This window comes from Rhinoderma darwinii, chromosome 3 (assembly GCF_050947455.1).
Source record: "Rhinoderma darwinii isolate aRhiDar2 chromosome 3, aRhiDar2.hap1, whole genome shotgun sequence".
NCBI classification, from domain to species: Eukaryota; Metazoa; Chordata; class Amphibia; order Anura; family Rhinodermatidae; genus Rhinoderma; species Rhinoderma darwinii.
In genome coordinates, this window is record NC_134689.1 from 371,436,718 (window position 1) to 371,580,896 (window position 144,179).

Consider the following 144,179-nt stretch of genomic DNA (forward strand, 5'->3'; position numbering starts at 1 on the left):
ATTAGAGGCAGAATAAAAATTTACATTAAGTGACTCACAGGTGATGTCTCCATTCGGTCCAGACCTCTATGATGACTTCTCCCAGTCATGACCCATTTCTGAAGTTTTGCGCTCAGATGTCTTCAGCTTCTCACTTTTCAAACATTTCTGCACCTATAAACGAAGATAAAATTCTCATGGTGCCACACACAATGACCCAAAATATAAAAGCGCCATACACTGCACCTCTAATTCTAATAGAATCATACATTGTGTCCCTGATTATAATAGCACCATACACTGTGTCCCCACCCACACATAGTGCCCCCTTTAGACAGTGCCCCACAGAGTCCCGTAGACATTGCCCCACATATAGCCCCCCTGTAGATAATGCTACGTATATATAGCCCGCACATACAGCTCCCCCTGTAGATAGTGCTCCACATACAGACCCCCTGTAGATAGTGCCCCACATATAGCCCCCTGTAGATAATGCTCCACATATCGCCCCCACATACAGCCCCCCTGTAGATAGTACTCCATATATAGCACACCCTGTAGATAATGCTCCACATATAGCCACCCCTGTAGATAATGCTCCACATATAGCCACCCCTGTAGATAATGCTCCACATACAGACCCACCTGTAGATAATTCTCCACATATAGCCACCCCTGTAGATAATGCTCCACATACAGACCCACCTGTAGATAATTCTCCACATATAGCCCCCACATACAGCTTCCCGTAGGTAGTGCTCAACATACAGCCCCCCTGTAGGTAGTGCACCATATATAGCCCTAACACTTTTAACAGAAAAAAAACTTTACATACCTAAACCCGTTCCTGTGCAGTCCTCTTGCAATGCAGACCTGCTCCCTTCTGAGCGGGTCTGCTGGGGCTAAACAACGCAAGCGGCGATGAGTGGTAGGACAAATCATTCTGCCCAGCCAATCAGCGCCTTTCAACGTTGCGTCGTTGAAAGGCTCTGATTGACAGGCTGTCTTGCCCTGCCAATCAAGACGCAAGCGGCGTGATGATGACATCGATCTGATTAGGTCATTGAAAGGCACTGAATAGCGGGGCATGTTTTGTACCCGGCCATTCAGCACTAATGCATGTAATTGTATCTGCGTTCTATAGACGCAGGTACAATCATAGTGCAGGAGGGAGTGGCGGTGGGTGTTTTCAGTGGCGCCGCCACCCCCTCAGAGAGGCGGCAGGCCGCCACCTGAGGCGAGATGCTCATCTCACCTCATGGACGGCGCAGCCCTGCCAGGATAGAACAGAAAGAATACAGTTCACAAGAAATGGTGAGACCATAGTAAGAGGTAGTGTAATGTGATTTACATAGAATATGGGCAGAAATATTAAAGGGTAACTAAATGTTCAACAAACTTCTGACATGTCACAGTGACATGTCAGAAGTTTTGATTGGTGGGGGTCCGAGCACTGAGACCCCCACCAATCACTAAAACGAAGCGTCAGAAGCGCTCGTGTGAGCGCAGTGCCACTTCGTTTCTGTTCGTCTTTTTCCGGAAATCAATGTAGCGGTGTACGGACTCAACATAAAGTCTATGAGCCCGTACTCGGCTTCATCGGCTTTCTGGAAAAAGCTGAACAGAAACTAAGCGGCTCAGCGTTCACCCGATCGCTTCTGTCGCTTTGTTTTAGCGATTGGTCTCAATGCTCGGATCTCCACTAATCAAAACTTCTGACATGTCACTATGACATGTCAGAAGTTTGATGAACATTTAGTTACCCTTTAAACATCTTACTTTATATGTGTACAATAGAAATCAAACCAGGGGTATAAGAGCCGTCATTAAGGCAGAATAAGATTTCACAATGGATAATTATCACACAGCAGAGACACAGCCAAGAGGGAAAAAAAGGAAAAGTATAAAATTAAAAATGATGTAAAGAATAATAATTTTCTAATAACCTTTATTTCCATAGCACCAACATATTCTTGCAGCAGTGTACAGTCAGATGAAGCAGTAAACATGAAATTACACAATTCTCTGACAATAAAAAAAAAGAGGAGACCCTGCCCCCTTATATGTAGGATCTTTATAAATAAATAATATACACAGGATGTGGGGAAGGACATAACTATGGATGTTCGAAATTAGTCTGATGGCCGGAGGCAAAGCATTCTAGAATATTGGTGCAGCACAAGAGAAGGCTGGGAGACAGAAATGAGAGGTTGTGAGTAGAGGGGAGAAAAGCTACATATTAATGGCTGAAGCTAGAGCATGAGCAGGTGGTAGACCTAAATGAGAGATGTAGGAAGGTGCAGCATGGTGGACAACTTTGCAGATGTGATAGTTTGGAAGGTTATTCTTAGTAAGTGTTGGCTGGTTTGAAAAAACAAATACATTTTGAGGTAGTGAAGTTTGAATTAATAGAGGGAGCCCTTTGTTCGGGATCCTTATTTATCAGCCAGAGCAGAGAGTGATAACAAAGAGTGTCTTTAGCTCTGGATGATCCAGCACAGCCTCACATTACACAGACAACCTATTGATTTCAATGAGAATCGTGTAATGCTTCATTCTCACTGTGATGGCGCTGCAGGGAAAATGAACACTTGCTTCCAGATTCTCTCACCAATTACAGCTGAATACTGGGGGGCCATTATAACCCTTATAACAAAACAAAAAAAAAAGCACTGCCCATAGTAGAGAACTCCTTTAAAAAAACAAATGACAACTATAAATACATTTATGAACAGTATTCAAACCACAAAAGAAACAGAACTGATGAACAATGTCCGCAGTTGGATTCATCCGCAGGGTCAGTGGTGTAACTATAGGGGATGCATTCGCACCTGGGTCTGGGAGGTCCTAAAGCTTCTCTGCAAGAAGAAAACAGCGGCTTTATAAATGGCACATGGTGGTTGGGGGTCCTTGATCTATATTTTGCAACAGGGCTCAGCTTTAGGTTGGATGACACACGTGCATTGATGTAACTATGTTGTCCGATATGAAAGCCACACTGCTGGCACATCAGAATAACAGCTGTCACTTATCCCACCATAAATAAGAACTGGGGAGTGGACCCCAACATGTAACTGTTTATTGGATGAATTATGGTGGAGACTGGAGTTATTTGTTTCATCACCAGTGAGATGGTTAGAGGCAGCTCATGTATCTGGGTGACTTGTGTGTGATACTAGGGAGACACTTGTGTACTTCACCTTATACATTGATAAATACTCAATGACTAACATACATAGTTCTTATGGAGCAGCCACACGTTTTTGATGAGTGTAAATAGAGTCCACCCTGTGTCCATGAGCCGGGAGCACTGAAGGCAGTCAATAGGAGATGCTCAGCCAATCAAGTGTCAGAAGTGATCTATAGAGCAGGAAGTAATCCACTTTAGGTGGGGATCAACACTGGGCCCCTATAAGGGTATGTTCACACTACAGCGTCCGTAACGGCCGAAATTACGGGGCTGTTTTCAGGAGAAAACAGCCCCGTCATTTCAGCCGTTACGGCATGTGCAGGCGCTTGAACGCAGCGTCCAATACGGACGTAACTGGAGCTGCTTTTCATTGGAGTCAATGAATAACGGCTCCAATTACGTCCCAAGAAGTGACAGGTACTTCTTTGGCGCGGGCGTCTTTTTTACGCCCCGCCTTTTGACAGCAGGGCGTAAAAAAAATGACCGTCTGAACAGAACATTGTAAGACCCATTCAAATGAATGGGCAGATGTTTGCCGACGCTATTGACGCGCATTTTCGGACGTAATTCGGGGCTAAAACGCCCGAATTACGTCCGTAAATAGTGTGTGTGAACATACCCTAAAGGTGAAGATTGGCTCACTGGATCCCATCAGCTATTGGTCCTTGACACTGTCTGACTGATGGACCCTGCGGCCACCAATGTCTCCTTCATTACAATGTCTTCTGAATACATTCAACTTTGAAGAACAAAGGAATAAAGCTAAAGACTGCTTTTTGTTTCCATTTTTTGTTCAGTTATTTGTCTCAATTATTTAATGGGGATACTCTACTTTTTTATGACAATATTATGAGCTCCCCGCAATCCGCTGCTTGTGTCACCAACAAGGCAGAACAAGATGCCCAGATCAATGGACATTTACAATGGGTTAACTATAGCTGAGGGGGATCAAGAGTATGGCAATATATAAAGGTAACCATTGAGGAATATGAAAGTCACTTCTTATGGAAGACTTAGGATATCACATGAAATAAACATACATGTTATCTGTGCTGATACATTTTTAAATATTCCTTTATGGGGTCGAAGCTCTTTTTCTTTTTTTAAACAGAGCTCCAAATCCTCTGTATAGATATAGAGGTAATAATAACAATTCTGTCTGCCTGCAGTCACCACTAGAGGGAGCTAAAGCATTCACTGTATACTTTTCATACATTGAACTGAATAATAAAACCATATGCTGTAAGCTCGCTCGCCACAAGGGGAACTATTGCATACTGTTTTATTAAGCGTCATGCACACAACCACAGTTTTGCGGCCGTATACTATCCGCAACTGCAGAACCGCAATTGCAGAATGTATAAAATGTATGACTTCCCATGGGCCAATGCACACGACCGTGGTTTCCATGATCCATGCATTACCCGGAGCTCGGACCGCAAAAAAAATAGGACATGTCATTATTTGCGGTCTGGGCTCATAGGAATCAATGCACATCTTCTGTGTGCACGGTCTGTGATTGCGGCCGGCCTTCGGATGAAACTTCACAGGCCCGTCCGTGCCGAAATCACGGACCGTACACACCGTGTTCAGGGGGCCTTAGAGTTCAGACAAAATTTTACATTTTGACTCTGTCTATGCTGGAGATTTGAAGACTTGAAGCTGTGTATGAGAAACTCTAACCTCTATAAAATATATTAAGAAATTAATCAGTACAGAATGTTGGACCTAAAAATAATGGTGTTAAAGGGTGTAGATTCACATTCTATGTCCTAGAAACATATTCACTTTTCACTATTAGGGTATGTGCACACACACTAATTACGTCCGTAATTGACGGACGTATTTCGGCCGCAAGTAGTGGACCGAACACAGTGCAGGGAGCCGGGCTCCTAGCATCATAGTTATGTACGATGCTAGGAGTCCCTGCCTCGCTGCAGGACAACTGTCACGTACTGTAATCATGTTTTCAATACAGGGCAGTTGTCCTGCAGCGAGGCAGGGACTCCTAGCATCGTACAGAAGTATGATGCTAGGAGCCCGGCTCCCTGCACTGTGTTCGGTCCGGTACTTGCGGCCGAAATACGTCCGTCAATTACGGACGTAATTAGTGTGTGTGCACATACCCTTACATTTTCTACTAACAATCTTTCCATCATTCACTTCACATCTTTGCACTACATTTAAAGTGTACTTAAGAAAAACTCCTGACGTATACGCTAAGGCTATGTTCACACAGCTTATTTTCAGCCATTTTTCAGGGTGTAAACACCTCGAGAAACGGTTGAAAAAACTGAAGCTGAACGCCTCCAAACATCTGCCCATTGATTTCAATGGGAAAAACGTCTTTTCGTTGCGACGGGGTGTTTTTTTACGCGGCAGTTTGAAAAAACGTTGCGTAAAAAAACGCCCTGTAAAAAGAAGTGCATGTCACTTCTTGAGCCGTTTATCATGGGGTCAATAGAAAAACAGCTCAAAAAACGGCTCCAAAAAACGTTTGATGCTTTATAAACGGCTTAAAATCAGAGGCTGTTTTCCCTTAAAAACTGCTCCATATTTTACAGCCGTTTTTACTTACTACCCTAAAGGTGCCCATAAGAATCCCTTAGCCTGACAAAGTCCAAAAGAATCTCCTTTTGCCCTCCATCGGGTTGGTATACTTTTTTTTAGTATGGAATACTAAAGTAGTAGACTCTAATATTTAAAAAAAAAACAGGATTCCGCAAAAAAATGCCTGAGGTATGCCACTGTATGGCAGTTGTCACAGGTATCCATTAAACGTATACGTCATGGGCTTTTCCTAAGCTTTTCTATGATGTATACGTTAAACAGATGCCATAAAACATTATTATGGGATCCGTTTAATGTATATGTTAGAAAAAGTGTCATAAAAGTTCATAACTTATATGTCAAACGTATCCCATAATAGTTTATGGGTGACCAGTGGTGGAATAAGTAGACCATAGGCCCTGGGCTGTTCCACAAACTTGGGCCCCCCTTCCCCACCGCCGCTCTGCCGTGTCTGTAGTGAACACCACCTTCTTGTGCGAGCATTGAAAAATGGGTGTTACGATTCCCCTTGTCAAAGGGCTGTGTCCCTACATACTGACAGTCTCCAACCATCGCTGACAATATCACACTGTAGGGACACATCCTTCTGACAATCGGAATGGTAACACACATTTGTCTATTAGTCCTGGATACACAAAGATATGTAGAATACAAGGGTTTTCTACTACAGACATGTCAGGAGAGGGGACAGATCCTCTATAAATCCAGTGACTCACAAGTGACGTCTTCTCTGATGGGAGTAGTTCTCTTTTCTTCTCCATCTGACACAGACTGTTATGGCGACTTCTCCTGATAAGACATTTTTGCCCATCACTTAGACACCAAGGCCCAGGACCATACATTAAAGGGGTGGTCCGGGCACAGACCGTTTTTTATACTGATGACCTATCAATGTGCCCAGACAACCCCTTTTACTCAGACTAATAAATTTGGACCCCAGACTAGATCATAGAATACATACAGACCCCAGACCTTATAAACTATTGCAGTCCCCAGACCAGACCCCCCCTAAACAAACACAGACCCCAGAACAAGCACCCTAAATAAATACAGACCTTAGACCAGACCCCAGACTTGACCCCCTTAATACAGACCCCAGACCAGACCCCCTAAACTAATACAGCCCCCTAAATAAAGACCACCTAAACTAATACAGACCCTAGACCAGGCCCCCTAAATACAGACCCCATAAACTAATACAAACCCCAGACCAGACCCCTAAATACAGACCCCAGACCTCAAACTAATACAGACCCCAGACCTGACTGCCTTAAGTAATACAGACCCCAGACCAGACTCCCTAATCTAATACAGACCCCAGACCAGACCCCTAAATAAAGACCCCATAGCTAATAGACCCTAGAACAGGCCCCTAAATATTCCCCATAAACTAATAAAGACCCCAGACCAGAACCCTAAATACAGACCCCAGACCTCAAACTAATACAGACCCCTGAATACAGACCCTAAACCCCTTAAACTGATACAGGCCCCCTAAATACAGACCCCAGATCCCCTTAAACTAATACAGACACAAAGCCCACTAAATACAGTCCCCAAACCAGGCCCCCTAAATACAGTCCCCAAACCAGGCCCCCTAAATACAGATCCCCACACCAGGCCCCCTAAATAGAGACCCCTTAAACAAATCCTACCCCTTATACTTATATAGCAGCTCACCTCAGTCTTCTCTGTGGAGTCTTGCTGCTGCTCATGGACCTGCGGTCATGTGACCAGCAGGTCGCTAAACAGTAGTAAGAACTTCAGAGATGAGGTCATGTGACCTTATGTCAGGTCCTTTTGCAGGACATACACAATGCAGTTTCGTCGTGATTTGCGGCAAAAACAAGACAAAACTACGTTGTACTTTGGGCGGCCATGGGCACCCCGGTGACCGCCCAAAACGCCCTGTGATGATCCGCCATTGTGGGTGACGGATGCAACTGTTAGGCATCCGTCACAGCTTACATTTAATGTATTCGTTGGGAGCTCCTTGCCATGTGTATGTTAACCATAGGCCAAAAAGAGCCTTAGAAACTCATGTCTTTACTTGTTTCCAGTGCATCAGTTATTTACCCAGCGCTACTAGCAGTCTGACACCATTATGGAGAAGAACGGTAACCACCAGGAACACAGACTCAACCGTAGAACACAAAATGCTGAAAAGCCGACATCTGTAAAACAAATAAAGAGAAAAATGCCATCACCATGGAGCAGTGTCTTGTGGTTCCTTGGTTGTACTACTACCAGCTCAGCCTCATAAGATTGATATGTTTTCATATATCTCAGAAGATCACATTTATCAGTGTCTGGGAGCTGGGTCCCTGAAGAAGCCATCCCTCCACTAGTAAGAGTTCTGCTACGCATGTGTCAAAATCATTCGTTGAGAATACAGTTCTTGGGCCCTCCCCCATAATACAACATGAAAGCTGAGGCCACTTTCATAACTGCTGTGAACATCGCGATTCAGGAACTTACGTGTCATTCGTTCACTCTGTTGGAGTTCCCTGAAGTCAATTTTCATAACAAACAGTGAAATGTGTCTTTCCTACCATGACTATTTTAGTAAATATTGGAAATACTGTATTCTCCACGTAATCACAGTGTTGAAGCTTCTGCCATTCCTCTGTTATTCCTACTGGAAAGTCACACTGAATAAACACTTTAATAGAGACACCCATTTGATTCTATTAGGGCGTTGTGTACTTCTGTCATAGGGTAAACAGCGGCCATAAAGGGATGAATTTGGTTGGCCACAATGCTTAGGTAAGCCCTACTGTTCAAACGTCCATTAACAGGTATCAGAAGACCCAGGGTGTGCCCAAAAAATATTCCCCTCACCGTTACTCCACCTCCACCAGCCTGACCTGTGGATACCTGATTGGAAGGGTTCATCGATTCATGATTCTTAAGCCAAATTCTGACCCTCTCATCAGCATGGTATAACAGAAATTTGGATTTATCTGACCAGGCGATGTTTTTCCACCGCTCAGTGAACCAATTTTTGTGTTCCTTTTGCCCACTGGAGTCTTGCCTTTCTGTTTCCCTTTAGACAGCAATGGCACTCAAACTGGTCGTCTCCTGTTACAGAGTATCCGTGCTAAGGAACGACGAGTTGTATTCAACTGCAATTTTCCTGACTGTGCACTGCCTGATCGTCAGAATGATTCTTGACCTCCTCCTCTGAACTCTTTCGTCGACGAGTTCTTGACGTCCACAGGATCCCCCTTTCACTGGATGTTTTTCCTCTATCACACCATTCTTTGTATGCTCTTGACTCGACTACATTGCACGAGAAAACAACACAAGGTTGGTCGTTTTTGAAATACTGGCCCCTGCTACTCTAGCACCTATGATCAGGCCTTGTTCGAAGTCGCTCAGATCGTGCCATTTTCCCATTGTGATTTGGATTGACACTGCACCTGATCCACAGAACACTTGCTCGCTTGATTTGTTGCCTCACTCTGGGGTCACGTGTCTAATTTCCATATTTCCAATCCTGAAAGGCAGGTGTCTCTAATAAAGTGGCCATTCAGTGTATGTCAGCGGTACGCCAGTATTAGTAAGTAGGACCCATTCATGAAACACATGTATTTTACATGGTGGCATCAAAATGATGCCCCTAAAGAGTTAAACCAGAAGGCACTGAAAGCATCTGCTGTATAGTCCTTTGTTATAGTACAGTCTACTATAGGGTATGTAGAGCAGATGATCTCACTGCCTGCTGTCTTATACAGAAACCCATCAATCCTCTCTTCCATCTTGTAAACGTACCACTTGGTTCTATGTAGACTTTACAGTCAGGGGGTGCCCATCCCTCTTCACAGTGGCACTGCAGATCGTGATCACAAACCTGTGGGGAAGAGAACCACTATCAGCCACAAAACAATCCTACTGAATATTCGATGCATCAGATATGTATGACTGTAGTACAGAGGAGATCTGGGGGACACATTTTTAGACTTGTCTCACCGCATGTCCTATGCAATTGGCTTTACAACTTGCTGTCATGTAGGACTCCTCGATGCTGGAACATTTCCCATTCATACAGACCTGAAAATCAAAGTAATACTGGTAAACCACGTGCCATGTAGGACTTCTCCATACCACTGCTTCTCCCTGGTCACAGCTATGGGGCAATACCAGGGACGTAACAAGTAATCATGGGGCCCCATAGCAATAATATGTAACCATGTCCCACCTGGATTAACTATGACCAGCAGCAAGTGAGTCTAGAAAATAGAGCGGTATGACAATGTTGTGTGATTTAACCCCTTGGGCACATGAATCATTTTTTAGATTTTGCCTCTTTGAATTCTGGCGGTCATAACTTTCCTACTTATTGTTTGACGTAGTTGTATGAGGCTTTGTTTTTTTGCGGGATGAATTAATAAGGTACTCATGTAGGCGTCATGTTTTAATACATATACATTAGCAGTTTGTATTCTTTTTATTACAGCATACATTGTTCATTAAAAGGATGTTACAAAAGTGTAGTACAGGTTATTTCGGTCATGACGATACCAAATAAATGCGTATTATTTTATATCTTTGTTATTGAGTTATATTTAATACATTTATTTATTGTAAAAAAAAATTGTCTTTGTGTTTTTTTTAAAGATTTTTTTTAACATTATTCTTTTTTATTTGACTTTTAATCCCACAGGAGGATTTTTCAATTAAATTACTAATTATAATTTACAGTAATTATTACTAATAGTACGCAGGTAGTTGTTCCATCATACTTTAATACAGTATGTCCCAACGACAGGGAAAATAGTCAGGCAGCCCTGGGGTCCATCAGGGCTGCCTGCCCATATAAATTATGGGCCCCGATTGTGACACAGGGATTCCCAATGATGAGATTAAAAAAAGGTTCCCCCAAGACTCTCCTTTCAATGCTGTTTGCGGCATACAAAGGGTTAGACAAATGATATAAGAGGTTCCTCTGATCTCCATGGTTAGAGTGGGGTTGCGGCTGTGTATTACAGTAGCAGTGCCCGCATAATCAGCATGACATGTATGCTCATCATAATGCGGCCACTGCTGCTGCTAATGACGAGCGTACTCATCATTGGTCATCAAGTTTTAGTAGGTATCTTCGATCCTTGTGTGTTTTATTTTTCTCTACCTCCTCTTGGTCCTTCCCTCACCTCTGATGCTCCTTTAAATAATGATCTGTGCCCATATTAGCTGCTATGCCCGCTATCCTGCTAGTTACACCCTTGGGTAATACATATAAAACATTTAATACGATTTGAGAATGTGTTACCATTAGTAAACACTCAGATCCCAGCCAGTCCGGTCCTCCAATATCCTTTTTCCCTACTTTACTTACAGGGTGTATTTACTTCTGCAACCACTTTTGATTTACTTTGATGCATCAATAATAATAAAGAACACTGTAAATAATCCTAATTAAAAAAAATCCTCATGTTTTGTGTATACAACTCCTATGCAGAACTATGTGTCTCCACGGATACAGACTACAAACAAACCTTGTGTGTAGTCGGATCCAGTACTTATGTGTTACTCCCTTCAATATGTCTTCTCTTCTACTGTCTGTACATTAGTAAGAAGAGGGGTCGGCGGTGGTAGAGTTACAGATGACTGGCGGATCAGAATACACACGCATATAATGTGCACTATGTACTCACATTTGTAGCACTGCACTTTGTCCCTGTAGTCACCAGTCCACCTTTAAATATAATAGTTTTACATTGGTCATAGGTACTAATAGAGCCTCCGATGTTAGGAACTTGTGAACCACCGACACAATAGAGAAGTCCACACTTTACATCCCTGCAAGAAAAAACATACCTGTTCTACAAATGATGTGACTCCACAGATCACGGAGTATTACATATCACACAGCACGGCCCAGTTTTGTTCTGATCTCTGAACACTGAGCAAGGAGAACCCACATGGAAATATCTAATCAATAAATCCATTCCAATCATTTACTATCAATATTTCGCTTTCTGATATATAATTCCAACATTACAATATTTGTAGATGATAAATCAAATCAGATTCGGTCTGTAGATTACAGAGCAGATTATTGTTATCAGTCACCCCTTCTCTCTATGATATAAACATTGGGGTGTATACAGGCCGGTGCTTCTCAACCTCAGAGGCTGGTGTCACTGGTGAGGCGCCCCCCGGTGGATGGTGGTTTTGACAGAAGTGATCATATGAAGCAAAACCCTTTCTTTTGGTTGCACCAATCTCTGGTTTAGCAACATGATTGACTTCTTGTTTTGGGGCCCCAGATTAAGGAGCCCTGGTGTAGAGGGTCAGGACGCTTCCCTGTGTTATTCCATATAAAATACTCACTCTTTCTCACATTCAATGTAGTTCCTCCCTTCTTTCCTGCAGTATCCTCTTATGCTGCCTTCTTCATTCAAGCTAAAACACTTGTCATATCCAGCGATGGATCCTAAAAAAAAAAACGCTAAAATGTAACTAAAACTGCAAATATAAATTGTATAGTACTAGCTAATTGATGTTATCCTATATCCTGCTGCAATAAACTGACATCTAGAATGGGGAAGGAAACAACATTATAGACTTTAGTAAGGATTACGTATCAGGTGCTGCCCTGTACCCGGCTCACATTTTTACCAGGACCTAATGTAGTTGTGCCCTCACCTATAGTGGGGATATTCCCTGAAGGGATTCATGAGGATTTCTTTAATAATATAAAGAGTATTTTTCCAGACCTTATTTGGAAGGGGCGGCCTCCTCGAATAGCTCTCAAGGAAGTGTTTTTGGGGTGACACATGGGGGTTTAGCAGTTCCGAATATTAAGTTATACTATCTAGCAGCTAAAGAGTGACATCTTCTGTCGGCAAACGAACACATATTGGACGTATTTGGTAAATTTGGTTATAGGTCAATATTTCACATTTTTGTATCTGGGAAGTTGGGGAGTTCTCCTTATAAATCTTGCCCTATGCTCACCTCGATACATAGAGCATGGTTGGATATGAAGAGGATATTGCAAATTTCAGGATACTTCTATTTTACTCTGCTATGGCTTAATAAATATCTAAAAACTTTAGAGGGATTCAATTATAGTTTTTGGGTGGCCAAAGAAATCTTGCAACTTTCGCACATATTACTTGAGGAAGACTTTAAAGGCTATGTACACTTTTGAAAACCTTTTTTTTTTTTAAATAAAAATTGATAGTGTAATTGGTGCAACTTTCAAAATACTTTTTATTAAAAAGAATTTTAACTTTTTTAGATACAGCTGCTTTGTAGCCTGTATACAGAGCATCTGTATCTTGCAATGATTCCTGTATCCGACAGGTCTGCGGGACTGGCAAGATCAGTGCCAGCGGGTCCCACGTGTCCCTGACATGCAGGATCGAGCTGTTACCGATCACATCTAAGTTCAGAACTTAGATGTGATCTATTACAGGTGGAACCTGCACGTCAGGGACACGTGGGACCCACTGACACTGATCCCGTCAGTCCCGCGGACCTGACTGATTCAGGTCTTAGCATACCATACACCGCAGATAGCGGTTAAAGCATGATTAACCCATCCTAATAATGTATAACATCTGATGTTTCCTGCATTATTGCCCTGATGAATTCCCTCTAGCATACATCTGCCTCGCCCTTGACTTTGATAGATTTCGAGAAGTCAGCAGCACAACCAAATCGATTTCATCAACAGGAGAGGACAATTTCCCAATAGTGGGTGGTGCATGCAGCAAAAAAGTCCCAGGTCCAAAAGAGACAGCTTACATAGAAGAGAAAGGAACTGCAGCACTCCGTTTCCAAAAACGGTGTCGGATATTCACCAAGCATGTAACACTTGCAACGTTTCAACCCAGCATGGTATCATGGTTGATAAAGGCCCATGCTGGGTTGAAACGTTGCAAGTGTTACATGCTTGGTGAATATCCGACACAGTTTTTGTAAACTTTGAGTGCTGCAGTTCCTTTCTCTTCTATGTTACCCATGACTCATTTAAAGAAGAGATTTTGCAGGTTTCCTCCTGCTCTACTCACCCGGACCCCAGAAGTCAACACATTGGCTATTTAGTAGCGGACATTTTCCTCTGTAACAAGCCCCTTTTCCATCCATGCATGGAGAGCCGTTTACTATAAAACTATCCTTTGGACATGCGGAAGACTTTCCATCACACATATCGGTAAGGTCACACTCGTCTCTGGCAGGTCGACAAATAGATCCTGCAGGTTTAATCTGTAAGAAAGGGAAGAGATAAAACATAATAAAGGAACTTAAGCTACGAAATAAAGAAAAAGAAACATAAAATACAAGTAACTCCATAACTCCTCCTCTTCCATGATGATATTATGTGTCAAATTGGTATCCAAGGGGTTACGAATAACAAGAAAAGCTCTGTACCTCCCCACCTTAGTGAATGGAAAGGGCAGGCCTATAAGATTTTGCTATATGAAAAATCATATTACTTTGGTCAATTTACGAGAGATACATTTTCTAGTAAATGAAAACCCTGGTTTATTAACTTAAATGATGAAGAAAAAAACCTATGTTCTGAGCTCCGAATAAAGGTTATTTATCTTTTTTTATTTTTTTATATATTTTAAACTCCACTAATATTGGGGGGGGGGGGGGGTTTGGGGTATTTTATATGACTGATTTGATATGTAATATCTTTTGTTGTATTATAAGACAGAAAAACGTAATAAAGAAATGATTAAAAAAAAGAAAAGCCCTGTATATTCTAGTGTATTGTTATGGAGATATTTATTTTATCATTGAAGTGGATATCTGTCTGGCTCATAAAGGGGGGTCCGGAGTGTGGGCTCCAGCACTGTTGTGTAACTAGGCAGATTTGCCATTCATGAGTCTAGGAAAGCTGGAGTTTGTACTGAATATGTAATCTAAAGGGATTGTCTGGCTTATCCATATGCCCAATCTGCTAATCATTAGGGATATCTATTGTGCTAAGGGGTTGTACGAGCCAGACAGGGGCGTAACTAGGAAAGACGCGGCCCCATAGCAAACTTATCACTGGGCCCCCCTAGGTGCCACACACAGCCCCTGTGTAGATAGTGCCCCACTATACACAGTGCTATACAGTGCCCCCTGTAGACAGTGTGTCACCCTACTTGTAGATAGCGCCCTCACCTCTCCCCTGTAGACAATGCCATACAGTCCCCCCTGTAAATAGTGCCATACAGCCCCCTCCAGTAGATAGCGCCATACAGCCCCCTCCAGTAGATAGCACCATCCGGCCCCTCTCCTGTAGATAGAACCATCCAGCACCCCCTCAAGTAGATAGAGCCATACAGCCACCCCGTATATAGCGCCATGCAACCCCCCTCCTGTAGATAGCGCCATAAAGCCCCCCTCCAGGAGATAGCGCCATACAGCCCCCCCTCCTGTATAAAAGCATCATACAGCCCCCCCCTCCTGTATAAAGCACCATACAGCCCCCCCTCGTGTAGAGAGTGCCATACAGCCCCCCTCCTGTACATAGAACCATACAGCCCCCCTCCTGTAGATAGCGCCATATAGCCCCCTCCTGTAGATAGCGCCATACAGCCCCCCTACTGTAGATAGCGCCAATCAGCCCCCGTCCCGTAGATAGCGCCATACAACGCCCTCCTGTACATAGCGCCATACAACCTCCCAACAATTAGTTAGTGCCATACAGCCCTCCCTCCTCTACATAACACCATACAGCCCCCCTCCTGTACATAGCACCATACTGCCCCCGCCTGTAGATAGCGCCATATAGGCCCCCTCCTGTAGATTCCAGCCCTTTAAACAAATAAAAACCAAAAAAAGTCCTACTCACCTAGGTCTCGTTCCCGTGAAGAACGGAGCAAATCAGCACCGACAGGATCCTTGCGTGGCCGGCATGATCCAGTGACGTGATCACGCCGGCCGGTGCAGGGACCCAGTCCCTGCGCATGACAGGCTGCAGGCCGAACTTGGCCTGTAGCCTAGTAGATGGGAGAGCGGGAAGATACCTCCCTGCTCTGTCATAGTGAGTGATTCCAGCACCTGCCCATCACTGTGTCTGACAGTCTTCTCTCTACAGCTGATGTGCCGTACCTTACACAGGGGGAGAGTGATGGCCGACCCTGCACCTAATAGCAGCAACTGGCGTCCGCAAACCTATACTGAGGGACAGGCCCGGGGGGGCACATGGCCTCCTGCCTCCCGGTCCAGTCCGCCTTGATGGGGGAGCCCGTGACGGCGGCCGGCACGGGCCCCTCATTCCACGAGCCCCGTAGAAGCCACAATGGCTGCTACAGTGGTTGTTACGCCACTGGAGCCAGATAACCCCTTTACAAACACCGTAAATGCATTGTGATAACTCCCTGGTTTAGGATAAGGCAGTACGTTTACCTGCCAGTCTATGCAGAGGTTTATCTTGAAGCACGCTTGTACCGACCCCCCCCCCACCCCTCCCACAAACCACTACAAGCAGATATTAAATGACTTGACACTATACAATCTATATTCATTATACAGGTGAAATCGTTATTTGTATGGTGAGATAAAGCGGTCTATAATAATTACATTATAGTGCTATTATCACGCCCTGCAGTATCCCTCTGTAATACTGCTACTCTCCTATGTGGCAGAGGGGGCTCCCTCAAGTACCACAGCCCAGATGTGACTGCCGCTTCTCCATATGCTGCAAACATTGGTCCTATGTTAAATCACAGATAAACCATTGTGATATCTGGAGGAGTTGTGACTAATGACAAACTAAGCTCTGCTACATCTATATTTTTATGTCACTGCAACTTTATCTAAATATGGATATACATGAAGGACAATTACATGGTATTTGAACAACATTAATACTTGTCATGTTCTGTATAACTTTCTACACTTACCTTACAATCCTGACAACATATATCGTCCTCACATTGACATCCTGACTTCAGTCTACAAGTTTGTGCATCACAATAATGACTTGTACATTCCTATACCAAGAAACAAGATAACGCTTCTGTATAAACTGTTTTATGGGATAAACCTCAGCGCTTTGTGCAACCACTTACAGGATACAAGGAAAATATAACCTCTACATTGTGTCTACCAGCACTTTTACACCTGCTCTTTACAGAGGTATTTCACTCAGTAAATAAAGCTGAATCATTGCACAATGAAAAGTAATGCAATTTTGTAATATACTTTGTGGCTTTCAAGACCTCTGCTTGCTGTCATTGTATGGTATCCTTCATTGCAGACTTCTATTTCTTTCTTGTATGGAGCCGTGTGACCTGAAAACTGAAAACCACGAGGACTACAGCCACGATGTCCAGGATCACACACCCAGTTTTGATGCTGTTTTTCAGTGCAGTTTTTGGCTGTTTTTTTATAGCCAAACACAAGAGTGGACACAAAACTAAAAGAGATGCATCAGTCTTTTCTTTATACTTTTGCTTTCTTTTGGATACACTTCTAGTTTCCACTAAAAAAACTGAGCCACAAACTTCATCAAAACGGCGTGTGTGATCCTGGCCTTACACAGGATTTTTAAGCATTACTTCACAATATTGAAACATCTGGCTGCTGCAGTAAAACTGCTGTGTGTGAATGTAGTACAACAGAAGTTTTCTCTGCTTTCCTCCAGTGGGATCTGATTTGTGCTACAAAAAAAAAGACGGAACTCACAAGGATCACATACACATCCTAAGGCTGGGTTCACACACCCTATTTACGGACGTAATTCGGGCGTTTTAACCCCGAATTACATCTGAAAATACGGCTTCAATGCGCCGGCAAACATCTGCCCATTCATTTGAATGGGTTTTACGATGTTACGTGCCACTGTCAAAAGACGGCGCGTAAAAAAGACGCCCACATCAAAGAAGTGCCTGTCACTTCTTGAGACGTAATTGGAGCCGTTTTCCATTGACACCATAGAAAAACAGCTCCAATTACGTCCGTAATGGACGCTGCGAAAAGCGCCTGCACATGCCATTACGTCTGAAATTCAGGAGCTGTTTTCTCCTGAAAACAGCACCGTAATTTCAGCCGTAACGGAGGCTGCCGTGTGAACATACCCTTACACATTATACAATGCAGCTGATATTAGAGGGGCCAATACCTGGGGTTCACCACAGTCACACTCCTCTCCACTTTCAACAAACTTATTACCACACAAGGGAGGAGACAGCAGTTGTGATGCCTGTGGCACATTTAACATGCAGTCTGGAAAGTTATTGTAGATAAATCTCTTCAGATCCCCGACGCTGCAGCTGGAGAACATGAGTGGAGGTGCAGAGCTGGAATAAGAAATACATTGTTATGTAGGGGACTGGTAGCAACTGCACAAGAAGATCTGCGGACAATGGGGTTGTGCACGAACCTTTAGGCTGGGATCACAGAGGGAGAACTGAACTGTTTCCTAATGTAAAATGCAGTCAGTAGAACATGTGATTGGAGTCCCATAGCAAAATTTAGAAGTGGCCGCACTCAACAATAACTGCTGTCAACAGCAAATGTGTTCAGCAAAGTAGTGGAAGGTTATGGACATGGCTTCATTCCCTGTATCTTTTCCTCCCTTCCTTGGCCATTCGGTGTTCTGAATTCTACTATATCTTCTCCATCTCCTGCCCCTCTTTTAATAGTGGAGGTTCAATCAGCTGTTGGTGCCCCATAGCAGCTGCTATGCCTGCCACCCTGGTAGTTACACCCATGGCAATATCATGTGATTGTGTTTTGTATCCACAGCTGCCATTATTTCCCATTGGCGAAAACCAGGTGCGATTATAGATAATATTACCAAACTCGGAAATACATTAAAGTGTAGCTGAACGTTTAACAAATCGTGTGAGTGCTGAGCCGCTTCATGTCTGTTCGGCTTTTTCCGGAATTGAATGTATCGGAGTACGGGCCCAATAGAAAGTCTATGAGCCCGCACTCCGATACATTTATTTACGGAAAAAGTCGAACAGAAACGAAGCAGCTCAGCGCTCACACGAGCGCTTCAGCTGCTTCGTTTTAGCGATTGGTGGGGTCTCAGTGCTCGGACCCCCACCAATCAAAACTTCTGACATGTCACTATGACATGTCAGAAGTTTGTTAAATGTTTAGCTACACTTTAAGTATAGAAAAGGAGAAGATCAGTTATGGCCTGAACCACCATTAACTAGAATGTCATCTGTCCTGTATGACCTAGAAACATGTACAAGGCGTGAGGTAAATTGAAGTTGGTGCTTTTACCCGAGACTTGGAAACATGACACAGGGAGCATCTCCGCATGTACAGCCAGACTTATCATGAGGCATCCCGAGGTTATGACCCATCTCATGAGCGACTGTGGCACCAACAGAGCCAACAAATCTGCTGTGATCCTAGATAAAAGACCGTAAGAGGGGATGATTAAAGTGATTCATGAAAAAGTAACGTACAGTAACATATAAAGTATTATTAGAAATACAAGATTGAATCTATCACACATCACACTACACATGCTACTCGGAGAACAGACAATTCACTAAACCACCTTATTATACAGTGAAAAACGGTCTTCTAGAGGGGCGCTGCTCTCATAGAAGAGGTCACAGGATATAAGGCAAATGAGACTCCCTCACAGAATAACCTGGTCTAGATCAGCAACCCCTCCATCAGATCTCCCAGAAATTAATCTCCCAATATGCATTTTTATTACCTCCAAGCCAATAATAATGCCCCCAAAAAATCCCACACCTCTTTATAGCCAATTGATATGAAGTGGACATTGCATGTCCCAGAGAAATCCCCATAGACACCATGACAGCACTAAACAACATGGTGACATACCTACCAGCAGCATCCTGAAAATAAAAATGACACATACTGTAGGGTTATGTCTCACCATCCTGAACAGCCAATGTGCATAATATATGTAAAGGCAAAAATCTATGCAGGGCTGTGCAGGAGTCTAGGGCAGGAGGTTATCTGGCTCATGGCACATCATGGACCGTGCGGCTCTGTAATACTCAGACAGGCTGAGTCTTTTTAGCTGAACTCTCCTCCAGCTACAAAGGTCCTTCATTCAGAGAATCCATCATTAAGATGGAAGCCCCAAATGAAGGATTCCCCTCTATTTACTTTATTAAACCAGACAACCCCTTTAAAGAGGTTGTCTCATGAAGACAACAGGATTTTTGTACTTACCAGTAAAATCTGTTTCTTGTTGAATTCACTGGGGGACACAGTACCATGGGTATAGGCCGCTGTCACTAGGTAAATATAAAAAGTATGGCTCCTCCCAGTGGGCTATACCCTCTGCTTAGCACTCAGCTCCTCAGTTTGTAACAAGAGCAGTAGGGGAACAGAGAAGGTTTAACACAATATGTTTCCAATGAGAAAAGCAACCTCCAGAAGGCCAAAAACATAGCAATAAGAAATAGGGTGGGACCTGTTTCCCCCAGTGAATTCAACAAGAAAGGGATTTCACTGGTAAGTACAAAAATCCTGTTTTCTTGATAAAGTATTCACTAAGGGACACAGTACCATGGGACGTCCTAAAGCAGTCCCTTAAGGTGGCAAAAAAGAATCACAGCCATGCGAGCAGGCTAAAACCATTCGACTCAAACTGGTATCGGCAGAAGCCAAAGCACGGATCGGGTAAAACCTCGGAAAAGTATGTAACGAGGACCAGGTTGCGGCTTTACAGATCTGAGGGGCAGGAGCCTGATGCCGCACTGCCCAGGAGGCCCCAACTGCAATAGTAGAATTAGCAGTGACCTGGAATGCAGGTCCCCTACCCTTTGCAGAGTAGGCCTTTTTAACAGCCAAACCTATCCAGCTAGCAATGGTGGCCTTTGAAGATGGGCCTTGCGATGGCCCTCAGGAACAACAAAAAGTGTGTCCGTCTTATGGATGGACTTTATAGCTTCAATGTAGACCCGAACGGCTCTAACGACATCCAGGCAACGTGAGGCACATTCTCGAGGATGTAAGGGTTTAGGACAAAATGAAGGAAGAACAATGTCCTCATTTAGATGAAAGGATAGAGGTGATCACCACAAGTTCAGAAACTCTACGGATAGAGGTTATCACCACAAGGTAAACTACCTTCCAGGATAAGATCCTGAGAGAAACTTCCCGCAAAGGTTTGAGGGGTGCAGCGTGGAGAGTGTCAAGGACCAGGTTGAGATCCCAAGGTTCCAGAGGAGACAGATAAGGAGGACCACAATGTGCGACTCCCTGCAAAAAAGTCTTAATTGGAGTTCAGAAAGCCAAAATGCGTTGGAAAGCAAAGATAGGGCTGAAACCTGCCCCTTTAGCGTAGCCAACCTGAGTCCCTGATCCAAACCAACTTGGAGGAAGGCCAGAATTTACGGGATGGAAAAAAAGGAGAGGGTGGAACTGATGGGATTCATACCACCTAAAATAAGCCAACTATGTGCGATGGTAAATTCTTTGGAATTGAGCCTTCCGGTCCTTAATCTTGGTCTGAATGACCGGATCAGAGAAAGCTTTGAACTTCAAAACCGCGGTTTCAACAGCCAAGCTGTCAAACGCAGCCGAGGTAAAACAGAGTGGAACATTGGACCTTGGGAAAGGAGGTGGTTCCGCAGAGGAAGCGGCCACTAACAGGAGGATGAGACCGGCGTACCAAGCTCTGCGAGGCCAGTCTGGAGCCAACAGAATGACTGGGACTCCTGCGTCCCTGACCGTTTTCAGCACTCGAGGCAGTAGTGGAAGATAAAAAAAGATATTTGAGGTAGAAGGACGACCAGGGGAAAACCAGGTGAGGTGTGAGGCGAAGAGATCCACGTCCGGGAAACTCCACCGAATGCAAACGCAGTGAAAAATCTCTGGATGAAGAGACCATTCTCTGGGATCCAGGCATTCCCATGTCAGCTAATATGCCTCCCAGTTGTCTACTGCTGGGATGTGCACTGCTGAGATTGCTGGGACATTTTGTTCCATCCAGCGAAGGATCTTGGCGGTTTTGTTCCATACAGTCTTGCTTCTTGTACCTCCCTAATGATTGAGGTACGCCACTGCTGTAGAGTTGTCTGACTGTATCCGCACTGGAACTCCACCATGGAGACGAGACGTCCAGTGAGACAAGGCCAGGAAGGTGGCCCTCAGCTCCAAGATGTTAATCAGGAGCTGAGCTTCCGGGTTTGACCAGGTGCCCTGGACTGTGAGACAGCTGAAGACCACCGCCCAGCCGGACAAACTTGCATCCGTTGTGATGACTTGCCAGGAGAGAGTTGCGAAGGGCTTTCCCTGAGAGATGTTGGGGAAAGACATCAACCACAGCAGATCTTTCTTGACTGAAGAGGACAGATGGATCGTCAGATCCTAGGAGTCCGGAGACTTGTCCCAGCGAGATAGAATTGCCAGCTGTAGAGATCGGGACTGAAATTGAGCAAATGGAACTGCCTCGAAGGTTAAGTCTATCGTCACCAAGACTTTCATGCAGAAGCGGATGGAGCAAGGAGCATTCCTACAGAGTACTGTCACTCCCTGTCTGAGAGTGGTGATTTTTTTCTCTGGGTAAGAATACCTTGGCTGCCTGTGTATCCAGGACTATCCCTAAAAACTCCTTTCTCTGAGAAGGAGTGGGGGATGACGTGGCGCTGTTGATCGACCATCAGAATCTGCAAAGGCAATCCAGTGTAATGTTGAGGCTGTCCAAGTCTTCCTGTTTGGAATGTACCAGAAAGTCGTCCAATTATGGGATAACCGCTATTCCCCTGGATCCGATGAGAGCCATGGGCACCGCCATGATCTTGGTGAAGACCCTTGGAAGCGTGGCCAGTCGGAAGGGGAGGGCCACAAACTGGAAATGCTCGGAACCTACTGCAAAGCGCAGGAAATGCTCATGTACTTCAGCAATGGGAACATGAAGATAAGCATCCTTGATGTCTATTGAGGACAGGAATCCCTAGACCTCCAAGGAAGCGACGACCGATCGCAGAGACTCCATGCAAAAACTTTGAATCTTCAGATATCAATTGAGATCCAAAATGGGTCGAAGAGATCCATCTTTCTTTTGTACTGTGAAAAGGTTTATATAAAACCCTTTGGACAGTTCTAGAGTTGGTACTGGGACAACTACTCCTTGATGGGGGAGGTTTTGAATGGCTTGAGAAAAAGCTTGGGCCCTGGAGGAATTGATAAAAATAACCGCCCAGGAGGGCAAGAAGAAAACTCTATTTTGTAGCATGTCAACACAACCTCCTGCACCTAGGTGTCTTCGATGTTTTTGAGCCATGTCTCCTGGAAGGGGAGCAGCTGTCCCCCCACCCGAGGTAGCAGCTCGGGAGAGGGCAAATTTTCAGGCTGTGAAAGCCCGCTGTGCCGGAGCAGGTCTGTTGCGGGGCTGCCAGGAGTTTCTAGACCAGAAGGAAGGTCTCTGCACTCGGAAGGGACGGGAGTCTCTTGAGTTCTGCCTCTGACATGGGGCCGAGTACCGAAATTAACGAAACCATCTTGTCTTCTGACTGAGGGAATTGGGCATAGTCTTTGACGACGTTGTGGAAGATAAAGTGCTCCTTCCTCCTGTAGCCTCAGAAATTAGTTGGACCAGGTTAGGTCCATAAAGGAGATCCTGGGCAAATTGAAGGGTGAAAACCTTCTTCCTAGAGACACTGTCAGTAGCCCAGTTCCTAGTCCAAGTGGCCCTGCGTACAGCTACCGCATTAGCCATGGCCTTAGCTGACCTATTGGCAGCTTGGACAGAGATGTCACAGATATATTTAGACATCTGCAAAAGCTGTGCAGCTAGCAGGGAAGTATAGACTTGAGTGTCCCCTGAATCAATTACGTCCTGTAGTCGAGTACTTCAATACTAGCCAAGCTAACCCAATATGCTGCAAAAAAACCCTGTCTGAAGCTGCGGCCGCTCTGAAAGTGGCTCTTGCCATAGACTCCACTTTGGCATCAACAGGATCCTTTAAGGTGGAAGCATCTGCAACCAATAAGGTCGTATTTTCATAAAGCCGGGCCATGGGAGCATCTACCTTGGGGTGAGCTGACCATTTGGCAATACACTCATCAGAGAAAGGAAACATAGTCCGCACTCTTGGACACGTGCATAGACCGGTCAGGATGTTTCCACGCATCAGAAAACAATTTGTCAAAACCCTTATGATCTGGAAAGACCAAAGGGGGTCACGAGTGGCGATGCAATAATGACTCATTTTCAGAGGATTCAGCAGGATCATCCGCAATCTAAAGTATATCTCTCACTGCCTTAATGAGATCCTTCACAGCAGGAAGAGTAGATTTGCTTCTATTACACTCAAACTCAGAATCGGAGGGAGACGTCTCCTGAAGAAGCTTGTTCAGATATATCTCTTGAATGAAAATAATGAACGATGCATGCAGTATTTTTATCCAAAGAGCATTTCAGAGGAAGAATGCTATCTCCTTGATTTCCTGGCTCGCTTGCGGGATGCACTGGGAGAACTAGAACGAGTGCAATCCAGGGAAGAATGTCTGGGGGCCTGAATGGACAGTGGTGCCTGAGAGGCGTCAGACAGTTGGGACGCTAACTGCTGAGGAAGGCGTTGTAAGGCATTAGTCGTGGCCTGAGAGAGGCGGGTAAGATTATCTACCGCCTGGGTGAGGGAAGCTGTTTATTGGGGGGTAATATGCTCACTAACCGTGAGAGCTGGGGAATCCTGGGGTGGTTTTGGCAGGGGGCTTTGAACACAAACTGGGTCAGCCTGCCCGCATGGAAACTTAGTACTGCACCGTGTACACGTAAATTGCGTTACAATGGCGGGGGTGAGGGGGGGTTGGCGTCTTATGAGCTTTACCTTTTGAAGACATATTATGAGCCTTTTGCAAAAAAACACTATAGCCAACGTCCATCCTAACAGACTCCCTAGGTTTTGTGTCCCCTGTGAAGCAGGAATATTTCCAGCGCTGTATTACTTCTGTACACCGCTCAGTGTACTATGGTGTTCACTGGCGGTGATAGAGAGAAGCGTCTGAGGAGAACAGAATAACACCTTCCCTCCAGCCAAAAACACATGCCACGCTGGTTGGACAGGGCAGGCATGTGACTCAGGTCCCGCCTGGTGACCAATCAGAACGTGAAAACGGCATGGGAAAACGGTGGGACGGGGAGGAGAGTAAGTGGGAGTGCGAGGGGGCGTGGCCAGCTTGCAGCCTAGCAGAGAACCAAAGCCGGGGCCAAAATTAATAACGCCACCGGCAGAACGCCGCGGCTTGTAGTAAAAAATAGAAGATAATGCTGAAAATATGTCTGAAAGCACATAAATGTTAAAAAACTTAGTACGGACACAACACCTCAGAAAAAAAAATAACTCCTCTATGTATAATGCTGCTAAGCCCGCTGACAAAGTCTGAATGCTCCACCACAACAGCAGCTCCCAATGGCGGGGGGAAGGAGGACTTACCTGTCAGTCGTCTTCAGGCACAGCCTGTCACCCCTTCAGAAAACGCATAAACGTAGTGCGGCTGTCCTGCATCCTTAACTGCCGTTGCGGTAATAATAGGGGACTGGGTGACCAAGGCGGGAAACTTCCACCAGAGAGGTGGGCATCCACTGAGGTGGGAGTAGCATCCGCCAAAGTTGCGGGCATCCACTGAAACTGTAGAAAATTCCTTCCACCCAGCGCCCGCAGGGGAGTCACCAAGTGGAACACACTAGGGACTCGCACCCTGCACCTGAAAAAAAAATAAAAATAAAATCTAGCAGAATTGCCTGCAAAAAGGACATGTCTGACTCCTGCGGAGGCAGACTGAGATCTCAGCAGAGGGTATAGCCCACAGGGCGGAGCCACACATTTTTTATATTTACCTAGTGTCAGCCTCCTAGTGACAGCGACCTATACCCATGGTACTGTGTCCTCCGATGAGTACTTTAACAAGAAATTTAATTTTGCAAGGACATGCTGTGGGTCTGGCTTCTCTCACCCTAGCAATGAGCTGTTATTGCCAGGGAAGCTGCGGCCATTCAAACATTTCCCCTTCAGCAATAAATGTCAGTCTGTGTAATGCAAGGACACGCCAAGTTCGCCAGAGCACATAGTTCTGACACATCGCGGGGGTCCTAAGCGGGCCTAATAGGGCATATGGACAGGGATTATTCTGATAGGACAATCCCTTTAAGGTGCTGCTTAAACTGTGCATACACTGAACTTACCTGGTTAATTCCAGAAGACAAATCATCACACATCACAGACAAACCTGCATATCCAACTGTGCTACCACTGAAGTCAACATGCCTGGAAGAAAAAGACTGATCCCTTAATATCATGAGAATCAGTTCACACCAGACAAAAACACAATGGAAATTATGTAATCAGTCAGAATCCGGGCATCGTGGATATTAGTCCTGGTGGCTGGAGGCTTACGTGATAAACTGGGCATTGTCATGAGGCTTCCTGGGCAGCAGGGTCTGAATCCTCCAATTAGAGAATCTATCTAGGAGCTTGTCAACATCGGGGACCACCTCTATCTGATCTCCAGAGTCCCAAATTTCAATCCCAATGAGGGCAACAAAAATATTGATGTTTTTATAAACCTGTGTAAGGAAGAAGAGATAAGTCTGGATAATACCAGGCAATGAAGAAAAGCTACCAATACAGTCCAGATGAAGTTATTCTAGTAGTGTATCTGTTACCAGCAGTCTTACCTTATTCACAAAATTCGTCAGTCCAAACAGTCGCTGTTTAACACTTTGTATATTGCGGTCATATTTATTGTACTGGAAGAATTAAGAGTTTTTGACATGTGAGAACAGTTGTACAATCACTGTCTGACTTACAGATCACTGATATTTATGTGAACACATCTCGGGTTATACCCAGGAGCGTACATAGAATGGGCCCCACACCCAAAAGGGGAATTTTTTTTTTATAGCAAATAAAACTGGACGTAGTGTATGAGACTATATATATATATATATATATATATATATATATATATATATATATATATATAAAGTCTGTAATTATTTATTTATTTTCATTTCTTCATTTTTTGGATATGCTGGCTTTATATAGTGATACAGCTCAATAGTAAAATTCTAGCTTCCTGCAGCCACCACCAAGAGGAGCTCACTGTATATAGATTTATACAGCTACCATTGAACGTATTTGGAGCTGTCTAAATCTATATGTAGTGAGGTTCCCTAGTGGCAGCTACATGTAAACTCAATTTTATCCTCTATATAACTCAATGGGACTGTGAAGGGAAGCAGCAGGAGATGGTTCAGAGCTGGTTCCCGTCTCACTATGACACACCACTTGTTATAGTTGTCATTAGTTTCACTTCTATCTGTCAAACTTTAATCTTTCAAACATTAAGACAACTGCGATCGATATGTAGCTGAGATTTCCACAAAAGGGGCACATTTAGTATTAACAGAACTTTTTGCCAACTTTGTAGCTTGAGGTTGGTAAAAACAATAACAAAATCAGTGAATGGTTGTGTCCATCTGTAGTTATGGCTAAAGATTTGGGAATTAATTTGTAAACTACAAATTAAATCATTCATTGGTAATAACTACAATAATAATAATAATAATAATAATAATAATAATAATCATCATCATATAACAGCAATGATCTCTTCCCGCTTTGGCCACTTTTGACCTTCCTGACAGAGCCTCATTTTTCATGTTTCACTTTATGTGGTAATAACTTTGGAATACTTTTGCCTATCCAAGCGATTCTGAGATTGTTTTCTTGTGACACATTGGACTTTATGTTACTAGCAAAATTTGCTTGGTACATTTAGTATTTAATTGTGAAAAACACCAAAATTTAGTGAAAAATTGCAAAAATTAGCATTTTTCTAAATTTAAATGTACCTACTTGTAACTTAGGCTGTTAAAGCACATACAATTGTTGATAATTAACATCGCCCATATGTCTACTTTAGATTGGCATAGTTTTTTGGACATCTTTTTCTTTTACAAGGCTTAGAACTTTAGCAGCAATTTCTCACATTTTCAAGAACATTTCAAAAGGCTATTTTTTTAAGGGACCAGTTCAGTTGTGAAGTGGCTTTTAGGGCCTTATATATTAGAAACCCCCCCAAAAGTCACCCTCATTTTAAAAACTTCACCCCTCAAAGTATTAAAAACAGAATTTAGAAAGTTTCTTAACCCTTAAGACGTTTCACAGGAATTAAAGCAAAGTAGAGGTGAAATTTACAAATGTCATTTTTTTGTTGTTGCAGAAATTCATTTTTAATCCATTGTTTTTTTGTAACACAAAGTTTTACCAGAGAAATGCAACTCATTATTTATTGCCCAGGTTCTGCAGTTTTAGGAAATATCCCACATGTGGCCCTAGTGTGCTTATGGACTGAAGCACCGGCCTCAGAAACAAAGGAGCGCCTAGTGGATTTTGGGGACTCCTTTTTATTAGAATATATTTTAGGCACCATGTCAGGTTTGAAGAGGTCTTGTGGTGCCAAAACAGTGGAAATCCCCCAAAAGTTACCACATTCGCAAAACTACACCCCTCACGGAAATTATCTAGGGGTCTAGTCAGCATTTTGACCCCACAGGTTTTTTGCAGAAATTATTGGAATTATGCCGTGAAAATTAAAATCTACATGCTTTCAAAGAAAATGTAGGTTTAGTTAATTTTTTCTGATTTCCACAAAGACTAAAGGAGAAAAAGCACTGCAAAATTTGTAAAACAATTTCTCCTGAGTAAAACAATACCCCACATGTGGTCATAAATGGCTGTTTGGACACACGGCAGGGCTTAGAAGGGAAAGAGTGCTATTTGGCTTTTGGAGCTCAAATTTAGCAGGAATGTCGCATTTGCAAAGCGCCTGAAGGACCAAAACACGGAAAACGCCCAAAAGGTGACTCCATTTAGGAAACTACACCCCTTGAGGAATTCATCTAGGGGTGTAGCGAGCATTTTGACCCCACAGGTGTTTTATAGATTTTATTAAAATTGGGCAGTGAAAATAAAAATATATATTTTTTTCCAATAAGACTTAGCTTTAGCTCAACATTTTTCATTTTCTCAACAAATAAAGGAAAAAAAGAACCCCAACATTTGTAAAGCAACTTCTCTGGAGTACGGAAATACCCCATATGTGGTCATAAACTGCTGTTTGGGCACACGGCAGGGCTCCGAGGGGAAGGAGCGCCATTTGGCTTTTGGAGCACAGATTTTGCTAGATTGGTTTCTTGACACCATGTCGCTTTGCAAAGCCCCTAAGGTACCAGTACAGTGGAAAATCCCCAAAAGCGACTCAATTTGGCATACTACTCCCCATGAGAAATTAATCTAGGGGTGTAGTGAGCATTTTGACCCCACAGGTGTTTCATACATTTTATTTGAATTGGGCAGTGAAAATAAAAATTACATTTTTTTCCCAAAAAACGTTGTTTTAGCTCAAAATTTCTAATTTTCTCAAAAAATAAAGGAGAAAAAGAACCTCAAAATTTGTAACGCAATTTCTCCTGACTACGGCAATACCCCATATGTGGTCATAAACTGCTGTTTGGGCACGGGATCAGAAGGGAAGGAGCGGCATTTGGCTTTTGGAGTGCAGATTTTGCTGGATTGGTTTCTGGCTGCTATGTCGGATTTGCAAAGCCCCTGTGGGACCAAAACAGTGGAAACCCCTCAAAAGTGACCCCATTTTGGAAACTACAACCCTCAAGGTATTAACCTAGGGGTGTAGTGAACATGTTAACCCCGCAGGTGTTTTGCAGAAATTAGTGTGCACTCGATGTTGCAGAGTGAGAATGAGATTTTTTCCATAGATATTCCAATATGTGGCGCCCAGCTGGTGCCACCATAATAAGACAGCCCTCTAATTATTATGCTGTTTCCCGGTTTTAGAATCACCCTACATGTGGCAGTAATCTCTTGCCTGGACATTCGACCTGGCTCAGGAGTGAGAGAGTACCATGCGAAATTGAGGCCTAATTTGGCGATTTACACAGTATTGGTTTACAATTGCAGAGGCTCTGATGTGAAATAATAAAAGAAAACCCCTGAGAAGTGACCCCTTTTTGGAAACTACACCCCTCAAGGCAGTTATTAAGGGGTGTAGTGAGCATTTTCACCTTACAGGACTTTTCCTTAAATGATTGCGCTGCGGATGGTGCAAAGAAAATATTTCAATTTTTCCCTAGATATGCCATTTCAGTGGCAAATATGTAGTGTCCAGCTTATGCACAGGAGACACAGACCCCAAAAATTGTTAAAAAGATTCTCCGGGGTATGGCGATGCCATATATGTGGAAGTAAACAGCTGTTTGGGCACGTTGAAGGGCTCAGAAGGGAGAAAGTGTCATTTGGCTTTTGGAGCGTGGATTTTGCTTGGTAGTAGTTTTGTTTGGAGTTTTACTGGTATTTCAGTTTATAATGTGGGGGTACATGTAAGCTGGGCAGAGTACATCAGGGGCATAGTCAGGTGGTATAATAATGGGGTAAAAAAAACAATAAAATAATCCATAGATGTGTGTTACGCTGTGGAGCAATCCTTTCTGCACAGGCCGGTGTTGCACTGATAAATGTCCTTTCTTATCCCCCTTTTGGTCCACACTCCGCACCTTTGCAGTTTGGGGAATTTTGCTGGGAAAGTGTTGTCCTGGTATAATACGGGCGCCCTCGCTTCCAGCAGATATGTTTGGGCTCTCCCCTTCCTGGTTCCCTAATTTTAGGTCCTTGATAAATCGCCTCTTGAAACAGAAGAAATGTTCCCCTCGGACCTGAACAACTGCATATTTTTATTTCCTGACTTATTGGAGCCTTAACTAATTTTATTTTTTCATAGACGTAGTGGTATGAGGGCTTTTTTTTGCGGGACGAGCGGTAGTTATTATTGGTACCATTTTGGGGTACATGCGACTTTTTGATCACTTTTTATCCTATTTTTTGGGAGGCTAGGTGACCAAAAAACAGCAATTCTAGTTTTTTTAGTTTTTTTTATATAGCGTTCACCATGCGTTATAAATTGCATGTTAACTTTATTCTGCGGGTCAGTGTGATTCCGGCGATACCAAATTTATAGCAGTTTTTCATGTTTTACAACTGGTTGCACAATAAAATTACTTTTGTAAAAAGAATGTATTTTTTGTGTCACCAAGTTGTGAGAACCATAACATTTTAATTCTTTCGTCGATGGAGCCGTATGAGGGCTTGTGTTTTGCGAGACGAGCTATAGTTTTTATAAGTTAATGGCGGGGATGAAAGCTAACTTCAATCACCGCCATTACATCAGGGTGACATCCGGGGATGATGGCACCGACTCAGCTTCTGAGCCGGTGCCATGCATTTGTCGTAAGTATACAACATTTTGCAGGAAGCACTGGCTTTCCATGACGTATACTTACGAAAAATGTCGGGAAGGGGTTAAAAACGACATAGTAAGATCAGCTGAGCCATCTAAGAATTTATAACTCTCAATATCCATATCAGACAACCCTCTATACCATTCAGGCACTGTAATATTTCAGAGTCGATACAGAAGTGGTGGATGGTGTACAATAGCGACCACTAGTGGTAGAACCTACAATAGTCTTGAAAAAAAATCTTTTGAAGAAATTCAACTTTACAAAATATCAGTACATAACAGTATCCACAGCTCTATAATACAGTGTACTGCTGACAGGAGGAACAGAAGTAGCAGGGTCATGTCCAGATTTACATCCGTCAGGGCAGCTATAACATTTCACTTCTGGTGGTTAGAGACTTTGTCATCCTATATTGTTGGAGATATGTGCTGAAATCTAATGGGTATAGATGACATACAGAAGAATATTTCTATCATCCATGTAACATATCACTTACCATACTCTGATCAGCCACCATCAAGAAGTCAATGTATTTTTTGGTTTTCCACAGATTGTCCTTCTAAAATAGTTGAAAATAATGTAAAACTTAATTTAGGGTAGGAACACACACAGCGTAATGACTTCGGATTTTCCGCAACGGATTTCATTGCAGAAAATCTGCAGCGTATTATAGTAGCAGAAACACACAGTGGAAAAAAAATCGTCTGAGAAACAGTTCACAAATTAACCAGCGGTGCGTATTTTTATTCAGCAGCATGTCAATTTATGCTGCGGAATCACCGACACTCTGTTGCAGGTTTTCCCCATTTTTGCGGCAGAAAAGCTGCGATTTCCACCACAAACATCGCAATAAAAATAAGAATCAGTTTAGTAAATACCTATCAGTAATTTACAGGGGATCTGTCACCAATATGTCCCCTATGAAATAACACTGCGGAGTGTACAGGTCCATTAAACTATACCAGTTACATAACACATATGCAGCTCTACCTGTTGTGTGATTGGCGGAGTAGAAGGAGGACTCTTCTCAGCCTGGGACTGCTGTAGGTCTAAGCTGAATACAGTATGTGGGGGGGGGGGGTAAGTTATCCAGAACATAATTGTCTACACAGGCTTTCGGAGAACACGGAAGAATATCTCCGCTATTAGTATGGCTCACAGGATCTGCTCATTCCCCTATGTTTAATCCATTAGCAAAAAAATTGTGACAGGTCCCCTTTAAATTTCTGTAATTCGATAAAGAGGAAAAATCAGGTGATGCCGCATTGGGTTTGTTTTATGGTGTTTTTCCTGCTGAAATCCTAAGACTCAGTTCACACTGACGTTTCCCTGTATGTTATTCTGTTCTATTGTTTTTGCAGAAAAATATAGTGAAAAGTTTCCATTAATAGTCCCATTTGGTGTGAACAAAGCCTTATTCATTGTTATATGTTTTGGATTAGTGTTTTAATTTTTAACCATTATTTATAAAGCTTTGATGTATTCCACATAGAAAGCACTCTCATTGGGGCAATGACCTGTACCCAGCGGAGCTCACAATCTAATCTCCCTCTGTATCACATGTATACTAGTATACTAGAGCTCATTCCATTGGAAGCCAGATAACCTACGTATGTATATGAATGATTCATGAGTAAATAATAGAAGGTAGAGAGTCCCTAGAATTGGCCATAGGTGAATCTCTTTTACTAGTACAGTCGAGGTAATACTTTGGATTTATGGCTCATATCCCTTCCCAGCAGTTTACCTCCATTTGTCAGTCCTTCTATATTACCCTCTCTAAAGCTTAGGATAGAGGTGGAGATGCTAAGCTCTGGGATATACAGTTTTATATGATTTAGTATGAAATGTAAAAAGCTGTATAAATGCAGCCAGGACTCATAGAGAACCTCTTAAAAAAAGCCTGAGCTCCGGATCCCCTCTCTATTCTAGACCGTGCTCAGATAGGACAGCACAGGGGACCAAACAAACAAAGTTACCTCAACATTTGAAGCCCGAAATGATGAAATGGACGGTGGCTTCTGTGGTGGAGGGTCGTTACTGACACCGCAGGTGGAGTTGGATGCTTCCACTTGCTCATATACTGCATGTTGCTCACTAGTTGTGAATTTCAGAGGTTCAATGAAAAACTTCCGCTCTTGTGTCTGGATAAGTCCACTGTAAAATGATGAACAACACTAAAAATCCCATAAACATGTCTGCTTCAGCATAAATATCATAGAACTGACTCAAACCTGCTCCATCACCACCATGAGCCTGATCTCTGCTTATACTAGAGGGGTTTTATCTTATGACCAGTGAACTGGGACAATAGGAAATGTTTCCTGAATATGGCTTATAGATAGAAATATCAGGGACCTGCCACCACGAGAGCCCTGATAGGAACATTACTAGATTTACTAGACACGTTTGGTTTTAGTGTTTTCTGGGAAATTTCCTCAGTCTGTCCGGCTGAAAGTTTTATCAGCTGAAAGGATAGATAGATATGAGATAGACAGATAGATAGTGTAATGTCAGGATAGGGAGACAGACAGGTGAGCCCTAATCTACCCGCCACTCAGTCCCTGCCTACTTGCATAGCCCGTCCTAGGCGACGGCGTACAACTGGGCGACGGTCCCTACGCTCAATAAGTGCACGACAGACAAACAAGACAAGGGTACACAGAAGCAAAGGGAAGTAGGGCAGTTGCCCACGGCAACACCGTGAGCAACAGAGTAGTGGACAAGCCGAGTCAAACCAGGAGTGTACGAGGTACCAAACGCAGAGCAGGAGAGTTGTCAGTCAAGCCAGGGTCAATATGAAGCAGAGGTCAATGGTAATAGCAGGAACAGCAGAGCCTGGAAGCAAGAGAATCACAGGCAAAGGACAAGCAGCAAATGAAGGTATAAGTAGACCAAGGGCGGGAGCTAGAACCGTCTGGCCTGGGCTGCGATAGGCTCTCCCACTCCTCAGCCTACCAGCCTGAGTGGTAGCAGAACGAGTCACTCTAGCAGACCTAGGAACAGAGGCAGGCTGATTAACCACGGGCGTCGACACAGAAGCTGTGTCTGGCAAATCCTTTACAGGCAGACAGACAGACATACAGACAGACAGAGACAGACAGACAGACAGACAGACAGACAGACAGACAGATAGACAGATAGATAGATAGATAGATAGATAGATAGATAGATAGATAGATAGATAGATAGATAGATAGATAGATAGATAGATAGATAGATAGATAGATAGATAGATAGATAGATAGATAGATAGATAGATGGATGGATAGATAGATGGATAGATGATAGATAGAAAGATAGATAGATACCTTAACCCATTACACGTACTGAGGGTGACTACTGAGTTGTTCTCGTGTTTTACATGCCCCTGGTAGTAGCAGTGATCCTAGAGAGATAAACATATACTATTAGGGAACATGATTTATAATAATTATAATAGTAATAATAATAATAATCATCTTTATTTATATAGCGCCAACATATTCCACAGCACTTTACAATTTAGAGGGAACATGTACAGACAATATCAGACTTTACATAGTGACTAACTAATTACCCTGCTCACAAGAGTTTACAATCTATGAGGATTAAGGGGTGACATAAAATGCAGAAAGTGCTTGTTCAGTACAATGGTCCAGCCATCTATTATACACATGGGGTGGTACACATAAAGCTGCATGAGCCGGTCACCAACCAGTATCCGTGTATGACTGGCATGGGGTGCATTAGGGTACAAGGAGTGTGGGGGATACTGCTGACTGAGGGGGTTAGGTTCTGATGACTAATGTAATATGGGGGCACAGGAAAGGAGTCAGATTAGGGAATGTTATAGGCCTGTCTTAAAATATGTGTTTTCAGGGCATGTTTAAAACTGTGGATATTGGGAATTAATCTGATTGTCTGGGGTAGTGCATTCCAGAGGACGGGTGCAGCCCGAGAAAAATCTTGAAGACGGGAGTGGGAGGTTCAGATTATGGTGGATGTTAATCTAAGGTCGTTGGCGGAACGTAGAGCGTGAGTAGGGTGGTAGACAGAGATAAGAGAGGAGATTTAAGGAGGTGCAGCACTGTGGAGAGCTTTGTGGGTGAGACTAATAAGTTTCAATTTTATTCTGAAGGGAATAGGCAACCAAAAAAGTGACTGGCACAGGGTAGAGGCATTGGTATAGCGGTGAGATTTATTTTCAAATTTAACAAGGAGTGCTGATCTTTTCCTCCTGAATATTGTTCCTGTGGCGTGGAGATCGCTGTCTACTTCGTGCACCTGGGAGGGTGAGCTGACATTTCTACTTTTATTTCATATAGCGGTGCAGTGACTGGCAGAGGGTAGAGGCGTTGGTGAAGAGGTTGGTCAGAAAGATGAATGCTGCATTCAGGATGGATTGGAGAGGGGAGAGTTTAGTGAGTGGAAGAGCGATTAGTAGTGAGTTACAGTAGTCAAGACGAGTTATGGTAGTGCCACACAATGAGATGGAGACATCAGGTTTAGGTAGGTTAGTAAACCTGATGTCTTTATCTTAGTGTGTGTTTATAGAATCAGGGAAGAAATACAGGGCCATAGAGAAAGAAGCATTCGTTTATGTCATTTCTGTCTTCCAGTATGCACATACATCACTGCCGTACGAAGGACAGACTGCAAAAACTCATGATGATACATCAGTCCAGACAATGTCACACAATGAACATCTCCCATCAAACCTAAACACCTTGGAGTGACAGCAGCTAATACAAACCAACCAAGCAGGGGCGTAGCTAAAGGCTCATTGGCTCGGGTGCAAGAATTCAGCTTGGGCCCCCTGCCCCTCCCCAACACCACCATCATCAGACCCCTGCGCGCGCCTATGCCCAGACGCCTTGCCCAACAGCCCCCATAGTATAATGCCCCAACACAGTATAATGCTCCCATAGCTGCCCCCACACAGTATAATGCCGCCCCATAACAGCCCCATACGGTATAATGCTCCCCTTATCTGCTCCCACAGTATAATGCCCCACATAGCTGCCCCATACAGTATAGTGCCCCCCATATCAGCCCCCATACAGTATAATGCCCCCCATATCAGCTCCCCATACAGTATAATGCCCCCATAGCAGCTCCCCATACAGTAAAATGCCCCATATCTGCTCTCCAAACAGTATAATGCCCCCCATGAGCTTCCCATACAGTATAATGCCCCCATATCAGCTCCCCATACAGTATAATGCCGCTACATATCAGCTCCCCATACAGTATAATGCCCCCATATGAGCTCCCATTACAGTATAATGCCCCCCATATGAGCTCCCCATACAGTATAATGCCGCTCCATATCAGCTCCCCATACAGTATAATGCCCCCCCATATGAGCTCCCCATACAGTATAATGCCCTTCCATATCAGCTCCCCATACAGTAAAATGGCCCCATATCAGCTCTCCATACAGTATAATGCCCCCCATGAGCTTCCCATACAGTATAATACCCCCATGAGCTTCCCATACAGTATAATGCCCCGCATATGAGCTCCTAATACAGTATAATACCCCTCCATATCAGCTCCCCATAAAGAAAAATTCCCCCATATCAGCTCCCCATACAGTATAATGCCCCCCATGAGCCATGTGCCCGTAACCAGGAAGTGCCGGCTTCACGGCACAGAAAATGTATTTAACAAGCATGCTGTATGGTAAAGGCTTAGGGACCCGGTCGCAACTGCGACCGTGCGACCCCAAGTCACACTCACAGGGGTTCAGGAAGTTGTCTGTGTGCCTGACATGGAGTGAGAAAGCCATCATTAGTCAATTTTATCCCTAACAAAACCGTGGCTCTACAGGGACAAAAGAATCTAGTTTGACTCCTTAGCTCTGGGAAAACTATTGCCCACTGATGTTCCTTCCTCCATACCAATGCTGCAGGTACAATAGCTAAAGCAACTCTCCAGTATGGCAGCCATACATACAGCACCTTAGAGTACCACTTCCTGGCAGCCTTGTGTGGTAGGGAGGAGGTTAAGCTTAAGGGTATGTTCACTCGCAGTGTTTTCAGCCGTTTTCGGCCCGTACACGTCCCGAAAAACGGCTGAAAAATCGGACGCAGAACGCCTCCAAACAACTGCCCATTGATTTCAATAGGAAAAACGGCATTCAGTTCCGACGGGCCGTTTTTTTAGTGGCCGTTTTTCAAAACGGCCATGTAAAAATACGGCGCGAAAAAGAAGTACATGCCACTAATTCAGCCGTTTTTGGAGCCGTTTTTCATAGACTCTATAGAAAAACAGGTCCAAAAACTGCCGTAAAAAACTGAAAACAGCTCTGTATTTTCAGACGTTCATGTTTGGAAGCATGTTTTTTTACTACTCCTTTAAATAAATTTAAAATGAAGGAACTCTGCATATAGAACAGTTGATGAAGGGTCAGATGTAAGAGGTAAGGCCAGATTTATGTGGCCTTCTAGAATTGAGTCTGAGTTATCTGTGGATTTACCTAGGAATGAAAGTAAACTTTCTGTATTATTATGATCCAGAGAGTTAACATGACACACACAGGATGAGACCCCAAATAAAGGGAATATTTGTTACCTACTGTAAAATCAGTTTTTCGTTGAGCTCATTGGGGGGACACAAGACCGTGAGTATATGTTGCTGCCACTAAGAGGCGGACACTAAGCAAAACATGTTAGCTTCACCTACTCCCCCTATACCCCTGCTGCTGACTTTCAGATAACCAGTTTGCACATAAGCTGTAGTAGAAACCAGAATAAGCCAACAAAAAAGGTAAGAGTAAACCTTGAAGAATCTGGCAAACAAGTAATTGATGAGTCAAAAGACCGTGGGACATACAAAAGCAGTATCCGTAGGAGGGAACAATAACCAGAAAACCAAGAAAAACTATCCACTCCTACTACTGACCAAAAGAAGCATCCGAGGAGGCAAAGGAATTACACCCTATAAAACTTAGTAAATGTGTTGAGGGAAGACAAGGTAGAGACTTTACCCACCTGTAGAGCCCGGTGGCATACTACACAAGAGGCCCCACAGCTCTGGTGGAATATGCTGTGACTCAGAATGGAGTAACTTTGCCTTTAGTGGAACACCTTTGCCAATAGCCAACCTGATCTGAGTGATGGCAGCCTTGATGATGCAAGTCCCTTGCAAGAACTGTCTGGGATGATGAAAAGAAAGTCTGACTGGTGGAATCCGGCCATTTTGGAACAAATACATCTGGACATTTCTTTCCATATTCAGATGGTGGAGAGTGTTACCTAGGATGGTACGTCAAGGGACACAAAGAGGGTAGCACAATGTCCTCATTCAAATGGAATGAGGACACATTCGGCACAAAACAAAAAAACAGGATGGAGAACCGCCTTGTTCTGGTGAAATACTAGGAAGGGAGAGTGAAAGGAAAGAGCCACCAATTCAGACACCTGTCGGATGGATGTGACCGCCCCCCAAACGGAAGCGAGTAATAACATGTAGGGGCTCGAAGGGTGACAACTGCATAAAGTCCCACAGAACTGTTGGGAGTTGGTAATGAGGAACTGAATGAGCTACTCCTTGTAGAAAAGTCTGCACGTCTGGCTTAGAGGCCAAAGGTCTCTGAAATAGAATGGAGTGTACGGAAACATGTCCTTTGAGAGAACTAAGGCCAAGTCCAAGCTCTCTTGGAGAAAGGACAAGATCCTGGAAAGGGAAAAAAAGTAGAGGAGGAAGATGCCGCTCCTCACACTACCAGAAAAATTAAATCGCTATGGCAAATGCGAGGGAAGGACGATTTTCTGTCATTCAGCATGGTGTTGATGACATCTTCCAAGAAACCACGAGAACTCAGGACTGTGGCTTAAACAGCCATGCTATCAAACGTAGCGACCCTAAATGGTGGTGGAAGACTGAACCCTGAGAGAGCAGATCGTCTCTAAACTTCAGATGCCAGGATATATTGGCCAGGAGAAGATGACGTCAGCACACCACGCCTGCTGAGACCAGTCCAGGGGGACCAGGATTGTCAGAGTGCAGGGACCGTGTTACATACCGCCCCAGGATCTTGTGTCATTCTGTCTGTGTTGCATGGCAACACTCTACAGAATTCTGCCTACTGCCTTGCCCTGGCATTCTCTGGATACTCTTCCAGGTATCACCTGGTTTTGACTCCAGGCCTGAACTCTGGTTTTGCCTTTGTTTGCCCCTTCTGGATTGTTTCACCGAATTGTTCTTCTGGTTCTAACAAATGGCTTATTTGACCACTCTCCAGTTCTATCATCTCTGCTGCGTCCTGCTGCAAACTGGTGACTACTCTGAGGGCTTCAAACTGGGGATCCAACCGCTTTAGACTAAACTTTCCTTCCTTCCTTTCTTCCCTGGTGAAGATTCGGTGGATGACTTAGACTCTGCACCACAGAGTTAGCGCCAGACCAGTTGCAGGCTCAAGGTTCCTCATTCAAGGTACATCGGCGCAACAGGAGGAAAAAACATACAGAAGGTCGAACCAATTTTTGCTCATGAAGAATCCTGGCCGACTCCAACATCACTGCCGAGTATCTCAATGGATCAGGTAGGAAATCCATGTGACATTGTCCGTCTGGTTCTGGATTGGAGGACCCTCAAATCGAGGGGGTCCGAATAAGGAGAGACTGATAGGTCACCAATGGCTAGTGGAATATTGACTGGAAATCTCAATGCCCTGCCCTGTCAGATGTTTAAAAACACCCCATCAACCCTGTAGACTGGAACCCATAGTTAGGACCGTCCAGTGAAGAGGAAGGAAAGAGCAACCCTGAGGAAAAGTCTGAGAGAAGAACCACCATAGGAGGGCATGGCACACCACTATGTGTAACAGGATAGAACAGACCAGCAAGAAGGAGATCGATTCGAGCAGGCTAGAAGGTTGAAGCAGATGAGTGTGGAAATCATCGAAAGAGATGGCCTCTTTGGACAAGATCATGGATCTCAGACTCTGCCTGCAGAAGTAGAGGAAAAAATGTGTTCCTTTCTGCTCCACTGAAAACAGTTTGTCCTAGGGAAGGAGACTTAAGCTGTAGCTGTATTGAACAAAATGCCCAGAAGGGTAATCTGTCTGGATGGCATTAGACAGGGCTTCTGGTGATTTATTACCCAGCCAAAGAGAGCAAGCATGTTCAGGGTGATTTGGAGATGGTTCTGGTTTTCGGAAAACATGAGTGGGCCTTCACCAGGAAGTTGTCCAGGCAGGGGATGACATTGAGATCCTTGGACCATGGCCGAGGCGAGTACCATCGTGAAAACATGAGGGGCAGTGGTCTAGCTGAAGAGAAGAGACACAAATTGATAATGGTGAGACTTGACTGCTGATGGGCCAGACATATTCGGATGGGGAAATAAGCATCCTTGAGATCCTTGTAAGCAATCACCGACCTCAGAGGCTCCATCTGAAGGTGTCGCAACCAAACAAACTAGGATGGGGCGGACAGACCGGTCCTTCCTTAAGACCATGAAAAGGTTGGAGTAAAAACCCTGAAACCTCTGCTCCTGAGGACTGGGAACAATTACACTTTGAGAGAGTCCATGTTGTAAAAAAAGGGCGGAAGCCCTGGCGGAGTTGCTAGGGAGAGCAAACAAGAACATAAACACCCTGGGCAATAGAAACAAATTAGATTTTTGTAGTCCGTAGAGAATACCTGGCAGATCCATGAAACGGGACTGGTCAAGAAATGAAGGAGCAAGGAGGAGCCTGCTCCCCACCTGAGTCGAGTGGGGGCTTGGCTTAGAAGAGGCAGAGTTGGTCCTGTTGGAACCCTGTTTGGAGGGCAGGTGATGTGGACGTCATTAAGGAAGTAGCTTGAAGCCCGATTTCTTCTTTGTGTCTCGTTCAGGTAGCTTCCCTGTGGAATGAGGGCCAGGGAATTAACAAAATAACTGAAAACAAGGTCCAGTTTAATTGGGTGGACCTGGACTCCAGGGTCTATTCTGAGGTAAGCGCATGCTTTTTTCAACGGTTGCCTCCAAAATGATTTCATCTTAACATAACAGATATGCAAAATAGATGGGAATCAGCAAAAGGAAGACCATAGAGCACTTTGAGGCCGGATCTGCTGCCAAATTTTGAACAAAAAATTACGTCAGATAAACACGCTAAGTGCCATGGCACAGGCTAGGAGTGTACAGGAGTCCAGAGAAGCTTTATAGAAATTTACCCATGTAGGAAAGCTGATGAGCCAGAATCGCCAATTCATCTTGAGACATAATGGCCTGGGAAAGGCGAGGTACCCATTCTGTGACAGCTATGCTGAACCAGACAAACACACAGATCTGAGTGCCAAAGGCCCGCTAAGAAGGATAAGTTGGCTAAGAATTCTAAGTGTCGGTCCAAGGGGCCACAGAATGAGTTAGCGTCTGGATTTTGACATATCAACATATCAAGTAGAGGCAGATTTCTTAGTCTAACAAATAAGGCCAATCTGCACAATGTACAACTATATCACCTGAATAAGAGGGTAATGTAAATAGGCTAACACCAGGCTAGTCCGACCTGAATGCTGAATGGAGGGCTGCAGTCAGGATCCCTGGGTCACCAGAGAACCACGGAGCTAGGGATGTGGAGACAGGCTGGAGGCGTGGACCGCTGGAGGAGGGAAAAAGAGAGAGAGGAGGAAGTCCCACCGCCTCATATAATGTAGAAGGCCAGGAAGCTCGAGGCGGACAGCAATAGAATAAAGGACTTAAGGACATGCCCGCGACCACGTGTCAGAGAGAGGCTTAGTAGGCCCAAAATGGAGTAGGGGCCAGTAGTAAATGTTGCAGCCGTCAGGAGGGCTGTGTGCCATGCCAGATGGCAAGGTTGTGCGATGTGTGAAACAAGAAATCTGCGAGATGCGGCTCAGATGAAGATATCGGCCCAGTTGAAGGAAGAGAAGAAGGAGCTAACACTTTCTCCTTAGTGCTTGCCTCATAGTGGCAGCAGTCTATACCGATGGTCTTTTGAGTCCACAACGACCCAAGTAGAAAACATAAATTTAGCACTGCTACATCTGTACCTGAAGGCGGGTGAATTTCCTACTTTACCTGGTGCTTAGGACTGCTTGTTACCAGGGTGCCATTTTCCAGATAATGGCTTTCTGTGTAATTCTTAGCAAACAAATCACTGCAGAAACATAAAGAAGTTAGTCAGTATACATTCTTCATGATGTCAGTGGAAATCTAAACTATAACGTCTTGTTATAGGAGATATATAGAAGTATCCTATAGTCATGTAACCATCAGTCATATACACATTCACATGTTGTATCCACTCACTCTGTCTTCTCAATGTGAATAATTGTGGGTTTCCCACCCAGGCGGATCTCATATTGTAGAACATCTGGAAAAGTGCTCTGGAGATACAGATAAGAAAGACAAAATGAGGGGATTATTTGTATTTAAAGGGGGTGTCTGTTTTTGGACAATATTTTGAAGGTGCCCTGAAAATTCACACATTACAAATTCACAGATTACAGGGGTCCCAACTGATGTGACCTCCAGCAATCAGCTATAATCTACAGCCTAACCAGCCAAGAGGTGTTCAATCAACCTGCAGAACTACTACTACTACTACTACAGGGTAAAAGAAGTATTATATGGTGTCCTATAAAAATAAATAGGCTGACGTGTAATTTCCAGATGTGTTAAATTCTCTAGAGAGAGACTCTCTGTATAGCCGCTCTCCACTCTGACTAATGGGAGACCTCCTCTTTTAAGGCAGAATGCCCTAGTAAGACATGTGAAAATTAGTTTATTAAATTGTTTTCTAAAGGGGCTGAAAACAATTACAAGAGTAGCAATAACGAGAAAAAAATACAAAACCTTTAAACCGGTCAGATAACTTTCCCAACACATGGAATGGATTTCCATTGCTCAGAAACAATTGTATTACTACCATAGACACGAGGGGTTAATGGTATCAGAATTATGTATACCTGTATGACCAGCAGACTGGATATGATCTCCTGTGTTTCTGCATGTCGTCACCTATCCTAAGTTTCAGTATGCATAAGACGTCTTACCATGGACACTTGTTATGACAGTGATCAGAAAGTTCTCTAATAATCATACGTGTACATGGAGTGACAGATACCTGGGTGTCTCTCTTGTAGACAGAATGCAGCTTCCGAGGAAAGACGACCTCATATGTCTGTCCTCTGGGTAACTGAGTGAATACTAAAAAACAAAAACACAAGAGCAATAATAGCGGAAGTAAAGGAGCTCTAAAGATTGTATTATACCAGGCCGACAGCAGCACCAGACAAGCAGGACCCAATGAAATCGGGTAAACATGCTGTATGCTTATCAAGTGAGGCTGGGTTAGATAGGGACCTACTGAGTCTTTGTCATCTAAAGACCAACATATAGACCTTATGCGGGCCTCGATTATAGAGCTCTCCTATACAGTATGTGACACATACCTCCCAACCGTGCCAGATTCAGCGGGACAATCCCGGATTTCGTGCGGTGTCCCACTGTGCCGGGCAGCTGGGGGTATATCCCACTGTCAACTGTAACTGCGTCCTCAGGACGCAGATACAGTTGAACCAAATTCTGAGGCAGGGAACTATCAGTTCCCTGCTCCAGAATTAGTTCAGAGCAGAGGAGCTGTGATTGGGGAAGCCGTTGACGTCACTGTCCATATATGGACAGTGACGTCAGTGGCTACTCCTTGAGCGGAATCCCAGTTGCCGATGATCTGGTCGGGGATTCCGTTCCTAGAGGAAACCCGAGGTCACTGTCCATATATGGACATTGACGTTAGGGGCTCCTTCTGGAGCGGAATCCCCGGCCTATGCTCTGCCTGGGGATTCCGCTCCTAGAGGGAGTCCCAATGGCGCTATCTACAGGGGGGCGGTGGCGCTATCTTCAAGTCGGGTGTGGCACTATCTACATGGACACTGTGGCACTATATAAGGGCACTATCCACAGGGGACACTGTGGCGCTATCTACATGGGCACTATCTACATGGGCATTGTGTCAATATCTACCAAGGTACTGACACTAGGGGCAGCTAAGGGGGCATTATACTGTATAAGAGCAGCTAGGGGGCATTATACTATATGGGGCAGCTATGGAGGCATTATACTGTATGGGGGCATCTGTGTGGGCATTATACTGTATGGGGAGCATTATACTGCATGGGGCAGCTATGGGGCATTATGCTGTATGGGGGAATTAGCTTGGGTATTATACTGCATGGGGGCATCTGTATGGGCATTATACTGCATGGGTGCATCTGTGTGGGCATTATACTGTATGGGGGCATCTGTGTGAACATTATACTGTATGGGGGCATCTGTGTTGGCTTTATACAGTATGGGTGCATCTATGGGGCAGTATACTGTATGGTGGCAGCTATGGGGGCATTATACTGTGTGGGGGCAGCTATTTGGTATTATACTGTGTGGGAAGCACTATCGGCACATGATACTGTGTGGGCTGAACCGGGTGTGTATGGGCGTGGATTGGGTAAGATTAGAGGCGTTGCTTAAAAAAAAATTGCCCCAGTTGTTGCTCTTTGTGATACTTGAAAATTGGGAGGTGTGTATGTGGTCCTAGAACTCAATTCCTGAGAGCTAACCATGGACATTGCTTCTTTACATGCGTTCGCTGCATGTTCATCCCTGGCCATATACGTTAGATAGTAGGTGATTTTAACAATCTAATGTGTATGGGGGCAGCCCAATGGCGGATAATCATAGGGCGTTTTGGAGGCTCTTGGGGGGCTTATGGCCGCCCAAAGTACAATGTAGTTATATCGCATTTTTGTGGCGATTTTGCCATGACCTCATCTCTGAAGTTCTTACTACTGTTTAGAGTTCTGCTGGTCACGTGACCGCAGGTCCGTGAGCAGCAGCAAGACTCCACAGAGAAGCCTGAGGTGAGCTGCTATGTAACTATAAGGGGATGGATTTGTTTAAGGGGTCTGTATTTAGGGAGTCTGGTGTGGGGGACTGTATTTAGGGGGTCTGGTTTGGGGACTGTATTTAGGGGTCTGGTCTGTATTTAGGAAGTTTGGTGTCTGTATTAGTTTAAGGGGTCTGTATTTAGGGGGTCTGAGGTCGGTATCAGTTTAAGGGGCTTAGGGTCTGTATATTTAGGGGTCTGTGTTAGTTTAAGGGGTCTTTGGTCTGTATTAGTTTGACGTCTGGGGTTTGCATTAGTTTATGGGATCTATTTAGGAGGCCTGTTCTAGGGCCTGTATTAGATTAGGGGGTCTGGTCTGGGGTCTGTAATACTTAAGGGAGTCAGGTCTGGGGTCATTATTAGTGTAGGGGGTCAGGTCTGGGGGTCTGTATTAGTTTAAGGTCTGGGGTTTGTATTTAGGGGGTCTGTATTTAGGGGTCTGGAGTCTGTATTAGTTTATGGGGTCTGTATTTAGGGAGCCTGATCTAGGGTCTATATTAGTTTAGGGGTCTTTATTTAGGGGTCTGTATTTAGGGGTCTGGTCTGGGGTCTGTATTAGATTAGGGGGTCTGGTCTGGGGTCTGTATTACTTAAGGGATTCAAGTCTGGGGTCATTATTAGTGTAAGGGGTCAGGTCTGGGGTCTGTATTTAGGGGGTCTGTATTTGGGGGGCCTGGTCTCGGGTCTGCATTAAGGGAGTCAGGTCTGGGGTCAATATTAGTGTAGGGGGTCGTGTCTGGGGTTTGTATTTAGGGGTCCTGTCTGAGGTCTGTATTTATTTAGGGTACTTGTTCTGGGGTCTGTATTTGTTTAGGGGGATCTGGTCTGGGGTCCGAATTTATTAGTCTGCGTATAAGGGGTTGTCCGGGCACATCGATAGGTCATCAGTATAAAAACCAGTCTGTGCCCGGACAACCCTTTTAATGTATGGTCCTGGGCTTTGGTGTCTTAATTTTTGTGTTTCTATAGGGGCTGGAAATGGCTGCAGAAGTGATGGGCAAAAAATGTCTCATCAGGAGAAGTCGCCATAACGGTCTGCGTCAGATGGAGAAGAAAAGAAAATGACTCCCATCAGAGAAGACGTCACTGGATCTATAGGGGATCTGTCCCCTCTCCTGACATGTCTGTTGTAGGAAATCCTTATATTCTACATATTTTTGTGTACCCAGGACTAATAGACAAATGTGTGTTACCATTCCTATTGTCAAGGGGAAGTGTCCCTGAACATTGTGATACTGTCAGCCATGGTTGGAGACTGTCAGTATGTAGGGACACAGCCCTTTGACAAGGGAAATCGTAACACCCATTTGTCAATACTCGCACAAAAAGGTGGTGTTCACTATAGACACCGCAGAGCGGCGGTGGGGAAGGGGGCCTAAGTTTGTGGAACAGCCCAGGGCCTATGGTCTACTTAATCCGCCACTGGGGCAGCCTGACTGTTCCACGACATCTGCTGTTTCGGGGAATAAGGATCCTTTGTTCCTTGGCATTTAACATGAACACTCAACAGATGAATGTTTATGGAGATAACCGTTTGGCCCAGAGTTATCCAAAGTGTTTGACCAGCTTTAGTCTTGGACATGATGACAACTGTAGGGTTTATTCAAGTTTGCAGTGTTCTTTCTGCATATGTCTCGGTTGATATGGCAGCCACTGAATGTCGCCACGTTCTCCTGGGTGAAGAGCCATTACAAAGCGTACACCGTATGCTAATCACGGTACCGCCCGGCCTGATTGGCCATAGCTATGACTGCAGATTGCACTGTCACAGTCAATGTGTAGCCTCCTGCATGAGCATGCTATATACTGTACATTGCTGTCTATACACATACTTTATCCATACAGACAAGTGAGCCGGTCCTCCAGATCTTAATATAACACACAGGGCACATTTACTTTATACACCAGTCTTAGCTTAAAACCTGCTGGAGTAAGATGTGAAAATTTATTAAGAGGCGCAGTGCGACCGCAACCAACCACATGCCCCCTAAATGAACATAAAAAACTAAACCCACCCACTGCTCCCACCAGGCTCCCACATCAGGTTGTGGCGCATACATGGTCCTAAGGCTGGAAAGCGTCAGGTACTTGTGTGCGGCCCTGGATATAACGTCTTAATGCTGTGTGTATATATATATATATATATATATATATATATATATATACACATTATTTTTTTTGTCCTTTTTGGGGGGTACTATGATTAGGGGCAGGTACAGGGTTCGGAGCAGGACTCAACCTTCTACCGCCCTGTGGCCTACTTGGTGAAATCTACGCAGGTTATGAGCTAGCATACATTTGCGCCATGATTGACCTCCGTTTCTGGCATAAATTATGATAAATTTGCTAGGTCGCAGGTGGCCGTGCCCGTCTTTACAAAGGTGAGCCCCTTTTTATAAAAGTGTCGGATGTCACGCAAAACAGCGAAAGGTCGCACATTTTTCCGCAAAATAGCTGTGCGACAAAATTTTCAGCATTTTTTCCACAGAATACTGGCGTACAATGGTTAATAAATCCCCCCACAGTATATTAGAGAATAGCAGCAATATACATGTACTACAACCTCCAGAAGTAACACATGTACACTCATCATTTTACTGAAACTATTTCACTTCACATTCATATAAAACCTCCAGAAATGATTATTCGTCTGTACATTTCCTCACCCAGAACTCCCAGCGTCAGCAGAACAGGTCTCAGCATGGTCCAGACACTTCTTGTCACTTTTCTCCTAGAAGTAAGAAGACTCTGGAGAAATAGATACAACCCTCATCATCTCCTCAGTGACACCCTACAGGATTGTGGGAGATTATACTGAATTTATAACCACATCCAAAAATTATATAATCAGCAGGAAATTGGGGCGTCCATAATAATATATATAATAACCTACAAGATAACATACCAGTAATAATAATAATAACAGTATATAGTGGGGGTGGCGGATAACTGGTGGTTGGGAGCCTCAATAATGACTCAAGTGCTTCAATCACAGTAGCGAAGAAGTGTCAAGAAAAACGTTCAAATATTATTATGACGAGACCGCAACCCAACCCTAGATATATACGTATAGACAATGCAGGAGATTTGTCAAAACTAGCGCAAGGGAGAAGTGGAGCAGTTACCATAGCAACCAATCAGGTTGTTGGTTTCGTTTTCTTAAGAGCATCCAGAAAATGCTGGATTCTGATTGGTCGCTATAGGCAACTTCTCCGGCCCAGATCTAGTGATGCCAAAGACACCCCTAAATTGTTCCACATAGTAGAGATGGCAACAGGCTGTGCCCAAACTACACCCATATAGCGCCTACACAATCCTGCCACCTTGTAGCTATTCCCCAGAAAGAAGTGTAGGCCATAGTGTAGACCTCCCTATAGATCCCCAATAACAGTGACAGCCACAAACCCACCCATAAAAGTGACCCCAGTAGTAGCAGCAGGGTCCCCATAGCAGGATCCCAGGGACAGGGACCAGGCAAGACTCACCTCTTACAGGATCCACTCCTCCTATAGATGAGTGACTGAACAGGAAGCAGCATCACTAGCAGGGACTGGATTTCTCTGTGGGTGATGCTGCCACCTACTGGCTGCACCAGTTATAGCTTCTCCACACAGAGGGGATACAGTGGAACTGATTGCAAGGTGACCACCAGGGAACCCCAACACTAGTGACAGAGCAGTCATCCTAGCAGCAAGGCCGGGACGAGGGGTAGGTGAAGATGGGGGTCTGATGTGGAGTCTGTATTATTTCTCTGCTCTGATCTGGTGTCTGCATTAATTTTGGAGTCTCATCTGGGGTCTGTATAAATTTTGAGGTCTGGTGTCTGTATTAATTTTAGGGTCTAGTCTGGGGTCTGTATTAATGTTGAGGTCTAATCTGGAGTCTGTATTAAATTTGGGTTCTGGTCTGGGGTCTGTATTAATTCTTTGGTCTGGTCTGGGGTCTTTATTAAAGGAGTTATCCCAGGACAAACAGATAGGCGATAAATGTATGATAGGTGTGGGTCCAACCGCTGGGACCCCGAGTAAAACAGGAGACCTGAGCCCCAATTCCGGAGGCATTTGAATGAAGCGCTGGTCACGTATTTACCCTGCCGCTCCATTCAATGTCTACGAGATTGAGGGAAATAGATGATCGTGGTACTGGGCTATGTCCGTGAGTCCTATAGATTTTGAATGGAGCGGCAGGATGCATGCGTGACCACCGCTCCATTCAAATGCCTCTAAAATGGGTGCTCGGGAACCCAGTTCCAGTCATCAGTGGGGGTCCCAGTAGTTAGTTTATTGCCTGCTCCAACATGCATTTTCTAAAAGTTTGCTTTGGGGCTTCTCATTTTCTAGTTTTCTATGTTCTACTTTAATTTTCCGTCTTTGCGGTGTGGCCTTCATATTTAAGGCTCAGTTCACATGGCGGATTTTTCTTAGCGGGTCCCGCCGCAAAATCTGCCGTGAAATTATTCCTGCCGTCTGTAGGAAGATTTTTTCCTCCCTTTCACTTCAATCGGAGGCTCCAAAGGAATCCGCCCAAAGATTGGACAGGACGTTTATTTTACCCGCTAGCTGAAAAACTCTGATTCCGCAGCAAAAATTCCACCGCGTGAACATACCCTAAGGGCGGGAACAAACAGGAAAATGTGTCGTTAAATAAATAATAAAACAGAATATTTATGTCAGTAAGCAGTTTTTGCTTCAGTTATAAATATTACTGGTAGTATAAATTACTATTTAAATTTATTAGGTTAGCTTATATTTTTTTATAAATAAAATTATCTTATAAAATGTGTTTAAATCTCTTTTAATATTTTTTATTAGCGAGTATGGTCGTTCTATATTCACTCCACAGGGAGGGGAGGGGGCAATTTACCTAATCTGCCTGGGGCATGAAAACACCTTGTCTCAGCCAGGCAGAGGATATTATTAGCTCACTCTTTAGTAGCGTATGGCCTGATTTATTTAGGGGTCTTGTCTCGGGTCTGAATTTATTTTGGGATTTGGTGTGCACAGTTTATCAGGCTCATATGACAAAACATTATATCTTTGGGGCACATACGGCGGCACAGTGTCGTAGCTATAGGGGTCGCAGCGGTCGCAGTTGCCCGCAGGCCCCCCGTTGCCATGCAGCTCGCTGATACAAACTTTGTATGTGCCGTGATGCCGGCACTTCTTGATTACGGCCATGGTTTGTTTAGACGTCACAGTCACATGGTACACTGAGTGTACCATGTGACCGTGACGTCACGTGAGGGGGCGTTCCAGCCACTGTGGAAGAGCCAATGCGGAAGAGCATGGAAGACTGCAGGTGAGCTGCAGAGGGGGCCTGTAATGTATTTGTGTTATATTGTACTGTCTGTTGTATTGTACTGTCTGTGTTTGCGGTCGAGAGAGGAGAGGGGGGCTTTAGATTACAGGCCCCCCTCTCCTCTCTCCACCGCAAACACAAACTGCATGACACAATACATTACAAACTGTGGGTCGCACTCCCCCTGGGGGGTCGTGTACCATTCACCGAGGTCCTGCTTCCAAATGTATTTTCATCCTCAGGACGCAGATCCAGTTGAATTTAGTCCTGGAGCAAGGAGCTCCTTCCTCCAGTATTCACTGTATCGTGAGCTATTAGCGTCTCGGCACAGACAGGCGCGATTTAGTGACATCATCACGCCTGTCTGTGCCGAGTCACTCAACACAGGGCAAAGAAGGAGAAGGATCTCCTCCACCCGTCGTGGGAACGGGGATAAGTAACTTTATTATTTTCTATTATGCACATATGGAGGAATTATACTGTATAAGGAGGGGGGCTAATATGGTGGCAGCTATGAGGGGCATTATACTGTATGGGGGGCTGATATGGTGGCAGCTATGAGGGGTATTATACTGTATGGGGGGCTGATAAGGTGGCAGCTGTGAGGGGCATTATATGGTATGAGTCTGCTATGGGGGCATTATACTGTCTGGGGGGCTGATATGGTGGCAGCTATGGGGGCATTACACTATAGGGAGACAGCTATGGGGGCTTTATACTTGTGTGGTCAGCTAAAGGGGCATTATACTGTATGGGGCTGCTATGGGGGCATTATACTGTATGGGGCACTATACTGTGTGGGGCAGCTAAGGAGGGAATTATACTGTGTGGGGGCAGCTATGAGGGTCATTATACTGTATGGGGCTGCTATGGAGGGCATTATACTGTGTGGGGGCAGCTATGAGGGGCATTATACTGTATGGGGGAATTTATGAGGGGCATTATACTGTATGGGGTCTGCTATGAGGGCATTATACTTTATGGGGGGCATTATACTGTGTGGGGCAACTATGAGGGGCATTATACTGTATGGGGCTGCTATGGGGGCATTATCCTGTATGGGGGAATTTATGAGGGGCATCATACTGTATGGGGTCTGCTATGGGGGGCATTATACTGTATGGGGGCATTATACTGTGGGGGGTAGCTATGGGAGCATTATACTGTGGGGGGGTAGCTGTGGGAGCATTATACTGTATGGGGGCAGCTATGGGGAGCATTATACCGTATGGGGCAGCTACGGGGAGCATTATACTGTATGGGGGCAGCTAATAGGGGGCATTATACTATGGGGCGGCTATGTGGGGAATGATACTGGGGGGCTGTTGGGCAAGGCAGCTGGCCATAGGCACGGCAGGGGTCTTGTGGTGTTGGGGAGGGGTACGGGGGCCCAAGCTGAGTTCTTGCACCAGGGCCCATGAGCCTTTAGCTATGCCCCTGGCAGCACAGTATATCTCTGGGAATTCCTGTGGAACACAGTATAAGGCCCCATGCACACGACTGTGCCCGCAATCACGGCCCGCGATTGCGGGCACAGCCGGCCGCCGACTGCCACCCGCATTTTCGGCCCGTGCTCCCATACAAAGTATGGGAGCACGGCCTGCAAAATGGAAAAGAACGGACATGTTCCATAATTTTCAGAACATTTCTATGGCACGGACACCCATCGGTAGCACTACGGAAAGGTGTCCGCGTTCAATGAAAGTGAATAGGTCAACTTTTGAGGACCGCTATCGCGGACCGCAAAAACTGAGGTTTTTTTACAGTCGTGTGCATGGGGCCTAACTCTGGAACACAGTATTAGTAAGACTAAAGGGCCCGACAGCCACAGCAGAGGGAAGGGGTCAGCACCAAAGTATGTGATTGTTCACCAATGCAGATAGCTCATATGCGCATCAATGTGATGCACCTAGCCTATGGGCATTGGTGGCAGTGATGCGTGCGTTTGCGTTGGCTCTTTATGTTAATCCCATAAACTTCAATATGGAGACTTAAGCGGCCTTAAATATGATGAAAGTCACAGACCCCATTCTCTTGTTAGGTGAGGGTCCATAAGGTTCATGGAATATTCTGTGGCTGTAGCATAAATGTTTAGGATAGGATTACCCCTTAAAATAAGTAAGAACAAACCAAAAATCTCTGTTTATACAGACTCAGACTCTGAGATACCCAGAGAATTAAGGGGTTAAAATATTTTTTGGATGATGTCACAATGTGCACTGTTTCAGAGGTAACTTTGCCTACAGCTGTGATGTCACATAATGACATCATAATGGCATCTACAGCTCTATCCAGAGAATGTGTCTCCATGTTGGACACACATAACAAGACAAAAGAAAGAGTGACACAGAGTTGAAGCTACCATGAGATCTCATGGGATATGGCAACGTGGCCAGCGGCTGCTGGTCACCGCTCTCTCTTCCTTCAAGTCGATTGGCGCCTTTCAACTGACCCATATCAGGAACTTCAATAGAAAGTGGAGATCACTGATGAAGAATTCTAGCTTCCTGACCAAGAAGTCAAACATCATAACAAAGGTCAGAAGTTTTTTCAGGTCAGCTGCTTTTAAAAGACAGAAAGATCATGTCATATGCCAAGACACAGAAAAGAAGAGACCAACCTACAAAGTAGGTGATATTGAAATCACGTCCACGGCTGTGGATAGTGAAGACGTTACTGCTGATCAGAGATGTGCATATAATGTACACAATGATCTCATAATAACACAAGACCTGTCCCAGGGAGAAAAACAATATAGTGGGAATCTTCCACAAAAAAGACCCAGGGACATTACTGATTGCACCGACAAATCTTCCAGACCATTGATGAGTGAGGCTGATACCAGCATAAAACAACTGAAAAGAAAGTTAAGCATTATTGAGGAGCCAGTTATTGTCCAGGATTCAACAACTACTAAAATAAGACTAAAGAATCGAAAAAGAAGAAGCATTATAAAGAATCTTCCAGTACCACAATTCACACCAGTGAAAAGTGATGTCTTCTTTTCAAATCTTAAGACAGAACGGAAAACCCTTAAAATGTTGGACATATCAATGGCTGGGAATGATAAAGTTGTTGTAAAGGCGCCTGGTGAAACTCCCATGGTGAGTCGTAAAAGGAGAGTAACAACCAGCGAGGGAATTCAGCCCATGACATTCCCACCACCCAAAATAGCTGTAGCAGATTCGTTTCTGATCCAATAACAAAAGATCTAGGGTATCCGAAGCTGAGAACATCACCAGTAGTAATGACGCCTGATTTCTGGAGACATCACAACACGAACCACCTGTCTCCAGAGGACATATCCATCCAAATGAGCAGCGGGCAAAGAAGCGTGCAGAACAATGGCATCAACAAGACCCAAAAGCTCCTTCAGAATCAGTTTGAAGGCTTTAATGGACTGCAGCCCATTCCAACTCCAGGGAGTCCAGAGCTGAAGACAACACTAAATGTAATGGCGCCTGACTCCTGGAGACAGCATGACACAAACAACCTGACTCCAGAGAACCTCATGCTAAGCGATGACATCATCAACCAGGCCCAAGAACTCCTTCAGAATCAGTTTGAGGACTTTGATGGCCTGCAGCCGGTCGCTGCTCTTCTAATACCAGGGTACGTTGTACTAAGGAAGGCTGTACAAATCCATTACGATCAGGACAGGAAACACTGGCTTACAACGTGCTTCAGAAATGGCAAGATCCTAGTGGCAGACAGCATCAATACCATCAATCTGTCACCAACTATCTGTGAAGAGATTAATAACATCTATGGGGTAATGGTCGAAGACCCCTTGAAGCATGTGCAGTTTCTCAATGTGGATCAGCAATTGAACAACTATGACTGTGGGGTATTTGCTGTAGCGTTTGCCTACGAGTTTCTGACAGAGGACGGAGACCCCACAGCTGTTTACGATCACGGCATGATGAGAAATCATCTTATATGCTGCCTGCAAAATGGCAGGATTACTAGATTCCCCAAAAAAGACAAGATGTGACTCCACGTCTTCAAAAAGACATGTAGAGTCTTGGAAGGGCTAAGAGATCGCCCCTATTTACCGGACATGACATAACCCATGATAAAGACAAAGACCACATACAAATCTATATCTCCAGAGGTGCAAAGTCTACCCAACTCCTGACCTCCACCAGAGACCCCAACAAGAACGAACTGGCCATTTGCATACAGGCCTGTTGTCATCGGTAAGTAACCACTGGTTTGGTTGATTTTTGTCATTTCTGTCACATAAATACCCTGTTTCCACAATCTGCTGTTATCTGACAAGTGGGGGAGGGGTCTACTATATGGTGGTCTCTGATCCCCAGAAATGTTGTACAATGTGAACATGTGATACTAATACAAATGTGACAATAACAAAAAAAATAGGTTATTGCCGATAATGACAATTCACAGGTTTTTACAGAGTATCTGAGCTCCGTTCTTATTTCCTGAGGTGACATTGATGACGCTGATACCAGGACTACATAGTATATAATAATTTCTATTATTGTATCTGCAGATCACTATTTCGGAGTGGGGGTCATTCCAACAATTTGCAGCGTTCCGGATGAATACAGGAAACAGCTGATGACCACAACTCAAAGACATGGTGGCCACCATCTTCATGTCAGGAGGAGACGACCTGCACTTCTGGAAAAAGACGCAGATTCCGGGCTAGGTCTCTGCACTCACTAATATATTGGACACTTACTGGACTTTTCGGAGTCAGATCCATTCACAGAACATGTGAATAATCTGCTCCATCTGCCTTAAGTCACACATTGGCATTCCACCCCCGAGCCCAAAGGAATGGCAGTCCTCCACTGGGGTTTTTCCTCTCCTGCATGTTGAAGGATAACTCTTTGTGAGTGAGGGCTCCACCATCTTTAGGGCCATTTCATGGCATTTGCCCTGACTTCTAGTCTGAAGTTCCACCTATCAGACCTTGAATGAAGTAAATAAATCAGAAGTCAGTGTAGCAGAGAACGTATCTGAGCCTCTTTATAGATTATTACAGTGATCACTGTGCGATTGGGGAGTTAGATGAATGACGTCGACAATCTGTCAGTAATTTCCTAATGTAACAGTAATATTATTATTACAGGAATTGTAACTATCTCCAAACAGTTTAAATCATACAGGTTTTGGGGTGGTGGGGGGGGGGGGTTGGTGGGGAGTGCTGCAGGGATTTTGTTATTTAATATGTCATAAGTCAGCACATTCCCATATATGTACCATTGTGTTTAAATGGAAGTTGTGTTCTTAGGTATACAGGTGTGTGTGTGTGTGTGTGTGTGTGTGTGTGTGTGTGTGAGATTTCCTCAGAACACAACAGCAAGACCTATCACTATTAACCCCTTCAGGACTGAGCCTGTTTTGGCCTTCAGGACCATGCCGATTTTTCAAATCTGACATGCGTCACTTTATGTGGTAATAACTCTGGAATGCTTTTACCTATTCCAAGTGATTCTGAGAATGTTTTCTCGTGACATATTGTACTTTATGTTAGGGAAAAAATTTGGTCGATAAATTCAATATTTATTTGTAAAAAACACCAAAATTTGCATTTTTCTAAATTTAAATGAATTTGCTTGTAAGACAGATAGTAATACCGCACAAAATACTTACTAGTTTATATTTCCCATATGTCTACTTTATGTTTGCATCGTTTTTTGAACATTCTTTTATTTTTCTAGGACGTTACCAGTCTTCGAACTTTAGCAGCAATTTCTCATATTTTCAAGAAAATGTCAAAAGCCTATTTTTTCAGGGACCTATTCAGTTCTGAAGTGGCTTTGAGGGCTTTATATATTAGAAAGTCCCCAAAAATCACCCCATTTTGAAAAGTGCACCCCTCAAAGTATTCAAAACATCATTCAGAAAGTGTTTTAACCCTTTAGGCATTTCACAGGAATTAAAGCAAAGTAGAGGTGAAATTTACAAATTTCATTTTTTTTTTAGAAAATTCATTTGTAATACATTTTTTCTGTACCACAGAAGGGTTTACCCAAGAAATGCAACTCAATATTTATTGCCCAGATTCTGCAGTTTTTAGAAATATCCCACATGTGGTCCTAGTGCGGTAATGGACTGAAACACCGGCCTCAGAAGCAAAGAAGCACCTAGTGGATTTTGGGGCCTCCTTTTTTTAGAATATATTTTAGGCACCATGTCAGGTTTGAATAGGTCTTGTGGTACCAAAACAGTAAAGACCCCCCAAAAGTGACCCCATTTTGGAAACTATACCCCTCAGGGAATTTATCTATGGGTATAGTTAGCATTTTGAACCCACAGTTTTTTTGCTAAATTTATTTGAATTAGTATGTGAAGATTAAAATTTCTACTTTTTTTCACCAAAAAAGTAGATTTTAAATTTTTACAAGGAATAAAAGTAGAAAAACACCCCAACATATGTAAAGCAATTTCTTCCGATTATGGCAATAACTCATATGTGGTAATAAACTGCTGTTTGGACCCACAGCAGGCCTCAGAAGAGAAGGAGCACCATTTGGATTTTGGATTTCTGATTTTGCTGGAATAGTTTTCAGTGCCGTGTCGCGTTTGCAATGCACTGGAGGGATGAAAACTGTGGAAACCCCCCAATAGTGACCCCATTTTGGAAACTACACCCCTGAAGGAATGTTTCTAGGGGTAAAGTTAGAATTTTGACCCCACAGTTGTTTTGCTGTATTCATTGGAATTAGGGTATGTGCATACGCTATCTTTCTTTTACGTCTGAAAAGACAGACTGATTTAAGAAAAAATAACTGCGTTGTTTCAGACGTAAAAGCTCCTCCTCGCATTATGCGAGGCGTCCTTGACGCTCATAAATCTTGAGCTGCTCTTCATTGACTTCAATGAAGAACGGCTCAAATTACGTTGCAAAGAAGTGTCCTGCACTTCTTTGCCGAGGCAGTCAATTTACGCGTCGTCGTTTGACAGCTGTCAAACGACGATGTGTAAATGACAGGTTGTCGGCACAGTACGTCGGCAAACCCATTCAAATGAATGGGCAGATGTTTGCCGACGTATTGTAGCCCTATTTTCAGACGTAAAACGAGGCGTAATACGCCTCGTTTACGTCTGAAAATAGGTCGTGTGAACCCAGCCTTAGTCTGTAGAGGTAAAAATCTACTTTTTTTTCTGTAAGAACTTAGACATTTTTAATTTTTACAAGGAATAAAGGAGAAAAAGCACCCCAACATTTGTAAAACAATTTCTCCTGATTACGTAAATACCCCATATGTGGTCATAAACTGCTGTTTGGACCCACACCGGGGCTTAGAAGGGAAGGAGCGCTATTTGGCTTTTGGAGCTCAAATTTAGCTGGAATAGTTTTTAGGTGTCATGTCGAATTTGCAAAGCCACTGAGAGACCGAAACAGTGGAAGCCCCCCAAAAGTAACCCCATTTGGGAAACTACACCACTTAAGGAATCTATCTAGGGGTATAGTGAGCATTTAGGACCCACACGTCTTTTGCAGAATTTATTAGAATTAGGCCGTGAAAATATTATTTCCACTAAAATGTCACAAAGGATAAAGGAGAAAATGCACCCCAACATTCGTAAAGCAATTTCTCCCAAGTACAGCTATACCCCACATGTGGTCATAAATGTTTTTTCAATAGAAAGTAATTAACCCTTTCCGAACTGATCCATGTTTTGCTTTTTCTTTTTAGTTTTTCCTCCCCGCTTTCCGAGAGCCACAATTTTTTATTTTTCCGTCAATAGAGCGGTGTGAGGGCTTATTTTTTGCGGGACGAGCTGTACTTTTTATTGGTACCATTTTTTGGTACATAAGACTTTTTCAGCACTTTTTATTACATTTTTTGGTAGAGCCAAGGTGACCAAAAAACTGATTTTGCCGTTTAAAATTCTTTCTTTTTCACGGCGTTCACCGTGCGAGTTCAATAATGGTATATTGTAATAGCTTGGACTTTTACGGACGCAGCGATACGAATTTTGTGTATTTTAATTTTTTTTTACATTACTTTAGAGAAAAAATGTGAAAAGGGTTTATTTTTGGACTTAAAATATTTATTTAATTTTTTCCACTAATAATAACTATTTACTTTTGTTTTTACATATTTTATTACTCCCCCTAGGAGACTTGAACCAGCAATCGTTAGATCGCTGGTAGAATACACTGCAATACTAATGTATTGCAGTATATTGTCATTTTTACAGGCTCCTGTAACAGCGTGATCGCTGTTTCTGTCCGTTAGTCCCGGGTATCAGCTGTAATACACAGCTGACACCCACAGCTGATGCGTGAGATGCTCCATATATCACCCCCCACACCATGACATGCTATTAAGTCATGCGCGAAGGGTTTAATGCGCAGTGGATGGTGCAGAGTGAAAATTTAAATTTTCCACTGATGTGCCATTTTAGTGCACTATATGTTGTGCCCAGTTTGTGCCACTGAAGAAAAATACCTCATAAAATATTAACCGAGTTCTCCTGGGTATGGCGATGCCATATCGGTGGACGTAAACGGCTGTTTGGGCACGCTGTAGGGCTCAGAAGGAAGGGAGCGGCATTTGGCTTTTGGAGCGTAGCTTTAGCTTGGTAGTAGCTCTGGCGTTTTGCTGGTATTTCAGTTTATAATGTGGGGGCATATGTAGTCTGGGCAGAGTACATCAGGGCATAACAAGAGGGTATAATAATGGGGTAAATAAATAATAATCCGCAGATGTGTGGCCAGTGTCGAACTTATAAATGGCACCGATCCTATCCGCTTTTGGAACGCTCTGCACATTTTGCATCGCCATAATCTGGGAGCCGGAACTTTTTTAATTTTTTCACCACCGGAGCTGCGTGAGGGCTTATTTGTTGCGGAACAATCTGTAATTTTCATTGGTACCATTTTGGGGTATATGCGATTTTGTTGATCACTTTTTTTTCCATTTTTCGGCAAGCCAGGTGACCAAAAAGCATCAATTCTGACAATGATTTTTACTTATTCTTTATGGCGTTCACCCTGGGCTATAAATGACCATTATATTTTATTCTGCGGGTCGGTACGATTACTGCGATACCATATGTAGATATTTTTTTTTATGTTTTGCAGCGTTTGCGCAATAAAATCACTTATTTCGAAAATATTTTTTTTTTTGTTACCATATTCTGAAAGCCATAACTTTTTATTTTTCAGTCAAAAAAGCTGTGTAAGGGCTTGTTTTTTGCGGGACGGGTTGTAGTTTGTATCGGTACTATTTTGGCGTACATGCGACTTTTTGATCACTTTTTATTGTATATTTTGGGAGGGGTGGTGACCAAAAATAGTGATTCTGGCATTGTTTTTCGTTTATTTTTTTTGCGGTGTTCACCGTGCGGGAAAAATAATATTATAGTTTTATAGTTGGGGTCGTTACGACGCGGTGATACCAAATATGTGTACTTTTTTTTTACGTGTTCATTTTTTTCCGATAATAAAAGACTTATTATAGGAAAAAAAAGCAGTTCTTGTTTTTGTCACTTATAACTTTTATTTTTACACTTTTTGGAAAACATTTTTATTCTTTTTTTTTACTTTTTTCACTTGTCCCACTAGGGGACACTTAGACTTGCAGCTTTGATTGCTGCTAGAGTACATTACACTACCTACGTAGTGTAATGTATTCTATCTGTCATGGTCCTCATAGGCTTCTGTACATGGCAGCCTGGAAGCCATTGTCTGGCGTCTGGTTGCTATGAGTACCATTGCCAGTCCCCGTGATTTCACGTGGGGGCTGCCGATCGGCGCTAAACACCTTAAATGTGGCGTTCAAAATCGAACGCCGCAATTAAGGGGTTAACTGCCGAAATCAGCGGTGATAGGCCACTGATTGGCAACGGGGAATGCAGAGCACACACCCTGCACAGTTAACCGCCGCTGCGGTGTAGCGCCGCGCGGCGGTTAACTGTCAAAGCACAGACGTAACTGCACGTCAAGGTACGCAAACTTACTGCACACATCGACGTAAAGTTACGTCAAGGTGCGGGAAGGGGTTAAAGGAGTTCCCCAGAACGTTTATATTGATGGCCTATATTTAGGATAGGTCATTAAAGTCAGATCGATCGGGGGTGCAACCCCTTGTACCCCCACTGATCAACTGTATGAAGGGGCCGCAGCAGGGGCGTAGCTAAAGGCTCATTGGCCTGGGTGCAAGAATTCAGCTTGGACCCCCTGCCCCTCCCCAACACCACCATCATTAGACCCCTGCGCGCGCCTATGCCCAGACGCCTTGCCCAACAGCCCCCATAATATAATGCCCCCACACAGTATAATGCTCCCATAGCTGCCCCCACACAGTATAATGCCCCATAACTGCCCCATACAGTATAATGCCCCACCATAACAGCCCCATACCGTATAATGATCCCCATATCAGCCCCCACAGTATAATGCCCCACATAGCTGCCCCCATACAGTATAGTGCCCCCATATCAGCCCCTATACAGTATAATGCCCCCCATATCAGCTCCCCATACAGAATAATGCCCCCATATCAGCTCCCCATACAGTATAATGCCCCCATATCAGCTCCTCATACAGTATAATGCTCCCCAAATGAGCTCCCCATACAGTATGATGCCCCCCCATATGAGCTCCCCATACAGTATAATGCCCCTCCATATCAGCTCCCCATAGAGTATAATGCCCCCCATATAAGCTCCCCATACAGAATAATGCCCCCATATCAGTTCCCCATACAGTATAATGCCCCATATCAGCTCCCCATACAGTATAATGCCCCCCATATGATATTCCCATACAGTATAATGCCCCCCCATATGAGCTCCCCATACAGAATAATGCCCCCATATGAGCTCCCCATACAGTATAGTGCCCCACATATCAGCTCACCATACAGTATAATGCCCCCATATCAGCTCCCCATACAGTATAATGCCCCCCATATCAGCCCCCATACAGTATAATGCCCCCATATCAGCCCCTATACAGTATAATGCCGCTGCATATCAGCTCCCATACAGTATAATGCCCCCCATATGAGCTTCCCATACAGTATAATGCCCCCCATATGAGCTCCCCATACAGTATAATGCCCCCATATGAGCTCCCCATACAGTATAATGCCCTTCCATATGAGCTCCCCATACAGTATAACGCCCCACCATAACAGCCCCATACCGTATAATGATCCCCATATCAGCCCCCACAGTATAATGCCCCACATAGCTGCCCCCATACAGTATAGTGCCCCCATATCAGCCCCTATACAGTATAATGCCCCCCATATCAGCTCCCCATACAGAATAATGCCCCCATATCAGCTCCCCATACAGTATAATGCCCCCATATCAGCTCCTCATACAGTATAATGCTCCCCAAATGAGCTCCCCATACAGTATGATGCCCCCCCATATGAGCTCCCCATACAGTATAATGCCCCTCCATATCAGCTCCCCATAGAGTATAATGCCCCCCATATAAGCTCCCCATACAGAATAATGCCCCCATATCAGTTCCCCATACAGTATAATGCCCCATATCAGCTCCCCATACAGTATAATGCCCCCCATATGATATTCCCATACAGTATAATGCCCCCCCATATGAGCTCCCCATACAGAATAATGCCCCCATATGAGCTCCCCATACAGTATAGTGCCCCACATATCAGCTCACCATACAGTATAATGCCCCCATATCAGCTCCCCATACAGTATAATGCCCCCCATATCAGCCCCCATACAGTATAATGCCCCCATATCAGCCCCTATACAGTATAATGCCGCTGCATATCAGCTCCCATACAGTATAATGCCCCCCATATGAGCTTCCCATACAGTATAATGCCCCCCATATGAGCTCCCCATACAGTATAATGCCCCCATATGAGCTCTCCATACAGTATAATGCCCTTCCATATGAGCTCCCCATACAGTATAACGCCCCACCATAACAGCCCCATACCGTATAATGATCCCCATATCAGCCCCCACAGTATAATGCCCCACATAGCTGCCCCCATACAGTATAGTGCCCCCATATCAGCCCCTATACAGTATAATGCCCCCCATATCAGCTCCCCATACAGAATAATGCCCCCATATCAGCTCCCCATACAGTATAATGCCCCCATATCAGCTCCTCATACAGTATAATGCTCCCCAAATGAGCTCCCCATACAGTATGATGCCCCCCCATATGAGCTCCCCATACAGTATAATGCCCCTCCATATCAGCTCCCCATAGAGTATAATGCCCCCGATATAAGCTCCCCATACAGAATAATGCCCCCATATCAGTTCCCCATACAGTATAATGCCCCATATCAGCTCCCCATACAGTATAATGCCCCCCATATGATATTCCCATACAGTATAATGCCCCCCCATATGAGCTCCCCATACAGAATAATGCCCCCATATGAGCTCCCCATACAGTATAGTGCCCCACATATCAGCTCACCATACAGTATAATGCCCCCATATCAGCTCCCCATACAGTATAATGCCCCATATCAGCTCCCCATACAGTATAATGCCCCCCATATGAGATTCCCATACAGTATAATGCCCCCCATATGAGCTCCCCATACAGAATAATGCCCCCATATGAGCTCCCCATACAGTATAGTGCCCTTCCATATCAGCTCCCCATACAGTATAATGCTCCACATATCAGCTCACCATACAGTATAATGCCCCCATATGAGCTCCCATACAGTATAATGCCCCCCATATCAGCCCCCATACAGTATAATGCCCCCATATCAGCCCCTATACAGTATAATGCCGCTGCATATCAGCTCCCATACAGTATAATGCCCCCCCATATGAGCTTCCCATAGAGTATAATGCCCCCCATATGAGCTCCCCATACAGTATAATGCCCCCATATGAGCTCTCCATACAGTATAATGGCCTTCCATATGAGCTCCCCATACAGTATAACGCCCCCATATGAGCTCTCCACACAGTATAATGCCCCTCCATATCAGCCCCCCTTACAGTATAATGCCCCTCCATATCAGCCCCCCCATACACTATAATGCCCCTCCATATCAGCTCCCATACAGTATAATGCCCGATATCAGCTCCAAATACAGTATAATGCCCCCCAAGTGAGCTTCCCATACAGTATAATGCCCCCTATATGAGCTCCCCATACAGTATAATGCCCCCATATAAGCTCCCCATACAGAATAATGCCCCCATATCAGCTCTCCATACAGTATAATGCCCCATATCAGCTACCCATACAGTATAATGCCCCCATATGAGCTTCCCATACAGTATAATGCCCCCAATATGAGCTTCCCATTCAGTATAATGCCCCCATATGAGCTCCCCATACAGTATAATGCCCCCCCCATACAGTATAATGCCCCTCCATATCAGCTCCCCATACAGTATAATGCCCCTCCATATCAGCTCCCCATAAAGTATAATGCTCCCCATATCAGCCCCCATACAGTATAATGCACTCCATATCAGCTCCCCATACAGTATAATGCCCCCCATATCAGCCCCCATACAGTATAATGCCCCCTTACCAGCACCCCCATACAGTATAATGCCCCCATATGAGCTCCCCATACAGTATAATGCCCCCATATCAGATCACCATACAGTATAATGCCCCTCCATATCAGCTACCCATACAGTATAATGCCCCCATATCAGCTTCCCATACAGTATAATGCACCTCCATATCAGCTCCCCATACAGTATAATAACCCCCATATCAGCCTCCATACAGTATAATGTCCCCATATCAGCTCCCCATACAGTATAATGACCCCCATATCAGCTCCCCATACAGTATAATGCCCCCATATGAGCTCCCCATACAGTATAATGCTTCCCATACAGTATAATGCCCCCAATATCAGCTCCCCATACAGTATAATGCCCCCCATATCAGCTCCCCATATCAGCTCCCCCTACAGTATAATTCCCCTCATAGCCCCCATACAGTATAATTCCCCCATATCAGCCCCCATGCAGTATAATGTCACCACCTTATCAGCCCCCATGCCATATCAACCCCCTATACAGTATGATACCCCCTGCCATATCAGCCCCCCATTCAGTATAATGCCTCCCCCCACCATATCAGCCCCCCTTTTAGTATAATCCCCAGCCCTATCAGCACCCCATACAGTATAATGCCCCCATATGTGCATAATAGAAAAATAACATAATTACTTACCTATCCCCGTTCCCACGCCGGGTGGAGGATCCTTCGTCTCCTCCGGTGTGTGCTGTAAGTGACTCGGCACAGATAGGTGCAATCATGTCGCTACATCGCGCCTGCCTGCGTCGAGCTGCTCAGGGCACAGTGAATGCTGGAGCAAGGAGTCAGCCATCAGCTCCTTGCTCCAGCATTGAATGGAACAGGGACCTCGGTGAGTGACTCGCGACCCGCCGGGGTTCTTCACGTGACCCACAGTTTGTAATGTATTGTGTTGTATTGTGCAGATTGCGGTGGAGAGAGGAGGGGGGTTGTAATTTAATGCCCTCCCCCCTCTCCACCGCAAACACAGACAGCACAATACAACATAATACATTACAAGACAACACAAAACAATACATTACATTACAATACAGACCCTGCAGCTCACCTGGAGTCCTCCACACCGGCTCTTCCACGCTGGCTGGAACGCCTCTCACGTGACGTCACGGACACATGGTACACTAAGTGTACTATGTGACCGTAACCAGTAAGTGCCGGCTTCACAGCACAGAAAATGAATTTAATCAGCATGCTGGCAATGGAGGCCCCGTGGGCTTAGGGGCCCGGTCGCAAGTGCGACCGCTGCCACCCCTATAGCTACACCACAGGTAAGAAGGTACAATAGCACACGACTCTACTTAACCAGGTCATGTATGCAAGTTTGTTTGTTTAGTCCACCTAGTTTACCTGTCACTTACCCTGTCTAACTGCCATGTATAAATGCAGTGACACTTTGACAATATGACACTTGCACGAGTGCTACAATTAAACTTATAGGGGAGTAGATGCGCAGATCTAGGCCAAATTAAGCTTGTTCAGCTATTAATTAAATAAACTAGACACATGAGGTGAAAAAGCTATGCAGGGATAAACAAACAAAATACCTGGTCTGGATGATCATAAAAATTTATGACGATCAAACAGAGATAACATTAGACCATATAGGGAGACAGGAAAGCAGAGTTATATACCATAAAATAAAACTTTCAGCGTTGGAAATGAAGGTTCAGCAAAGAGATAGTTAATGGCAGGATTGTAATTGATTATGTACCATAAAATAAAACTTTCAGTACATTTTAGTACCTTTTATTGGCCATTTCAAGTGGTAATTCCAGAATTTTCCAGTTTTCCTGTTATTAGAGAACAGTGCATTGTGGGAGTAGGGCCTATATTTACTATAAGGCACTTAAACTTATTTATTTTATAGATTAATGGCAGCTGCCAGACACTTCTCTAGAAATCCGGCAGCAGCTCAGAACTGGCCATGGAACGCAGTGAGGGGGGGGGGGGTTGTGGTTAGCGGATGGATTGTCCCTATGCACTCATAGTCTGCCGTAAACGTCCCGAAAAACGGCTGGAAAATCGGAAGCAGGACGCCTACAAACATCTGCCCATTGAGTTCAATGGGAAATACGGCGTTCTGTTCCGATGGGGCGTTATTTTATGCCTCATTTTCAAAAACGGCGCATAAAAAGACGCCCCGTAAAAAGAAGTGAATGTCACTTCTTGAGCCATTTTTGGAGCCGTTTTTCATTGACTCAATAGAAAAACACAGCAAAAAAGGCTAGTTTGATTAAAAAACGTCTGAAAATCAGGAGCTGTTTTCCCTTGAAAACAGCTCCGTATTTTTAGCCGTATTTTGTTAACCGTGTGAACATACCCTTAGACTCGATTAATAGAAGTTTTTCTTATAAATATAACGTATGGCTAGGGCTCCTACAAGTGAGGCAAGAATGATGCAGCTGCAGTGCTCAGGGCTTAACCTGCCATGAGGCGAACTGAGCCTCTTGCCTTAGGTGGTGGCCTGCTGCCCCTCTGAGGGGGTGACGTCGGCGCCACTGAAATTAACAGCCGCCACCCCCTCCTGCACTACAATAGGAGGCAGGGCTTCATAGGACTACAAAAATTGTGGACTTGGGGGCCTTCATCAGGCCCCAGGCTGCCATGCCAACCAACGGTACCCCCCGATCTCGCTGCGTGGGGTGGTCAAGGGAGCGTTACAGCGGGTCGCCCCCCTGTTTTTAGTCATTTAAATGCCATGGTCGCTATTGACCACGGCATTTGGCGGGTTAAACGGGCGGGATCTCGCTCGAGTGTGATTCTGCTCGTTACCCGGAAGTGTCGGCCGTGAGCCTGCTCCCTACTCCCCCACGCGACGTGCGATGTATATATATGGCGGATGTCGCGAAGGGGTTAAAATTGTGACCCCCAGGAGAGCAACTTCATTCTGTTTGCAGGAGGGACATAGGTTTTCCATGGAGGAACGTCTTTGATCTGCAGTGGAGTAACAGCTATTATGCGCAAGAGGTCATTGATATGCTGAAGATCCTCTTCATGGTCAGTTGTCCCAAACGAACGGGATAGAGCATCTGCCTTTACATTTTTGTCAGCTGGACACAATTAGAGTAGAAAATTATATCTGGCAAAGAAAATCGACCACCTGGCTTGACGTTGGGTCAGACGTTGTGATGACTGTAAGTAGGTGAGGTTCCTGTGGTTGGTTTAAATGACAACTGGGTGTGCAGAACCTTCCAACAGATGCCTCCACTCTTCTAGGGTAAATTAGATGGCCAGTAGCTCATGATCTACAATGGAATAGTTCCTTTCTGCTGCGGAGAAGAGTTTCGAGAAAAAGCCTCAGGAGACAACTTTGCCCTTTGAGTTTTTTAGGAAGAGAAGTGCTCCAGCACCTACGGAAGAGGCGTCAACCTCCAACGAGAACTGACGGGAGACATCTGGATCGTGTAGAACGGAGGCAGAAGTGAAGCATCTTTTAAGCTCTGTGAATGCAGACTCTGCTTCAGGGGTACAAGTCTTTGCATTTTCTCTCTTTTTGGTGAGGGTAGAAATGGGAGCAGTAAGCGAAAAAAAAAATAGGGATAGATTGTCGGCAGAAATTTGCAAAACGCAGAAACCTCTGTATAGCATGGAGACCTAGTAGATGAGACCAATCTAGAACAGACTTTACTTTTTCCGAATCCAACTTGAGTCGATAGACAGAAACAATATAGTCCAGGAAGGGCAAGGATTTCTTTTCGAAAATGCTTTTTTCCAAATTGGCGTAGTGGTTGTTCCCCTTTAACCGCGACAGGACTTGGCGAACATGCTTCAGGTGTGCCGTCAGATCAGATGACTAGATCAAGATGTCGTCCTCATAAACCACCACACAGACATACAACAGATCCCATAATGTATCGTACATGAACTCCTGGAACACAGCTGGAGCATTACATAATCCGAAGTGCATCACGAGATACTCATAGTGACCGTCTCTGGTGTTGAATGAGGTTTTCCACTGGTCACCTTCACAAGTACGTATCAAGTTATAAGCCACTAAAGATCAGTTTAGTGAAAATCTTGACTCCCCGATTCTGTCGAAGAGCTCAGAGATCAGAGGTAAGGGGTACTTGTTTTCGACAGTGATTTTGTACAAACCACAATAGTCTGTACACGGCTGGAGTGTTCCACCGTTTTTCTCAACAAAGTAGAATCCGGCTCCTGCTGGAGAAGTTGACTTCCTAAAAAAAAAAACTCTCCTTAACATATTCCGACATGGCTTGGGTTTTGGGCAGAGAAAGAGGATATACCGTCCACGAGGTGAAGTTCTAGGACAATCGTAATGACAATGCCGAGGCAGGGTCTCAGCCTCTTTCTTTGCTGAATACATCTGTATAGCAGGCATACTGCGGAGGTAGACAATCTAAATGCGAACCACAAGGGAACATAGCACCCAAAGAATCATATGCAAAAAATAGAAAATCTTTATAATATACAATGATAAAATACCAGTAAGGTAAGATGTAAAAAACCTAGTGGCCTACAGAAACAGCCGACCATCAGTAGCCAAGGAGCACTCAAATAACCCACAACAATCAAAACATACCCAGTAAGCAATAGCAGTAATAACATGCCCACACATATGAAAAGATATATATAGTAGTACTAGCTAAGGGTACAGCAATTATTATATCAACTAAATAGGTAGCATGAATACATTTTTTTAGATTAATAATGATGAAATGCCACGCCAGAGATACAAGCTGAAGAAACACAACAATGTGATCCAGGAATACAGCATAGCAGAAATTTAACACATACCCTGATACATGGTAGGGTGTGGGACAAGCAACACCCTATAGACCGGCTTTGTCAGGAGGCTAACTATGATTAAAACTCTATGGGTTTATATAGGAGTATAAGTGATGATTCTCACCTGAAATGAGTGCAAATCGGCACTCGGCACACATGTTGAGGAACACCCACATACCAGGAAGCGCCACACGTCAGAGTGATGGCACGACGCAACGTGATGATCTCAAACATGAGTCACCAGACTCACCATGGCAACACCAACGCCAAGCGGCACTCCTGGATGTGGGTCCCACATCCCTACTGCGGAGGTAAACAACAAAGCGACTGAGGTACTGCAGGTCAGACAGGACGTACCAGAGCCAGACAGTTGTGTTGACACTAGGATCCCACTGAAGAATTTCTCTGGAATTCCAGTCAAGAATCGGGGTGTGTTTGCGAAGCCAGCATAGTACCAGCAGGATCGGGTTAATAGCTTCAGGAAGAACATAGAAGGCTATCTGTTCCGAGTGTAGGACACCTACTTGAAACCCCAATGGTTCAGTGGTGGAGTGAATTGGATCTGGCAATGGATGACCATTCACGGAAGCTGCCGCTAGAGGTTTCTCCGGAGGGATCCTGGGCAAGAGGAGACGGTCTACTAAGGCCTGGTGTATGAAATACCCGGCCGCTCCAGAATCCAGGTAAACTGAGACTGAATGTGATGTTTCACCAGCCAATATAGACACTGTAATTAAGAGCCTAAGAGAGAATTTGAGAGAATGCCTCAGTTCACCTAGGGTAGTCTCTCCTATCAATTTTAGGTGTTGGAGTTTCCTAGCTTCAGAGGATAGTTACACACAAAATGACCTTTGCGCCTACAGTACAGGCATAAATTAGCCGAGCGTCTGTGCTGCCACTCTTGGTCCTACAGTCTGACTCTGTCAACCTGCATAGGCACTTGAGAGGCGTTAGTAGAAGAAGGTAGCAGAGGTCTTTGAAAATTGGGTGCCATTCTAGGAGTCTCTCTCTTCGAGGGCTTCTTGAGAGCGTTCCCGGAATCTCAGGTCAATGCGGGTAGACAACACAATCAGAGCATCCAGAGGGGAGATCACGACCTGCCAGTACATCTTTAATCCTACTGGCTAATACTTGCCACAAGGTTGTCACCAGGGCCTCATTATTCCAGGCAAGCTCCCCTGTGACAGTGCGGAATTGGATGACATATTCTCCAACAGTTGAACTTTCTTGAAGGAGGGACAGAATGAAAGCAGCGGCTGAGTACGTATGGCCGTCTGGCTCTTCAAAGACGGTGCGGAAGGTGTCCAAGAAGAGCTTCAAATTAGTGGACTCTGGTCCTTCACTTCCCCAGAGAGGATTCACCCACGCCAAGACATTGTCAGACAACGGGGAGATGATGAACGCTATCTTCGTCTGGTCAGAAGGGAACAGGTGCAGGGGCGTAGCTAGGTGGGGGCAGGCGGAGCATGTGCCCTGGGCGCAACTTAGAGGGGGGCGCCAGCGCCACCAACTCCTGCACTATAATTGTACCTGCGTCTATAGGACACAGGTACAATTAGAAACAATGAATGGCCGGGTACGTTCCGTGCCCGGCCATTCAGCTCTTTTCTACGAGTGAAGTGGTATCGCGCTTCCGTCGTTGATAGGCGCTGACTGACAGGGAAAGTCATTCTGCCCAGCCAATCAGCACCTTTCATAGATGCTTCATTCAACCCCAGGAGACCTGCGCAGAAGAGAGCAGGTCTCCATTGCTGCCGGCCGGCGTGGGATTGGGATTAAGGTGAGTTTGAATAGTTTGTTATTTTATTGTAATAAAAAAGTGTGTGGCTTTATCTACAGGGGGGGCTTTATCTACAAGGGGGGCTTTATCTACGGGGTGGCTTTATCTACAGGGGGGCTATATCTACAGTGGGGGTTTTGTCTATGGGGGGGGCTTTATCTACAGGGGGCTATATACTGGGGTGGGCTATCTATGGAGCACCATATACAGGAGTGGGCTATAACTACAGGGGGCTATATACAGGGGTGGGCTATCTATGGAGCACTATATACAGTGGTGGGCTATATCTACAGGGGGGCTATATACAGGGGTGGGCTATCTGTGGAGCAATATATATAGGGATGAACTATATGTGGAGCACTATATACAGGGGTGGACTATATATGGAGCACTATATACAGGGGTGGGCTATATCTACAGGGGGGCTATATACAGGGGTGGACTATCTGTGGAGCACTATAGGGGGAGCTATTTGTGGGACACTATATACAGGGGTGGGCTATATGGGGGCAGTATCTACAGGGGGCTCTATGGCAGGCGCTATCCATAGGGGGCATGGAGTGTGTGTGTGTGTGTGTGTGTGTGTGTGTGTGTGTGTGTGTGTGTGTGTGTGTGTGAGACACAGTGTATGGTGCTATTATAATTAGAGGTGCAGTGTATGGCGCTATTATATTTAGGGGCGTAGTGTGTGGTATAATGAGAAATGTATCTTTATTTATAGGTATAGAAATGTTGGAAAAGTGAGAAGCTGAAGACATCTGAGCGGCAAACTGCAGAAATGGTCTGTAACTGGGAGTCATCATAGAGGTCTGGACCGGATGGAGAAAAAGAACTAGAATCTGAGACGTCACCGGTGAGTCACTTATTGTAAATGTTTATCCTGCCTCTAATCAGTAATGAAGTCACTGTATAATCTGCAGCGAGATGATGGGTGGTTAAATTACGATATGATTTATTTTTTGTGAAACAGCATCTACCAGCATATCCTTACCATTGTTCAGGCCATGCTGGGAGCTGTAGTTTTACGCCATTTTATGTTTTATTCTCTGGCCCATTAGAGATGCACATTATGTAAATTGTGGTAAAGGTAATCTTCTTACCGGTAGATGTATTTTGAGTTATCCACTCCTTTCTGGTCCTCTGTTATGTAACCAGCAACATGACTCTCCAACAGCCATAGGCATCTCATGTGTGGACAGGAAGTCGGTTTCTCTATTCATTACTATCACAATCTCGATGTGAGTCATAGGAATAAAAGGAGAAACTGACTTCCTGTCCACACATGAAATGCCTATGGCAGTTGGAGAGTCCTATTGCTGGTCACATGATACAGCTGAGTATCAGAAGGGAGTGGATAACTCATAAATACAGCCACCGGTAAGAAAATTGCCTTTACCACAATTTACATAATGTGCATTTCCAATGGGCCAGAGAATAACAAAAATTCTGGGAGTTCACCTTTAACCCCTCTACATGGATCTGGTCTTCACTTTGGGGAGATTGCTAGGTCACTACCTCTTGAGATAGTCCCGGCGGAGTAGCTGCTGGCCAAACAGTAGTTATGCAGACACAGGCAGATGGTACCTTGGTGGTAGCAGGACTCAGGATACAGGATACAGTAATGTTACAGCATAACACAAGATTTTTGCTCAGGCACCAGGGCAAGGGGCAGGCTTACTTATAAAGCTCTGGGTGTGCAGGCATAGGCTGGGGACTAAGGAATGGCAAGAACACGCTCGCACACTCTACAGGCACAAAACAGGGGAGGAGGCAGAGTGCACCGGCATCCCTGGAATGGGAGACGCCGGCGAGGATGAACAGACCGCCAGGTGCCGATCTGCGGCCGCCGACGCTACAGAAAGTATTCACAAAATAGTCAAAATTTAAATCTGAGTGCATATGTATTTACCCCCTTTGCTCTGACACCAATAAATAAAGTCCGGTCACACCAAATAACTTCATAAGTCACATAATTAGTAGAATAAGGTCCCCCTGTGTGCAATCAAAGTGTCACATGACTCATACCTCCTAAACGTCCTGGATTCAGTGGGACAGTCCCGTATTCCGGGTGGTCCTCAGAACACAGATGCAGTTGAATCCAATGCCGAAGCAAGGAACCATCAGCTCCCTGCTCCAGCATTCACTGTACACTAGTAGAGGACTCCCCGCACACAGCACTACTTTAACCCCTTCCCTCTTTGGCCACTTTTGACCTTTAAGACAGAGCCTCATTTTTCAAATCTGGCATGTTTCACTTTATGTGGTAATAACTTCAGAATGCTTTTACCTATCCAAGCGATTCTGAGATTGTTTTCTTACTAGCAAAATTTGCTCGATACATTCAGTATTTAATTATGCAATACACCAAAATTTAGCAAAAAAATTGCAAAAATTAGCATTTTTCTAAATTTAAATAAATGTATCTGCTTGTAAGACAGACAGTAATACCCTACAAAATTGTTGCTAATTAACATCCCCCATATGTCTACTTTAGATTGTCATCGTTTTTTGAACATCCTTTTATTTTTCTAGGATATTACAAGGATTAGAACTTTAACTGCAATTTCTCACATTTTCAAGAAAATGTCAAAAGACTATTTTTACAGGGGCCAGTACAGTTGTGAAGCGGCTTTTCCTCTTCTCCATCCAGTCCAGACTTCATGACGACTTTTCCCGGCCATGACCAATTTCTGCAGAATTTGCCACTCAGATGTCTTTGGCTCCTCACTTTTCCAACATTTCCACACCTATAAACAAAGATAATATTATCATGGTGCCACACACTGTGCCCCTAAATATAATAGCACCAAACACTGTGCCCCTGAATAAAATAGTACAAACACTGTGCCCCTAAATATTATAGCACCATAGACTGCGCCCCTGAATATAATTGTGTCAAACACTGTAGATAGCACCACACACAGCCCCCTGTAAATAGCGCTATACAGTCCTCCCCCTCTGTAAATAGCGTCACATAGCCCTCCCCCTCTTGTATATAGTGCTACACAGCAATCCCCCTTAGATATAGTGATACACAGCGCTCCCTTCTATATAGTGCTATACAACAATCCCCCATTGTATATTGTGCTACACAGCGTCTCCCCCCTTGGACCTGCAGCTCTTGTAATTGCTCAGTATAATGTCCCCCTTAGCTGCCCCCACAGTATAATGCCCTTCATAGCTGTGACACAGTATAATGTCCCCATAGCTGCGACACAGTATAATATCTCCATAGCTGCTACACAGTATATTGCCTCCATAGCTGCGACACAGTATAATATCCCCATAGCTGCGACACAGTATAATGCCTCCATAGCTGCTACACGGTATATTGCCTCCATAGCTGCGACACAGTATAATATCCCCATAGCTGCGACACAGTATAATGCCTCCATAGCTGCGACACAGTATAATGCCCCCATAGCTATAACACAGTATAATGCCTCCATAGCTGCGACGCAGTATAATATCCCCATAGCTGCGACACAGTATAATGCCTCCATAGCTGCGACACAGTATAATGCCTCCATAGCTGCGACACAGTATAATGTCCCCATAGCTGCTACACAGTATAATGTCCCCATAGCTGCTACACAGTATAATGCCTCCATAGATGTGACACAGTATAAAGCCTCCATAGCTATGACACAGTATAATGCCTCCATAGCTGCGACACAGTATAATGCCTCCATAGCTGCGACACAGTATAATGCCTCCATAGCTGCGACACAGTATAATGTCCCCATAGCTGCTACACAGTATAATGCCCCCATAGCTGTGACACAGTATAATGCCTCCATAGATGTGACACAGTATAATGCCTCCATAGCTATGACACAGTATAATGCCTCCATAGCTGCGACACAGTATAATGCCTCCATAGCTGCGACACAGTATAATGCCTCCATAGCTGCCTCCACACAGTATAATGCCCCCATAGCTGCAACACAGTCTAATACCCCCATAGCTGCGACACAGTATAATGCCTCCATAGCTGCGACACAGTATAATGCCTCCATAGCTGCGACACAGTATAATGCCTCCATAGATGTGACACAGTATAATGCCCCATAGCTGACACAGTATAATGCCCCATAGATGTGACACAGTATAATGCCCCATAGCTGATACAGTATAATGGCCCCATAGATGTGACAGTATAATATCCCTATAGCTGCGACACAGTATAATGCCCCATAGATGTGACACAGTATAATGCCCCATAGATGTGACACAGTAAAATGCCCCATAGAGGTGACACAGTATAATGCCCCATAGCTGACACAGTATAATGCCCCATAGCTGACACAGTATAATGCCCCATAGCTGACACAGTATAATGCCCCATAGCTGACACAGTATAATGCCCCATAGCTGACAGAGTATAATGCCCCATAGCTGACACAGTATAATGCCCCATAGCTGGCACAGTATAATGCCTCCATATGTAAGTACCTAATAAAAAAGAAAACATAATTACTTACCTATCCCGGTTCCACCGACGGTGGGGGATGCTTCTCCTCCTCTGCACTGTGCTGTGAGTGACTCTGTGCAGACAGGCGCGATGACGTCACTACATCGCGCCTGCCTGCACCGAGCCGCTCACAGCAGAGTGAATGCTGGGGCGAGGCTCCAGCATTCAACCCAACTGAATCTGCGTCCTGCGGACGCAAATTCAGTTGGAAGCGGGCAGCGCTGCATAGTTTTTTAAGTTTGGGTGCGGTTCGGGCCGCGATAGGCTCCCTGGCAGCCTCGGGCCCCGGGCGACCGCCCGATCCGCCCATATTATAATCCGCCATTGGGTAACAGACACAGGATACCAACAGGTAACGGACTCAGGATACAGGATACAGTAATGTTACAGCATAACACAAGATTTTTGCTCAGGCACCAGGGCAAGGGGCAGGCTTACTTATAAAGCTCTGGGTGTGCAGGCATAGGCTGGGGCCTAAGGAATGGCAAGAACACGCTCGCGCACTCTACAGGCACAAAACAGGGGAGGAGGCAGAGTGCACCGGCATCCCTGGAATGGGAGACGCCGGCGAGGATGAACAGACCGCCAGGTGCCGATCTGCGGCCGCCGACGCTACAGAAAGTATTCACAAAATAGTCAAAATTTAAATCTGAGTGCATATGTATTTACCCCCTTTGCTCTGACACCAATAAATAAAGTCCGGTCACACCAAATAACTTCATAAGTCACATAATTAGTAGAATAAGGTCCCCCTGTGTGCAATCAAAGTGTCACATGACTCATACCTCCTAAACGTCCTGGATTCAGTGGGACAGTCCCGTATTCCTCAGAACACAGATGCAGTTGAATCCAATGCTGAAGCAAGGAACCATCAGCTCCCTGCTCCAGCATTCACTGTACACTAGTAGAGGACTCCCCGCACACAGCACTACTTTAACCCCTTCCCTCTTTGGCCACTTTTGACCTTTAAGACAGAGCCTCATTTTTCAAATCTGGCATGTTTCACTTTATGTGGTAATAACTTCAGAATGCTTTTACCTATCCAAGCGATTCTGAGATTGTTTTCTTACTAGCAAAATTTGCTCGTTACATTCAGTATTTAATTATGCAATACACCAAAATTTAGCAAAACAATTGCAAAAATTTGCATTTTTCTAAATTTAAATAAATGTATCTGCTTGTAAGACAGACAGTAATACCCCACAAAATTGTTGCTAATTAACATCCCCCATATGTCTACTTTAGATTGTCATCGTTTTTTGAACATCCTTTTATTTTTCTAGGATATTACAAGGATTAGAACTTTAGCTGCAATTTCTCACATTTTCAAGAAAATGTCAAAAGACTATTTTTACAGGGGCCAGTACAGTTGTGAAGCGGCTTTTAGGGCCTTATATATTAGAAATCACCAAAAAGTTACCCCATTTTAAAAACTTTACCACTCAAAGTATTCAAAACAGCATTTAAAAAGTTTCTTAACCCTTTAGACGTTTCACAGGAATTAAAGCAAAGTAGAGGTGACATTTTCAAATTTCATTTTTTTTTGCAGAAATTCATATTTAATCTATTTTTTTTGTAACACAGAAAGTTTTACCAGAGAAATACAACTCAATATCTATTGCAGGAAAGGAGGAAGGTAGGATCCAGCGCTGGGTAGCGTTTAAAATGGAAAATGATTTTCCAAGTTTAATTGGTATAAGTTAAAAGGATAGTCCAGTTGTAAGATGTCCTGGGTGTGTAAGAAGTGGGGAGGTGGTATCCTCTAGGCCTACGCGTTTCGGACGACTGCCGCGTCCTTAAACTTGGCTGTGGTATTGCCCAGATTCTGCAGTTTTTAGAAATATCCCACACGTGGTCCTAGTGTGCTAATGGACTGAAGCACTGGCCTCAGAAGCAAAGGAGCACCTAGAGGGTTTTTGGGCCTCCTTTTTATTAGAAAATATTTTAGGCACCATGTCAGGTTTGAAGGGCTCTTGCGGTGCCAAAACAGTGGAAATCCCCAAAAAGTGGCCCCATTTTGGAAACTACACCCCTTGAGGAAATTATCTAGTGATATAGTGAGCATTTTGACCCTGCAGGTTTTTTGCAGAAATTATTAAAAGTAGGCCGTGAAAATGAAAATCTACATTCTTTCAAAGAAAATGTAGGTTTAGCTAATTTTTTATAATTTCCACAAGGACTAAAGGAGAAATAGCACCACAAGATTTGTAAAGCAATTTCTCCCGAGTAAAACAATACCCCATATGTGGTCATAAACGGCTGTTTGGACACACGGCAGGGCATAGAAGAGAAAGAGTGCCATTTGGCTTTTGGAGCTCAAGTTTAGCAGGAATGGTTTGCGGAGGCCATGTCAAATTTCCAAAGCACCTGAGGGACCAAAACAGTGAAAAAGCCAAAAAAGTAACTCCATTTAGGAAACTACACCCCTTGAAAAATCCATCTAGGGGTGTAGTGAGCATTTTGATCCCACAGGTGTTTTATAGATTTTATTAGAATTGGACAGTGAAAATAAAAAAATCCTTTTTCTTCAATAAGGCCTCATGCACACGACCGTAAAAACTCCCGTTATTACGGGTCGTAATTACGACCCGTAATAACGGGCTCATAGACTTCTATTGGCCACGGGTACCTTCCCGTTTTCTTACGGGAAGGTGCCCGTGCCGTTAAAAAAGATAGAACATTTCCTATTTCAGGCCGTAATAACGGCACGGACAGTCCATAGAAGTCTATGGAGCTCCCGTAATGACGGGTGGCTACATGTGTGCACCCGTCATTACGGCAGCGTTGCTAAGCGACGTCAGTAAATAGTCACTGTCCAGGGAGCTGAAAGAGTTAACTGATCGGCAGTAACTCTTTCAGCACCCTGGACAGTGACTACCGATCAGAATAAAGAGCAACCTGTGAAAAATAAAAATATAAGAAGTTCATACTTACCGAGAACTTCCTGCTTCCTCCAGTCCGGTCTCCCGGCCGTTGCCTTGGTGACGCGTCCCTCTCGACATCCGGCCCGACGTCCTGGCCGTCCCTGGATGAGGTTTAAGCCCATGTGACCGCTGCAGCCAATCACAGGTCAATCACAGGCTGCAGCGGTCACATGGACTGCCGCGTCATCCAGGGATGTCGGGCTGGATGTGAAGAGAGGGACGCGTCACCAAGACAACGGCCGGGTAAGTATGAATTTCTTTAACTTTTATTACAGAAAGGGCTGTCCCTTCTCTCTATCCTGCACTGATAGAGAGAAGGGGCTGCCGATTAGTGCAGTGCTATTTTGCCGCCAAAAACGTGCCCGTAAATACGGGTGGAATATGGGTGACACCGGACCCATATTTACGCCAGTATTTACGGGTGGGAAAAAATACGGTCGTGTGCATGAGGCCTAAGACGTAGTTTTAGCTCAAAATTTTTCATTTTCTCAACCCCCAACACTTGTAAAGCAATTTCTCCCGAGTACAGCAATACCCCACACGTGGTCATAAACTGCAGTTTGGGCACAGAATACGGCTCAGAAGGGAAGGAGAGCCATTTGCTTTTGTAGTACAGATTTTGCTGCATTTGGTTTCTGGACACTATGTCGCATTTGCAAAGTCCCTGTGGGACCAAAACAGTGGATCCCCCCCAGAAGTGACCCCATTTTGGAACAAACACCCCTCAAGGTATTCACCTAGGAGTGTAGTGAGCATATTAACCCCCGCAGGTGTTTGGCAGATGTTGCAAATTGAAAATCGGATTTTTTTCCATAGATATGTCAACATTTTGTGCCCAGCTTGTGCCACCATAACTAGATAGCTCTCTAATTATTATGCTGTGTTTCCCAGTTTCAGAATCACCCTACATGTGGACCTAATCTTTTGCCTGGACATTCGACCAAGCTCAGGAGTGAAGGAGCACCATGTAAAATTGAGGCCTAATTTGGTTCACAATTGCAGAGGCTCTGATGTAAAATAATAAAAGAAACACCTGAGAAGTTACCCCATTTTGGAAACTGCACCCCTCAAGCCATTTATTAAGGGGTGTAGTGAGCATTTTCATCCCACAGGTCTTTTCCACAAATGATTGCGCCGCGGAAGGTGCAAAGTAAAAATTAACATTTTTCCCTAGATATGCTATTTCAGTGGCAAATATGTCGTGCCCAGCTTGTGCCACTGGGGACACACACACTAAAAATTGTTAAAAGGGTTATCCCGGGTATTGCGATGCCATATATGTGGAAGTAAACAGCTATTTGGGCACGCTGTAGGGTTCAAAAGGGCGGCAGCGCCATTTGGCTTTTGGAGCGTGGATTTTGCTTGATAGTAGTTTTGTTTGGAGTCTTACTGGTGTTTCCGTTTATAATGTGGGGCATACGTGAGCTGGGCAGAGTACATCAGGGGCATAGTCAGGTGGTATAATAATAAGGTAAAAATAAATAAAAAATAAATCCATAGATGTGTGTTACGCTGTGGAGCAATCCTTTCTGCACAGTCCGGTGTCGCGCTGATAAATGTCCTTCCTTATCCTCCTTTTGGTCCACACTCCGCACATTTGCAGTTTGGGGAATTTTGCTGGGAAGTGTTGTCCTGGTATAATACGGGTGCCCCCGCTTCCAGCAGATATTTTTGGGCCCTACCTCCCCTGGTTCCCTAATTTTAGTGCCTTGATAATTTGCCTCTTGAAACAGAAGTGTTCCCCTCGGGCTGCACAACTGGATATTTTTCTTTCCTGACTTATTGAAGCCTTAACTTATATTACTTTTTCATAGACGTAGTGGTATGAGGCCTGTTTTTTTGCGGGACGAGCTGTAGTTTTTATTGGTACCATTTTGGGGTACATGCGACTTTTTGATCACTTTTTATCTTTTTTTTTGGGAGGCAAGGTGACAAAAAAACAGCAATTCTGGCATCTTTTTTTTAGTTCTTTTTATATAGCATTCACCACGCATAATAAATTACATGTTAACTTTATTCTGCGGATCAGTCCGATTCCGGGAATACCTAATTTATAGCACTTTTTTATGTTTTACAACTTTTTGCGCAATAAAATTACTTTTGTGAAGAGAATATATTTTTTCTGTCGCCAAGTTGTGAGAGCCATAACTTTTTAATTTTTTCGTCGTCGGAGCTGTATGAGGGCTTGTTTTTTACGAGACGAGTTATAGTTTTTATAGGTACCATTTTTGGATAAATGCGGCTTTTTGATCACTTTTTATTTCAATTTTTGGAAGACAAAGTGACCAAAAGAACAGCAATTATGGCAGTATTTTTTAGTTTTTTTTTACGGCGTTCACTGCGCGGGATAAATAAAATATTTTTATAGTTTAGCTCGTTATGGTCGCAGCGATACCAAATATGTATGGTTTATTATTTTTTTCAATTATAAATGACTTGATAACGGGGAGATTGTGTTTTATTTTATTATTTGAAACTTTTATTGTATTTTTTACAACTTTTATTTTTGCTTTTTTTTTTACAAATTTCTTTAGTCCCACTAGGGGACTTGAAGATCCAACTGTTTGTTTGATGTTCTAATACATTGCACTACCTATGTAGTGCAATGTATTGGAACTGTCAGTTGTTCACTGACAGCAAGCCGATAAGGCTCCGCCTCCGGCTACAAACCGCTAAGTTGCAGCAATCGCATTGGATCGCTGCATCGAAGGGGTTAATGGCAGGAATCGGAGCTAGCTCCGGCTCCTGCCGATACATAGGGGTGTCCGCTGCTGATGCCGGAAGCTGAGACGGCGCCATCTTGACGATGGTACCGAAAGCGTTTTAGGCCCCGCCGCCGAGCGGGGCATAGGAGGCTTCTGTTGCTGGCAGACCGGGAGGTAAGTATTAGGACTCCGATAACCTTTGCAGCCACCAGGCAACCCAGCCATAACGTTGCTGGGGTGCCGGTGGCTAAAAACCCCTCAAATGCTGCGATCTCTATTGAACGCAGCATGTGAGGGGCTAATCGGCCGGATCGGAGGCTAGCTTCGGTCCTGGCCATTACATCAGGGTGCCAGCTGAATATAATAGACTTACGTTCGGGTCTTTGGTCTGTATTCTCTATGCCTGTTCTTTCTCTTCTCTCTGGCATTCATGTATGCATGCGTGGTTGCTAAGACGCTAACATAGAGCTGCTTGACAGCCGTTCACGTGATATTTTTATCATGTGATGTAATGCTAAGCTTGCGTAGTTGTACAACATGAACGCCACAGATGATAGAATATTGTGCACTACACGTCCCATGTTATGTACCTTAGTTTTGGGTGACTGCCAATGTTTGCATTCACCTGAGTCTTCACAGCTGTAGAATATTTTGACTTAAATCAGGATATTTTGTGCGATCTTTTATTATGTCACTTTATTTGTATAAAACACTTTTTTGATGTTCACGAAATACAATTTTAGTGTACTACAGAGCTGTATACACTAGGCATGTACATTTAACCAGGGGCGTAGCTAAAGGCTCATGGGCCCCGAAGCAAAGGTTCTTCTTGGGCCCCCCCCCCCAAACTTTTCAGGGCCGATGGCACGCAGCGTTCAGCTGCATCGCTGGATCTCCTAAGTGATCCAATAATGCAGCACTAGCAGCCAGGGGCGTCACTAAGGACTTAAAACATCAGGGGGAATATCCCCAATACATATATGCCCCCCCCCCCCAAAAAAAATGAGACCGCATATCTATAGCACTACGACCCTAAAGTGATGGATAAGATTAGATATAGTGGCTTAGCAGACAGTAGCACACATTATAGGATTAGATACAGTGTCTCAACAAACCGTATCACACATGATAGGATTAGATATAGGGCCCAGCAGACAGTATCACACATGATAGGATTAGATATAGGGCCCAGCAGACAGTATCGCACATGATAGGATTAGATACAGTGGCTCAGCAGACAGTATCACACATGATTGAATTAGATATAGGGCCCAGCTCGCTGACATTGCAGCTCCAGTGCTGGACCCAGGAAAGGTAGCAATAATCATTATTTTTTTTTATTCTCAATAAAATGGATAACGAGGGTTGTGTGGAATTTTTATTTCAATAAAATATTTTATCTATGTCTTTGTATTTGTTTAAACTTTATAACTACCGCCCTAGTAATTGTTGCTGGCTGATTCACAACGCCCATTACTAAGGGGGGACTTAATGTTAGACATGAAGAGGTTAACACTAATCCCCATTATTACCCTGGTACCCAGCGCCACCAGGAAGAGCCGGGTATGATCTAGCACCTGACCATCTGTAGTGACAGAGGGGCACTGGGGCGGCCGCAGTCTAGTATTATTAGGCTGGGAAAGGCCAAAAACTGTGACCCTTCCCACCCATTGAGATCAATGGTGATGCAAACGGAAGCTAAGGTTTCCGTTTGCCTTTACATCGAGCAGTTAACCAGACGGAACCCCTCAAAGTAAGGGCAGCGGCGACGTGAACAGGTCCCATGTGCATGTGTGATACTGTTTGTTGGACCCTGTATCTAAGCCTAATGTAGGCTTAGATACAGGGTGCAGCAGACAGTATTCTTACGCATAATATCAACATATGTCTCAACAGGAAAATAGTTATCAGGGTTAGACCACCAACAAGTGCGGATTCAGGCCTCCCTACTGTGGGAATAGAGACTCCAAATTGACTATAGAAAACACTGAGAACAAAGGAGTCATAAACTATTAGGATAATTTTGCCAATGGCATAGAAAAATAAACTTTATTAGGACAGTACAAATTACATACAATTTAAAAATAGACTACAAAATCCAAGACCTGTACACCTCCCAAGTGGCAAAGACGAACATAGAGGAAATACCTCTTATAAATGCAGCTCCGAGAAGAAAGAGATCATTAAATCAAACAAGCAAGGGCTCAGATAAACATATTGTCAGTTCAGTATGATTGAATATCAAGTGAAGGCAAAACGCCAGAAATTGAAATGTAAGTGAAATCGGGTCATATATTCATCCAGACTCATAGTAGCATTGTAGGTAAATGATTAAATGCTGGACTCAAAAAATGACGACAAATTGCTTACATAAGCCCACATCAAGCAAGATATATCTTCCCAGCAAATAAAGCCACAAGAGGAAAGGTAAGTAGAAAAGGTATAAGGTAAAAACCTATGGTGCTACTAACCCATATAATTCCTGTGGTTCAGTGACTTCCCGAGTACGGAGGGACCCCTTTTCTACTTACCTTTCCTCTTGTGGCTTTATTTGCTGGGAAGATATATCTTGCTTGATGTGGGCTTATGTAAGCAATTTGTCGTCATTTTTTGAGTCCAGCATTTAATCATTTACCTACAATGCTACTATGAGTCTGGATGAATATATGACCCGATTTCACTTACATTTCAATTTCTGGCGTTTTGCCTTCACTTGATATTCAATCATACTGAACTGACAATATGTTTATCTGAGCCCTTGCTTGTTTGATTTAATGATCTCTTTCTTCTCGGAGCTGCATTTATAAGAGGTATTTCCTCTATGTTCGTCTTTGCCACTTGGGAGGTGTACAGGTCTTGGATTTTGTAGTCTATTTTTAAATTGTATGTAATTTGTACTGTCCTAATAAAGTTTATTTTTCTATGCCATTGGCAAAATTATCCTAATAGTTTATGACTCCTTTGTTCTCAGTGTTTTCTATAGTATTCTTACGCAGTATAAGCTGGGGCCCTGTATCTAAGCCTAACACACGGTAGGCTTTAAAGGTTGTCCAGTCCCTAAACATTGATGGCCTATCTTCAGTATAGGCCATCAATAGCTGATGGGTTGGGGTCAGACACCCGGGACCCCCGCCAATCAGCTGTCTTGAAGGGGGTGCAGAGCTCGTACGAGTGCTGCTTCCCCTTCATTTCGCTCACTTGCTCACACTGTGAATCGCTGACACGTCCGTGTCAACGATTCAGTGTGAGAAAGTGGCCGGAATGAAGGGGAAGTAGCACTCGTACGAGCGGCTGAAACCCCTTCAAAACAGCTGATTGTCGGGGGTCCCGGGTGTCTGACCCCAACCCATCAGCAAGACACTAAAATTAAACTTACCTCTTCTTCGGCCGCAGGTCCTCACTCCATCAAGTGTCGGGATGGTGTGCGCAGCGCATAGCATCGTGACGTTATGCGCTGCGCATAGTGCTGTGATGTCAGAACCTCTGATACGCTCCAGGAAGAGGAGGGTAACTACTGTCAGTTACTATAGTAACAGGGGCTGGTGTAGTTTACTACATAGGCCCCAGTTACTATAGTAACTTTTCATTGATGTGTTGCGGGGGGCTGCGGGCCCCCCTGCCTTCTGGGCCCGGTCGCAATTGCGACCGCTGCGACCCCTAGAGCTAGGCCACTGCATTTAACACTACACATCTCTGTATGTCACCATATTATGTACTACAACTCAGAGGTTGTATAGAACTATAATACAGCCATGTACATAAGACTTAGGCCCCATGCACACGACCGTACCCGTAATCACGGTCCATGAATACGGGCACAACCGACCAAGAACGGACGCGGATAGTTGTCCGGATTTGTGGGCTGTCCTCCCGTTATAAAATATAGGAGCACGGTCCGTAAAATAAAAAAATAGGACATGTCCTATTTTTTACCGAATGTTTCTACGGCACGGTAAATATACGGGAAGGTGTCCGTTGGCCATAGAAATGAATGGGTCCGTAATTACGAACCGTTTCTGTGGTCGTTTGCATGGGGCCTTAAAGCCTAGCAGTGTAAAAAAAACAAAAAACATGTTAATACATGCTGTTTTATTTCATTTGCTGTGCTTTTTTCTAATGTGCTAGTTCTAGGAAATGTTTTTTTAGGCTGCTTGTATAGGAAACTGTAGATGCAGCGCCGCATGTAAAAAAAATGCTGGTTTTAAACATGGTTTTAACCATTGTCGTCAACACAAAAACATCAAGGAAAGGTATGCAGAAAAAACTGCAGCGTGCCCTAGAAACGGTTTCATTCTCAAATACAAAGTATGAATAACATTTAGCAACTTCTGATTCATTTTCATGTAACATCTGGTTTCCGTTTTTCCACATTGAAAAAAACAAATTTCATTACATATCAGTCCTGATATATCTCAGCTATTAACTATTTGATAAAAAACAAAAGCAGTTGGAAGTTCATGTAAATGACCCAGAGAGGGCACTATTGCCTTTCAGAGATCCAAAGATTACATAGGAAAGCTGGTACAGAAACAGTGTTTCCCTTTGATCACTCAGTTCCTATGAAAATGTGTTATGTATTAACTATTTAGGGTACGTACACACACAGTGTAGATCCTGCAGAATTTCCGTCTGGATTTTTCGTGCAGAAATTCTGCAGCATATTACAGTAACAGCAAAGTGGATTAGATTTGAATAATTTGTAATATATTTTTCTTTGAAAAACGCTGCACTATGTATGTTGTGTGTGGACAGCTCCTGATTTTCAACCGTTTTTTGAGCAAACTCGCGTTCTTTACGGCCGTTTTTTGGAGCTATTTTTCTATACAGTCAATGAAAAACGGCTCGAAAAACGGCTCAAGAAGTGACATGCACTTCTTTTTCGCGGGCGTTTTTTTTTTATGCGGCCGTTTTTCAAAACGGCTGCGGTAAAAAAACGACCCGTCGGAACAGAACACCGTTTTTCCTATTGAAATCAATGGGCAGATGTTTGGAGGCATTCTGGTTCCGATTTTTCGGCCGTTTTTCGAACGTTTACGGCCCGAAAAACAGCCAAAAATGCAGTGTAAACATACCCTTAGTATTGAAACAACAGCTATTGAGACATTGTAAGTGAAGTTTGGGGTTTTACTATATTGACTTATTGCCTATATTGGAATTCTATAATACAAAAAAGAGTGTGTTCTCAAATTCCTTGCGCCTACCCTGGACTAGGAATCAGCAAAATACAGAATGCCTATTATAAGGCTGATACAGAATGCCTATTATACACAACAGGGCATTTTGATTTAATTTATTTTACTGCTGTATTTTTCTTTAGGGTATGTGCACACGTAGTGACCAAAAACGTCTGAAAATACAGAGCTGTTTTCAAGGGAAAACAGCCCCTGATTTTCAGACGTTTTTTGAGCAACTCGCGTTTTTCGCTGCGTTTTTCGCGCTGTTTTCGCAGTGTTTTTTACGTATTTTTTTGGAGCTGTTTTCATTGGAGTCTATGAGAAAACAGCTCCAAAAACGTCCAAAGAAGTGTCCTGCACTTCTTTTGACGAGGCTGTATTTTTACGCGTCGTCGTTTGACAGCTGTCAAACGACGACACGTAAATGACAGGTCGTCTGCACAGTACGTCGGCAAACCCATTCAAATGAATGGGCAGATGTTTGCTGACGTATTGTAGCCCTATTTTCAGACGTAAAACGAGGCATAATACGCCTCGTTTACGTCTGAAAATAGGTCGTGTGAACCCAGCCTTAGGCTTCGCTTACACAGGATTTTTATTTGTGGCGTTTAAAGCTTCTTTTCCCTTAAAGGGAATGTGTTGTTAGCAAAAAATGTTTTGTTTTTTTTTAGTTAAACAATTAGTGTGTGGGTGATTAAACATTGTTCTAATTTATTTTATTTTTTTCACGAGTCAGGAAATATTATAAATTGGATTCAATTGTATTCTAATTTATAATATTTCCCATTGGTGGTCACTAGATGGAGCAATTCCCAAAATTGCAGCATTGCATGTGGTAAAGCAACCACATTGCTTTATGCTGCAAAATTGGGAAAAAATCCCTCGCTCTAGTGAGCTCTCAGAATCCCCCCCTCCTTTATCCTGGCTAGTGCCGGGAGAAACGAGGGGATTGAACGGTCTAACCTCCTACACTGTGTGTCGCCATTTTTTGAGCTAACACACAGTGTAGTAGGTTAACATATACTAGTAAACACACAGTAAAACACGAACATACATAGAAATCACTTACCTGCTCCAGTCGCCGCCGCTCCCTCCGGACCGTCCGCTCCGTCTGCTGCCGCTGCTCCATGTGCACAAGTCCGGAAGCCGCCACCGGAAGTAGTAATCTTACTGTCCGGCCGCAACTTCCGGTCCACAGGAAAATGGCGCCGGACGGCGCGCATTTCAAATTGGACTGTGTGGGAGCGGCGTATTCCATGTCTGTATGTGTCGTTAATCGACACATACAGAAATGGAAAAAAAAAATGGCAGCCCCCATAGGGAAGAAAAAGTGTAAAAATAAAGAAAAGTAAAACACAAACACACAAATAAATACAAATGTTTTTAATAAAACACTAAGGCCTCATGCACACGACCGTGTTTTTGCGTCCGCAATTCCACCGCAAATCCACGGGTTAATTGCGGACCCATTCATTTCTATGTGGCCATACCCACTATCCGTGTTTTCACGGCTCTCCGCATGTCCGCACATCCGTGCCGCAGAAACTCCGGACATGTCTTATTACGGGCCGCAAATGCGCTGCGGACATGCCAATAGAAGTCAATGGGCCCGTGGAAATTGCGGATACACCGCCGTGTGTCATCCGCAGTTTGCGGATTTGCGGAAGTGTTGCTAGGCGACGACCGGGAATGACTTCTGTCGTCGTGAAGTCTGGAGACAGTGCATGAAAGCAGCAGAGAGCAGCAGAGAGCAGCATGGCTTCAATTATAAACGTCGAGAAACTAATCATCCAGTACAGGCTGGACCCAGCAGAATGCCATAGGGGGAGGCCACCATGATCAGGGATGTAGGAAGGGAAGGAGTTAAGGAGTTAGGGGTGTGGTTAGGAGGGGGCGTATGTGAGTGGGGCGAGGTCAGGTTACTTAAGGGTAGGAGAGAGGAAGGACGCCGCCATCTTTAGTTAACAGCACAGGGAAGCTTGTCCCACCCTCCCTCCCAAAATGTTGTGTTCGTCTGTGTTGGTTATTTTGGTATTTCGCTTTGTTGCTCGTTGTTTTTGTTTTTCCGCAGGTACCAGAGGATGCTGTGGAACAGTTTTGCAATGTCGCAGCAGTTGTATGGCGGATTGGGGGTCCTTGGAGTTGGTGGTAAATTACTGTGGGGGGGGGGGATTCATAGGGGGTATGGTCCCTCCCCAATTTATTATGGTTGGTAGTCTGGTCAATTTGGGCTCCTGCTGGGTGGTGTCCCGAGGAGTGGTCAATTTGGGCTCCCGCTGGGTGGAGTCCCGGGGAGTGGTTGCGGTTGAGGTCAGCCAACTGCAGGTATAACGGTGCCCCTGAGCCAGTAGGGTGACGGCTGGGAGTAAAATACTATGCAGGTGGGCTGTTTCGTGACAGACTTTTGTAGCTCCAAGGACTCCCCTTCCATTGTTATTATTATTTGTAAATTGTTGTTCTTGATGTCTGTTTGTAAATAAAATGGCTGCTGTGGCCAAATTTATCCAACCCAAGTGTCTGAGTCTTATTAGAGGGACAGGGGGTTTGGGAAAAGGTATGGCCATTAATGGGGAAGGTGAGTAGGTGAAGCCACTTCCCCCCGGTAGGAGTGTACGCACTCTACAGTCCCCTGATCATGGTCCAGCACAAGCCCTGTCTGTGGGATAAGCGGGTGGAAGAATATGCAGACAGGAATCTGAAAGATCTTGCCTGGCAGGAGGTCTGCAGTGAGGTGCATCTTACCGAGTGGGAGAAGGCAACTAAAGTGCAAAAGAAGCGCATGGGTAAGTTTCACACCTTGATGCGGTTTCTGAGTACTCCTGTCATGTCATAATGACATGCCTGACGTTTTGATTGTTGGCGGTTGGATCACTGAAACACCCACCAATCGCTGAAATGAAGCTGCAGAAGTGCACGTGAGATTGTGGGGGTCTCATGGCTCTGAACAGCACCGATCAAAATGTGACATGTCACTATGAGGGTATGTTCCCACACACTAATTACGGACGTAATTCGGGGGTGTTTGACCTCTATTACGCACGCTAAATACGCCGCAATAGCGTTGACAAACATCTGCCCAGTGAAAGCAATGGGCTGACGTTTGTGTGTTCAAGCGGCGTGTATATTTACGCGTCAATAGACGCCCGCGTCAAAGAAGTGACCTGTCACTTCTTGTGCCATAATTGGAGCCGTTATTCATGGGCTCCTATGAAAATCAATTACGTCCGTAAAGGACGCTGCGTTAAAGCGCCAGCACATGCCTTTACGGCTGAAATTACGGGTGATGTTTTCTCCTGAAACCAGCAACGTCATTTCAGCCGTTACGGACGCTGTCGTGTGGGCACATGGAAAACGTGGCAAGTCTGCTGTAGTTTCTGCAACGTCGGAATTACCTGTCAAATATGCAAATGTAGGTGCAGATTTGTTGCGTAAACAACAAAAATTTGCAGCATCATTTTCATATAATAAACAACATTTCCTAATATCTAGTAATGTACTCTTCTAAAATGTTGATCTGTGATTGGTTTATTTTATATCATAGTCGAAAACGTCAAAACACGCTGGAACACGTGCCGAGACCAATTAAAGCGTGAGATGAATGACAAGGGGAAGAGCGGAGACGGACGTCTGAAAAAAAAGCCATACATGTACACCAAACAACTTTCGTTTCTTCTTGATGTAATGCAGGTTGGCCCGTAAGTATTGCTTATATACTTTGATCATTGTAGTCTGCCCATGTAGCCAGTTGTGTAAGTACCGCTGTAGCAGCCGTAGCGACTGCTACGGGGACCGCGGCATGAGGGGACTCCACCATGTCCGGAGGCTCCGCTAGCAGCCGCTATGACGGCTACAGCGGGACGCAACTGAACACTACGGCTGAGCAGGGAGGTATCTCCCCGCTCTGACATTAAACAACAGACATGTATCCCCTAACCACTGAATAGGGGATACATGTGTGATCGCTGGCATTGACAGGGAGAACGGGGGACAGAAAGTACCCTGAACTTCTCCATCCCAAACCTCGTACTTTCGCCAGCTCCGTAAAAATGAATGGAGCCAAAGTCGTGCTTGTGCGCATACATAACCAGCGCTCCTTTCAATTTTTTGGAGCTGTGCAGACGGCAGAACTTAAGGGGACTTTCAGTCCCCCCCTTCACCCTATCGCTGCCAGCGATAACGCATGTATTTGTAGGACACACTATAGGTGGCATTTGTCCGGGGGGCGGGGAGGGGGGCCTGTATGGCGTTAGCGGCATACAGCCCCCTCACTAGATAACGCCGTACAGTCCCCCTATAGATAACGCCATATAGTACCCCGGTAGATAATGCCATACAGTGTACAGTGTGGGGCTGTATGGCGTTATCTACAGGGGTGGGGGCAGCAAAAAAGGCACTATCTACAAGGGGGGGGGGGGTGACACCCAGTGGAGGGATGGCCCCAGTCAAAAGTTTGCTATGCGGCCCTGTCTTTCCTAGTTAGGGCTCTGCATGTAGTGATGCATACATAGTGTATTTGCCCAGCTGTAGACATGACGTTAAATTACTACAAAAATTCCCTAACATTATGTTTTCATTTTCAAACAGAACCAAGGATAATCTGGAGGAAGAAGAAGACTCTGATGAGACTCAAATTGAAGAGCCTGACGTAGCTTTGGGGACTGCTAGGTCCACTTCCACTCCTGTGACAGCGGAACCAACAACAGTGGATAATCCAGTCTGTGCCGCGGACGAAGAAATTATACCCCGAGGTAAACGTCGACGTTCTGCCAAAGGTCCAACACGTACAGAGTCAAGGCAGGAAGTCGACTTGCGTGTATTAGAACACTTGGAGAAAAGAGCTACTGAAACTGAAGAGGGCACCTTCTGTCGCGCTCTCTCTAATATTCTTAAAAGAGTGCCAATTTCCAGACAGATAAGGTGCCAAACAGCACTAATGGAAGTCGTGGAAATATTTGCGACACATCCTGACCCACGTGCAATGCATCAGGCCATCGAGTTTCATAGACGGGGGTGTGATGCAAGCACCTTCAACTCTGTCCCTCCAGCACCTGCAGCAACCGCGCAAGGCATCCAGCATCCGTCATATGTAGACTCAATGCCGCTATTCAGTGACGATCGTTCAGTTTATGGCATGCCAGGACCTTCTCAGCAACAGTATGGGCAAATGCAGCAGGGGGAGGCAGTTCCACGACCACATCATGAACCTGCACCTTCGCAATCCTTTTACAATTTATAATTTAGTTATATAACATAGTTTTGGTTATGTTTGTTGACACTATTTTATGCAAGAAATAAAATAAGTTTATAGTTAATTATGTGTTTGTCTTTATTATTATTGCAAAACATAATGAGGTATTGGTCTGCATTTCTGCCAAATGCAAATAATCGCATTTTTTTTTTTTTAAATTAATAAAGAATTTAAAAAAAAAAACAGAAATACATTAGCTCGCAACCCGCGTCAAGGGTCCTCATTCTCTTGCGAGTCCCTACTCTACTACTGCAACTTTAACTACTAACATTTGTAACATAAACAGGAAATACAACAGTCCCTCTAAAATTTTAATTTGGCAGACGAAGCACATCCCTTTGCCAAGGAACTGCTCCCTCAGGTGATACAAAATAGTCTGTATACAAATTACGGACTGCCAGTCCAGACACTCCAGGTCTTCCATGTGGTGTGTAGTCCAAAGGGATGTAATTAGTTGAGAAATGGTTCAGCTCTGCGTCCACTGCGACTCATGAATCCTCAGAAAATTGTGGAGGACAACACACGCTTGTATAACCTTTGTCACATTTTCAGGATTCATCTGAATGGAGCTCTGGAACACACGCCACTTGCTGCTTAGAATTCCGAAGGCGCACTCCACATACCGTCTTGCACGGGTAAGGCGGTAGTTAAAAATGCGCCTCTGTTCATCTAAGCCACGCCTAGGGAATGGACGCATCAGGTGAGGGGACAGTCCGAAACCTTCATCACCCACAATGACAAAGGGTGCTGGTGGTCCTGTAGATCCTGGAAGCTGTCTAGGTTCCGGAAGGTCGAGCTGGTTAGATGCTAGACGTTCACCCATTCTGGAAGCCCTGAAGATGCCAGCATCCGCAGAGCTTCCATAGGCACCAATATCGACAATTATAAACCGATAGTCACTGTCAGCCAAGGCCAACAGCACCACCGAGAAAAACTGCTTATAATTGAAATACTGAGACCCTGAGTGAGCAGGCTTTTTTACGCGGATGTGCTTACCATCTAGCGCACCAACACAGTTGGGAAACTGTGCTGATTGGAAGAAGCCATCGGCAATCCGAATCCAGTCCTCTGGCTTGGGCTTTGGCATAACTGCTGCTCGAAGTTGCTGCCAGATGAATTCGCAGGTAAGCTTGACAATCTTCGAAATAGTGGAGCACCCCAGCAGAAACTGGAAATGTAGCGATGCAAAGGAGTTGCCGGTAGCAAGAAATCTGTAAAAAAAAAAAAAACATATATAACAAAATATGCACATACAGGAAAAATATCTGCAGCACGGTGGCAAGGCGGCAATATGAACAGGGGACAAGTATACTAATATTGTTTGCAGGGTAGAGACATGTCGTAGAAGGGGATTTAGGTTTTCTTACCTCAGAGTGACGATCAGGCGTTCCTCTGGAGAAATGCAACGTCTCATGGTGGTGTCCTGGAAGATCAGTCCAGGACGAAGGTCCGCCAGCAGACAGTCAAAAGTTTGCACGGACATACGGCAGTAGCTGAGGAACTTGTCCGGGTGCTGCCGCAGGTCTGAGTACAGCATGTTAAAATGCCCCTTCCTAAGCCGTTGTGAGATAATGGGGTGAACCCAATATCTCCTCCTCCTCCTCCTTGGTTCTTCGTCCAGCATTGGTGGTTGCTGTCCAAATCGCCTGGAGAGGAGCCAGTGCAGGAGTACATCATCCACATCATCAGAAGACATGTTCGCAGTGAGTAACTGACAAAAACCACAGCTATATCAGCAGCGCAATCTCACTGAACTCGCACAAAGCAAAGATCAGGAAAAATGCAGCAGGAAATGGCTCCAGAGCGATCATGTGACCTTCTAAAGGGGGTTTGACCAAGCTTTTGGCATCCTGTTTAAAAGTCCTTTTTTTTTTTTTCATCCGCATTTTTGCGGATTACATACGGATGAACTGCGGATTACATACGGATGAACTGCGGATGACATTCCACGGAACACGGTCCTGGAATTTGCGGACCAGAAAAACACCACGGTCGTGTGCATGAGGCCTAACATCAAACTGATATAAAAAAAAAAATTGTGGTGACACTGTTCCTTTAAGTCCTACAGCAGCACAATAATGGGGTATTTCTGCCCCTGTGAACTAGTAGGACAGATGGAATTTTTAATTTAATCAAACTAATTAACTAGAGCCCCTCCCTACATAAGGACATCCAGCCCCTCCCACCATGTGTTTTTTTTCTGTCCTTTGGACTTGGACAAGATGGGTTTTCACTGCTTGTTTGCATTGTGTTACTGTTTTTATGTTGTTATGCTGAACTTCTGACATTCCTGGGAAATGTTCTAAGGGTGCTTTCACCTATGCAATTTGTAGACACTGAAGCGCCTAGGGAGAGTGTCAGGGACTGGAAGGGGTTAAGAAAGGATGGAACGGTTTAAAATAATGCCCAGGACCAGGATTGGTCAACAAGGGGTAAGAGGGGCGTGGTTAAGAAGATATAAGGCAGGGGTTTGGAGCGGGAAGCCCTCTTACCTTCAAGCTGCAGTGGAAGAAACACCTTTGCTGCTGCTGTGGAGATTCAGAGCGTGGTCGTTGAGAAGATGGCAGAAGAACTGTTGCGGAAGGTGGCACAGCGGGTAGCGTCGGAGGGACCTGCCTGGCTGGAATCCCTGTTGGAGGAAGGAGAGAAGCGAGGATCTGAGCGGGGCACGGAACAGTCGGGAGCGGCTACCCGAGGTAGGCCGCAGCGCGTTACACGCCCTCCGGTTCGACTGAGCCCTAGCCCTGTTACTATGAGGGGTGCTGTGACTGCTGCACAGTCATGCGGTGGTCCCAGCAGGTCCCCTAGGCCTATGTCGACGGGTGCTTCGTCGGTCGACATAGTGCCCCCCTCCCCCCCGCCCACTCGTCGCGCTGGCGTCCTTCCCCATGGCGGTAAGAGGGCGGCTGTTAAACCGGCACGGTACAACCCGCCTCGAGCTGCTGATGCGGGCGCGGAGGCAGCGGTCGACTATCGTGACAGTGGGGTGAATATGGCGGACTCAGGCGACTGGTCCGACATGGTCGCTTACCATGCGGCATGTTCACAGGAGCTGGGACTTGCTTCCGGGGCCTGTGTGCAGCCGGGGTAGGCGCCATCTTTCCCCGTGCTGTTCTCTACGCAGCCAGAATTGGCGGCGGGGGGAACAGGGGCGGGACGTCCTGGCAGGCGCAGTGCGACCAGGACACAAGATGGCGGCTCACGAAAAAAGAAGATGGCGGCGGGTGCGGGGAGGCGGACGGTGAGCAAGCAGCCCAGCCAGGGGGCAGGGGCTTCTGCGGTGCCTGTCGCTTCTCCACCCTGGTCCCCCCCGGGCCCCTGTCAGCATGGGTCAAGGCCAGGGGGGGAGTGTGCTAGGAAAGATAGGGTTGAGGGTGTTTTGGATTCTATTTGCCCTTCTCCTGCCTTGTCATCTTTCTCTCCTGCAGGTCCAAGAAGGGAGCGTTCCAGGCGAGGGAGGAAACGCCGGGCTGGTGGACATCGCCGGCACGGCCATCATGGACGTCGCAGGTCAGGTGACGGGAAGAGGCGTGGTCGACGGTATTCCTCGTCCTCCAGCGATGGTTTCTCCTCCTCGTCGGTGACGACGTCCGCATCATCCGGATCATGGAGGAGATCGTCGAGGAGATCCTCACGGCCGCAGAGACGCAGTCGACGCCGGGAGGTGCAGCGCTTGTCGGTGGATCAGGAGCAGCTGTCCCAGGTTGTCCCTCCCGCCGGGCCGGTGGAAGAGGTGCAGGCCGTGGTTCCAGTGCCGCGGCAAGTGGCTGAAGGACCCTCTGGAGTCGGTGGGACCTCTGGGAGCGGTGAGTCGGCCTGCGGTGACGCATGGCTTAATAAATCTAATGCAGCGGGTGCGGATTTGATTTCTGTTTTAAAAGCCGTGGTGGCTGGGTTAAAAGTGAATGAGGGAACGTCATGTCCCTCAGTGCCACCAGAGGGAGCTATGCCCCCGTCTGAAAAAGAGAATGCTTTAGCTAGTTTGACGTTTAGAGATTCATTGTTTTGTGGAGTCGCTCCTCTCGGGACTCATTTGTCAGCTGAGATCAAGGACAAGATTTGGAGGAATGAATTTGTGGATATTTGGTCCTTGGTCTCGGTGGAGCAGGTGACTGTCGACAAGGAGCGGGGTTTTGAGAGAGGGTCAGATAGGAAAGCGAAAGTAGCAAAAACATTTGGCAACTGGGTACAGTGTTACGCTACACTGGCTCATGTTATTTGCCAACGCTATCTTGGGAAAGGGGCCGAGTTGTTTGTCTATTTTGACACAATTTTCAGCGCCCACAGGCTGCACGGTGGTGCGGCCTGGTGGCGATATGATGAAGAATTTCGGCGTCGTTTGGCTTTGTCGCCTGATATTAGTTGGGCGACGAAGGCAACGGATGTGTGGTTGCAGCTTATCTTAGCGCAAGGGAGCAGGCAACAACGCCCCTTTCCCAGTGCGGCCGCAGCGCCGGGCCCCGCCCCTGGAGTTGCGGCCGCTAGGCCCACGGGTGCCTGTTGGCTCTACAACGAGGGCCACTGTCGTTTCTTTGCCACGTGCAAATTCCGACATGAATGCTCCATCTGTGGGGGCGCTCATGCGGCGCTCCGGTGTTTCCGGAGAGGTAAGCAGCCGGTTAAGGCACCTCCTTCCGGCGCAGCGGAGAACGCCGGTGAACGTGCTCGAGATGGGCCCATGGTTAGAGCGGTACCACAGGAGGCGGGAAGCAGAGGTGCTCACTAGCGGGTTTTCGTTTGGTTTTGAGATTCCTTTTGAATATTCTGCGACATTGTCATTGGCTGACAATTTGAAGTCGATCAATGAGAATGTGGGCATTGCGCGGCTAAAATTGGCAAAAGAAGTGGAATTAGGGAGAATGGCAGGTCCATTCAGTGAGCCGCCGTATACGAATCTGCGAGTTTCCCCCCTTGGTTTAGTTCCAAAGAAGGAACGAGGAAAGTTTAGGCTGATTCATCACCTTTCCTTTCCTCGCGGTGGTTCTGTTAACGACGGTATTTCTAGGGCGGAGGCGGCGGTTTCGTATACGTCTTTCGATGTTGCAGTAAGGCTGGTACAGGCGGCTGGACGGGGGGCGTTGTTAGCTAAATCTGATATTGAAGCGGCCTTTCGTTTGCTGCCGGTTCATCCGGAATGTTTTCACCTGCTGGGTTGTTGTTTAGACAAAGGGTTTTACGTGGATATGTGCCTTCCCATGGGTTGTTCAATATCATGCAGTTGCTTTGAGATGTTTGCGTCATTTTTAGAATGGGTAGTTCGTTTGGAGTCTGGTTGTGACTCGGTCATTCATTATCTGGATGATTTTCTTTTTGTGGGCCCGGGGAGCTCTGGGTTGTGCAGCACGTTGCTGAGAGTGTTTCGACAGGTGATGTCGCGTTTCGGTGTACCTATCTCCGAAGATAAGACGGAAGGTCCTGTTACTGTTTTGTCATTTTTGGGTATCGAAATAGATAGCGAGCGGATGATTTTTCGCTTGCCCGATGATAAATTGGCAAGGCTAGTGACGCAAGTTGACCAGGTCATGGGGTCGAAGAAAGTGACGTCAAAACAGTTACAGTCGTTAATGGGATTGCTGGTGTTTGCTTGTCGTATAATTCCAATGGGTCGTGTTTTTTCTAGGCGTTTGTCTTTAGCCACTAGAGGTATCTCGAAGCCGAATCATTTTATCCGGGTAACTTCTTGTATGAAGAAGGATTTGTTTGTCTGGCATTCTTTTTTGAGTTCGTTTAATGGGAGGTCGGTGTGTCAGGAAGCTGAGTTGTCTAATGTAGACTTGGAATTGTTTACGGATGCAGCCGGAAGTGATGGTTTTGGAGCAATTTTGGGCCGAAGTTGGTGTAGATCCCCTTGGCCCTTGCATTGGAGTGATTTGGGAGTTTTACGTAATTTGATGCTATTGGAATTGTTTCCTATTATAGTTGCAATAGAGTTGTGGGGTAGCGCGATGGTGAATAAGAGGATTGTATTTTGGACAGACAACATGGCGGTGGTGCATGCGGTGAACGGGTTGTCGTCTAGTTCATTGCCGGTATTAGCTTTATTAAGACGGTTGGTTTTGAAGTGTTTGCGTTTGAATGTGTGGTTTCGTGCGAAACATGTTCCGGGTGTCCATAATGTGATGGCTGATGCTTTGTCTCGTTCACAGATGTCCCGGTTTCGGGAATTGCACCCGGCAGCTTTGGCAGAAGGGGTGTCCCCCCCCTTCACTTATGGGCCCTGGTCGAGGACAACTTATGAGGCTGTTGAGGGGCTCGGTGGTACCGGCGACTTGGAAGAGTCATTGCAGAGCGTGGGATCGGTGGTTGGAGATTGCGGGGAATAACTTCCCTTTACAGGATGGGTGTCACCTGGATGTCACGTTAGCAAGTTTGGTACAAATACGTCAGGAAGGGGGTAGTGCGGCCACGGCGAGCAAGTTTTTAGCAGGGGTGGCCTTTATGTTAAAATTGTGGGGATGCAGGGATGTTACAAAAGAATTTGTAGTTCGGCAGTCTTTAAAAGGGTGGAAAAAAGAGGCGTGTTCCAGGGACACGAGGCGGCCAGTATCTTTTTCGCTTTTGGGTCGGCTTCTAGCCGTTTTATGTTTTGTGTGTCGGGATGAATATGAAGTGTCCTTGTTCGGCGCGGCGTTTTCTTTGGCTTTCTTTGCCGCATTACGGGTTAGTGAGCTGGTTCCGCACAGAGTAAGTGCAAGCGGTGGTCTTCTCGGATCGGATGTAGTAACGTTGGGAGATTCTCTCAGGGTCTGTGTGCGGAGGTCAAAGACTGATATGGTAGGAAGGGGGGCTTGGCTGTCGATTGGGAGGATTGGGGGGCAGTATTGCCCGGTAAAATGGGTCCAGGAATTCGTGTTGGTCCGAGTGCCCGGGGCTCAATTCTTGATCCATCAGGATGGATCCGCAATGTCTCGTTTTCAATTTGAGGCGATTTTTAAGGCCGGTTTGAAGTACCTAGGTTTGCCACCGGGCGAGTTTGGTACACATTCGTTTAGGATAGGCGCGGCAACGGAGGCGGATGCCTTGGGCTTGGATTCAGCGGCTATCATGAGTCTGGGTAGATGGCGTTCTAATAGCTATAAGTCATATGTGCGACCTGATTTGGTTTTAAAGACTGTGTAAGCTGGAAGTTTTCATAGAAAAAATGTCGGCCCCTCATCCCCCCCCCCCTGTTTTCCTTCCTTGTTAGATGGAGTGCTATGTTAATCCTGCCTGTTTCTTCATTTGACCGGAATGTAGCTTAATTTCTTTGTTAGGGTCGCGGCGCCCCCAAGTGTGGATCTTGGGGCATTCGTATGTGCATTGGGCAGCGGTTCGAGCGGGTCGAAGGCCATTAGGTCCGAATTTGGGCCTCGCACAGGCCGACGTCCATTGGAGAGGTGTCCGGGGATTACGGTGGGTGCAGTTACTGCCAGAAGTAGTGGCAGTTACAAGGCACACGTACGGACCTGTTGTCCTGATCATACATGCGGGTGGAAATGATATCGGCCAAGTGAAAATGGCTGAGTTATTGTCATTTATACGGACTGATTTGGCGCGTTTTCAGGATCTGTTCGCCCGTTGCGTGATAGTTTGGTCCGAAATAGTGGCGCGTACGGTGTGGCGAGGAGCGAGGAATATGGCAGCGTTGGAGAGAGTGCGCAGGCTAATCAATGTGCGGGTGTCGCGGTTCATTCGCTCTATAGGGGGGATTGGGTTGCGACACCAATCCCTGGAGGGGGATAATGCAGATCTGCTGGCGCCGGATGGAGTGCATCTGAATGATATCGGGCTCGATATCTTTTTGTTGGATCTCTTGGATGGTGCCGAGAGAGGGTTGGCGTTGCTTGGTGGGGGTGGTCGGGGGACTGAGTAGGTTTCTCAGTTCCCCCTTCTTGGCGGAAAGTACGGCAGATGAAGACGGAGGTAGCACCCTACATGCCTGATGGAGACAGGGAGCATCGGCATTTCAGGAGGAGAGAGAAAAATAAATATATATATATGTCTTCATGCCGATGTTTGTAAATAAGAATAAAGCTGTGGCCACTTCCACATTTCCATAAAGAAGGTGTTGGTGTGTTAATTCAAAGAAGGATGGTTAAGGTCCTGGGCAGGTAAAGTGGATAATGGGTCCTTGCAGTCTTGTAGACACTGACTCGCCTAGGGAGAGTGTCAGGGACTGGAAGGGGTTAAGAAAGGATGGAACGGTTTAAAATAATGCCCAGGACCAGGATTGGTCAACAAGGGGTAAGAGGGGCGTGGTTAAGAAGATATAAGGCAGGGGTTTGGAGCGGGAAGCCCTCTTACCTTCAAGCTGCAGTGGAAGAAACACCCGCCCTCCCTCCCCTGGTGGTTTTGGTTTTGTTTTTTGGAAAATTTTTCTACGGTTATATTCTTGTTCTGGCGTTTTTCTGGTTTTTTCGTAGATGTCACAGCTGGCGGAAAGTACGGCAGATGAAGACGGAGGTAGCACCCTACATGCCTGATGGAGACAGGGAGCATCGGCATTTCAGGAGGAGAGAGAAAAATAAATATATATATATGTCTTCATGCCGATGTTTGTAAATAAGAATAAAGCTGTGGCCACTTCCACATTTCCATAAAGAAGGTGTTGGTGTGTTAATTCAAAGAAGGATGGTTAAGGTCCTGGGCAGGTAAAGTGGATAATGGGTCCTTGCAGTCCTGGAGACTACTGCTGCAACCTGCTATCAAGGGTTTAGCTGTTGTTGCAAAAAATGCACCTTAAACTTTTTTCCTCCCTCTAGGAAGCTGAGGGCGGAAGTACCCGGAGAGTTCAGCGTTTCTCAGATAAGAATATTTGAGAAAGTTTAGTATGAAGAGCAATCCTCTTCCGTTTGTTCATGTATGAATTTAGCTGAACATATTGCTGCACTGCCTCATTGAGTGCAGCTATTGCTTTGTATAAAGTGCTAACTAATCTATTTCTTAGTTGTCTTCAGCAGGTTCTGTCAATAGAGATTGGAGATAGCTCCTCCGCAGAAACAGTTGCCTGCTAGGGAAGGAGCAATATACTCAGACATATTGGAGCATGTCTGCTGTGTAATAAGGGTCTGTGTCCAACCTCGGCTGTGGGGTTTAAAAGGAAAACCAACCTCCAATTGAGAGCACAGTAGCTGCAGGGACTGTGATATTCCCCTGCCTGTAGCTAGAAACTTTTAATTGCCAAGATTGTCTCCCTTGCATCCTGGCTGGTGAACCATCTCTGTGAGGTGACGTAAATGGCTAAGTTCGACTAATGTACCTTCCTGTGTCAAAGTGCAGAAGCTATTCAGCTTAAGACCTGGCAAGCACCTATATGGGAGACCAGGTGACTTAAGGACTGTTCAAAGATCCATATGGAACAATTGGGATTCCTTCTTCAGGAAGTTCTAAGCGTTGCCAGGGGCAATGCCTCAAGTCAATTTATCATTCCGGTCAAGGGACAAGGATATTTACCAGCGGGACGTGCTTGCCTCCACCTCTAGGGGGCCTAGGGCCTTCTAAGGAGATGAAGCTTTGGAATAAAGCTATGATGGCAGAAGAGGAAACATCGTGAATACGGTCCATGTTTTCTTTGGATGAGCTACACTTAAGCAGTGAGGTCCCGCTCCAAGATAATATGGCTATCGCCAAAACCGTCCAGGCTATTGTACCTGCTGAGTCAGGTCAAATCTCCAAGTGTGCGAATGAAGTGCCTACTCTGTTGAGCAAGGCCAGTAGCGCAACTCATTACGGATCCCAAAAGTGCACAGCAAGCTGTTGTGGAACTACAACTCTCAGCATTTCTTGACAGCCAAATACTTCATTTTTAAGAAAGTAAAAAAGACCTATCCGACAGCTAAGTTAAAAATGGCAGGCTAGGCTGTAGGTGCCTGCTCTCGTCAGATCGCAGAAGTTGCTCAGCTTGAATTCTCACAAGTATCAACATGGGAGAGCTGGCTGTGAATCCGTGCCTAGTTCCATTGACTACTGGAAATCTCCAGGGCTTACCAAAAATGGATTCTAACAGATTCAAGGAGTTACGTGTGATGATATCATCAATTTAACCCCTGACTACCTGGGTGATACTATCCCAACAGGTAAGGTTCTCAGACAGGACTATGGCTCTATCCGCCACAGGCAGACACTCTCTAGCTTAAACTCTGAGTCACAGTTAATGCTTCCAAGTACAGCATCTGTGAGTTAAAGTATGAGTCAATAGACTCTTAGGGTCCAAGCTGACTAAAGGTTTAGAGAGCTTCTCTAAGAAGAAGGTAGAATCATTACCACAGTCAGTTCAGGTAGTTCAATGTGAAACTCCCTCTGACATCACAGAAGTCAATACCGAGGCAGACCAAGGTTCCCTAGAAAGGAATTAAGAGGCTCCATAGCCTTAACAAAGTCAATCAGGATGACCAAGCAGTCTAGGGCTCTGCATTGTCACATTTCCCCCTAGAGGCGGTGATTCTGATTCCACTTCTGACGCCAGAAGGACTAAACTCTGACACCGGATCCCTTCCTGTAGGGGTGCCTCCAACTCTCTTCTGAAGCTGGCAAGGTATAACCCTTCCTACAGTTGAAGATCAGGCAGTCCGGGTATTCAATACCCTTCCCCTGGAAGCAATTCCCGTACTTCTCCTTTACATCAGGTCATCCTGAATGTCTCCTTTCTACAATTCCTAGAAGGAAAGGTGTCAACATCCTATACTTCAGAAAGAAGAAAAGTCAAATAGGAGACAATTACATCCATGGAAATGAGATGTCATGGCCCACCTAGTCTTGAACAATGCATGCCTTCATATAGAGATTTTCTGAGAGGCAGAAAAAATTACAAAGTACAGCTGTGTATATATGAGGCAGTGTCAAGCTCCCTTCAATTCACAGCTGTTTTCTTCAGGATCTCTTTGGTTCCTCACACCTTTTCTAAGGTGGGTACCACAATAGCTGCCTGTATGAACACATGGGATACCTGTGGTTCCATACCTGGACGATTCATTTGATGCATCACCTTCAAACTACTGTCCAGTAATTCCAACGCTATTGGGTAATAAATTGGGGAAGACAGACATTGGTCCAGCAAGAACAAGGACGTTCTTAGGCTTGGTCATAAGTTCCCAGGAGATATTCTCCCTTCTGCCTGCTTGGCAGGAAAGAATATTGGCAGCGGAGGGGCTTATGTTCATGTCAGCAGCTGCGGAGGCAGTTCTTTGGGCCTTAGGACACTGGCGACAACTCCAGAGAGAGATCCAGAATCAAAAGGTAATACAACCCGGAGTGGTTGAACAATAGGTGCACACTGTCATTCCAAACTCATGAATCCATCAGATGTGGAAACCACTTAGGGACGTGAGGTGCCTGCTCCAGAGAATAGGATCTTGTTGATTACAGATGCATCTCAACTAGGTTGGGAATACTCATAGAGTGGTAGACAGACTGGGCCTCAAAGAGCTCAATGGGAGACAGTCTCCTCTAGAGCTCTATGTCTTTGATCCTAAAGTAACTAAGAGGCAGCGTAGTACCCGATCAGAACGCCTTCTCAGGAAGGTGGGAAAGACCTTGATATGGACAGAGTTGAATCCACTCATCCTCTGCTGTATATGTGCAAGGCTCCGACTGAGTCAAAGGCTAACAGTCCGGGAGTAATGTCTCTGAATCTAGAGATCTTCAAGCAGATCCCTAGGATGTGGGAAGTGCCAGAGAACGATCTCATGGCCAACAGGTTCAACACCAAGGTGGAAACATTCTCTCCTTTTGTCAGGGTGACAATCCCTTGGAAGGAAGTGGATGCCCTTTCCATCCCTAGGAGGTTCAGGCTGGCCTACTCCCCCCGCCCCCCCCCCCCCCGGTATCCATGATACCCAGGGTATTGATGAATAGTAGGCAAGATCAGGCCACGGTAAAAGCCATCTTACCGTTCTGGCCACGGAGGTCATGGTATTTCCACCTCACTCAGATGAGTCGAGGGTGTTACTGGAGACTTCCCCCAGTGCAGAACTTGACGTCTCAGGTCACTCAACTCTGCCAGTACCTGATGAAACTCAACCTAACAGCCTGAAGATTGACCAGCCCCTTTAGAAGCTAAAGGGCTCTCCTATCAATTCATGAAGACCTGCCCAGAGTCCAGGTCTGGAACTACCAAGAAGACTTACACAAGGGGCGAATTGATTGTTTCAGCTTTATATTCCATTTAAGGAGTGGATAGTTGCACCCCGCGGCTTAACAACATTCTACACTTCCAGCAGGGAGGATTCGGGAAAGTACTGAGTCTATCGGCCTGGAAGCTGCATAATTTAGTCCAGGCCGCATTTTTGGTAAGATCCTTGTCACAAGAGCCCTTAGTGAAAAGGTTGCTGAAACGGTCTGCTAAATGAAACCTGTTCTTCTCAGACCTATTGCTAAAGGAGACTTTGCATTATTAGTCCTAAGAAGTTTATGATCAACTACCTCTGAACATCGGGAAGAGGTCCCACATAATTACCTATCCTAAGAGGTTATTTTCTTCTGGTTATAATCAAGGGCGAACAAAGGTGGTGGAGAGACCCGTGTAGGGGGTGGGGTGTGTGGGACCCCATACACTCCAATGGTTTAACATGGCCCACTAGGTTGTGTCATTCCAACGATGCACCAGTGAGGGTATGTTAACACGCACTGTTTTCAGACGTAATTTGGGCGTTTTACGCCTGAAAAAACGGCTCCATTACGCCTACAAATATCTGCCCATTGCTTTCAATGGGTTTTACGATGTTCTGTTCCCACGAGGTGTAATTTTACGCGTCGCTGTCAAAAGACGGCGCGTAAAAAGACGCTCGCGTCAAAGAAGTGCATGTCACTTCTTGGGAAGTTTTTGGAGCCATTTTTCATTGACTCCATTGAAAAACGGCTCCAAGAACGTCCGTAAAATACGCTGTTGTTAAAAAAGTCTGAAAATCAGGAGCTGTTTTCAGACGAAAATAGCTCCGTAATTTCAGATGTATTTTGCTACTGCGTGTGAACATACCCTAACTGTGAGCACGGTTTTGGTCCCTTAATTATATTATACTGCACTCCTGTGCATCGGCACGGTTTGCACATGCGGAGTGTCCGTCCCTAACCATAACATCTGACAGAACAGGGGAACTTCAACTATCATATACCAAAAAATCTATACAAATTTAACCAACCCACCAGGTAGAACCTTCATATGTGGTATCAACAACGTAACCTCCAATCTCAGTCAATACATCAATCGGCACTTACAAAACCATGTAAAAAGACTACCTAGCTAGATGAAGGATACTATTCACCTTCTCAACACACTAAAAAGCATCACTATAAAGAAAACTCCAAAACTAATAACCAGTGAAGTAAGTGCACTCTACTCTAACATGCAGGCATTCTTTCTTTTGACTACTCTAACATACCACACTCTTTAGGAATAAGAGCAGTATCAAATTATCTGCTCAAAGACAATTCCACGTCCCACATGCAAAAACAATTCATTATAGACCGTGGAAACCCCCCAAAAGTGACCCGATTTGGCAAACTACACCCCTCAAGGAATTTATTGAGGGTTATAGTGAGCATTTAGACCATACAGTTTTTTTTTTCTGCATTTTGTGGAATTAGGCTGTGCAATTGAAATTCACATATTTTTCCGATTAAAAGATAAAAAAATTTTTTTTTTACAAGGAATAAAGGAGAAAAAGCACCCCACCAATTGAAAACCAATTTCTCCCGATCACGACAATACCCCATATGTGGTCATACACTGCTGGTTGGACAAACGGCAGGAGCGCTATTTGGCATGTCGATTTTGCTGGATTGGTTTCTGGGCGCCATGTCGCATTTGCAGAACTTCTGAGGTACCAGTACAGGGGAAACCCCTTAAAAGTGACCCCATTTTGGAAACTAGACCTTTTGAGGAATTCATTGTAGTTTTCATGGGGTGCTGCGACTTTTAGATTAGTTTTTATTCTATTTCTTATGAGGCGTGGTGACAAAAAAACAGCAATTCTACTAGTTTTTTTATTCCTCATTTTTTTACGTTCACCGTGCGCTATAAATGACATTCACTTTATTGTGCGGGGCGATACGATTATGTCGATACCATATGTTTATAGGTTTTTTGTGTTATGGCATTTGCACAATAAAATACTTTTTATAAAAAATCATTTACTTTGTGTTGCCATATTCTAAGAGCCACAACTTTTTTATTTTTCCATCAAGAAAGCCGTGTGATGGCTTGTTTTAACGAACTGTAGTTTCGATCAATACCATTTTTGGGTACACGCGCCTTTTTTATATCTTTTATATTCCATTTTTTGGTGAAGTGACCAAAAAAATTGTGATTCTGGTATAGTTTATTATTTTCTTTTACGCCATTTACCGCGCTTGATAAATAATTTAATACTTTTGTAGTTCAGGCCATTACGGACGTGGCGATACCAATTATGTATAGTTTGTTTATTATTTTTTTTAATAATAAAGGACTGATAAGGGAAAAAGGGGGATTTTGACTTTCAAACTTTTATTTTTATAAAAATTTTTTTTTGGCCCACTAGGCGACTTGAAGGCCTGAGGCCCTGATCACAATTCAAATACACTGATGCGTACTACAAGATGCGTGGTGCAGTGTATTAGAGCTGTCAGCTACTCATTGACAGCAAACATAGCGGGTCTTGACTTTGTCAGGACCCACTAGGCTTCCATAGATGGCATATCCGGTGGCCATTGTTAGGCCTCCGGTTGCCGCCGCGACCATATCATGGGACGTCGATTGGTGTTTTAACCTCTAAAAAGCCGCAATCGTTATTGACTGCGGCTTCTAAGGGGATAATCAGCAGGGACATCCGCGATCGGTCCATGCACACTGAGCTGTGATAGCCTGCTGTCGAAAACAGCAGGTATCACAGCTCAAACACGCTCCGGGGAAAAATGGTACCGTGTTAACTCAGGTCAGTAATATTGCTGAGTGCGAATGATGCGCTCAGCCCGACGTAATAGTACTGAGCTGAGCAGGAAGGGGTTAATCAGTTATGGAAAATCTGCAGTGTTTACGCTACGTGTGTGGACTTGCACTTAGGCTACATTCACACGACAGTGAAAAATGGCCGTGTGACGGCCGTTTTCAGAACCATGAGGTTCTATTAGTGTATTCACTCAGCCGTTTTTTTTTAACGACCCGTGAATGTTGGCTGGCTGTAAAAAAATAGCACATGTCCTATTTTAGGCCGTTTTTTTAGGAAACAATCCTTGTAACGGCCAGTAAAAACCGATCCTGGCCGAGAACTCCCCGCACACAGTGCTACTATGAGCGCTGAGCCCAGGGAAGCCCTTGACATTACTGTCCATAAGGACAGTGAAGTCAGGGCTTTCAACAATGGAATCCCCGGTCAGAGCATCGAAAGATCTCTGGCCGGGGACTTTAGTCTTGTAGAAAGCACACCTCCATGTAGATAGCACCCCCCTGCCTGAAGATAGCAAACCCCCTCCCGCATAGATAGAGCCACTGTAGCTTCCTGTAGGAGCAGCATCCCCGGTAGCCAGACCCCATTCTGGCAGGGGATTCCGCTCCTGGAGTAGCCCACGGCGTCACTAGCCATATATGGACAGTGATGTCAAGGGGTTAATCCTGGAGCAGAATCTCCAGCCCACTCTGGCAGGGCATTACGCTCTCCTAACATCACTGTCCAAATATGGATAGAGACGTCAAGGGCTTCGTCTATGAGAAATCCCCGATCAGAGGGATTCCGCTACAGTAGCGCTATCTACAGGGTAGGTGCTATCTACAAGGGGGATGTGGCACTATCTACATGGCCACTATCTACAGGGGACACTGGCGCTATCTACATGGGCACTGTGGCACTATATACCATGGGCACAGTTCCACTATGTGGGCACTGGCACTTTATATGTGGGCAATGTGCTTGTATGTGGGCAATGTGGCACTAGCTATACTGGGCAATGTGGTACTTTCTACAGTGGTACTATGTGGGCATGATCTACAGTGGGCACAGTGGCACGATCTATAGGGACATTGCAGTACTATCTACATGGGCACAGTGGTGTTATAAGGGGGTTGGGATAAAAAAACTGACAAAGGAAATCCATCTTTTTTTAACGGCCATGAAAATAGGATGGCAAACCGTTATTAAAAACGGACAGACGGACTGGAAATGGATTAAAATGTATGGACACACGGATGCAAAATGGCCATGAAAAACTGACAATTGATCCGTTTTTAATGCCTATTTTTTTTCACTGTCGTGTGAATGTAGCCTTAGTCAACAAGTTTCGTCAGGCAACCTTTGAAAAAAAAATTTCTTTCTTTCTTTAAATAAAAACGCGTGTCAGTGTGTTTGGTGCAAATTACTGACTCGTTTTTACTAATATTTTTACTTTTTGGAGATACAGCTGCTTTGTATCCTGTATACAGAGCAGCTGTATCATGCACTGAGACGTGAATCCCTCAAGTCAGCAGGACTGACGGGTTCAGTGACAGCGGGTCCTGCGTGTTATGGACATACAGGTGCACAACTCCAGTTAGGGTATGTTCACACATTCAGACCTTGACACTGTTTTTGGATCCAGTTTTTAAAAGTACCTCAACCGAAACGTCTCAATGGACCGTAAATCTGCCGCATTAAGTTTGGGATAATTCTATTATTTAGGGTATGTGCACACGATAGCAGGCATTTACGTGTGAAAAGACAGACTGTTTTCAAGAGAAAACAGCTGCCTCGTTTCACACGTAAATGCTCCTCCTCGCATTTTGCGAGGCGTCTGAGACGCTCGTAAATCTTGAGCTGTGCTTCATTGAGTTCAATGAAGAACAGCTCAAATTACGTGGCAAAGAAGTGTCCTGCACTTCTTTGCCGAGGCAGTCCATTTACGCGTCGTCGTTTGACAGCTGTCAAACGACGACTCGTAAATTACAGGTTGTCTGCACAGTACGTCCGCAAACCCATTCAAATGAATGGGCAGATGTTTGCCGACGTATTGTAGCCTTATTTTCAGACGTAAAACGAGGCATAATACGCCTTGTTTACGTCTGAAAATAGGTAGTGTGAACCCAGCCTTACAGTCGAACCCATGTCACTGCGGAACTCTAAGGGTATGTTCAAATGCATAACCAAAGATGTCTGAAAATACGTAGCCGTTTTCAAGGGAAAACAGCTCCTGATTTTCAGGAGTTTTTTTGAGCAACTCGCAATTTTCGCAGCATTTTTTACGGCCGTTTTTGGAGCTGTTTTTCTATACTCTATGAAAACCGGTTTAAAAAACGTCTCAATAAGTGACACACACTTTTTTCGGGCCGTTTTCAAAATGGCCGTGTAAAAAAACGACAGGTCGAAACAGAAAATAAGCCGTGTGAACATACCCTTAGGGTCAGTTCACACGTTGCGTAAATACTGCGGTTTTTCCGCAACGGAATTAGTTGCAGAAAATCTGCAGCAAATACAGCAGCAGCAAAATGGATGAGATAAAACAGAGTTTTATTCTGGAGTATGTCAATTGTATTTGCGTAAACGCTGCTTATTTGTTGCGGGTTTTCCCCATTGAATTCAATGGGGAAGTAAAACCCACAACAAATAGCAGCAGTTGCATTTTCTTGCGGCGGGTTCACAGCAATCCTGCAGAAAAAAACACAACTTAAAAAAAAAAAAACTCATACTTATCCATAAGTCTGTATTTCTCCCTCCAGCACGGCCTCCTGGGATGATGTTTCTTCCCATGTGACCGCTGCAGCCAATCACAAGCTGTAGCGGCGGTCACATGGGATGAAACATCATCCCAGGAGGTCGGCCTGTATGACGTCAGAGGGCCGGTCTCCTGGGTTAATGCTTCATCCCATGTGACCGTTGAAACGAATCACAGGCTGTAGCGGTCTCCTGGGATGAAACGTCATGACAGCAAGCCCGGCTAAGTGCTGAAGTTTTCCGTAGCAAACATTCCGGGGAAAAAACAGCACCACGGCTTGGTGCGCTTTTTTGCCCAGTATTTCCTGCGGCGCACAGGGCAGATACGCTGCATGCTTTTACACAGCATATCCGCCCCGTGTAAACACGGCCTTACGATATCTGTATCAGAGCTGGATTTTCTAACGATTCCAGCACCTGTGTGTCCATCACATGACCATAGACAGAATTATATCCACTGGAAGTAAACAATAAATGTTCCTACTAGATAACAAGAAGCAGAGATTTTGAAAACTGTGAAGAATACAGAAAGTATACTGGAAAATTGTATAACTTAATACAAAAAAACAACATTGTTTGCTGAAACCGGACAAATCCTTTAAGGAGATCTCAGAAGACAAGTGGGACACTCAGCCTTAGAGGGACCCCAAAAGACATGAGGGACCCCAAGAGACATGCAGTATTGGACCACAGAAGACAAGTAGGATCCACAGCATTATAGGAGTCCAAAAAGGCAACAAGACTGACAAGAACCTGCCAGACAGTAGAGGACTGCAGCTTGATGGTAACAAGACAAGAGGACAACAGTATGGAAGCGACAACAAACATATGATGAGCCAAGAAAATAGGAGGGGGACAGTCTGGAGGAGGGGGACTCAGAGATCATAGCGAAGCAGTCCATGGCGGCTCAGTGACCCATTTCTTATGTGTAAAACAGCCGAGACGTGCCTGGAGCAATACATAAAGTTCCTCCCAGCTGACAAAAGTATATACAGGGAATATACCAGCGCCTGTATTCTCACACATGACGTATAGCTGATCTCAACTGAAACCAAAACGTCCTCCGCAGATGTTCCGCTATCCTCAGGGTTACACTCCCGCCTGCCAGACCTGCACGATTTCAGCGACTTCCGCTTCCGGTCAGAGTGGAACATGGCGTCGTATATGACACTGTTACCATGGGAACCACACTCTTCAGGCATATAAACATTCACACGAGCGTTACCCTCATGTTATATGACGACACGAGCTCTGATTATTCGTCACGTTACCGTATTTACAAGAACGACTCTGTAATGAAGTGCTGTGGCAGAGTGCGCTGTAATTAAGGTTAATTTTTGCCGGGACACCAGAACTTTCCGCCTCCGGCAGGGCTTCAGAGAAGACTGTCAGTATCACAATATACTGTAATACATGACTCAAATAAGTCGAGTCGCTACTCCCCTTATGTAAATCTACCCTCCCAAAGCAGACACTGAAACAGAGTTGGATTTTAATGGCCACAGCAGCCGTTTATTATTTAAATAACAATAACTTTAAATACCATAATTTTTGAATCCCCAAAAAAGGGGATACATCATAACAACAAATAACCCACTGCGACCCTATCAGGGTCATAACATTATAAACCAACCAGAATGACAGGGGCAAGTCCTTGAAGCCACCGATACTTAATTTTGGCCATCTGCCCACAAATACCTTACCCCCAGCCGTAACCCGGCCCAGGAGCACCAAATTACCTTTTTGCAGATGACCACCATATATATATAAATATATATAACCCAGCTTTCAAAAGGGGTAACACCCTAAGAAGCCGACAAATTGGGGGTGCATCCCGTGATGCATTCCCCCCCACCACTTTTTACGACCTACTTCAAGGACTCCCCCCCGCAGCTGCAATGACAAAATTTAACCTCCCCCAAAGACAAATGTCAATAAGCAAATAAACTTTGACGAGAAGAACCACCATCCGCAGCAACCTTTTGCCGCGGTCAACCGATCCACATCAGGGCGGGCGGGCGGGAACATGTTCCTGCTTCTGTGTCCTGGCGAAGAGAGGGAGAGCACAAACAGGAAACAGGTACATCCCCTTCAATCCCCACCCCTTCTCACTCCAGCCCTCCTGCTGTCCCCCCCCCCTTTCCTCTCATAGGCCAGCCAACTCTGTGTCCCTCCCATCTATTTTAGTCATGGAGGCCTTCCCTTATTCCTTTTTTCTTCTTTCAGTACGGCCTCTTCTTGACTCAAATAAGTCGAGTCGCTACTCCCCTTATGTAAATCTACCCTCCCAAAGCAGACACTGAAACAGAGTTGGATTTTAATGGCCACAGCAGCCGTTTATTATTTAAATAACAATAACTTTAAATACCATAATTTTTGAATCCCCAAAAAAGGGGATACATCATAACAACAAATAACCCACTGCGACCCTATCAGGGTCATAACATTATAAACCAACCAGAATGACAGAGGCAAGTCCTTGAAGCCACCGATACTTAATTTTGGCCATCTGCCCACAAATACCTTACCCCCAGCCGTAACCCGGCCCAGGAGCACCAAATTACCTTTTTGCAGATGACCACCATATATATATAAATATATATAACCCAGCTTTCAAAAGGGGTAACACCCTAAGAAGCCGACAAATTGGGGGTGCATCCCGTGATGCATTCCCCCCCACCACTTTTTACGACCTACTTCAAGGACTCCCCCCCGCCAAAGCGAAACAGGCCTTGACCACCTCACGCCTGCGAGCTCCTCCACACTCCCACCGCTCGCTCAATTCCATCGGTCAAAGCCAGACTCCACATATCCATCCCCACCTCATTGAGGTGCACACCGTCCTCTCTCCAGTAGCTGCCTGTCCCAGCCTCCAGATCCCAGTGGCGCACCGCAACCCCACCATTACGCGTCACGAAGCTCGATATGGCCCTATTAGCCTTAATGCGAGCTTTGTTAATTTTTCCCACAGAACGGGCCATCCGCCAGTTCTTCCTAGGGACCATCTCAGACCACACCGTCACCAATTTAGGATAAGTTGCCCATAAGCAGAGCAAATCATGCTTGACGTCCCGTACCAACTCCCGGAAAGGGCGTATACCCAAATCGTTGCCTCCCACATGCAACACCAGTACCTCCGGCGCCCTGTCAAGCAGTACAAAATTGTGAAACTCGGGCAATACCCTGTTCCATGTCATTCCCCGTATACCCATCCACCTCACAACCGCCGCGTCCCGCGGAATCCTGAGCTGTCGACCGTCCGGCCGTACATCCGCGCGAAGGGCACCCCAGTACACAAAAGAATGTCCCATAATCCACACCATGCATGAGTCACGGCCTGCAAAACAAATGAAGAACATACACGCACCACCTCTTGCTGCCGCGTACCATTAATACTCAGGCGGAAACGCACGCACCCGGAACATGCTATACATCAATATATCACAACATGTTCAAGCGCACATAAGAACGGAAACGCGCCGACTCCCAACGCCCTATCCGCTGCACGCCTGCATCATCTAAACCCCATCTCACCGCCTCCGTCGCTGCCCCTATACGGAAAGAATGAGACGAGTATTGCTCTGCCTGCACCCCGCTAGCCACCAGACACTTTCTGAAAACCGAAATAAACTGATACCGCGACAGAAACGAGCCATCCTCGTGCCGCAGCAACGGCCCGTCTGAGAGATCTAAACCCGCCAAGTACTCCTTGACACACAACACTGGACAAACCGGATTCTTTGGGACCGCCAGCAAAACCACTCGACGTCCTGCCCCTCCTTGGTCCGTTTTGGACCTTCGCAACACTATCTCCACCCTGTCTTCATACAAATCGACATTATCCTGCAACAAGCCCCCCGCTCTCACCGAACTGGGAGAAACCAATTCCCCCACCCGAAAAGCTCCAAAAAAGGCTAACGCAAAAGCCAACCGGAAAAGCTTGCTCTCATACTCTGAACGACACACCTGCCGCACCACCACCTCCAGGGAACACAACAATTGAAATGACACGGGACGCCTCTTATCCCTCACCACTACACCCCGTCTCAGCCCTTTCAATGCCTGGCCCACCAAAAAACGCTTCGTGATATCTGCCAACCCCCGTAACTTACAACCGAAAGCAATGGCCGCCACGAAGCGATTAACCTTAGCGACCGTGCAACCCCGGGCGAACGCATCCCCCAACCAAAACAGCAAGGCCACCATCCTATCATCATCCGAGCACACATCCCCCAAAGATCTCACCCACTCCTCCCATTGCCTCCATCCAGCCGCATACGACGACCACGTCGCACTGGCCAGTGAACGTTTAATCAATGCACCTGCCGCCTGGATACCAGCTCCCACAGATGACTGGGACAGTCCACCCCTGTTAACTCCGCGTCCGGGACCAGCTGCCGGAAACGATCCCACTGCGAGCGAGAAAGCGCATCAGCAATACAATTCTCTACCCCGGGAACATGCACCGCCACCACCCATGCATTTAAACTCAAACAAGAAAGCACCAACTGACGCAACAAGCGAACCACTGGAGGGGACGACGCCGAAGTATTATTTATAGCCATCACCACCCCCAAATTGTCGCAATGAAAACGCACTTTTTTGTCCCGGAACCTGTCTCCCCAAATGGTGACCGCCACCACGATGGGAAACAGTTCGAGTAGGGCCAAGTTACGCGTCAGTCCCGCCTCCACCCATGCAACCGGCCATTTTCCCGCGCACCATTGACCTTTAAAGAACGCCCCGAACCCCACCGCCCCAGACGCGTCAGTGAACAATTCCAAATCGAAGCTATCTAACGCCCGGGACATCCAAAGAGAGCGCCCATTATACTGTGCCAGAAAATGGAGCCAGACCTGTAAATCTTCCCTGTGCTCTGCAGCCAGACGAATGAAATGATGGGGTTCCCGAACCCCCGCCGTCGCCGCTGCCAACCGCCGACAAAAAACCCTGCCCATCGGCATGATGCGGCAAGCAAAATTCAACTTCCCCAATAAAGACTGCAATTCCCGTAGCGTAATTTTCCTAATCCGACACGCTCGCTCCACTACCAACCGCAAATCCCCCAACTTATCCTCCGGCAATCTGCACTCCATTGCTACGGAGTCGATAGTAATTCCCAAAAAACAAATGGTCGTCACCGGACCCTCAGTTTTTTCCACCGCCAAGGGTACACCGAACTCCCTTGACACCCAATTGACCGTCTCCAACAAATTTGCGCAAACCCCCGAACACGACGGGCCAACACACAAGAAATCGTCGAGATAGTGAATAACTGATTCCACCCCCGCGACCTCCCTGACTACCCATTCCAAAAAAGAACTAAACACCTCAAAGTACGCGCACGACAACGAACAACCCATGGGAAGGCATCGATCAATGTAATAATCCCCTTCCCAATAACATCCCAACAACCTCTGGCTGTCCGGATGAACCGGCAACAAACGAAACGCCGCTTGAATATCAGTTTTTGCCATCAGAGCCCCTCTTCCGTAACCACGTACCAACGCTACCGCCGCATCAAACGACGTGTAGACCACAGAACAGAGATCCTGGTCAATGCCATCGTTAACCGACGCCCCCTTCGGGAAGGACAAATGCTGAATAAGCCGGAATTTGTTACCTTCTCGTTTTGGAACCACCCCTAACGGTGACACCACCAAACCTGGAACTGGGATCGTGCTAAAGGGGCCCGCCATTCTGCCCAGATCAATCTCCTTCCGGATTTTTTCCGAGACTACCCCCGCATGCTGATATGCCGACTTAAGGTTGCGCTGCGTGAAAGGGACCTCATGCAAAGGGGGCGGAATAACGAAACCGTAACCAAAACCTAAACTAATCAACCGCGCCCCCTCCTTATTGGGGTACCTACTTAGAAAGGGGGCCATCTTTATGAGTTTCACCGGAGTCTCCCCCATAACCAGACGCACCGCTGGCTCCCCCTTGTCGTTTACCCTTCTTAAAACATTTAGACGCTCCATGTGACTGCCCGCTGCAATGTGAACACGCATGCTTGAATTTACACGTCGCTCCAAATTTGCACTGCCCCTCATTGAACTGCCAACACGTCCCAAATTTTGAACCTGAGGCCTGACTACCCCCGCCGTAAGTTCCTGCTGCATTCCCGCTCCCGGGAAAGGACTGCCCCTGCTTATAAAGTGCCGTCACTTTCAACCATAAGGCTATGTCCTTATGGTCCCACCGTATATTCGGCCGCACCGCTTTCCTCTGCCGAAACTGCTCATCGTAACGAAGCCAGGCCTGGCCCCCATAAACCCGATGCGCCTCCCCCACCGCATCCAAATAACAAAACAAGCCGGAACAATTATCTGGCGCCTTTTCCCCAATAACGCTCGCCAAAATTGCAAAAGCCTGCATCCAATTGACGAACGTTTTTGGAATCAACCTGTACCGTCTCTTTTCTTCCTCATCCTTTTTTGTTTCATCCCGCTTCACCTTATCTAAATTAAACTTCTCCAGCGGAAGCAAGGAAAAAATCTCCACATACTCGTCCTTCCAAATCCTTTCCTTTACCTCCTGCTTTAAATGCGCCCCTAACGGGCCCTCATAACAAACATAAACCTCCCCGCGCGCACGATCATCAAGACGCACCCTATCAACCTCCTTTGGCGAGTCTGTTTGAACCGCCGCCGCCACTGCCACCGCTGCCCCGGCATTCAACCCCCCACCGTTTTGACGAACCGGGGCGCTTCCAACACTGCCCCCCCACACCGCGGCCGGCGCCACACCTGACGATTCTTGGGAAGGGGAACCACCTAGCCGCCCCACTAACACTTTTAAACATCCCACTAACTCCGCCAAACTATCCCCCGCACCCGCCTGTAGCGACGGGACCCCCGACTCCGCCGCGACGCCCACCGCCTCGACACCCTCTACACCGATACCCGACATCAATAAAGCTGGAAATGGTAACGTAGGTGTCAACTCACCAGGCTGCCCAGGGGCTGTGAACCCGTCAGCCGGACCCCCATGTCCACGTGGAGAGGCCCGCCGCTCACCGTCCTCCAATGCTCCGGACTCCCTCTGGCGCTGTCCGCATTGGCAATGTGTGCACGGGGAATTCCGATTTTCGTCTGAGTAAAGGGGGGGTGACATCGCATCATCCAATTGGCCGAGGTCCAGTTCATGCCTCATCCGTCCCGCTGAACCAGCTCCAAGCTGTTCCGTCCCTGGCACTCCAACCACCGACCTCATCCTGCGACCTCTGGTCGTTTCCACCTCGACGACACCATGAGCCGACCCTCTGGCTGGCACATCACCATGCAGGGTCGCCGTTGCCCTTCCGCCACGTGCTGAAGAAGGAGAGGATGTGACCGGAAGTGAAGGCCGCGTCCTCCTCGCCGCTGCCGCCGGGCGCTGCCGCGTTTTGGGATTCCTCCCAGGACCAGACGAAAGAGCAGCGGCAGGCCGCCCTGGGGTCTGGCCTGCAGGGTCCACTGATGGGCTCCTCTTGCGCCGCCGCGCCCGCGGGATGTCTTCAGGACTCAGCCTTGCGGGCGGGCGCGAGCGCCTCGTGCTGCGCGTCACGCCGGGAGTGCCAGCCCTGGCCTGAGTCATGGGGGAAACGGGCTCTCCTCTTCTCCTGCCCGACCCCCTGGTACGCCGGTCCTGTACCTCGGCCTGCTCCAGCAGCCCCGCGACCACCGGCATGACAGAGCGCTCCCCGCTTGCTCCAGCCGACTCAGCTCGCTCCTGGACCGGAGCGCCCGCTTGTCCCTGCAGCAGCGTCGCTACTCGTGCTCCGAGCCATCCAGGACCCTGAGAGGCTGCCGCGGCCCGCAACAGCTCCATAGCCTCCTCATCAGACGCAGCAGGGGTAACAAACATGTTCCTGCTTCTGTGTCCTGGCGAAGAGAGGGAGAGCACAAACAGGAAACAGGTACATCCCCTTCAATCCCCACCCCTTCTCACTCCAGCCCTCCTGCTGTCCCCCCCCCCCTTTCCTCTCATAGGCCAGCCAACTCTGTGTCCCTCCCATCTATTTTAGTCATGGAGGCCTTCCCTTATTCCTTTTTTCTTCTTTCAGTACGGCCTCTTCTTTAGTATTGCAGTGTATCATGCAGTGGATGATCATTGCTGTGGATCGCTGCTTCAAGTCTCGTAGAGGGGGAGTAATAAAAGATTTAAAAAACAGTTCGTTTTTTTTATGTTCCAAAGAAAAAATAAAAAGTAGCAAAGTATTAAAAGTTAAAAATAAACCCTTTTCACACTTTTTCCCTAAATCAATGTTAAAAAAAATGAAAAGTTAACATAACTAGTATCGCCGCGTCCTTAAAACTCGGAACTATCACAATATAGCGTTGTTTAACCCATTGGGTGAATGCATTAAGTAGTTTTATTTTTTTAAAAGTGGTAAAACATAAAACAAAAAACATATAAATTTGGTATCGCCGTAATCGTATCATCCTGTAGAATAAGGTGAATATGTAGTTTTAACCACCTGATAGATGCCGTAAAAATAACCCCCCCCCCCCCAAAAAAAATTGCGTAATTACTGTATTTTTTTTTCAGCTTCCCAGTCCATTATGCAGTACAATAAATGGTGCCATGAAAAACTACAACTTGTCCCTCAGAAAACAAGCCCTCATATGGCTATACAGACGGAAAAGTTAAAAAATTATAGCTTTTGGTAGGTGGGGAGCAAAAAACAAAAGTGAAAATCCGAAAAATGGCGGAGGAGAGAAGGGGTTAAAACCGCTACATGACTTATGTTGCAGAATTGTAAAGTATTTCATCCCTGAGGGTATGTTCACACGTACACGTCCGTTATGGCTGAAATCACGGAGCTGTTTTCAGGAGAAAACAGCTCTTCAATTTCAGACGTAATGGCAAGTGCAGGCGCTTTTCGCTGCGTCCATTACGGACGTAATTGGAGCTGTTTTTCCATTGTGTAAATGGAAAACGGCTCCAATTACGTCTCAATAAGTGACAGGCACTTATTTGACGTGGGCGTCTTTTTTTACGTGCCGTCTTTTGACAGCGGCGCGTAAAAAAAATGACCGTCGGCACAGAACATCGTAAAACCCATTCAAATGAATGGGCAAATGTGTGCCGACGCTTTGGAGCCGTATTTTCGGACGTAATTCAGGGCTAAAACGCCCGAATTACGTCCGTAAATAGAGTGTGTGAACCCAGCCTGACAATGTAAAGGGTTAATTTGCTGTAAATCCCTAGCAAATTCCGTAATGCACACATTGAGGAATTTGGTGCACAAAATCCGCATCAAAACCGCAGGTAAAATCTGCACCTAATAGTGCGTTTTTTGATAAGTTTATAGGTGCGTTTTTTACATTTTCATGCGGAAATAGGTGCAAGTTTTATGCAGCAGATTTTTTATTATTTTTTTTAACTAGTCAGAAACAATTCGCAAGCGGAAACGCAAGATAAATTGACATGTATCATTTTTTCAAATACGCACTGCAGGTCAATTTTTGTGCAGAAAATGCGACATGTAGATGAGATTTCTTGATCTCATTTACTTTGCTGGTACTGTATTACACTGTGTAATAAGTAGAGATGAGCGAACTTATCAAAAGTTCGGTTCGGCTAGTTCGCCGAATTTCACAAAAAAGTTCGGTTCGGACCGAACTAGTTCTGACCGAACCTGTCACTTCCGTGCGCCGAGCATGCTACTGTCCGGGGTGCTGATAGAGTTAATGGGCTGCACTAACTCTTTCAGCAACCTTCACAGTACATGCTCGGCGCGCGGAAAATACAATTTAAATGTAATAAAAAAATAAAAATTATACGTTCGTACTTACTTTCCTCCTGTCCGGCCTCCAGCGATGACGTTTCATCCCTTTCGCCGCTGCAGCCAATCACAGGCTGTAGTGGCGGTCACGCACGTCAGGATGACGCTTCATCCCACGTGACCGCCTCTGCAGCCAATCACAGGCTGCAGTGGCGACATGGATGAAACGTCATCGCTGGAGGCCGGACAGGAGGAAAGTAAGTATGAACGTATTATTATTATTTTTTGGCATGTATGTATGTTGGCATGTATGTATGTATGTATGTATGTATGTTGGCATGTATGTATGTTGTCATGTATGTATATCTGTGCATGTATGTTGGCATGTATGTATATATGTGCATGTTTGTATGTATATTTGCATGTATATATTTGCATGTATGTATGTATGTTTGCATGTGTGTATGTTTGCATGTATGTATTTTTGCATGTATGTTGTCATGTATGTATGTATGTTGTCATGTATGTATGTATATATGTGCATGTGTGTATGTATATTTGTATGTATGTATGTATGTTTGCATGAATGTATGTATGTATGTTTGCATGTATGTGTGTTTGCATGAATGTATGTTTGCATGTATGTATGTATGCATGTTTGTATGTATATTTGCATGTATGTATATATATATATATATATATGTATGTATGTATGTTGTCATGTATGTATGTATGTTGTCATGTATGTATAGATGTGCATGTATGTTGGCATGTATGTATATATGTGCATGTGTGTATGTATGTATATTTGCATGTATATATTTGCATGTATGTATGTTGTCATGTATGTATGTATGTATATATGTGCATGTATGTTTGCATGTATGTGGGCATGTATGTATACATGTGCATGTTTGTATGTATATTTGCATGTATATATGTTTGCATGTGTGTATGTATGTTTGCATGTATGTTTGCATGTATGTATGTTTGTATGTATGTTGTCATGTATGTATGTATATATGTGCATGTATGTATGTTTGCATGTTTTTATTTTTGCATGTATGTTTGCATGTATGTTTATATATATGTGCATGTATGTAATTATGTTTGCATGTATTTATGTTTGCATGTATATTTGTGCATGCTTGTATATATGTATGTATGTATGTATCTTTGCATGTTTGTTTGTATGTATGTATGTTTTCATGTGTGTGTGTATGCATGTATGTATGATAGTTTGCATGTATATATGTGTGTATGTTTGCATGTATGTATATTTGCATGTATATATGTGCATGCTTGTATGTATGTTTGTATATATGTATGTATGGCCATGTATGATACTGTCTGCTGGCGCCCTGTATCTAAGTCAACTTCACGGCAGGCTTCTATACATGGTATAAGGCCTCATTTACACGAGCGTATTATACGCGCGTGCGACGCGCGTGCTTTTCACGCGTGTCGTACGCACCTATAATAGTCTATGGGGCTGTTTAGACGATGCGTGAATTTTGCGCTGCGTGAGTGCGTTGCGTAAAACTCACGACATGTTCTATATTCTTGCGTTTTTCACGCAACACGCACCCATTGACTTCAATGGGTGCGTGAAAACAACGCATGCCACACGGACGGTCCTGCGTTGCATGCGCGAAAATCACGCAAGAGCTGTCAAAAGGATGAATGTAAACAGAAAAGCACCACGTGCTTTTCTGGTTACAAACATCCAAACGGAGTGTCAAATTAGAGATGAGCGCACCGAACTTCACCGGGTTCGGCAGAACTCGTTTTGACCGAACCCGGCAAAAAATGTTCGGGTACGCGACGTCAGGAGACAGTCACTGCCCACGGTGCTCAAAGACTTAAACTGTTTCAGCACCATGGACAGTGACTTTCGATCACAATATACATATACGTGTAAAAAAAAACAGAAGTTCGGACTTACCGATAAGTCCCGGCTCCTTCCTCCAGTCCGACCTCCCGGGATGACAATTAAGGCCAAGTGACAGCTGCAGCCAATCACAGGCCAAGCACAGGCTGCAGCCAATCACAGGCTGCAGCGGTCTCATGGCCTGCCGCGTCATCCTGGGAGGTGGGGCCGGATGACAAGAGAGGGACGCGTCTCCAAGGCAACGGCCGGGAGACCGGACTGGAGGAAGCAGGCAGTTCATGGTAAGTTTGAAAGTCTTTTTTTATTCACAGGTTGGTGTATATTGTGATCGGAATTCACTGTCGAGGGTGCTGAAAGAGTTCCTGCCGATCAGTTAGCTCTTTCAGCACCTTGGACAGTGACGGGCGTTGACTAGCCTCATCTCTATGATGGCGGCTGCGCGAAAATCACGCAGCCGCGCATCATACACGGATGACACACGGAGCTGTCAATTGCCTTTTGCGCACGCAAAACGCAGCGTTTTTTTGCGCGCGCAAAACGCACACGCTCGTGTAAATGAGGCCTAACAGTCAGTATCACACATTAAACGGAATCTAAGCCTACGACATGTTTTATTTCATTTTATTTTATTTTTTACAGGTTTGGTGTTTGGACTACGTCGGTTTCGAGGACTACTTAGATGACGTTTTTTTTCTACAATAAAATGGTTAATGAGGGTTGTGTTGGGGGTGCTTTATTTCAATAAAATATTTTATCTATATCTTTGTCTTTTTCTTTTCAAATTTTATTACTACTACTTTAGTAATGGCCGCTGTCTGAGTGACAACATCCATTACTAAGGCGAGGCTTAGTGTTAGGCCTCATGCACACGACCGTATTTTTTCCCACCCGTAAATACTGGCGTAAATACGGGTCCGGTGTCACACGTATTCCACCCGTTTTGCACCAGTATTTACGAACCCGTGCTCGTAAATATGGGTCCGGTGTCACACGTATTCCACCCTTATTTACGAGCACGTTTTTGGCGGCAAAATAGCACTGCACTAATCGGCAGCCCCTTCTCTCTATCAGTGCAGGATAGAGAGAAGGGACAGCCTTTTCTGTAATAAAAGTTAAAGAAATTCATACTTACCCGGCCGTTGTCTTGGTGACGCGTCCCTCTCTTCACATCCAGCCCGACATCCCTGGATGACGCGGCAGTCCATGTGACCGCTGCAGCCTGTGATTGACCTGTGATTGGCTGCAGCGGTCACATGGCCTGAAACGTCATCCAGGACGTCGGGCCGGATGTCGAGAGGGACGCGTCACCAAGGCAACGGGCGGGAGACCGGACTGGAGGAAGCAGGAAGTTGTCGGTAAGTATGAACGTCTTTTATTTTTATTTTTTACAGGTTTATACTGATTGGTAGTCACTGTCCAGGGTGCTGAAAGAGTTACTGCCGATCAGTTAACTCTTTCAGCTCCCTGGACAGTGACTATTTACTGACGTCGCTTAGCAACGCTGCCGTAATGACGGGTGCACACATGTAGCCACCCGTTATTACGAGAGCTCCATAGACTTCTATGGACTGTCCGTGCCGTTATTACGGCCTGAAATAGGACATGTTCTATCTTTTTCAACGGCACGGGCACCTTCCCGTGAGAAAACGGGAAGGCACCCGTCGCCAATAGAAGTCTATGAGCCCGTTATTACGGGTCGTGATTACAACCCGTAATAACGGGAGTTTTTACGGTCGTGTGCATGAGGCCTTAGCCGGTGCAGAGGCTAACACTAACCACCATTATTACCCCGGTACCCACCACCACCAGGGGTGTCGGGAAGAGCCAGGTACGATCCAGTACCCGACCATCTGTTGTGATGGTCGGGCTCTGGGGCGGCCGCAGGCTGGTATTATGAGGCTGGGAAGGGCCAAAAACAGTGGACCTTCCCACCCTTGTAATGCTAGGCTGCTGCTGCTGTGTTGTATCTGGCTGGTTATAAAAGTGGGGGGGACCCCACGTCATTTTTTTTAATTATTTATTTATTTACATTTTTTTTTTAAAAAAGACATGGGGTTCCACCCAATTTATCATAACCAGCCACATACAACACAGTGTTATTAGCCTGGGAATGGACAAAACCAGTGGCCCTTCCCACCAATGTAATGCCAGACTGCTGCGGCCTTGTATATGGCTGGTTATTAAAAATGTGGGGGACCCGTCTATTGCTAAATTTGTTAAATTCAAAAAAAAAAACGACATGGGGGTCCCCCCCATTTTTATAACCAGCCCGATACAACACAGCAGCAGCAGCCTAGCATTACAAGGGTGGGAAGGTCCACTGATTTTGGCCCTTCCCAGCCTCATAATACCAGCCTACGGCCGCCCCAGTACCCGACCATCACAACAGATGGTCGGGTACTGGATCGTACCAAGCTCTTCCCGGCACCCCTGGTGGTGGTGGGTACCGGGGTAATAATGGGTGGTTAGTGCTAGCCTCTGCACCGGCTAACACTAAGTACCGCCTTAATAATGGATGCTGTCAATCAGCCAACTACCATTATCTAGGCACTAATAAAGTTTAAAAAAAAACACAAAGACAATTCTTTTTTATTGAAATAAGAAATCCCCAACAAAACCCTCGTTAACCATTTTATTAAAATTTGAAAAAACGTAGATCTACGCAGTAGTCCAACGAATCGAAGATGTAGTCCAATCGGTACATCAAAATCTGCAACAACATAAAAAAACAGTTATCAATGTGAACAATACCAATACTTCTACTCACCTACACACATATATACACGCACACACAAACAAACAAACAACCATACACAGACACACACATATATACACAAACACAACAAGATATACACACACACACACACACACATAAACAGACAAACACACACACATATACACGAACTCACACATATACAAACAAAAACACACATATCCAAACACACACACACACACAGTTATACACACACATACACGAACACATATACACAAACACATATACAAACAAAAACACACATACCCAAACACACATATACACAAACACATATACACAAACACACCCATATATACACACAAACACACACCCATATACACAAACACACACAAACATCTACACACAAACATATACACAAATACACCCATATATACACAAACATATACACAAACACATATACACAAACACACCCATATATACACACACATATACACAAACACACATATAAAAACAAAAACAGACAAAGTCACATACCCAAACACACATATATACACAAACACACACATACACAAACGCGGTTTCTTTTAAATGCTGCTGGGGAACCCGCTCGATCCACTATATAAGGCTGCGCTACAGTGCAGCATTTAAAAGAAACAGGATCCTGACCTGTCCATAGAGTTTAAGGCAGCACAGAGTATTTCAGGAGATGAGCGTGCAGATTCAGTGCTGCTGTGAACTCTGCTCTTACCATTACGTAGCTCTCAGTCTGTTACCTCTCCTCCACTCCTGTCCTCCAGAACACCTTCACATGATTGGCAAGTCACCACGTAATGGTAAGAGCAGAGTTCACAGCAGCACAGAGTATTTCAGGAGATGAGCGTGCAGATCTTGTGCGGGGTGGTGACTTGCCAATCATGTGAAGGTGTTATTGAGGACAGGAGTGGAGGAGAGGTAACAGACTAAGCTACGTAATGGTAAGAGCAGAGTTCACAGCAGCACTGAATCTGCACGCTCCTCTCCTGAAATACTCTGTGCTGCTGTGACCTCTGTTCTTACCATTACGTAGCTCAGTCTGTTACATCTCCTCCACTCCTGTCCTCTATAACACGTTCACATGATTGGCAAGTCACCACCCCGCACAAGATCCGCACGCTCATCTCCTGAAATACTCTGTGCTGCTGTGAACTCTGCTCTTACCATTACGTGGTGACTTGCCAATCATGTGAAGGTGTTCTTGAGGACAGGAGTGGAGGAGAGGTAACAGACTGAGAGCTACGTAATGGTAAGAGCAGAGTTCACAGCAGCACTGAATCTGCACGCTCATCTCCTGAAATACTCTGTGCTGCCTTAAACTCTGTGGACAGGTCAGGATCCTGTTTCTTTTAAATGCTGCACTGTAGCGTAGCCTTATATAGTGGATCGAGCGGGTTCCCCAGCAGCATTTACAAGAAACAGTATCCTGACCTGTCCACAGAGTTTAAGGCAGCACAGAGTATTTCAGGAGATGAGCACGGGCAGCCGTTCGTTTTTCCGAGCCGTGCTCCCATTATGCACACGACCGTAAAAACACCCGTTATTGCGGGTCGTAATTACGACCCGCAATAACGGGCTCATAGACTTCTGTTACCCACGGGTACCTTTCCGTTTTCTCACGGGAAGGTGCCCGTGCCGTTAAAAAAATAGAACATGTTCTATTTTTCTATTTTACGGGCCGTGCTGCTATAATTATAATGACAGCACGGTTCGCAAAAGTGGCCGGCCGGCCGTGCTCGTAGTTACGAGTCGTAATTACGAGCACGGCCCGTAAAATAAAAAAATAGAACATGTTCTATCTTTTTAACGGCACGGGCACCTTCCCGTGAGAAAACGGGAAGGTACCCGTGGCTAACAGAAGTCAATGGGCCCGCTATTTCGGGTCGTAATTACGACCCGTGATAATGGGTGTTTTTATGGTCGTGTGCATGAGGCCCCGTAATGACGGGTGGCTGCATGTGTGCACCCGTCATTACGGCAGCGTTGCTAGGCGACGTCAGTAAGGGTATGTGCACACACACTAATTACGTCCGTAATTGACGGACGTATTTCGGCCGCAAGTACCGGACCGAACACACTGCAGGGAGCCGGGCTCCTAGCATCTTATTTATGTACGATGCTAGGAGTCCCTGCCTCGCTGCCGGACAACTGTCCCGTACTGAAAACATGATTACAGTACGGGACAGTTGTCCTGCAGAGAGGCAGGGACTCCTAGCATCGTACATAACTATGATGCTAGGAGCCCGGCTCCCTGCACTGTGTTCGGTCCGGTACTTGCGGCCGAAATACGTCCGTCAATTACGGACGTAATTAGTGTGTGTGCACATACCCTAAATAGTCACTGTCCAGGGTGCTGAAAGAGTTAACTGATCGGCAGTAACTGTTTCAGTACCCTGGACAGTGACTACCGATCACAGTACCTGTAAAAAAAAAGACGTTCATACTTACCGGGAACTCCCTGCTTCCTCCAGTCCGGTCTCCTGGCCGTTGCCTTGGTGACGCGTCCCTCTCGACATCCGGCCCGACATTCCATTATGACGATGCAGCCCATGTGAGCGCTGCAGCCAATCACAGGCTGCCGCGGCCTCTGCAGCCAATCACAGGCTGCAGAGGCCTCTGCAGCCAATCACAGGCTGCCGCGTCAGAAAAGGTCGGACTGGAGGAAGAAGAGGGACTCGTCACCAAGACAACGACCGGGTACGTATGAAATGCTTTTTATTTTATTTTTAATCAGCAGCCTCTTTTCTCTATCAGTGATTGATAGAGATAAGTGGCTGCCGATTTGTATAATGTTTTTGACCGGGTTCGGTCAAAACGGGTTCGGCCGAACCTGGTGAAGTTCGGATTCGCTGCGAACCAAACTTTTCCGGAAGTTCGGACCGAAACCGGGTTCGGTTGTCCCGGTTCGCTCATCTCTAGTAATAAGCATTGTGTGCATTTGGCATAACAGAGGTTTTTTTTAAGGTTCACACATGTTGGATTTGATACAGATTCCGATGACATGCCGATGATTCTGCATGGATGCATATGAGGTTTCCGCAACCCAGTTCACATGCTGCGAAAATTTTTCCACATGTATTTTTGTCCGCACCATGAAAAGAAATCCACTACAGCAATAAGTAAAGCATGCTACTTATTTTGCATGGAAAAGCCGAGGATAAGCAACTTTGAATGACAATGGGACTTAGGCCTTGTTCACACAGTTTTTTGCAGGCAGAAAAATCTGCCTCGAAATTCCTTCGTGTATGTCAGGAAATCTCCTAACGCACATTATAAACAACGTCGATAATTCAAAGGGCTCCATTATGTCCTTTTAGCCTACGTCGGGCTGGTAGACATCAGCATACCTTATTTTTGAAGGATGGAATAGCGTAGTAGACATTGCTATTCTGGAGTTCCCAGGCAGAGCATCACAAGGTCTCTACCCGTGGACTTTGTACCTGGGAAAGCTCCTGACATCACTGTCCATATATGTAAAGTGACATCAGGGGATTCTCCAGGGCGGGAATTCCTGGCCAGAGCGTTGTCGACACTCTGGTCGTGTACTCAGGCTTTGCAAAGCTACGGACGTCACTTTACGTATATAGACTTGAGGAACAGCACCATAGTCCCTGGGCAGAGCGCTAGTAGAAGGCTCCAGCCCTGTTCATGGACAGTGACTTCAGTAGTTTCCCCTAGGCCATTCCCCGGGCGACGTATCCCACTATATGCCATACAGTCGGATACGTTTTGGCTAAATAGATCAAAATCCAGGGCATTAACCGGTCACTCCCTGCTCCATGGTTTCCTTCATTGTAATTGACATCAGCACCAAAATCAGTGCCACACTTTCCGTTGCCCACCCCCGGTAATATAGGGGGGGGGGCCAAGACATCTTGGCTGTATGGGGCCTGATGGCGGCCCTGTACACGACCGTAGGGTCCGTTCATAATTACGGACCCATTCATTTCTATGACCAATGGACACCTTCCCGTCTATTTACTGGAAGGTGTCTGTGCCGTGGAAAGCTTCCGTAAAAAATAGGACATTTCCTCTTTTTTATTTTACAGACCGTGCTCCCATATTTTATAATGAGAGCATTGTCCGCAAATGCGGATGACTGTCTGCGGCTTGTCGTGCTTATAATCACGGACCGTGATTATGGGTTTGCCATAAAAACATATAAGCGATCAGTAGATCGCATTGTGAAGTCCCCCAGTGAGACTAAAAAAATAGTTAATTAAATTTAAATAAACTACAGAAACATTTTTTTTCACAGTAAGGCCTGATTTACACGAGCGTGTGCGTTTTGCGCGCGCAAAGGCACTTGACAGCTCCGTGTGTCATCCGTGTATGATGCGCGGCTGCGTGATTTTCGCGCAGCCGCCATCATAGAGATGAGGCTAGTCGACGCCCGTCACTGTCCAAGGTGCTGAAAGAGCTAACTGATCGGCAGTAACTCTTTCAGCACCCTCGACAGTGAATGCCGATCACAATATACACCAACCTGTGAATAAAAAAAGACGTTAAAACTTACCATGAACTGCCTGCTTCCTCCAGTCCGGTCTCCCGGCCGTTGCCTTGGTGACGCGTCCCTCTCTTGTCATCCGGCCCCACCTCCCAGGATGACGCGGCAGTCCATGAGACCGCTGCAGCCTGTGATTGGCTGCAGCCTGTGCTTGGCCTGTGATTGGCTGCAGCTGTCACTTGGACTGAATTGACATCCCGGGAGGTCGGACTGGAGGAAGGAGCCGGGACTTATCGGTAAGTCCGAACTTCTGTTTTTTTTTTACACGTATATGTATATTGTGATCGAAAGTCACTGTCCATGGTGCTGAAACAGTTTAAGTCTTTCAGCACCGTGGGCAGTGACTGTCTCCTGACGTCGCGTACCCGAACATTTTTTGCCGGGTTCGGTCAAAACGAGTTCGGCCGAACCCGGTGAAGTTCGGTGCGCTCATCTCTAATTTGACACTCCGTTTGGATGTTTGTAAACAGAAAAGCACGTGGTGCTTTTCTGTTTACATTCATCCTTTTGACAGCTCTTGCGCGAATCACGCAGTTCGCACGGAAGTGCTTCCGTGCGGCATGCGTGGTTTTCACGCACCCATTGACTTCAATGGGTGCGTGGATGCGCGAAAAACGCACGATTATAGAACATGTCGTGAGTTTTACGCAACGCACTCACACTGCGCAAAATTCACGCATCGTCTAAACTGCCCCATAGAGTAATATAGGTGGGTACGACACGCGTGAAAAGCACGCGCGTCGCACGCGCGTATATTACGCTCGTGTAAATGAGGCCTAAGGCTGGGTTCACAAGACCTATTTTCAGATGTAAACGAGGCGTATTATGCCTCGTTTTACGTCTGAAAATAGGGCTACAATACGTCGGCAAACATCTGCCCGTTCATTTGAATGGGTTTGCCGATGTACTGTGCAGACGACCTGTCATTTACGCGTCATCGTTTGACAGCTCTCAAACGACGACGCGTAAAATGACTGCCTCGGCAAAGAAGTGCAGGACACTTCTTTGCAACGTAATTTGAGCCGTTCTTCATTGAAGTCAATGAAGAGCAGCTCAAGATTTACGAGCGTCAAAGACGCCTCGCATAATGCGAGGAGGAGCTTTTACGTCTGAAACGAGGCAGCTGTTTTCTCCTGAAAACAGTCTGTCTTTTCAGACGTAAAAGCCTCTCATCGTGTGCACATACCCTACAGCTGTCAAACGACGACGCGTAAAAATACAGCCTCGTCAAAAGAAGTGCAGGACACTTCTTTCAGACGTAATTTGAGCCGTTCTTCATTGAACTCAATGAAGCACAGCTGAAAATTTACGGCTGTCAGAGAAGCCTCGCAAAATGCGAGGAGGAGCAATTACGTCTGAAACGAGGCAGCTGTTTTCTCCTGAAAACAGTCTGTCATTTCAGACGTAAAAGCCTGCTACCGTGTGCACATACCCTTACGCGTCGTCGTTTGACAGCTGTCAAACGACGACGCGTAAATAACAGGTCGTCTGCACAGTACGTCGGCAAACCCATTCAGATGAATGGGCAGATGTTTGCCGACGTATTGTAGCCCTATTTTCAGGCGTAAATCGAGGCATAATACGCCGTGTGAACCCAGCCTCAGTTCTCATATAGCCACATTGACAAAAAAGTTATTCCTGTTTGAATGCGGCGGCATAAAAACTATTTATTTCCATGAAATTTGCTATTATTGTGGAAAAGTAGTAAAACACAAAAAATATATATATACATATTTGGTACCGCCATAATCATACCGACCTATAGAATAAACGCAACATGATATTTATGCCGCACGGTGAACGCGTAAATTTAAAATATGTTTTTTTCTTACATCCCCCCTCAAAAAAAGTTAATAAAAATTGATCATTAAGTTGTATGTACCCCAAAATGGTGTAAAAATGGGGTAAAAAATATAACTCATCTTGCAAAAACAGCCCTCATACAACTACGTAGTAGGAATAAAAAGTTATGGCTCTCAGCATGTGGGACACAAAAACAAACACTTTTTCTTTTTTTATTATTTATGTGCAAAAGTAGTAAAACATAAAAAAGAGATATAAATTTGATATCACTGTAAGGGTATGTGCACACACAAAATCAAAAACGACTGAAAATAAAGAACTGTTTTCAAGGGAAAACAGCTCCTGATTTTCAGACATTTTTTAAGCCACTCGTGATTTTCGCAGCGTTTTTTATGGCTGTTTTGGAGCTGTTTTTCTAGTGTCAATGAAAAATGGCTCCAAAACTGTCCCAAGAAGTGACTTGCACTTCTTTTCCGCGGGCGTCTTTTTATGTGCCGTTTTTGGAAAACGGCATAAAAAAAGCGGCCCGTTGGAACAGAACACTGTATTTCCCATTGAAATCAATCAGATGTTTGGAGGCGTTCTGCTTCTGTTTTTTCAGGCGTAAAACCCCCAAAATACGCCTGAAAACACTCCGTGTGAACATACCCTAATTGTATCGACCAACAGAATAAAGTTGCCATTTTTGCCACACGGTGAACACCGTTAAAAAAGAAACCCAAAACACAATGTCGGAATTCGGGTTTTTTCATTGCCCAAAAAAAACGAATAACTGGTATGTTGTTCACACACAGTTTTTTGAAGCTTAAGGGTATGTTCACACGTAGTCAACAAAAACGTCTGAAAATCCAGAGCTGTTTTCAAGGGAAAACAGACCCTGCTTTTCAGACGTTTTTTTACCAACTCGCATTTTTCGCGGCGTTTTCACGCCGTTTTTTACGTCCGTTTTTGGAGCTGTTTTCATTGGAGTCTATGAGAAAACAGCTCCAAAAACGTCCAAAGAAGTGTCCTGCACTTCTTTTGACGAGGCTGTATTTTTACGCGTCGTCGTTTGAGGGTATGTTCACACGGCCAAATTTCAGACGTATACGAGGCGTATTATGCCTCGTTTTACGTCTGAAAATAGGGCTGCAATACGTCGGCAAACATCTGCCCATTCATTTGAATGGGTTTGCCGACGTACTGTGCAGACGACCTGTTATTTACGCGTCGTCGTTTGACAGCTGTCAAACGACGACGCGCAAATTTACTGCCTCGGCAAAGAAGTGCAGGGCACTTCTTTGCCACGTAATTTGAGCCGTTCTTCATTGAAATCAATGAAGCACGGCTCAAGGTTTACGAGCGTCTCAGACGCCTCGTAAATTACGAGGAGGAGCTTTTACGTGTGAAAAGAGGCAGCTGTTAACAGTCTGTCTTTTCACACGTAACTGCCTCTCAGCGTGTGAACATACCCTGACAGCTGTCAAACGACGACGCGTAAATAACAGGTCGTCTGCACAGTACGTCGGCAAACCCATTCAAATGAATGGGCAGATGTTTGCCGACGTATTTGAGACGTATTTCCAGACGTAAAACGAGGCAAAATACGCCTCGTATACGTCTGAAATTTGGCCGTGTGAACATAGCCTAAAAATCAGTCATTGATTCTGTCTCCAAAATCAGCCTGTTTTCCCATGTTGATTTTGGAGGCAGATTTTTAAATGCAGGCTGTTTTGGAAGCTGTTTATGGGGCTTTTCAGCACCAAAAACTGCGCCCAAGCTAGCCGGCGCTGTTTTTCAGCTCTCATTGCTAAAATGGGAATTTGTGGCGCAGAATCCATGCCAAGATAGATCAAAGGGTTTTTTTTTTGTTTTTGTTTTTCTCTCTAAGGGTATGCTCACACACATTGTTTTCAGATGTAATTCTGGGGTTTTACGCCTCGAATTACGCCTGAAACACGGCTCCATTACGCCTACAAACATCTGCCCATTGCTTTCAATGGGTTTTACAGTGCTCTGTTCCCACGAGGTGTTATTTTACGTGTCGCTGTCAAAAGACGCCCGCGAAAAAGAAGTGCATTTCACTTCTTGGGACGTTTTTGGAGCCGTTTTTCATTGACTCCATTGAAAAACAGCTCCAATAACGTCCGTACAATACGCAGCAAAAAACGCGAGTTGCTAAAATAACGTCTGAAAATCAGGAGCTGTTTCCGTCTGAAAACAGCGCCGTATTTTCAGACGTATTTTGCTAAGCCGTGTGAACATACCCTTAACCCGCTCATTTTGGCCTTTAGGACCAGCCCCATTTTTTAAAATCTGACATGTGTCAATTTATGTGGTAATAACTCTGGAATGCTTTTGCCTATCCAAGCGATTCTGAGATTGTTTTCTCGTGACACATTGTACTTTGTTATAGGAAAAATGTGGTCAATAAATTCATTGCTTATTTGTGAAAAACACCAAAATGTAAATAAAATTTGCAAAAATTATGATTTTTCTAGCTTTAAAAATATTTGCTTGTAAAACAGATAGTAATACCACACAAAATAGTTACTATTTCACATATTCCATATGTCTACTTTATATTTGCATCGTTTTTTGAACATTATTTTATTTTTCTAGGACGTTACAAGGCTTAGAACTTTAGCAGCAATTTCTCACATTTTCAAGAAAATGTCAAAAGGCTATTTTTCAAGGACCAGTTCAGTTGTGAAGTGGCTTTGAGAGCCTTATGTACTAGATAGACTCCATAAATCACCCCATATTAAAAACTGCACCGCTCAAAGTATTCAAAACAGCATTCAGAAAGTTTCTTAACCGTTTAGGCGTTTCACAGGAATTAAAGAAATGTAGAGGTGAAATTAAAAAATGTAACTTTTTTTGCTGCAATTCATTTGTAATACATTTTCTTCTGTAACACAGAAGGTTTTACCAGAGAAACACAACTCAATATTCATTGCCCAGTTCTGCAGTTTTTACAAATATCCCACATGTGGCTCTAGTGTGGTAATGGACTGAAACACAGGCCTCAGAAGCAAAGGAGCACCTAGTGGATTTTGGGGCCGCCTTTTGTTAGAATATATTTTAGGCACCATGTCAGGTTTGAAGAGGTCTTGTGGGGCCAAAACAGTGGAAACACCTCAAAAGTGACGCGGTTTTGGAAACTACACACCTCAAGGTATTTATCTAGGGTTATAGTTAGCATCTTGACCCCACAGGTCTTTTGCTATATATTATTGGAGTTTGTCTGTGAAAGTGAAAATCTACTTTTTTTTTTAAACAATATAATTTTTTTTTATATTTACAAGGAATAAAGAATAAAAAGAACCCCCAAAACTTGTAAAGCTACTTCTCCCGATTACGGCACTACCCATATGTGGTAATAAACTGCAGGGATCAGAAGGGAAGGAGCGCCATTTGGATTTTGGAGCGCATATTTTCTGGATTGGTTTTCAGTGCCATGTCGCGTTTGCAACACCTTGAAGGAACCAAAACAGTGGAAACCCCCCAAAAGTGACCCCATTTTGGAGACTACACCCCTCAAGGAATTTTTCTAGGGGTATAGTTAGCATTTTCACTCCACAGTTTTTCTGCTGAATTTAGTGGAATTAGACCGTGAAAATGAAATTTTTTTCTGAAAAAACATAGAAATGTTTAATTTTTACAATGAATAAAGGAGAAAAAGCGCCCCAAAATTTGTAAAGCAATTTCTCCTGATTACAGCAATACCCAATATGTAGTAATAAACTGCTGTTTGGACCCACGGCAGGACTCCGAAGGGAAGGAACAATATTTGGCTTTTGGAGATCAAATTTAGCTGGCATAGTTTTGTCATGTTGCATTTGCAAAGCCCCTGAGGTACCAAAACAGTGGAAACACCCCAAAACTGACCCCATTTGGGAAATTACACCCCTTAAGGAATCTATCTAGGGGTATAGTGCGCATTTAGACCCCACAGGTCTTTTGCAGAATTTATTAGAATTAGGCCGTGAAAATGAATATCAACATTTTTCCACAAAAATGTTGATTTTTTTCATTTTCACAAAGGATAAAGGAGAAAAAGCACCCCAACATTTGTAAAGCTATTTCTCCCAAGTACGGCAATACCCCACGTGGTCATATATGCTTTTTCAGTAGAAATTAATTAACCCTTTCAGGACTGATCCACTTTTTGCTTTTCCATTTTAGTTTTTCCCTCCCCGCTTTCCAAGAGCCATAACTTTTTTATTTTTCTATCGGTAGAGTGGTGTCAGTGCTTACTTTTTTGCGGTAAGAGTTGTAGTTTCTAGTGACACCATTTAAAGTAAGAAATAATGTACTGGGAAACTGAAAGAAAATTCTTTGCAGGCTGAAATTGGGAAAAGCTGCGGTTCCTCCATTATTTTTTGGGTTTCGTTTTTACGGCTTTCACCGTGCGGTAAAAACAACAACTTTTTTTCTGAGACTTAATAAGATTACGGTGATACCAAATTTTTACAGTTTTTTTTTATATATCACTACTTTTACAAAGTAAAAACGGTTTGTTAAAAAAACAAAACGTTTTGTTTCACCATATTCCGGGAGGCATCAGTTTTTTTATTTTTTTGTTGATTGAGCGGTGTGAGGGCTTATTTTTTGCGGGACGAGCTGTAGTTTTTATTGGTACCATTTTTTTTTACATACAACTTTTTGATCACATTTTATGATTTTTTTTTTAAAAGCTAAGGTGACCAAAAAACAGCGATTTTGGCGTTTTAAATTCTTTATTTTTTAGGGCGTTCCCAGTGCGAGTTAAATAATGGTATATTGTAATAGTTCTGACTTTTACGGATGCAGCAATACCAATTTTGTTTTTTTATTTTTTACATTACTTTAGAGGAAACATGGGAAAGGGGGATTTTTTGGACTTTAAATATATTATATATTTTTGTAACTAATAATAACTTTTTTTACTTTGTTTTTTTTTACATATTTTATTAATCCCCCTAGGGGACTGGAACGAGTGATCATTAGATCGCTGGTACAATACACTGCAATACCAATGTATTGCAGTATAATGTAATTTTTACAGGCTCCTATAACAGCGCGATCACTGTTCCTGTCCGTTAGTCCCGAGTGTCAGCTGTAATACACAGCTGACACCTGCAGAATATGGAGCGGGCCCAGCGCATGAGCCCGCTCCATATATAACCCCCGCGCACCACGACATGCTATTAAGTCGTGGTGCGCGAAGTCGTTAATGCGCAGCGCATGGTGCAAAGTGAAAATTAAAATTTTCCACTGATATGCCATTTTAATACAGAATATGTTGTGCCCAGTTTGTGCCACTGAAGACAAATACCTCATACAGTGTTGTGCGGGTTCTCCCGGATATAAAATGTCAAATATATGGATGTAAGCTGGTGTTTGGGCACGCTGCAGGGCTTAGAAGGGAGGGAGCGCCATTTAGCTTTTGGAGCGCAGATTTTGCTTTGTAATAGGTCTGTTTGGGGTTTTGCTGGTATTTCAGTTAATAATGTGGGGGTATATGTAATCTGGGCAGAGTACATCAGGGCATAATAAGGGGGTATAATCATGCGGTAAATAAATAATAATTCATAGATATGTGGCCGGTGTCGCACTGATCAATGGTGCCCGATCTTATGCGCTTTTGGACACTCTGCACAATTTCTGTCGCCATATTCTCAGAGCCAGAACTTTTTTATTTTTTCTCCGCCGGAGGTGTGTGAAGGCTTATTTGTTGCGGAACAATCTGTAGTTTTCACTGGTACCATTTTAGGGTACATACGATTTTATTATCACTTTTTATTCAATTTTTTTTTGGCAAGTAAAGTGACAAAAAAAGCATAAATTCTGACAATGTTTTTTTGTCCGTTTTATTTTTACCTTGTTCATACTTTTTTTATTTTTCAGTCAAAAAAGCTTGTGTAAGGTCCCATGCACACGACCGTAAAAACTCCCGTAATTACGGGCCGTAATTACGGGCCCATAGACTTCTATTGGCCACGGGTACCTCCCCGTATGCCTCCGGTTTTGCCATGCAACCGACTGCAGCCCCCGCAATCGGTCCCCAGGAAAGTTTGTTGTAGCAACAAACTTTCCAGTTTGTTATATTAACAAACTTTCCAGTTTGTTATATTAACAAACTTTCCAGTTCGTTGCTACAACAAACTTTCCCTGCGATCACATGATCGGGACCAGAACCGATTCGGTCCCGATCATGTCTCCGGGATCAGAGGCAGGGGTTAACAGCACGATCCGGGTGTCAGCGCTACTCTGAGACACCTGGATCGCGCTTTTAACACCCACCGTGAATTGATATTGGTGCTGCACAGAGCCCAGCAAGCGCCGACGTGAATTTACTGTGGGCGGTCGGGAAGCGGTTAAGCGCCGCTGAATTAGTTTCAGCAAGCTAAAAAGTCAGCGCCGTGTGAACTACGGGTATGTTCACACACTAAACTAAAAACGGCTGAAAATACAGAGCCGGTTTTAAGGAAAAACAGACACTGATTTTCAGCTGTTTTTTAAGCAACTTGCGTTTTTGCAGCGGTTTTTTTCGACTGTTTTTAGAGCTGTTTTTCAATGGAGTCAATGAAAAACGGCTCAAGAAGTCACATGCACTTCCTTTTTTATGAGGCGTCTTTTTACAAGCCGTTTGTAAAAACTGCGCGTAAAAAAAAACGTGCTGTGGGAACGGAACGCCCTTTTTCCCATTGAAATCAATGGGCAGATGTTTGGAGGCGTTCAGCCCCCGTATTTTTAGCCATTTTTAGGGGCGTTTACGGCCCGAAAAACGGTTGAAAATAAGCCGTATGAACATACCCTAGTGATTCCCGTTGAAATCAATGGGAGGCAAAAGCGAAGCGTTTTCAGTGCTGATTCAGATGCTGATTCAGCGTGCAAAATACGCTGTGTGAACACAGCCTTAAAAAGTAAAACAAAATATAAGGTAAACCCAGATTCAAGACACAGCTCAGCAAATTCAATACTAAAGTCCTGGCTTGAATATTGGTTTGAATGGAGCCTTCCTGTATTTGGTGATTTGGATCCACACATGGTCTCCATGACAACCCTGCAACTGACAGAAATCACAGCAGGAAGTTGGCAGTTTTACTTCATGGGCTTTGGGCCTGTGTCTTGAAGCGATCATATCTCCGCACAGAAGTAAGTTATTAATGATCTTTTTCACGTTTTCAGTGTACATTAAGGGTATTTTGTCTTCTGGTGGACATCTCTTTACTATCAGGACAGGTTATTTGTAACATGACTTATGTAAGCCATAACACCTAAAGAACAGATCACTCTTTGGCTAGGGCTACATGACAAAATACAATCGCCCACAAAGCGACTTCAGTGCTTCGCTATATAAACAAAGTCACGAGGTTCCTTGCAACTATGGCATAAAGTCCGCCATTGGTTGACATTTTTTTTACGGTTGCAAAGTCACTTGCGACTTTTTCTTCCATTGGGAAACATGAAGAGGGAATTGCTAAGCAAAATGCGCCAAGAAAGTGGAGTAAATAGCCTTACACCAAATTAATTATGTTTTAGACACTTTTTGCACCATCTTTGACAATTTAAAAAGTGTCTAGAAAAAGCAGTGTGGTTAAGAGGAGTTGTAAAAGAGGGCAAATTTCTAAACATCTAGCGCCATTTTCTGGTGCAAAATATTGGTTTAAAATACAGAGCCGCCAGGAGGTAACAAAAGAAAGGGAAAAGTGTCTTGCCAGTTGTGCCAAATGTATCATTCTCCATGCACTGTTCTGCCAAATTTGACGCAGTTTCTAATTGTCTAGTTGTATCCTGTCTAAAGTCCCTTTTACACCATCCGACACTCGGCCGGTGAAGCGAGCGCCCATCAACGAGACATCGTTGATAAGCGCTCGCTTGCTCCTGTCTCACGGATCTATGGATAGGGACGAGCGGTCGTTATTCCGTTTACACCGGGAGATGTGCTGCCGACAACGATAATCTTTTACTTTTTTTAAACGATACGACCAGAAGATAATGGAGCGTTTGCTCATTTCTCTGCTGATCGCTTCCTTCTTTACACAGGGCAATTATGGACAACGAGCGTTATATGAGCGCTCGTCTGCACGATAATTGCCCAGTGTAAAACCCCCTTAACATTACAACAGCAAGGGATATGTTCACACGCAAACTCAAAAACGTCTGAAAATACAGAGTTGTTTTCAAGGGAAAAGAGCTCCTGATTTTCAGACGTTTTTTAAGCCACTCATGATTTTCGCTGCGTTTTTCGCTGTGTTTTTTACAGACGTTTTTGGAGCTGTTTTCTATAGAGTCTATGAAAAACGGCTCCAAAAACGTCCCAAGAAGTGACCAGCACTTTTTCACTGCCGTTTTTTTATGCGGCCATTTTTCAAAGCAACCGCGTAAAAAAACGGCACGTCGGAACAGAACGCAGTTTTGCCCATTAAAATTAATGGGCAGATCTTTGGAGGCATTCTGCTTCCGATTTTTCGGGCGTTTACTGACCGAAAAACGGCCAAAAATAGGCCATTTGAACATACCATAAGGGTCCATTCAGACCTTGACACTGTGTTTTTGGATGCAGTTTTTAAAGCACCTCAACCGAAACGTCTCAATGGACCGTAAATCTGCCGCATTAAGTTTGGGATAACTCTATGATTTACAGGCGAACCCATGTCACTGTGGAACTCTAACCCTACACACCCAGGGAAAATAAATGTTCTGTGTTTACTTATAAACTATAGAGAATAAATGAAAAAGAAAAAGACACGGCGCCACCTTGTGCAGATCAATTGGTAAAGGTGAGACAGTGCGGCAGGAAAATTGCTCACCTGGAGACAAAGTTTTTAAGGCATGTAAATATAAGCCACAGTGCTGCTGCCAGATCCGAGTCGGTGACCAGAAGGGACCGCTTGGGTATCGATAGTTGCAGGAGAAAAATGTGGATCTTTCCAGGGGCGCTGCTGTGTGGTGGGAATAATGGGAGCGATATCCAGAGGTATTGGTAGGTTTCAATTTATTTGAACAGGTAGGCTACGCGTTTCAACGACGGACAGTCGTCTTCATCAGGCCATGTGTGAAGTTACATACAAAATGGCTTATATAGCATTTAGGCATGTGTCAAAAAAACCGCCAAATCTGTAAAAGGTCAAGGTGCGATCGTGACGTCACACCCGGTTTTTTTTAAAAAAACATAGCATAAAGTAACAGATACATTTAAAATTGGCAAACAGTCTAAAAGGTTAAATTTAAAATAGCAATTCGAACAGACGAACGGGCGAGAGTGAGAGACAGCAAAATACATACATAAATACATTGTTGGGTAAACTCAAAATCATATGTCATTAATAAACGAGTATAGAAACTTACAGTAGACGGTTAACATGGTGTGGTAGGATAAATGAGGTATGTGAATAAAATGGTGAGAATTGATTTGGCATGGGGCTACAGTGGGAATAAATGTATTTGTCGGGTTAAAGAGCAAGAAGCCGGGACGCGGTTTCGTTGCCAAAGCAACCGAGCAGAGAGAGAAAGGACGGAACCAATGGAAGGGTCTGTGCTTGCTGCAGGTGAAAAATTAGGGCTTTGAAAAGTATATTGTAAGATTAAAGAAATATACATCGCTGGTGTATTAGTTTTAATCGAAATTAGGTGTTAAAAGGATAAATGGAAACTTACAGAGCTCTAAAAAATGAATGGTTCAATTCCAAGTATTTCTATTCTAGTTGGAAATGTAGTTTAACCTCCAGTATGTAATTCTATTAGAGGAATATTCGGTTATGAACATTTAAAATTCTTTTAAAGACCGTTAAAAGCCGCAATTATATTAGCAGGTTCTATTGTCGGGCAGCGGGACAAAGGGAACCCAAAACGGACGGGAACAAATGGAGCAAAACATGCTGAAGGTGAGTAGGTGATTATGAAAAATATTATTAATCTTCATGTTTTGGGAAGGTTAATTGGGCATTATTGCATATTTAATGTTCACAATGATGGAAGACACTGCATTAATGAATTCCTGTGGATAGTAAAGTAATAGGGGGAGAACATAGGTCTGTTAATGAATAATTTCATTTTAGTTTGAGAAAATGTTTGACTACAAGTGTTTAGTTTGCAGTTTAACCGATATTAAAAATGTGGGTTAATCTAACGTAGATTCAGATATATCGTTTAGGCCTCCTGGGTGTAATGTCTGTAATTTAAATATCCAATAGTTTTCCCTCTGTTTTAGTTTATTGAATCTATTGGGAATATCATGTTGTATGTTTTCAATGGGTGTGACTATGATTTGATTAAATTGGGAATTATGTACATGGGTGAAATGGCGTGAAACACTATGTTTTAAAAAGCCTGTGTTCACATTAAATCTGTGTTTATTTATTCGGGCTCTCAGGCACTGTGTTGTCCTCCCTACATATTGGAGTTTGCATGTACACTCCATCAGATAGATTATATAGGTACTACTGCAGCTTAAGTATGACTTAATTGTAAAAGACTCTTTCGTAACTGTTGATGTGTAGGTGTCTTTTTTATTACTGATAGTATTGCAGCAAAGGCATCGTGGGTGGCCACATTTGTATGATCCATTAGGTCTAGGTAAAAAGCTGGTTGATGGTGTTTTTGGTTTGCGGATTCTGCTTGGGGCCAGCATGTTTTTCAAGGTCAGTGACCGTCGGAAAGTGATGGTCGGGTGGGCAGGTATTATATCTTTAAGGAAAGGGTCACTTTTTATGATGTGCCAATGTTTGTGTAAGACTGATCTAACTGTTTTGTTACCTAGATTAAAAGTTGTAATAAAATTGATGTTGTGTGTGTTTGATTCGGATTTTTTCTGTGCAGGATTAAGACATGACTCTTGGGATAACGATGAGGCTTTTCGTCTTGCCTCTTTGATTAATTTGAGGGGGAAGTTTTTGTCTTTAAATCTTTTCTCTAAAGTGTTACATTCCGATTTGAAGTTTCCGTTGGTGCTACAATTTTTTCGTATTCTTCTAAACTGACCGAAGGGTACATTTGTCAGCCAGGGGCGGTAATGGGCACTTTTGAAGTCAATGTAGCTGTTTACATCTACAGATTTAAAATGAGTTTTTGTGACAAACAGCTCGGTAGTGGTATCATAGTTGATGGTAAGATCCAGATAATTAATTGAGTTTTCGGAGAAAGTGTGTGTAAACGAAATGTCGTTGATGTTTAGATAGTTGATGAAATTGGAGGCTTCAATTTCTGAACCTGACCAAACGAAAAACAGGTCATCTATATAACGCCTGTATAAAAGAATATTCTTTTTGAAGGCATGATCCCGAGAATATATTCCTTTTCAAAAGCCCCCATGTATAGATTCGCATAGGATGGTGCGAATCTGGTGCCCATTGCACAGCCTCTGGTTTGGTTATAAAAACTGTGATCGAATGTAAATGCGTTGTGATGAAGAATGAAATCAATGCAGTCAGTCAGAAAAGAGGCTTGATTGTTTGGGATGGAGGTATTAGATGATAGAAAGAGTTTAGTTACCTGCATGCCTTTTGTATGTGGGATGTTACTGTATAAAGCGGTTACGTCTGCTGTGAGAAAGTGTATAACGGATGTATCGGTTTGGAGATTAAATAGGTCTTTAATTAATTGAGTAGAGTCTTTGAGATAAGATGGTAATGTGAGCACAAAGGGTTGAAGGTGTAAATCTATGAAATGGGAAAGATTGCTGGTTAGTGAGCCGATACCTGAAATGATTGGACGTCCAGGGGGGTTCGTGAGTGTTTTATGGATTTTAGGGAGATGATAAATGAACGGTATACTTGGGAATGGTACATGTAAAAACCGTTTTTCTTTCTTCGTGAGTAAGTCCTCCTGGAACGCTTTCTCTATCAGGGAAGTGTACTTGAGTGTGTAAGTAGGAAGGGGGTTGGAAGTTAGTTTACAATAAAAGGTCTTGTCGTTTAAAATCCTTATAGTTTCTCCGAGATAGTCGTGTCTATTTTGGATCACTATGCCTCCCCCTTTGTCGGCAGGACGAATGACTATATTACTAAGGAGGGCTATCAAATCTTTACAAAACAATAGTAATATAGTCATTCGTCCTGCCGACAAAGGGGGAGGCATAGTGATCCAAAATAGAGACGACTATCAGTTTTTATAACCAAACCAGAGGCTGTGCAATGGGCACCAGATTCGCACCATCCTATGCGAATCTATACATGGGGGCTTTTGAAAAGGAATATATTCTCGGGGATCATGCCTTCAAAAAGAATATTCTTTTATACAGGCGTTATATAGATGACCTGTTTTTCGTTTGGTCAGGTTCAGAAATTGAAGCCTCCAATTTCATCAACTATCTAAACATCAATAGCTTCGACATTTCGTTTACACACACTTTCTCCGAAAACTCAATTAATTATCTGGATCTTACCATCAACTATGATACCACTACCGAGCTGTTTGTCACAAAAACTCATTTTAAATCTGTAGATGTAAACAGCTACATTGACTTCAAAAGTGCCCATTACCGCCCCTGGCTGACAAATGTACCCTTCGGTCAGTTTAGAAGAATACGAAAAAATTGTAGCACCAACGGAAACTTCAAATCGGAATGTAACACTTTAGAGAAAAGATTTAAAGACAAAAACTTCCCCCTCAAATTAATCAAAGAGGCAAGACGAAAAGCCTCATCGTTATCCCAAGAGTCATGTCTTAATCCTGCACAGAAAAAATCCGAATCAAACACACACAACATCAATTTTATTACAACTTTTAATCTAGGTAACAAAACAGTTAGATCAGTCTTACACAAACATTGGCACATCATAAAAAGTGACCCTTTCCTTAAAGATATAATACCTGCCCACCCGACCATCACTTTCCGACGGTCACTGACCTTGAAAAACATGCTGGCCCCAAGCAGAATCCGCAAACCAAAAACACCATCAACCAGCTTTTTACCTAGACCTAATGGATCATACAAATGTGGCCACCCACGATGCCTTTGCTGCAATACTATCAGTAATAAAAAAGACACCTACACATCAACAGTTACGAAAGAGTCTTTTACAATTAAGTCATACTTAAGCTGCAGTAGTACCTATATAATCTATCTGATGGAGTGTACATGCAAACTCCAATATGTAGGGAGGACAACACAGTGCCTGAGAGCCCGAATAAATAAACACAGATTTAATGTGAACACAGGCTTTTTAAAACATAGTGTTTCACGCCATTTCACCCATGTACATAATTCCCAATTTAATCAAATCATAGTCACACCCATTGAAAACATACAACATGATATTCCCAATAGATTCAATAAACTAAAACAGAGGGAAAACTATTGGATATTTAAATTACAGACATTACACCCAGGAGGCCTAAACGATATATCTGAATCTACGTTAGATTAACCCACATTTTTAATATCGGTTAAACTGCAAACTAAACACTTGTAGTCAAACATTTTCTCAAACTAAAATGAAATTATTCATTAACAGACCTATGTTCTCCCCCTATTACTTTACTATCCACAGGAATTCATTAATGCAGTGTCTTCCATCATTGTGAACATTAAATATGCAATAATGCCCAATTAACCTTCCCAAAACATGAAGATTAATAATATTTTTCATAATCACCTACTCACCTTCAGCATGTTTTGCTCCATTTGTTCCCGTCCGTTTTGGGTTCCCTTTGTCCCGCTGCCCGACAATAGAACCTGCTAATATAATTGCGGCTTTTAACGGTCTTTAAAAGAATTTTAAATGTTCATAACCAAATATTCCTCTAATAGAATTACATACTGGAGGTTAAACTACATTTCCAACTAGAATAGAAATACTTGGAATTGAACCATTCATTTTTTAGAGCTCTGTAAGTTTCCATTTATCCTTTTAACACCTAATTTCGATTAAAACTAATACACCAGCGATGTATATTTCTTTAATCTTACAATATACTTTTCAAAGCCCTAATTTTTCACCTGCAGCAAGCACAGACCCTTCCATTGGTTCCGTCCTTTCTCTCTCTGCTCGGTTGCTTTGGCAACGAAACCGCGTCCCGGCTTCTTGCTCTTTAACCCGACAAATACATTTATTCCCACTGTAGCCCCATGCCAAATCAATTCTCACCATTTTATTCACATACCTCATTTATCCTACCACACCATGTTAACCGTCTACTGTAAGTTTCTATACTCGTTTATTAATGACATATGATTTTGAGTTTACCCAACAATGTATTTATGTATGTATTTTGCTGTCTCTCACTCTCGCCCGTTCGTCTGTTCGAATTGCTATTTTAAATTTAACCTTTTAGACTGTTTGCCAATTTTAAATGTATCTGTTACTTTATGCTATGTTTTTTTAAAAAAAACCGGGTGTGACGTCACGATCGCACCTTGACCTTTTACAGATTTGGCGGTTTTTTTGACACATGCCTAAATGCTATATAAGCCATTTTGTATGTAACTTCACACATGGCCTGATGAAGACGACTGTCCGTCGTTGAAACGCGTAGCCTACCTGTTCAAATAAATTGAAACCTACCAATACCTCTGGATATCGCTCCCATTATTCCCACCACACAGCAGCGCCCCTGGAAAGATCCACATTTTTCTCCTGCAACTATCGATACCCAAGCGGTCCCTTCTGGTCACCGACTCGGATCTGGCAGCAGCACTGTGGCTTATATTTACATGCCTTAAAAACTTTGTCTCCAGGTGAGCAATTTTCCTGCCGCACTGTCTCACCTTTACCAATTGATCTGCACAAGGTGGCGCCGTGTCTTTTTCTTTTTCATTTATTCTCTTTAGGTCGGAGTGCAATCTTTCCTCCTTGGATCAAGCACTCCGCTTCCAGGAGACTTGGACCAAGTACCTCGGGTGACCCCCTCTGGACCTTCGTTTCCGAAGTTTCTCCTGCACTGGCAGCCGCATGTACAGATCTACCTTTACCTTTGTGGAATTACCGCTGTGAAGCTTTTACCTCCGTGGAAATACCGTTGTGGAACTTGTCACCTTCGTGGAAATACCGTTGTGGAACTTCTACCTCCGTGGAAATACCTTTGTGGAACTTTTTATCTCCGTGGAAATACCATTGTGGAGCCCTTTCCCCTCTGATCTACCAATACCACTACAATCAACCCCCACAATGTTGGATTTTACAGACAAAAGGAATTCCCTACGTGAGAACCTGATCTTGCAGCTGATCGGAACTGATCC

At 44.7% G+C, this 144,179-nt stretch overlaps 2 protein-coding genes across 7 annotated transcripts; one reads left to right on the forward strand and one right to left on the reverse strand.

The window, feature by feature from the left end:
- Positions 1-1,910: 1,910 nt before the first annotated feature.
- LOC142750006 (zinc metalloproteinase-disintegrin-like 4a) lies at positions 1,911-83,712 on the reverse strand. 6 transcript variants are annotated; one of them, XM_075858699.1, is made up of 21 exons: positions 83,694-83,712; positions 47,523-47,587; positions 43,039-43,121; positions 42,222-42,298; positions 41,991-42,069; positions 34,286-34,362; positions 32,954-33,131; positions 31,471-31,533; positions 26,331-26,402; positions 26,050-26,219; positions 25,839-25,920; positions 18,938-19,068; positions 17,820-17,997; positions 16,600-16,689; positions 13,765-13,960; positions 12,077-12,179; positions 11,398-11,542; positions 9,713-9,793; positions 9,515-9,593; positions 7,817-7,914; positions 1,911-2,837 (listed from the first exon to the last, which is right to left on the reverse strand). In XM_075858699.1, exons 2-20 carry the CDS (start codon positions 47,557-47,559, stop codon positions 7,826-7,828), a joined length of 2,010 nt encoding a protein of 669 aa, XP_075714814.1. In that variant the 5' UTR covers positions 47,560-47,587; positions 83,694-83,712; the 3' UTR covers positions 1,911-2,837; positions 7,817-7,825. The 6 variants fall into 6 exon arrangements, with proteins under 6 accessions (XP_075714814.1, XP_075714810.1, XP_075714812.1 ...); XM_075858695.1 differs by lacking the exon at positions 83,694-83,712 and adding an exon at positions 48,342-48,430; XM_075858697.1 differs by lacking the exon at positions 83,694-83,712 and adding an exon at positions 48,342-48,405 and having other exon boundaries at positions 47,523-47,604.
- LOC142750009 (uncharacterized) lies at positions 52,473-55,124 on the forward strand. Its single transcript, XM_075858708.1, has 2 exons — positions 52,473-54,353; positions 54,671-55,124. The coding sequence occupies exon 1, from the start codon at positions 53,402-53,404 to the stop codon at positions 54,146-54,148; it is 747 nt and encodes a 248-aa protein (XP_075714823.1). The 5' UTR covers positions 52,473-53,401; the 3' UTR covers positions 54,149-54,353; positions 54,671-55,124.
- Positions 83,713-144,179: the final 60,467 nt, after the last annotated feature.

Coding starts and splice junctions, on each gene's coding strand:
- LOC142750006 (XM_075858694.1), bottom strand. CDS start 48,304: ATGGGGACCCTGCTGCTACTACTGGGGTCACTTTTATGG. Junction 25,921..26,049: donor GACAATGCCCAGTTTATCAC/GTAAGCCTCCAG, acceptor TTTTTCTTCCAG/GCATGTTGACTTCAGTGGTA. Junction 16,690..17,819: donor GTGACTGTGGTGAACCCCAG/GTATTGGCCCCT, acceptor TTCTTGGTATAG/GAATGTACAAGTCATTATTG.
- LOC142750009 (XM_075858708.1), top strand. CDS start 53,402: ATGACGCCTGATTTCTGGAGACATCACAACACGAACCACCTGTCTCCA.